Below are 140,111 nucleotides of genomic sequence, written 5' to 3' on the forward strand. Positions count from 1 at the left end.
AGTCGAATTAGATGGGCATGATTCTAAGAGATTAAGCGCCAAAATGAAAATCTTCTCCAAATCAGCACTAGGATTGGCATAATATTACAAGATATGGTTCAATCATGTGCCTCCTAGTTCTCATGAAACACACATTAATCTATTCACACGAGGTGTCATGAGTCCATGACTTGTAAAATAACTCTATAAAAATATTAAATAGAAATCGGCAAAACACTAGAATTGTTGTGGATTCTTTGGTTTCTTTATAATGATGGTGTTGGTGAGACTTGGTCAGTTTGCTTGTGCGAGCTTAATTTCTGTTTAGAAATTGATGTAAAAAATCTGATCAACCTAAAGTTGTTTCACAAGTCGATTTGAAAAGTTACACCAATAGGCCAATTCTTAGGTACACGGTTTTGGTATCTTGGATTATGTAGAAGCGTATTGATATGCTAAACAACGCTTGGTTAGCTGGAACCGACTACGTTGTCATATGTAAAATTGTTTTGCTGTGTTTTTGTCTTCAGTAAGTACCATGTCGTGGATCCATCCAAGCAACACAGCTTGTTAAGTCGTATCTCTAGGACTTACACCCTAATCATGGAGGTTTTTGTTACTATGATATTTTTGCAAATCGTTAGATCTCAACTGCATTTGTCTTTGCAGTTCCCATTGATGTGCCTTGGATCCTTCCAAGCAATACAACTAGTTAAGTTGCATCTATAGGACTCACACCCTAATTATGGAGACTTTTGTCGCTATGGTATTGTTTGCAAACCGTTAGATCTCAACTGCATTTGTCTTTGCGCTTCCCATAGATGAAATGTGGATGTAGATTTGATGGCAACACCCTTGCTCTCTTTGTATCACGAAGAGTTGTACTAATAATAAGTTAGCAACAGGGAACCATTAGAGAAAGTTGTGTAGAAGATACGTTGGAATTGATGGATAAATATTGATTCGAGAGTACTAGACGATGAACATTTCAGTGAAAAGTAAAAAGTTGTTCGAGATGTGTATTACACCCATGCCCTAGTCGCATACAATGTTCTCTCATCCTCACACTCTATCTACATTATCCACTATGGTCTGTATACCCATAAGTTAGGAAGATGGGCAAACTTTGTTTGGTTGCAACGGATTATAATGCCAAGTTAAAATTATTTCGATGGATTTTTTTGCCTTCGTCAAGTAGATCCATGTCTTAACTCCATCAAAGCAATGCAACTAGTTGAGCCGCATCTCTAGGATTGCCACCCCAGTCATGGAGACTTTAGTTAGTATGGCATTGTTTCAATTCCTTATATCTCTCAAGTGTAATTATTTTGTGTGCTTCACATTGTTGTAACATGCATCTAAATCTGTTGGCAACACGCTCGTGCTCTAGAATCACGAAGAAATATACTAATATGTTAGCAGTGTGGAACAAGTAGAGAAGATCGTGCATCTAGATAGGTTGGAATTAAGGGACAGAATTCGATTCGAGAGGAGGAGAGAATGAACCATGCTGTGAGGAGTAGGGAAGATGTTCGAGTTGTATATTACGTTCATGCCCTTGTCACAAATAGTGTTCTCTTGTTTAAACCTCACGCTCTAACTATTATCCACCCTGGGTCATATGCTCTTGACTTGGGATGCTAGCAACACTTTGTTTGGCTAGAACTTACTATACAACTAGATATGAAATTATCTTGACGTCTTAGGTCTTGATCGAGTAGACATATACATGTATTGAATTTATTCAAGCAATACAATTGGTTTAGTCGCAGCTCTAGGATTGCCACCGCAATTATAGGTCGTTGTTTGTTGAGGTCGTACGGAACAAAGTTCAAACTCTAACCAAATTTGATGTTATGATAGTGTTATAATGTTGAAAAGGCCAAACTCAAGGTTATCTCATTTGTTGATTTGTTGTGAAAGAAAAACACTGCTAAATAAAAAAATATATATATAGATTTGGTTGATAAGCTTAAATGAATATGACAGTGTTTGTGATTTACGAGTAAAAGAAAAAAAGGCCGTTGTATTAGGCCTTGTTTAGTTCCAAAAAATTTTGCAAAATCGACACTGTAGCACTTTCGTTTGTATTTGATAAAAATTGTCCAATCATGGACTAACTAGACTCAAAAGATTCGTCTCGTCAATTTCGACTAAACTGTGTAATTAGTTTTTATTTTCATCTATATTTAATACTCCATACATGCGTATAAAGATTCGATGTGACGGGAAATCTGAAAAATTTTGCAAAATTTTTTGGGAACTAAACAACGCCAGTGAAACTTGCACAAACCGGAGAGCTGAAAAAAAAACAATTCGTCACGGCGGGCGTGAGGAGCTGATGCTGAGCTAGAGGCCAAACAAACAAAGAAGCAGCATGGGCGAGGATGATTCGTGGCAAGCATGATTGCATTTACTACTTTCTCAGGTATACTACTCCCTACATGGGCAGGGCAGGGCAGGGCAGGGCAGGGCAGCATGCATGCACGCACATGAGAGGCACCGCAGCTCACGTGTCCACACCACCTCCTCGCCCTCTGCCATTTCAAAGGCCGGCTGGCCGGCCGGCCACCACCCGTCGCTGGGCGACGGTGCCGGTGCCGGTGCGGCGTGCGACGGACGGACGGACGGACGGACGGAGGAGAAAGAAGAAGAAGAGGACAGGATCGGAGACCAACACGTTGCCAGTGTTGGTGTTGGTGTTGGTAGTACCAACGAAGCAGCCCGAGGTAAAACACGCGGCGCGGTAAATTAACAAACCCCATGTGGATCGGAGACACGACACGGTTCACTGTTCCCCACGTACTGTAAAAATTAAACCCCCCGGGGCGGGGGCGGGGGCGGGGGCGGACGACGGACCGACCTCGCGACGCGGGCCGGGCTGGCGCGCGCCGGTAGATATCTTGGCATTGCATTGCATCGCTGCGTGCCAGCGTCCGTGTCCGGCTGGCCACGGGCGCGCGTGGTGGTGCTGCCTGCCATGCCATCCTTTTTCTTTTCTACCGCTCCCCACGGCACAGCTCACGCGCGCTCGAGTTTTTTACTTGGCCGCCCATGTTACCTGCCTGCCTGCCTGCTGTAAAAACAAACACACGCAGCACCAGTACGGCCGGCAGCGAGGGAGAGGTGAGACCGAGCACAGCCCGGCCGTGTCGATCTGCTTGCTCTCTGCTTTTACTGTGGCCTGGCAGTACCAGGGCCTTGTTTGCTTCCCAAAAAATTTTGCAAAATTTTTTCAGATTCTCCGTCACATCGAATCTTTAGATGTATATGCATAAAGTATTAAATATAGACAAAAATAAAAACTAATTACACAGTTTGGTCGAAATTGACGAGACGAATCTTTTGACCCTAGTTAGTCCATAATTAGATAATATTTGTCAAATACAAACAAAATTGGTACTATTCACATTTTGCCAAAAATTTTAGAACTAAACAAGCCTTAGGTCGGGGTAAATTTCGGGACGCCCTTTGCTTCCCCATCCCATTTGACGTTGCTGACGTGTACGAAACACCCGTATGTGAAGTTTCCTGCCCCCACTCCACTCTCGGTTGTCCCTCCAACAAGTGCTTCATTGGTTGCTTCTTTTTCAGCCTCACCACAGCACCGATTCCCTCAAAGGACGCGCTGCTCTTGGTCTCTGCATTGGTGAAGGAACGTTGTCATGAATACATACGAGCGACTCTTTTTCAAAACAGCCACGAAAAGTCATAGTTTAAAGTATCTTTCACTAATTTATTGTGATAAAAACATTACAGGATGACTGACGGATTTGACAGATAAATTTAAATGAATAGATCCATTAAAAATAGTATAAAAATAAGTGCGTTTAACGGAATTTGTTCGTTTTAAAAGCAGCATGTCCAACTCACATTTGCCTCTTGGTGACCCTGCCCCGCCTGCCCGAGCATCTGCAGAGTTTTTCCTCTCGTTTGTTCCTCCCACCTTAACCGTCAATGTTTAGTATGTCAACATAAAGTTGCTACAACAACGTACTCGTATTTAACAGAATTTCAAGACATTCTCTATGATGTTTAGGTTTAGGATAACAATTTACTCCTACTGTGAATTCACTCGATAACTTTCAAATTACTTAATTTGAGCACATGTGAATTGTTTGTTTAAAAAATAGCTCTTGTAATATAAATACTCGCTCCATCCAAAGAGAAGTGGATATGTTTGACCAAGCTGATAGAAAAAATGTCAACATTTATGTCTCCAATTAGACTACTATGAAAAATATATTCTATACAAGATTTAACGATACTTATTCATCAGTATAGGTGTTAGTAATTTTTTAAATTATATATGGTTAAAATTAAAATTATTTGATTTTTTGAGAAATGAGAATTGTATTTTTTTAGACAGGGGCAGTAGTAAAAAAGAACAAGGGATCCAATATTTGTGAATGCGGCGAGCATTTTTTTTACACGAATGAGAGTCGTATTTTTTTTAATAAATGGTATCTATATCTATATCTCTTATAAAGATAAACCCAACTAGTCTAATTCTCTCGCACCTCCTTGAGCCACGTCATCATCCACTTCTCCTACTGCCGCATGCAAGTGCCCACTCATAAATAATTTCAGTAGTGGATGCAGTTACGTATACATGACCATACACACATATTAGCATTATTATCTCACATGACTTCCTCTTTTCCTCCTCGAAAACTGACTACTAATAATCAAGCTATATATAGATGACTCGATAGACTACAGTGAGAACATTTATATTTCTCCTTCATACCCGCGGCAACGCGCGGGGAATTCTCCTAGTATATATGAAGGAGGAATCCAAGGCAAAAGTAAATATACTTTGGGTTAACAAATAAAAAGGAAATACGTCTTACTTAGAGCAACTCCAACAGCTTTGCTATTCTTATTATAAAAACTTTTTAGAACTTGTATAGCAGGAAAAATAGGCTCCAATAGATGTGCTATTTGGTTTTGTAAAATAGAAAGTTTGCTATTCCTTGATTTTCGTTAGCCATATATAGTCTACCACTGACATTAGCTATCTGATAGCAAGGCTGTTGTGGACCTCTTCTTTTTTAAGAAGTTGTCTATTTTACAAAATGGCTAAACATTAGAATTTGGCTACTAATTTTAGCCAAGCTCTTGAGATGCTCTTAAGCATTCCACTAGCTTTGACTATTTGCATGTACTCTCTTCATTTCAAAAAGAGTGTTATTTTCACAGTCCAAAAAGTGAAATATTTTCAACTTAAGCTAAAAATATATATATATATAAATTATTAATAATTATATATTTATAGTATATAGTTAGTATTGTTAAATAAATCGCTTAATGTATCATTATAATATACAAGCTCGATAGTGACTCTTTTTTTTTTGAACGCAGGGAGTACACAGCCAAACGGAATTGCGGGAGTACATCAGTACACACAACACAAGAGTATAAAGGCGCCGGCGCAAAGTACACACGTATGTCCTCATTAGGCGCCTTGTGAGCTACTACTTGCAGCAGGGCCCCGTCACACAATTCCATTGTCATGGTCGTTCACTAGTTTTCAATCCAGCGAACGATATCCAACGAACCATCCGACAGCTAATACATGCCGGTGGCCCACCCTCTTTCCCCCCTCCTCCCACTTCCCTTTCTCTCTACTTTTGACGTCATCATAAAAAAGCAAAACATTTATTTCAAATTACTATAACTTTTAAATGATGTATCTATTTTTAATTCCATCTACACTAGTGTGTTCAACGTGACGAAGCGAACAAAACTAGACCTCACTTCTGTATGTTTCGAAGATTTTTATTTTTCTAGTAGCAATTTATGTATATTAACTTATAACATATAAGTTATATTGCTAACTTATTCTGCTAAGTTATGCTGCTAACCTATTCTGCTAAGTTGTATTGTATAACTTCTGTTTGTGTATAATAATTGCGTAACTTTCTATATACACTAGCGTATTAGTTGTGTAACTTATGTACATAAGTTGTATTGTGTAAATTATGTCTCTATCTATTCCAAATTATAAAATGTTTTAACATTTCTACATATATTGATTTTGTTATGTGTATACATATATAGTTGTGTTTAGATACATAGTAAATTCAATTTAGAAAAGTCAATATGCCTTATAACTTGAAATAGTGGGAGTAAACTTATGTACATAAGTTATATAGTATAACTTTTTTGAGAACGACTAAGTTAGCAATGTTGAGTTATTTCTCGAACTTATGTTGTCTAGAAGCATAGCTAAGTTAGTACTGTTAAGTTTATCGTGAAAGTTATGCTTTTTAATTTCATTTTATAAGTTATGAGCACATGCTTCTTAAAAAAATAAAAAAAATATTAAAAGACAGGTGATCTAGCAAAAGAAAGTGAAAAAAGAATCGAATGCCTTAAAAGAGAAAGATAAACAATTCCTGTTCTGTCCAAAAATAAAATAAAAAGTAACATATACACTTTCTGAAAAAGGAAAGAAAATGATTGTTGGAAATTGACCGCTGGTTTCGTTTCCGTTGAACGTTCGTGAAATAGTGGCGTCGGCCCCGTCACTCGGATCCCGGACAACCTGACACGAATATACGGTTCGGATCCGCAGCGCTAGGTTTGGACGGCTGCGATGCTCCCCGGCACCTCCGGCGTCCCGTACACCCGTGCGTGCTTGGACGAGCGGCATGCGACGACGCCAACGTTAACGGTTTTTCATGTATGCATAGGATCCGAGTGGAGTGGATCGCGTGCATGGTCGCCGATGAGGAGAGGAGATCGTCGCGCTCGCACAGCTTGGGCACTCAAACTTGAGTCAACCGCGACCGCGACTAACCGAGGATCAAGTTTGTATATATATACTCCTAAATGCCATGCAGCTATATATGGTCACTTCAGTTATGATCGACTACCTAGGTACTCCCTCCATTTAAATTGTAAGACGTTTAACTTTTTTATCTTAAGTTTGACCACTCGTTCTATTCAAAAACCTTTATACAAATATAGTCAAATTTAAGTTATTTTTTAAAAACTTTTATTAATAAATCAAGCCACAACAAAAGAAGTGATAGTTTGCACAAATTTTTGAATAAGACAAATTATCAAAGTTAGTGTCAAAAAAGTCAAACGTCTTTATAATTTGGGATGAATTGAGTACTTATTAGCTACTCGATGGCGATGGCGCGCGTTGGCGATTAGATGATGTGAAGGGTGTAACTGGGTATCTATTATCTAATTAGTGTCTCTCTTATTATCGGTCAGTCAACTTAGCTTGGTTCTATTTAAGTAAATCAATTTGGGGGTGTTATTTTCAGGTGTCTAAATTTAATTATAACTTTAGACAAGTTTGAACAATCAAGTAGGACAATTAGAATGACAACTCACAATGACAATCTATAGTTTTTTTTTTCTATAGTGAAACAATGACAAAAATTTTCATTACCTAAACGACAATAAAAAATAAGCGCGTAAGATATAGGAGAAGTAAAAATATGTACAACTATACCATTTTAGTTTAGTTTTACCAAATTTTAGGTCGATCCAGTGACCCAAGAACATGATAGATTTGCTTTTAGAACAAACCAACCCCTCCGGTCTAACGGAAAGTTATCTCGTATACCCATAGTATATATACCCAGTTTCGGACTTAGGGCGTGATGACCCTTGGCGTCCTCCTTGTAGTTGCACGCTGAGAAATCCGTCTCTTTGTAGCATGATGATGCTGGATTTGAGCGCTGGTTCCGCTACCGGCGATACCAAAGTTCAGTGAGCTTTAGTTCATGGTCTAGTTAATCTCTTGTAAATCATACTCAGACATAGTTCATGTAGAGTTGTGGACATTTACAACATGTTTGGATTGTGGCAGCACCATAGCACCCATGTTTCCGTCTACGTTTCCGAAATGAGAACGAGAACTTGGGGTATCACTTATTAACGTGGGGATAGGAATATTTATGTTTTCGAAACGTAGATGTTCTCAAAACGTGGAACATGAGAACGAGAACACCCAAGCTTGTAAGGGCACCACTACATCGGGAATCATTTTGTAAGTGAGAGGTCGAAGACCGTGTCGTCTGACGCAGTTTTGAGAAAGAGCCTTTTGAGAAATCAGTCGGTCCACCAAACTTTAGGCTTGCAGGAACACTATGGAGGGCAGGTTGATACCAACTAACCTGTTCAACTTGAGGCTTTGTTTAATTTGCGAATTTTTTTTAGCTTTGACTACTGTAGCACTTTCGTTTGTAGTTGATAATTATTATCCAATCACGGACTAACTAGGTTCAAAATAATTGAACGCAAATTACAGGCAAATTGTGCAATTTTTTGCACCTATATTTAATGATACATACATACACCTAAAGATTCAATATGACAGAGAATCTTAAAAAAATATAGAAACTAAACGATGCCTCGACTTGCAATTTGGAAACCAAACAAATAATCTTGGTTCGGATGATTATGGTTTGGTGCTTTCTTCACTCCAAACACACCATTAGATTCCTTTGCCGCGTCGTTTAAGCTGTAATTTCGTTCCCCGTATCGAAACAATATTATGCGTGTCGCCTTTTTTTTTTTCCCAAGAAAAATCATTGGAGAGACTCGCATATCCTAACGACGACATTTCTCAGCGTTGGACGCAACGCAAGTACACAACCGACCGGCGGCGGGTGGATATATCCCGTTGTCGTTGGGCGTGCACCGCGACGACGGAGACCAAAAAAAATATATAGGAGGTCGGAGGGAGCCACGGCCGGCGGCGGAAACGAACAAGAGGATGGGGCGCGGCAGTGCACCTCGCGGAGCATCGTGTTCATCGAGCGATCCAGCCGACTACGCAGTGGCTGCCGATCCACAGCGACCCGGCGAGACCCGTCCGCGTCAAGGGAAAAAATGCATGCATGGTTGCCCGGCCGCACTAAAGAGAGCAGGCAGCAGCACTGGCGGCGGTTTAATTTGTGCGCCCGTGTCCGGCACGGCGTCGTACTACTAGCTAGCTCGGACGGACGTGTATGTACATACGCAAGGCTACAATGTATATTATACACGGCGGCATGCGGCAGTCGCGGTCATGCACGGCGTGGCGGTGTACGTACGTAGCGTACAAGAGGAAGAGGCCGTTGGTTGCCGATGTTTCAGCCGTGTCCGTCGCCGTCGCCGCCTTGTCGATCGTGTCGGTCCAGCACCCGATCGAGCCAGCGTGTGCAAGGAGACAGGGCACGGGGACACGTTCGCACATGTGGATGTGGCATGTATCCCTCAGTTCGTCACGGCCAGTAGTGTATGCATGTCATGCACGGGCGATTAATTTATTTGTCAGCTAGCAACCGCGGCGGCCGCAGTAGTGTTGCATTGCGCCGGGAGAGAGACAGAGAGGGCCGCGCGCGAGCGGCCGTCGGGCTCTAGCTAGCTAGCTGTCTAGTCTGAGTAAGCTATATATGCAGCCGCAGCAGTGGCAGCGTGCGCTGCATGCAGTCGCGTTGGCATACGACATTATAGGAGGAGTACCATTCTTTCTCGTCGCGCGGGCGCGGCCACGAGAGGAGCAAACGGCCAATGGATGGACAGGCAATGCCTACTTGACGCTGCTAATGCAAGGGCATCCGCACCGCAATGCATGGTTAAAGATAGTAACAAGCTCCAAGTCAAGTTTTCTTAGCACTATTGGAGAAAAAAAAACGCTTAGAACTAACGTAAAAACTCAATAATTGTTTGAGCTATCTAAAGCCCTGTTTAGATTGCTGATGAAATTTTTTTGGGGTGTCACATCGGATGTGTCGGAAGAATGTCGAGAGTGGTTTTTAGAAACTAATAAAAAAAGCCAAATTACATAACTCGTTAGAAAACTGCAAGACAAATCTATTAAACATAATTAATCTATCATTAGCACATGTTGGTTACTGTAGCACTTAAGGCTAATCATGGAGTAACCAGGCTTAAAAGATTCGTCTCGCGATTTTCAACTAAACTGTGTAATTAGTTTATTTTTTCATGTACATTTAATATTCCATACATGTGTCCAAAGATCTGATGGGATGTATGAAAAAATTTTAGGTGGAAAACTAAACACGGCCTAAGAACACGTACAATGCTAATTAATGAACCGTCTCTATCATCAAATATTTGCAAAAAGACCCTTCATTCACAAGATCCAAGGCAGGGTCGTCGTCTCATGATGAGTCCACGGCTTCAGCCCGTGCTCCGAGCAATGAACACTGTGCTATAGAACATGTCTTCTGCCAACGTCGATGTCAGGACCGACGCCCAAATTCAACAAGAAGCATCGGCATCAGGCTCAGCAGGAGGAAGACTAGAACGGGCTAAGACAAAGAGTGTGACGGTGTTTGGGGAGCGAGTATGCCCAGGAACGTGTGCGTGCGTAAGTGGTCTTCTTATATATCGTGTACACTGCCTCGAGAGGGCATGATTATTGTAAACACCTTTTCGCCAAACTGAATACTCAGCTTCGTCTTCCTCCCGTCTTTTGGTCGCTGCTTCGCCTATGCTCCGATTTCTCTCATCCTTTCCCTTGCTACGACCACAAAAACGCATCCCTCTATGCGCCTTCTCCCTGGTCTGAGCTCATCCTGCCTATTCTCCATACCTCTCAGCCACCTCATACGTCCTAGACAGGAAGCACGCCAAGGAAGTGTCAAAGTTGGCGGTAGTAGTACAGCCGTCCAATGGTGTGGCTGCGGCATGGCCGTACGACAGTAGGGCGGCAGTGCCGCCAGTTCCACCCGGCCATAGCGCCCATTCAAGGTGCAGATTCATAATCTGTTTGACCAAGGAGATGATGGGAAGAATAGGAAGAACTGGAGGCTTCCTGATGAGAAAACTTGAAGCAAAAATATAAAGAGAAATAAATAGTAAAATTGATGTCAGGATTTATATAAAGTTCAGGGCTCCCAATACAAAGTAGCTTTTATATTAGCTTCTTCTCTTATCTGAGCTAGTGCAAATCGGCTCAAACTTATAGTAGAATCCATTTAAAATCGAAATCAAATCCAAAAATCATTATTCAAATTTATTTAGGTTCATTTCAATTGGTTTTGTATCAACTAGCAATGCACTAGTGTTCAAAAATCATATCCATACTTGATCATGACTACATGCAAATATTAAACAACTTATGGACAATTAAATAGACAACCCATTGTATGAGCTTCCGATTTAGCTATCTTTGTGTGGATTTCAATTTCTTAGAGACACCATGTTGTCTATGCATTGTACATGCCTAAGGTCCCATTAGCGTCGTAGAATTGTTCTTTTCTACGGTAACGCTAGTGATTGGGAAGAGGAGCTAAGCCTCCAAGAGCTGATGTTTAACCATATGGTTCGAACTATACCGACACGAATCCTATCAAATATTTCCTAAATATTTTACCATAGAGCTCCAACTTCACTAGACACATACACTACAGAAGTCAAAACCAGAGTCGGTTTACAACAAGACTAATAATACAACCCGTTGCTGGTTGTATGTAAACTTATATCTAATCTATTATTAGCCCACTTATATAGTACTTTTTCTTTCGAGACCCAGTTACAAGTGCAGCTAATCTATGTTTCGTGTGTTTGTGCCACATTTGTTTGGTTCTTATATAAGCTATACATGTCGTTTCTTTTCTCTTTTCTCCTCTATCCTCTCCACATGAGCATACATCCCATCTAATCTATAGTCTCTTGTTATATATATAACTTGCTGAAGCAGCTGGAGAGCGCTCTAGAAAACAAAGGCCTAAGCTCTCTTGGCACTCGTGCGCCAAGGAGAGACCTAGCTCCAGGCGTGCATGCCATGAACAAGCCTAACTAGTGGACGTGGAGCAGTATATAGCTGTCTTAGAGGCGGCATTAGCGACAAGGTCAATGGGTCACCGCCTCCTAGATGTTCCCTTCCAGCTAGAACTAGCTGCGTCCCCGTCCCGTCCCATTTGTTTCTTTCTTCTCGCCTGCGGCCGCTTTTATTTATCGATGGTTATACTATTATATGTTCCTCTTGCATTGCTTCCTCCATCATCTAGTATAGCTATATATAGGATCTTTTCACCCTTCAGCTACCTAGCTAGTACGTAGCATGCAGCCGTGCGTGCGTCGTCGTTGCATTGCACACTTTGCACTACTCGCACGGTCGCACCACCACCGTCCACCGGCGGCCTGACCCGTAATTTATCTTTATGTGCTCCGACGGTCTGGCCCTTCTTGTCTCTGCCTTGCCGTCTAGCTTGCATTGGCCCTGCTTCAGTTTGGCCTTTGCTCAATGCTCATACTATATATATACTTACTTTAGGTTTAGATCTTCATTAGGAGCATCTGCCTACGACTGGCCGTACGTGTGTGAGCCCGTGACCATGCTTAATTAATCAGCTAGTAGAAATATCTTAGCTAGCTAGCTAACTACTAGTGTATGTCATGCCAGGATTTGACTACTACGAGTAGTAGTAGTAGTACATATATAGTTTAACATATCTAATTAGTTTTCTTGTTGAGAAGCCAACTATTTTTGTTTATGTATAAACAAATTCAGTTACGTCGTCCGTCACATAGGTAGGTACCAGTACCATGCATGCACGACAAAAGTACGTACAAAGCACGTAGCAGGACAAATATACATATACTCACCATGTCAATATGTACCCATACCACGCGCTCGTCCGTACATCGAGCCCGGCCCCTTTCAAATATAGTTTGTTTCAGTTCAAATTCAAACACGCTGCGAATATGTAGAGATGGATGGTGTGGTGAAAACGCTGCGTAGTTAGCGTGTCTTAGGTTTGGAAACAATGGAAGATATGGATGGTTTCATCTGTATTTTCGGGATGAAATTGTTCACGTTTTGCGTTTGGTTCTATATATGTCCTCAAAAGTCAAAACATAGCTAGGATGGACCAATGATATGTGGGACCCATCCACCATTCTCTCATTTCCCCTTCTTTTCATTCCCAATATAATGTATTGGCACCGCTAACGTCCTACACGATCGCCGGTCGCCGGCCTGGCAGGTCGCCCTGCGCACTCGCCGTCGGCAACCATAGCTCCGCCACCTGCTCGCATGCTAGGTTGCCCGTGTGTGCCGACGCCCCCACTCGCCTACCAGCTCGTGCCACTCAGTCGCTGGCTCACCCTGATCATGTGCCGCCATGCTTTTGCTCTCCTACATGGTCATGGCATAGGAGAAAGAAAGGGGAGATGCGCCCGTCCCATTTTGTTCCTAAAGGGAAGTGAATAATCCTAGAATATTCTCCATATAGGATGAATCATGTCTTAGTAGTTGTCTCCAAATCAAACGCTAGAAAAAAAAATTGGATCAATCTATCTTTTTCTAGTTCATCCTCGGAGACAAAACACATATGCTCTGTTCCAGCTAGTCTAGATCATGCATGTGTTATTTTAGCATTTCTACGATTATCCACGAGATCGAGAAAGCATCAGTGTTTTGGAAACGGAACACTCTTCGCGCTCGATCGGTCGCTTTTCCTTTTCGTTATATTATTTTCACTCACTCAAGTTGGGTGCTTGCTGTCCTGCCAACATTGTATTGGCCAGTGTACAACAAGAAAAAAGAAATAAACCTGCACCCTCCCATTTTAGTGCACAGAACCAAATGCATGCATGTTTTGTTTATACTCTCAATGAACGTTCTCTTGGTTTCTGCTATGCATCTTTTCTACTACAGTATCATCTGGATCAATGCCTGCCGAGTGCCGAGCCACACCATACGGCACCTAGAGCCATGTAAAGTCGTCTGAATGTCTGATGATTCGCAGTGCCAGTATGTACACTCGCAGTAGTGAGCAATGCAAGCACACAGAGACAGAGCCCGGAGCCTTCACCAGTACTAGCAAGTAGCAACACTACCACAGCAGTCTTGGGATGCATGTACCATGCATCAAATTGATCTTTTTTTAACTGTGGCCGTCGTACGTCCTTGACATGGGAATGCACAAACCCATTTAAGGCGCACATGAGGACAACTACAGTTAGACGACTGAACTTGGCATCCTCCTCATCTTCTCGAGTTTGATTCCAGTACTAAACAAAGTGTCACGGAATGAAGCACGATCTCTCCATTAATTTGACTGCAGATCGAGCCTGGCTCAGGCAGTCTCGTCGGCAACTGCAACTAACTCCTCTTTGGTTGGGCTTAAACTTAAAGCCGCTTCGGCTAATTTCCTGCATTAGCACCGTTTATAATAATGTGTTCAGTGTGTTGTTTTCAGCTTTTTTTTTCTCCTTTCCCTCAACTGAATTACAAGCTTTTTCACCTGATACTGTACACTGAAACCGGCCGTTTCGAGCGCCGTCAAAGATAGCCTAATTAAACTAGCCATACTTAAAACCGTATTTTTTTTACAATGCAGTATTCTTGTTACTACCAGGGCAGATTAATTAATACTAGCAGAGTACTTTGACTCAAAATTATTAGTGCCAGGACAGATTAATACTGTACTACCACACAGTAGTACGTACTCACTTTGACTCAAAACTAAAACCGAGATAGAGGAAATTTGATAAGAAGGAAAGAGATGCATGCAATTAATCATGCAACCTTTTTTGAAGGCTGCAGCTGCATGCAGTGCAAGTGCAACAACAGGCAGGCCGAGCTTAAAATAGCATATCCTAAGCTTAAAGAAAATGAGCTCCCGGTCGTACGGCCGGCGACCAGATTCATTCGGCCACTTCCTTCCGACAACACAATTAGGCGTCGCCATGGCCGTACTGTTAAGCCTCTTTTTTGTTCATTTGTTTTCTCTTTTCTTCTCCTTCTTCATAAACAACATTATATCACATACTCCCTCCGTCCCAAATTATAAGTCATTCCAAGAATCTTGGAGAGTCAAAGTTTTTCAAGTTTGACCAAATTTATATAGCAAAATAATAATATTTTTGGTATCAACCAAGTATCGTTAGATTCTTTGTTAGTTATATTTTCATAGTGTACCTATTTTATGACATAAAACTTTATATTTCTCTCTATATTTTTGGTCAAACTTGAAAATGCTTTGACTCTCCAAGATTCTTGGAATAACTTATAATTTGAAACGGAGGGAGTACATATGTGTGCCCTAATTACGGCCGCCCGCTGCCGTTTCATTATCTCGTGCCGTCCGTGTTTGACATAATTTTTGCGTGCGTAGCTAATTATTGTTACTACTCTTACAATGCAAGGTTATTGTTCAAAATGGTACGCGTGCTTCTTCACGTACGCGCGCGCCTCCCTAATCCTACCAACAATAATGATGCTACTTAAGCCTCAATAGTCCCAGTTGCTTGGCAAGAGTACGTCCAAGCATCCGGCCTAGTGTTCATTCGTGTAACGGTTCTTATTCATCGTACGTGCATCGATCTATGAATTGTGCTTTTCTTTTTGTTTGTTCTATTTATAAATGCATGCGTTGTGCATTATTATGCATGAAAGTACGTAAACACGTACGTGCCACCGGCTCGCCCGGCCGGCAAGCTTTTCTCATCCGTCGTCAATGGTGTTGGTCGACGTACGTGTGGCTGTCGATGGAGCACGCACATGCGTGCATGCATGCTGTTCTTTCTCTAATGTTCGCCGGAATCTCATGCACACTTACATTGGCGTATGAGTTACGATAGATGAGCGCCGGTTTGAGGCCTTGGTTAGTTCCAAAAAATTTTGTAAAATTTTTCAGATTCTCCGTCACATAAAATCTTTAAACGCATGTATGGAGTATTAAATATAGACAAAAATAAAAATTAATTACACAGTTTAGTCGAAATTGATGAGACGAATCTTTTAAGCCTAGTTAATTCATGATTGGACAATATTTATTAAATACAAACGAAAGTGCTACTATTCCTACGTGTGCATGCATAGGATTCCCAGCCGGAATAATCTCTGATGTTCCATCTCCGATCCAACACCCGCACGGCTGTCTTTGCGTGTTTGGTTTGCGGCCATAACTTTAGTTATTACCGTCGTCGTTCGTATGTATAGTAGGTGTAAATTGGATCAATTTAAGCCGTTGCGGTTTGATCCGCTACAAATAATTATTAGATGCATGATCAACTAGCAGTTTGTGACGCGATTAGCTACGCGCGTCCATGCCAATTGTGATTATATTAGTAGTAACCGTTGGGACTTTCGGTAACTCGTGAATAGGGATCATTTTTCTTTCTTAACAAGACATGCAACACACCCTTGGGGAGTTATAAATATGCAGTCATAGTTAGGAGTAGTCTTTACACAAACCACTTACCGAGTTATTTGCTAGAAAGACGAAGGAGAAGACCGTCGGGCCTCGTCCACCCCCACGTTTTTCAACAGGTCAAATTCTCAATGGAGGAAGGATAAAGGGTGTTGAGGCTGGATTTGGATTAGAGAAAATTCGAGTGATGAATTATTCCAAGTCGATCACACAAGTGAGGGACAACTTTTACCTATCTTAATGCTATAACTGAACAACTGAAACTCTCCTTAAATGTGTTAAAAGGAGTGAATGAGATATATGTGGCCGCCTATACAATAATCATTATGTGGACCATTCAGGTGTTTTACATTTTTGATTAATACTACTATATATACTAGATGCATCTACACAAGCGGCAGTGAATTGAATAAACATTCGTCATCAAATTAACCGTAGTACGCCGGCCGGTTTGCGTCGTGCAGCAGCATGCATGCATATTTTAAATGCACGTACTACGTCCATACGTACGTACACAGCAGCAGCAAGAAGTCGTCGTCGTCGTCGTCTGCTCGTGAGACGGGTGGCCGGCCATTCATGCGTCGGCATCATCGATCTGGACATGGATGGATACATGCATGCATACGCGGCACCGGTACGTACCGCAGATCGATCCGTCCAGATTCTCTCGTTCATCGCCGCTCTCGCCCGTCCGTCCTCGGCCAATTCATGGCGGGCGCGTGGTGTACTCTCGATCGCTCCCCACGTTACGTTTAAATTCCCCCGGCCCTCTCGATCATATCGCTTCCAACTTGCAGTTGCAGACTTGCAGTATGAGTACAGTACAAACAGAGTAGTACGTACGTGTGTGTGTGTACGTACTCGGCTGACGGAGTACATACAGTGACAGTACGCCAGGACGCGTAGTACGTGTACGGTTGGCTGCCACTACGACCTGTGTGCGGATTTGGAGTGGATTCGCTCGTCACCACTGTCTCCGGCAGACATACACCGCCATTAATGGAGTACGTGGCGGGGAAGCAAGAATCTGTAGGCTACTGGATGGCCTGTTCCAGCCTCTCGTCGTCGTCGTCGTCGTCATCAACCAACAATGCAAGAAAGAACATGCGGCGATGCGTATCGTATCTCAGATTAATTCTCAATCCACGACGCACTGACGACCGATCGCCGCTAGCTGTTGCTGCCTGCAACGTACTACTGTACTGTACGTATATAGTTCTCGCACAATTTAAATCCTGGACATGCGGGCGCTGTATGTCCGTGGTCCGCGGACCACACCGGCGGCCGGCCGGTTGACCGACTCCGATCGCCTGACCGCCGGGCCCCGCGACGACCTCGCTCCCCGGAAAGCCGGAACCTTTCTCTTCGTTCCACTGGTTACTGCCACACGTACGCACGGCGGCGGGCCGGAACGCTGCACGGCGGCGAGCTGAGGCCCGGGGAGACCGGCCAGGTCGCCGGCGCGCGCGCGCACGTGGGTACGTGTCCGCAGTTGGCGGGCGCGCGGGTACCGTGGGTGGTGGCCGACTTCGGTTCGGAATTGCGGCGCCCGGTTTTCCTTTTGCCCAGCACCACCGCTCCAGCAGCCTGGCCACGTACGCACCACTGCATTGGCCGCCGGCTCGCCGCGGCGCACGCAGCTCATGCTTGCGTGTCATCCATCACTTTGGATTGCTACTGCCTACTGCAAATCATGCACACGCACTCAATCATACACAAAAACAGTTGCCCAGCAGCAAAGATGGTCTCGGGGCTGTCCAGTTCCCAAACATTTTGCAAAAAATTTTCCGTCACAACGAATCTTATGGAACATGCATTGAACATTAAATATAGATAAAAAAAATAACTAATTGCATAGTATGTCTGTAATTTGTAAGATGATTTTTTTTAACCTATTTAGTCCATAATTGGACAGTAATTATTAAATACAAACAAAAATGCTACCGTAGCCATTTTGCAAATTTTTCTGCACCTAAGTAGGGCCCTTTTTTAGTTCATGAAATTTTTTGGATTTAACTACTGTAGCACTTTTTTTTGTATTTGATAATTATTGTTCAACCATAAAGTAATTAGACTTAAAAGATTCGTCTCACAAATTACAGAAAAATTGTATAATTTTTTTTTATTTATATTTAATTCTCCATATATACGTCCAAAGATTTAATGTGACAAAAAATCTTTAAAATTTTTGCAAACTAAACAAAGCCCGACTTATAATGCAAAAACATTCGTACACACAGGCTCCGATCCCTTCGCGGTTGTGCGTGACATATGCAATTATCCATGCAGATCCATCAATACCAAGGAAACAAAAAAAATCTTTGACACCTACGAAAATACCCCCATGCATGATATGATAAGCTCATAATTGCCCTTTTAATCCCCCTTTTCAGTCCTTCGTTCATGTGAGGAACAGAGGAAGTAACGAAAAAGCAGCACGCAACAGAGGGCATCTTCCAGGATACATGCAAACAACTAAACCCCTCTATCAGGCAGCGTTAGTCAGCTTGGTGCTTGACACAAAAACATTATCATCCACCCGGGGCAAAACCATTTTTCTTTGCGTTTCCGGGCGATTGCCGTACCAAAAGCACTGCACCGGCCGAGACCGAGAGACAGGCACAGCCACCCCCCGCCCATGGAGGGACGCACATGTTTGCCGGACACACTTGCATCCATCGATCACAGGCAGCACCAGTTGCAGTGGGATACCGAGCTTAGTGGGGGCGACGCAGCTGTTTGTTTGGCGTCTGTTCTTGTCCGCATCCACCTCCAAATCCTCCAGATTAAAGCCATCATCTCATCTCTTGTGTCCTGCCTGCCGGTGATTAAAGGTGCTAATAATCTGCTATCTGCTGCAGAGTTATGAAATTCACTGTTGATTAAAGGTGCAGTGCAGTGCAGGTGACTGCTGAATGCACATTGGTTTGCTGATTCAAACAAAAGGTAGTACTCTTATCGTATCGTCCTGTAATTACCACATTAATTTGACCGAAATCCTACAGGTTAAAGCCATCATCTCTTGCGTCCTGCACCTGCCGGTGAGAGTGGTACTACCTGCGCGCGCAGGGTTATGAAATTCAGTTCACTGTTGATTAAAGGTGCAGCTGCAGTGACTGCTGAATGCACATTGGTTGATCCAAAGGTAAAAAGGTTCTCTTATCGGTCTGTAATTAGCGCATTGATTTGTCCTAAAAGCCTGTCTATTAGCTCAAGCCCTTGAGTTGTTTTTACTGATGATCCTTGAAAGAAAGAAAAAAAAGTTGTTTCACTGATTTAGTACCACGACCACAAGATTGCAGAGGACCACTTGTACACCACTTCTTGCTCTTTGGAGCAAATTAATAAGACCACGTATAAATTATTCCCTCTTTTTTTTGTTTTGTCATAAGTTGAATTTCTCCAATTTGGACCTATTTTACACAAAAATTGCACCGACGATATCTACAATACCAAGTAAGTTTTACTAAATCATCCAAAAAATATGTCTCCATGGTGCATTCACTTCGCTGCTACTACAGAGTGATGAAGAGACCGAAAAGCACAAAGTCTACAAGAGGGATGTTTGAATTAGACTCATAAAGAGTTAATGCAAATAATCTTAGCCTATGTAAATCTGTTCACCAAAGTACCTTATAATTTGGAAGAGAGGCAGTAGTTGACACTACGCCCTAATCCACAATGGAACTGTTATGACCGGAATTCCCTATGCTCGCCGCAAGCCCACCAGTGGCTAAAGGGGGGCTGCAGGTAGCCAGGGGCTATAAGCCCATAGTTATCTTTATTATATAATTTTAGAGGGTGTTAATTATTTTTTTTGAGAGAGATATAAATACTTGTAAAGACTATTGAGATGGTTTAAGCAAAAATATATTATTGTTTCCGACTTCCTCAGGGAGCCGGTAGAAACCCTAGCCACCTACAGCCCCTGCGCCAGCTCTCTTTCTCTTCCCCACACAGCGATGGCGCCGCCGCGCCGTCTCCCTCGTTCACTCAGACCTAGACAACCCCTTCCGCACTCTTACAACCTCCGTTTGTCATTCGGTAGGGCTAGGATCCCTATCACCACCCCAAGGATTGAAACTTGATCTGCCCATCTGTCCTCACATACACGTCAAATGTATAATTGTTTGAAGCAAACTGTGGCTCAATCGACCATTGGTATCTCAGAAAAAATTTAGTATTTTGGATGTAACTAAACTTATAAAAAAATTTAGCATTATACTGCACTATAGCCGAAAGCCTTTTTGGAAAATTTCAATGTACTTGACAATTTGTATTTTGCATTTTACAAAAAACTAAACACACCCTACGTTGAATTATTTGAGGTGACCGGACCGAGCAGTAGGCCACTCTGGTGGCTCGTCGTATACTGTACTGTAGCCGAAAGCCTTTTGGAAAATTTCCAATTTTCAATTTCCCAGGGGACACCTGGTTTCCTGGGTCCGGCCGGTCGCATGCATGCATTGCCCACTCGTGTGCACGAACACCTCCCCTAAGAACCAGCTAGCCTTTTCATTCCTCACCTAAACAGCGCTTTGAACATGGAATCAGGGGAATGATTAGACAAATAAAAGCGATTGCTCCTCGTGTAGCCATATGGGCTAGGGTTCGTAAACCATTTTCTTTTTCTCTGTCTAGTCATGGGCACTCAACTGTCGTTGTCATCTTGTCAACTGAGATTTTTCAATGTCTATAATATTGCATTGTCATGGCATCCACTTTATGCCATTTTTTAGTATCAGTATACTCCCTCCGTCCCAAAATAAGTATCGTTTTCGCTTTCCGAGAAATAACTTTAACTAAATATATAGTAAAAAATATTAGTATTTATAGTACATAATTAGTATCATTGGAAAGATCTTTAAGTCTAGTTTTTTAACAAATTTATTTAGAGATATAAATATTGCATATATTTTCTACAAATCGAGTCAAACTTATGGCACAAAAATCTAAAACGACACTCTTTTTGGATGGAGGGAGTATATAATTGCGACTGGAGATTCGCTCAACCCCTCTGTTTCTCAATCGTTTGTTTATTCGGAAACTTTTCTGAATCTTTTGTGGATGCTAGCTAGATTAAGATTAGATCTTGGTTGCTTATTTGTTTTTCTGCTAGAAAATGTCAGTGTGCTTACAAGTAGTTTGTGTTCTTCAGTGCGTCTTCGTCTTCTGCATGCTGGGTGAATTTTTCCACTGACAGTGAGTGCTATGGCCTGTGGGGAAGAAAGCTCCCATTCATCACTGCCACAATGAAGGATTTCTTACAATCGTAAGCGACACCACCTCAGTTTCACATCAAATTCCTAGCACAACCTCTCGATTAAGAAACTGCACTGGTGTTGCAAATTTGTTTAGGCCTGAGCCTCATCGTGAACTCTCTTGAGACGTGGAAGACCGACAGAGCTACTGCAGCAGTAGGTAGGTACGCTACGCTGGTGAATGCTCAATCCAAGAAGAAACACGCCATGCATTAATCTGGGCTCACATCTCCATGCGGGTCTGAAGGGCGGCCGAAATTTTGACCTGCATATTTTTCAGTCTCAAAAGGCAGAAAGAATTTGACCTCTAGTAGTAGTTCAGATTGCATTGCAGCGTATACATGTTGCCGAACGTTGGAAACGCCACAAACATAAAACTAGTGCGCAGCTGTAGGTTGTGGCGAGATGCTCTGCTGCCACTACTCGGCGTCGATCTCACACCATCACACAAAACAATTCAAACTGCAGAAGACGTCTACCAGTAGCTGAGCCTGAGCAGCATGCATCGTCAGTATACCTGCGACTGTGCTATGAAGTGCACTAAATATGTTCAGGACACTAAATTGCAACTGCAGTAGAGTAATATTCAGTGAAATCAATGCTACGCGTTGTGCGGGCAAACGATGTCATTTGACACCTGGAATGTTCAGAAGCTGTGGCGTTTGGAAGCTGTTATGAGGGACAGTCATGTTCCTGCAACGCATCGTCAATTGACACCTGGAATGTTCAGAAGCAGTGGCGTTTGTAAGCTGTGCTCCAGGTCGTGATGCAGGCCATGTCTTGGCCTCAACCGGGATTCTTAATGCCGATGATGAGCTCTTCTGAATCTTTTCTCAAGAGGATTCTTCTGTTCTCCTGCTTGAACTGTGCACCATGACTCTGTCATTGCATTAGTGTATGCTGAATATGTTTAGCTTAATATATCTGCATAATGAAAAAAAGGGGGAAAAGCGAGAGAAGCCTTACTCCCATTAATTCAGTTGGATCCAAGGCCAAACAAAAGAAGGAGCATCTGTAAAATGCTACTACTTGTGGTCCATCTCCATCAGTCCACTGTGATCATCAATGCTAGAATTAGGAAGAACAGAACAGGGGTGACTAAGCAGCACTAACACCTGAATCATTATGCTCTTACCATGCCTCCCTTTAGGTCAAACTTTCCATTAGCATGGCTTTAAGAGTGTCCTTAGAGCCAAGCTTATATAAAAAAGGCCTTGTTAGGGGCAACCAAAGTACCATAGCATAGCGGCATATAGTTTATAGTGTAATAATGACCGAAGAACATCTCCCTGTTCCCAAAGGAGAACATGTGTTAGTGTCAACCAATTGACCCGCATTGTTAATTGGAAGGTATCCCTTAGGAGTCATCATCTGCATATCTGTAATCAGAACTGTTGTGAAAATCAGTAAATCAGGCACTCGTGTGGCGATCATCAGGAATAACCTGCCATTTTTTTTTCTACACTTCCTTTCCTCCCCTTTATTTTTCTTTTCTGCAATTTCAGTGTCATGAAGGAATTGATATGGTGAAAATTTTCCCAGCTGTCACTTCAATGATTGTTTGCAGCTAGCGGCCGGAAGTTGTTGGTAGAAGCCAAAACATGCTTTCTGCAAGGACAAAATTTGCAGAAACTCGCCGGCCTTTACAGTGCATTCAAGCTGCAAACCCTATCAACTTGGGTGAGCTGGAAGCTGGCCTCATCACCGAGACACAATTATTATGCAGCCGGTAAGAACAACATATATATGATGGCAGGAACAAAAGAAAAATCACAGCGAAAAAGCATGCATCTCACAATAATTGGCTGTTCCTTGTTGTCAGAAATGACACGAAGTGTCCGATTTCTTCTATGGCAAACGAGAACATGTTTTAGCAGCTAGTTGTAGATCAGAGAGGCACAGCGATTAGGCCAAGAGACACACACGAACTCGGCTAGTCGGTTGATCATCATCCATCTTTTAGATTTTGAGAACCGATAGACTGCTAAGAATAGAACTGAATAACTGAATACAAGTTTGCTACTATTTTTGATATCTGGTCATCTCCCATCCTATATGCAGCGTGGATCTGAAAGAAACATATGGTCAGTACTGATATCTGGTCCGGTAAAGGAGAACAGATAGATAATTACTGATATTTTGCAAAGCTACAAAAATTAAAAAAAGGAAACATCTTGGTTTGCCCAAGGAAAGCACATTCAGGAACTCGGTGATCCCATACAAAGCTCTGAGTTAGTATGTCTCTAACAAAAGCTCATGCAGCCTGCAGGGAAAAGAAGAGGACACGATTTCATGGAAAGATGGGAAAAATCCACCGAGCACAAGCACCGCACCGCATCGCGGATTGGCATGGCATGTCCGAGTTCCAGGATCCAAAGCGCTAGTTGCATACTACTTGCATGTAGTAATAAAATCAAATATAAATAAACTACTAGTCTGCATGATTTCGGTGTCGGCGTTTCTGCATGCAGGTCCGGGGAAGGGAAGGAACGTTTGAACAGCAGCCAGCCTGAGGCTGAGGCTGACAGTAGCAGTAGCTGAGCTTATCCACGCTGCAGCTCTGAGCTCTACCATGCCGCTCTGCTGCTTAAACTCACGAGAAGGAACCACCACTGCACCGACGATTCATGTGATCCTGCAGAGCTTCTTTAGCATCAAATGCACGAGCAACGATGGTCCGGTTGAAATAGCTATCTGTCTTGTCGTGTCTGAACTCTGAAGAACCGCCATTAGCGAGTGGAGTACCACACACACAGAGGTACTCCCTCCTCTGCAACCCTGAGTAAATCAACTTATATGTTTATCTAACTTTATACAAAAAGTAATAATATCAAAAAATGTGCAGTATAAAAGTAATATTATATGCTGTAACTAAATATTCTAATTTTGTATTGTAAATATTAATTTCTTTCCTATCAAATTCAGTCCATCTTAAAACTCTTGATTTATTCAGAAACGACGGACAATATCTGAATTTGTCAGCAGTCTGCACGTTCTAAGGACCGAGAAAACTAGGAACCAATGGAACTGGTTAATCCTATATACTAAAATAAAAAAAAACGAGTGGAATCTAGCCTTGGAAATTGTGGCTCTGGGCTCCATGGCCGCCACCGCCACCGATTTCATGAAAGCAGCCTGCAACTGTAGCTGCAACTCACACTTGAAATCTTCAGGATCGATCAGACACACAGCTGAGAGCGGTGATTATGTTACAGCGCACCTTGGCACACCGCGATCACATCACTGAGGAACTGCCTGTCTTTGTACAACATTATCCCCAGCTGGAGCTGGTTCAGTTCAGTCCATGATGCCTGGAGCACAGGGAGATGGCCGGCCATGATCAATTCCTGAACCGCCGTGCATGATGACCAAACGAAACTGCAGCCGGTCAAACACATGGAAGGGGAGCAGCCAGGAGTGGAGCAAAGCATGCAAGCACCGAGCATGCTCGCTCTGTGATCTCTGCTAATTGGAAATCGAACAGGATAGCTCCAGGATAACTACTGTTGAGCTCAGGTCAGGAGTGTGTCATGGACATGGAGAACATCAAATCAACCTGAAACAGGTATTGCCTGCAGGTATGTTCAGGTTGACTGCTGTCTTTATGGCTCCCCCCATTGGTTCAGAGTTCTTTTATAGTGCAAGAGAATCATTGGCAAAAAGATAAATAAAAAATGCTGAAATAGAAGATTAGAAGAAAAACAAGAATGAAAAAAAAAGAGACTCACAAGGTTAAATTAAAGATTCACATTGATGTTACGAGGAATCTTTGGAACTTTGACATGAACTATTTGGGGGGTTTTGCAGCAATATCAGAAAACACCATCAGTGAGTTACTGTGATTTCATTCACTGCCTGGAACAAAGATACAACGGCCCACAACACAGGTGGAACCTCATGTTCCTTTTTTTATTTTCTGTTCCATTTATTTTCGTTTGATTTTTTTTTGTTATACGGTTTGATAACTAACAAATGCGACAGAACACGTAGCAGTAGGGCGGCACGTAAACCCTCTTTGAGAGATGTGTGTATAGAAATTCCCAGAGATGGGCCACTGGGTGAATGGAGGCCTGTTTGAGAGCCCATGTTCTTCTACTGGCTGTTGCCCATGGAGCCGCGAGGCCTCGTAGCCGATGAGCCCAGCAATAGTGCAGCCCAGCAACAATACGCATCCATTCCCCACTCAGGCCCAACGAAGAAAAAAGGCCAACGCAAGTGGATTCAGCTGCGCTGTGTGCCATTTAGCCACTGTCATAGTTTTAGTTTTTGACTACTTTGTTCAAGTCCTTCCTAACCTCTCTCTGTGTTTCTGGTCTTCAGGACCTGTGATTAGTGATGAAAACGGATCGGATACGGACGGATATCACCGATATCATATTTGTTTTCATATTTTTGGTCGGATTCGGATTCGAATACGGATAATATCAATCATATCGGATAAGGTAGGATTAGATGTCGACATCGTAAATATACGATTTAAGTATTCGGATACGGATACGGTATCGGATGTTGAATATTCGGACTCGGATACGGACAAATTTGAACCTCTCTAAACGAATTCGGTCTCGAATACGGTCGGAAAATATCCGTACCGTTTTCATCCCTACCTGTGATACATCTGTAGCTTTCTGACAGTTAACGCTTATATCAAATAATTGTCAACACGTCTACTCTAGTTTTAAATGTTGTTTAAGCGATTTGCTTTTGGTTTGTAGTTCTCATGCTTTTCCCCCCTACTAAGCCACTTTGCCTAGTTGTTTCCACATTTGACTGCAAAAGGTTAACGGGGCTGTTGTATCACACAAACCTTTAGGATTTTACCTAAACTAGGGAAAGCTACTACATCTTGTCCTACCGTTTCAAAAAAAAAAACTACCTCTTGTCCTAAAAGCCGGACACAAATTTGTTATGCATCGATCACGCTAAAAGTATTAGTTTGAAAGCTTCACAGTAGTAGAATTGTGTTAAAGCTTGAAGAACTATAAGAATGTGGCTAGAGTAGTAGAATTAGTTTGAAAGTTTTATAATAAAATTCTACTTCTTGAGGAGTCAAACAACTTTAAGTCTAATCAGATTTATAAAAAATACTAAAATAAACAATACCAAATAAATAAAACTAATCTTATAGTATATATTTAAAAGTAAACCTACTTAGGGACATAAATGTCAATATCATTGTATATAAAATTTGGTCAAAACTACAAAGTTTGACTTGTCTTAATTTTAGAATTATATTCTTTTTAGGACAGATAATTCATAAATAGTTTAGTGATTAAAAGATAAACAAAATTATAACAAGTATTTCTAACATCCATGTTTTTAAAGTCATAACAGGTGCACACAATAGCCACTTACTTAAATTGAATCAATCTCCTGATAATTTTCCATACAAGAGTAACCTTTATTGCACTAGCTTTTATTATGAGCTTAGATTTTATTTGATTTAATGTTGGATCAAGCCTAATTTAATCCAACAAAAATAACTAGTTCATTAACCTTGGTATAAGCACCGCGACACAACATTGTACATCCGGTTACATGAGCATGTTTGCCAGCAAAAAAAAAACATATATTATACTCAACAAACATCTAGTTTAAAATGCTGTTTAAGCGAATAAGTAATTTGCCTTTGGTTTGTAGTTGTAGCCATTTCTCATGCTTTCCCCCTACTAAAGTTTCTTTCTAAGCCACTTGCCTATTGCCTCCACATTTTGACAGCAAATAGTTAACGGGGCTGCTGTATCACACCAAGCTTTTAGTATTTTACCTAACTAGTGAAAGCTACTACTTCTTTGTCATAAAAGCGGGAGACGACTTAGTTATTAGACTTAAAAAATGGGCATCGACCACTCCAAAAGTATTACCTTTAAAGCTTTATAGTAATTGAATTATATTTAAAAAAACATTTATACAATATCATAAACTTAAGGAGTTCTTAGAAGGTACTCCCCCCATCTAAAGAAAATGCAATCCTACTCGGGACCAGCCGAACAATTTTTAGTTTAACTAATTTTTTAAAAATTATAAGTATTTATGATATCAGATAATTATTACTATATATTTTATAAATAAACCTATTCAGTAATATAAATGCTGATATTGTCTTCTACTAAACTTAACTAAATTAAGAAAGTTCGACATCGGCGAATTATAATTTTTTGGATGGATGTAGTATTGAAAAAAGATCAGTGATTAAAATATAAGCCGAAGACCTAAAAAGCTACTCTAGGCTAGTTTAGTACTCCATCTATTCATGACACAATATAATTTTTATTTTTTGAGGAGTCAAACAGTTTGAACTTTAACTAAATTTATATAAAAACTGTTATAGTTTATAATATAAAATAAATGCCGTTAAATTAGTTATAACATATATATTTTTATATGTTTGAAGACATAAATACTAATATTATTATTATAAACTTAGTCAAATTTAAGTTACTTTGACTAACATGGGTAGCATAATAGAGACTATTAGAAACGTGCCCAACTGTCCACGCCATAAAAACGTCGAAGAAAAATCTAGATGACTAGATGAGCGAGCATGCCAATTGCCAACCCCTTCCCCGACCCTCGTTCCATTTCTCTCAGGCAGTCAAAGAAACGACGGCGTTGCGTACTTGCGTTGGGTTGCGTTGTTGCGTTGCGTTGCGTTGCGTTGCGTGAGAGTCTCACTGAAGTAAAGCTTGGTCAAAGGCGAGGCGGCGGCGGTTCTCGCCGGAGCTCGGAGCCATCGTGTCGTGTAGGAGCCCTCAGCTTCAGGTTACAAGCACAAGTACTTGTACACTGGTCACCTCATTCTTGTTCACCTCACTGATTCATCTTTGGTTCTTGTGCGTCTTGTGCAGTCGCGCTCGTGCCTGCGAATGATTTCTTCCCTGCTGTGTTCGTGCTCGTAGTCGTTCCCCTGCAAGTGATGCCCTGCCCGGCAATGGAGGCAGCAAAGCTTGGCTGCTCCCCGTCAGGGCCTCGCGGGTGGGCGCCGCCGAACTTCCGCTTTCTCTTCCTCCTTCTGGCCGCCGCCGCTGCTTCGGCGACAGACACCATCCTCCCCGGCGCGGGCATTTCCGGGAACCAGACACTGGTGTCCAAGAACGGCGACTTCGAGCTGGGCTTCTTCGCTCCGGGCGCCGGCATCCACCGCTTCCTGGGCGTGCGCTTCAAGAGGATGCCGAGCACCAGCCCCACGTTCTGGGTCGGGGACAGGGTCGTCATCTCCGACCTCTCCGCCGCCGCGCTGGAGGTCTTCGCCGGCGGCCTGTGCATCACGGAGGCCGGGTCTACCCTCTGGTGTTCGCCCGTGCCTGGGGACGTGCCGGGCGCCCCGCCGCCCGCCGCCGCGGTGCTCCTCGGCAACGGTAACCTGGTGGTTAGGGACCAGGCCAACGCCTCGCGGGTGCTGTGGCAGAGCTTCGACTCCCCCGGCGACTCGCTGCTCCCCGGCGCCAGGCTCGGGCTCGTCGACGACACGGGGGCCAACGTCTCGCTGACGTACAAGGATTACTCGCACAATGGCAGCGTCAGCGTCGACCGGAGCAGGAGGAACGGGTTCGTGCTCACCACCGATGGGCATTCTACTCTGGGCACCTTCCCGGATTGGATGGTGACATCACAAGATAACGGTAGCTCGCTGGTACTGAATCCTCCGGACAATCTTAATCTGACCGAGTTCTTGCAGTTCCACCTGGGGCAAGTCAGCTTGATGCGGTGGTCAGAGGATTCTGGAGCGGCCAATAGCAGTGGTTGGGTAGCTCGTTGGACCTTCCCTTCAGATTGCAAATCCAGTGGCTTCTTCTGTGGCAATTTCGGTGCTTGCACAAGCAATGGCAGATGTGACTGCGTCGATGGATTTGAGCCTTCCTATCCAGCTGAGTGGAACCTCGGATCCTTTGCTACTGGTTGCTCGAGACCGAGATCTCTTCCATTGAGCTGCGAGACGGATGGCCAGACTGAACATGATGATTCTTTTATCCTGCAAGACAAGCTGCAGGGGCTCCCTTATGATTCTCAGAATGATTTAGCAGGAAGTGATGAAGATTGTAAGCAAGCCTGTCTCAGCAAATGCTACTGTGTCGCATATGTGTATGACTCTGGATGCAAGCTGTGGTACTACAACCTGTACAACCTGAGTTTTGCTTCTAGACCTCCATACAACAAGGTTTTTGTTCGTTGGGGCTCCAAACTCAAGGCCAAAAATGGTTTGCACACAGGGCTGATTGTATTCTTGGTGGTCGGGTTAGTAGCATTGGCTGCTGTGATATCGGTACTGGTGCTTCTGTGGAGATACAGGAGAGATCTATTTACTTGCAGAAAGTTTGAAGTGGAAGGTTCTCTTGTGTTCTACTCTTATGCGCAAGTCAAGAAAGCCACAAGGAATTTCTCTGATAAACTCGGCGAGGGAGGTTTTGGAAGTGTTTTCAGGGGAACAATGCCAGGATCAACTGTTGTCGCTGTTAAGAGTCTCAAAGGTACTGGGCAAGAAGATAAGCAATTCAGAGCTGAAGTGCAGACAGTTGGGGTGATCAAGCACGCCAATCTTGTCCGGCTTCTGGGATTTTGTGTTAAAGGAGATATGAGGTTGTTGGTCTATGAGTATATGCCTAATGGGTCTTTGGATTCACACCTCTTCTCAGAAAGATCCAGTCTTCTGAACTGGGATCTTCGCTTCCAGATTGCACTAGGTATTGCAAAGGGCCTAGCCTATCTTCACGAAGAATGTGAGGACTGCATCATACATTGTGACATCAAGCCTGAAAACATACTACTAGATTCAGAATTCTGCGCTAAAATCTCAGACTTTGGCATGGCAAAGCTTCTTGGACGTGAATTCAACTCTGCATTGACCACCATCCGAGGAACCATGGGATACCTCGCGCCAGAGTGGATATCTGGGCAGCCCATCACTAAAAACGCCGATGTTTATAGCTTTGGCATTGTGCTTCTCGAAATAATCTCAGGAAGAAGGACTACAAAGAGGCTCAAATTCGGAAGCCACCGATACTTCCCTCTTTATGCAGCTGCACAAGTGAACGAAGGAAATGTGTTGTGCTTGCTGGATGGTAGGCTGGAAGGAAATGCTAATGTCAAGGAGCTCGACGTCGCCTGCAGAGTTGCCTGTTGGTGCATCCAGGATGAGGAGAACGACAGGCCATCGATGGGGCAAGTTGTCCGCATGTTGGAAGGTGTTGTGAACACTGAAATCCCTCCAATTCCATCTTCTTTTCAGAACCTTATGGAGGGTGAGAACAGCAGTATATATTCTGACGAAGGATAAGGTTCTATTTATTGTGGGAGCGTTTGGTAGGATGAATAATTCAAGGCAAACAAAACCCACATGTTCCAAGGTTAACACTAGTTTAATAGGTTTGGTGCTAGACAACTACTGATTTAGATCTTGACCTACTGGATAGCGATAGCATATTTCTGCATATATGTCCAGGTCTAGCTAATTATGAATTACTCCTAGTTAGTAGGAATTGTATGTCTTTATACCAAGAAATGCGATGGAGAAGCTGATAATTTTGGTCCAGTGTCATCACTTCCAAATGTAAATGAGAGCCTTGACTCTTGAGTTATGATATTTGTAGAGCTTTATCCTGCAGTTCGATCAGCACTAATATTGCAAAACAATACTTGTTATGTTTGTAACAGCTTTGGCATATCAGTATATGCATGTTGTAACACCCTTGTTTTCAGATTTTGTAATTTGCTTAAAATTTGTTTAGTTGCATTACGGAGCTTCATAATTGTTGGATAGGAAAATTTCAATTTCTAAATGCACGTGACTGAACATAGGTTATATCATGTTCTTATGCATTAATGCTGTTGCATTTACTTTTCTGAGTATTTAAGATTATCTTTCTGATTTCCTGTTGCGCTAGAAATCGATTTGCTCAGTTCCCTGAAATTTCGGTATGCTTTTTTCTTGTGTTTCTTGTGCGTTTTTGCTTTCGTCCAGCCTCTGCTTCCTAGCTGGGTCGAGCCCAGATAGTCATATGTGTAGTTTCAAAATAACTGGTTTGCTTGGATACATGGAAGTCATATACGTGCAGTTTTTATCTTGACAACTACCATACACATCTCCAACAACTTGGTAAAATTCACTTGTCAAATCTTGAGTTATAGCAAGTTGCTAATTTGTTTAGCAAAAGAAAAAAGGATGTGTCTCCAATAAGTTGCTATTCTCACTTGGTAAAAATAGAGGATGACAGATGGGATCCTCTTGAGTTATAGCAAGTTGCTAATTTGTTTAGCAAAAGAAAAAAGATGTGTCTCCAATAAGTTGCTATTCTCACTTGGTAAAAATAGAGGATGACAGATGGGACCCGCTCACTTGCTAAAAGAATATATGTCTCCAACAAGTTGCGCTCGGGATAGCAACTTGGGATAACAACTTGACAAATCTCGACAGTAGAAACCTCTGGATAGCAACTTGTGAAATTTAGCAAGTTGAGATAAGGAGTTGTTGGAGGAGAATTTTTATGCTTTTAGTAAATTTGGTAGGATAACATGTTGAAATACCAAGTTATTGGAGATGCTCTTAGAGTTATCTAAAACTACTATATTGTCTCATAACAAGGAAAAAAATGGTGGTAATATTATTTTTCTCTTACAATAAATCAGTATAAAAAGCAGCGTAACTCAAAATTCAGCGAAATGAACAGAAGTTCAACACACCTTATTTGCGGCCATAATAGAGTACTAAATAGCTAGCGGCCGCTATAGCGGTAGCAGTCCTCTATCGCTATAAGGTAGCAGATCAAAGATAGTGTGTTAAAACTTAGCATCCACCATTGTTGTTTTTAGACTACTATTCGCTATGTCTAAGGTAGCAGACTAAGGGTTTGTTTGGCACAGCTTAACTTCACTAGTAAAGCTGTTTTTTTAGAAAATAGCTTCATGAGTGACTTTCTAGATGAAGCTGAGCTGTTTTGGAAAAAGTGTTTGGCAAAATAGTTTCACCAACTACTTCATACATAGTTGAGAGAGAGAAATGAGGGAGAAGCTGCAATAAGCTACTTTTTTTTTCCAGCTTCATCCAACTTATGTATTTGTGAGAGGAGGAGAAAAACAGCTTCACCCATGAAGCTGTTTTGGAAATAAGTGTTTGGCAAAAAAAAACAGCTCACAACAGCTCATGAAGCTGTTGTGAGCTGTACCAAACAGGCCCTAAAGGTAGTGTGTTGAAATTTAGCATCCACCGTTGTTGTTGTTGTTAGACTGCTATTCGCTATGTCTATGGTTCAAGTGACAATGTGGGTGGTTCCTTTAGCAATAAAAATGTTATGACCACGATCTACACCAAGATAGAGAATTTTCTACAATTAATATGAGAACTTAATAATAATTTATCTCCACGAGTTTTTTTTGTATATTATTCATGTAGTATATGCTCCTTTGTAATTCTATGTAATTAAACTTACTAATTAACTACAAACTTATAAATACTATATTAGTATATAGGCATATAAGAGGCCAGCTTGCGGGAAGTGAAACTACAAGACCGCGGCAAAGTGTTTTTATATGTTCATTTTCACTTTCACGTTTGTGTTTGGGCTTGTAGCTATATAATGACATACTTCTTTTGATTCTACAAAGTACAAAGGTCACCCTGTTAGTGAAACCATGCAGAGTTGCATTTCTACATATGTTGTATGGAGCACGTGCAAACTATGCAGTGCAAATGTCGGTGTTAGAAGAGAAAAAAAAGAAGAATAACCCCTAAAAATTCTCTCAATAATAGAAAAATAGAAATATGTAGCCTTTAAGATGATGTATTCTAATCATCATCATTACCAATAGTAGCCATTAGACACATTCTGTTTCCTAAAAAACACTCACGTATGTCATTGTATGAATAATACACATGAATTAATTCCCTAAACTTCAGTAGAAGAAAAATGCATGTTTCTAGTGTTTCTTGTGCAGCGCTAGCCTCTGCTTCCTATCCGAGCCTGCTGCTGCTGGGCCGTGGGCCGTTTAGCACGGGCGGCAGGCGGTCCGGTGACTTTGAGCAGACGCAGCGCGGCCCCCCTTCGTGCCACTGACAGCACTGGCCTGCTCGTCAGGTTGCGCTGTCCTCGCCCCTGCGTCTGCTACAGCAGCCTACTTTGATTGGAAATATCTGTGTGATGACAAATATATTTTGAAGCCGTCTCGAATCCTCGTCTTCAACTTTAGGTTCTACAGTTTAATTTTTCTTTATTCAAAAAATGCACTTGCATACATATAAATTATTAATGGCTTGTTCGCTTGAACTATCTGTCGAATCTGTCAGTTTTTTAATAGTGTTATTTTCTAAAACAAATAGCAACTAATATTTTCAACCATAGCTTATCAGCCAAGCAAATATATTATTTTTTTAAGTTGTAAGAGACAATGGTGGAGGTGTATGTGTGTTCTAAAGAACGGTAATGATACTATGCGGGCGTCCGTTCTATCCGGGCGCCACACACCCGGGCCTGCGGCCCAAAAACGAACACATCCAAACCAACTCACCTATCTTCGTCCTTGTTCCTTATCCCTTTCCTCGAGTCGAACTCTCGCAGCGCTCGTGAATTCTGCTCGCCCTCTCCTCCTCCAACTCTTCCAGTCCCTCGCTCTACTCGCGCGCTACCGTGCCTCCCCTCCCTCCATGACCTCCAAGCCACCGGAGAGGAGGGCGACATCGACAGCTTCCGGTGAGCCCCCTTCCTCCCTTCCTCCCTTCCTCCCTCCCTACATCCCTCCCTCTTTCACGATATTAGAGAGGAGGGCTACAGCTTCCGACGAGCCACGTCTTTCCTCCTTATATCGCTTCGGGACCTCCATGGAATCGAAGACGATGATGACGGCGGTAACTGCAACGAGGTAGGTGGCGAAGGATCTAGATCTGAGGCCTTCCTCCCCCTCCCTCCTGTCCTCGATCTGATCTGGGCCCTCTTCTTCTTCTTCTTCCTCCTCCTCCTCCTCTAGATCTAAGGGATGTGGTGGTGGCTAGGGTTCCGTGAGCTCTCGAGTTTCAGCTCTCCCGTGTGTTGTAATGGTGTTCTCCAGATGTTGCAGTACGTTTTCACTTATTGTTTCAGTAGGGTAGGCTTCTGGCAAGCCCTCGGGCTCAGATTTTACCATTGCTACAGTAGTTCTCTCTGGATGTTGCAGCGAGTTTCAGTCATTGTGGGAGTACTATTTTTTGATATGTTGTTTCAGTTTCTTCAATCTGCATGTTGCAATAGTTTGTTGCGTGTTGTTGCAGCAGTTGTCGGGTGTTGTTGTTGTAGTATGTTCATTATGCTTCAGCAGCTGCAGCCAAATGTTTCTGCTGTTTTTTCTTGTGTTGCAATAATATGTTCAAGGTGTTTCAACCTCATCATCCCAGTGTTGGAATTGTTGTCCTTTTTTTGTTGTTGCACTTGTATACGTTCATGGTGTTTCAACTGCTACATTTATTATTGTAGTAGTTCGTCGGGAGTTGTTGCAATGTCATGTTTATGGTGTTTCAGCGTCTTCATCCTTATTTTGCATCGTACAAGCGGGAGAGGGGGAGGGGAGCTGTGGTGGCGACTTGGCAGTAGGTAGATGTGATTGGGAGCCAACAAGGCTGGAGGTGGGCAGATTCCGTGTGTGGCGGGGAGTGGGGCGAGTCTGAAGGAACTTCTAGCCCACGTGTGGGGCGAGTGGGGGCAGGGCGGGTTCGAAGGAAGGGCTTTCTCCTCCCGTGTGGGGCGAGCAGGAGCCGGATGGGTTCAAACTTCCCATGTGGAACGAGCAGGGCTGGCATGTTCTTTTCTTCTTTTTGATTAGGGTGAGCGGGGCTACCTAAAGCACCAGTGTTCGGACGCACTCGCGCACCAGATGTCCGGACGCTAGCATGACCACGCACGACTCGCAAAGGAGGCTGCACGGGAGGCTGGTGGGCCAGGGCCCAGATGGCATGGGTTGTTCGGGCCCTTGTATAGCATGAAAATCTGAGGCACGAGGAATGAACACCCGGGGAAATTCCTAACCGGAATGCTAGCTTATATAAGCTTCGTCGCTTAGAATAATTTGTGGGCTGGTTTTACTATAACCAAGGCCTTGTTTAGTCCGCAAAATTTTGGTTTTTTGGCTATTGTAGCACTTTCGTTTTTATTTGACAAACATTGTCCAATCACGGAGTAACTAGGCTCAAAAGATTCATTTCACAAATTTCAGATAAACTGTCTAATTAGTTTTTATTTTTATCTTTATTTAATGCTCCATGTATGAAACCAAAGATTTGATGTGACGGGAAATTTTAAAAATTTTTGCGAACTAAACAAGGACCAAATGGATTTTGGATTGGTGCACCGAAAATGAGATGAGAAGATGGCAGGGGTGGGTGGCGTCGCGATCACGGTCACCGGGTCACGGGGCGCGACAAATGACAAGCCGGAGCGCCCGCCGGGCTTGTCTCGTCCTGCGTCGCACCACACCACTTGTCAGCGTACTACCGCATGATGGCTTTTTCCCACGTCGCTGCTGACTGACGCCGACGATCGAGCTCTCTGCATGGCCCGACCTCGACCTGTGTTGCTCAGACACGTCCAAAGCTTGATGTCCTATCTACTCGACTGTTTCTCCAAGTACAAACACGCGCGCATAAATCCGAAAAAAAAAAAGATGTAACTAGTGTGTACTGATACATGCATGCTACGATTGTGTACATAAAACAAGGGACACCGAAAAGTTACAGCGAGCCCGACAGCAAGTAAACTTGGCCCATAGCTCCTCTCCGGCCGCTTGTGACTTGGAAATCTCTAGCTAACTACTAGTGCGGTCAACCGTGCCTGTTAGCGACATGTACAAGAAGATGTGTGTGTGGCTTCTGATCGACTTTATTTGTGGTTGCACTGCAGTATTGTAGTAGTCTACCATGCATGCATGATTGCATTGCCCAGCACGCAGAGAAGGGAGACAGACAGACAGACCACACGTACTACACAGGTTGCTCCATGCCGAATGAAAGGGAAAAGAACAAACGGGAAAAGGGACGAAGGCTATTGTGCCGTGCCAGCCGCCGGCTCAGCTCAAACGTACTCAAACACAACTTATTATAATAAGGCTTTCCAATTTTTTTTTGGATATTGTAGCATTTTCGTTTTTATTTATCAATTATTGTTTAATCATGTATTAACTAGACTAAAAAAATTTATCTTGTGATTTACAGACAAACTGTACAATTAGTTTTTTTTATTTTCGTTTATATTTAATGCTCCATGCATATGTCGCAAGATTCGATGTGACGAGAAATCTTGGAAAGTTTTTTGTTTTGGGATGAACTGAACAAGTAGTTCTAAAATTTTTGGCAAAATGAACACTGTAACACTTTTATTTGGTAAATATTGTCTAATAGTAGACTAATTAAACTTAAAAGATTCGTCTTGCAAATTACAATAATTAGTTATTATTTTTATTAATGTTTAATGCTCTATGTATGTGCCGCAAAAATTGATATAACGGTTAAACTAAACGAGGCCTAAAGCCATACGAGATACGACGACTCGACATGCTAGCTGTTCTGTGCTGCTATCCTATTCCAGGCGCGAGGCATGCAGGCCGGCGCTCAGCCTATTCGAATCCGGGCGCCGGGCGGTACACGATGACACGTTATAATTAGCAAAAAGTCGACCATTGCTACTTCACTCCTTTTCTAAAGCAACCCCATTCTGCCCAGTACGTATTGGAACTTACTGCACTTATCTCAATGCGCATCCACTGTAATAGGGATTGGAGCACGTGCCTTTAGTGCATCTTCAAAAGTATCCCATATCTCTTTCTCATTCAATTTTTTAGAAAAAAAATAGAAAAACTCATCTCTAAGAGTATAGGAAAGAATAGAGAGTAGAAAAAGATTCCTTACACAAATATACGATAGAGAAAAAAACATAAAACTGGTTACAATAATTTAGAAATTATATAAGATTCATGATGTAAAGTTGTTGTCTTTTATTTTAGGAGTGGATTATTGAAAATTCTTGAAGATAGACTTTTTTATTTTCTCTCTTAATATTTTTTAGGAGTTACAAAGTTACATGATTTGGGGAGGAAAAAATAAGATACTCTTAAAGATGCTCCTGCTAAAAAAAACTGCGTCCCTATCATTACTCATTCACCAGCCCTTGGCGCTTGCCGAACACGAGGACAGAGAGGCACGGAGCAACACCAGCTCTATGTACACGTATTCTACCATTATATTTAGGGTTAATTAATTTAAACGGTATCATTATAATTGTACAGAAATACAATTACTATTCATGATATTGACAGTGTATCATTACAATTTCATAAAATCTCTAAAACAATAATACCCTTTTGATTTGTTAATCTGAATTTTAGACCAAACTGCCGTCGTCTTCCTCCTCCCTCGCGCTTCCATTTTGTACGAGCTAGCTGCGTCGTCGGCACGTGAGCCCAGCCCAAACTCGTTCCGGCCGGCTCCCTCCGTCGGTGGCCAAGGACCGGCGCACCAATACAATACGTACATGTACACGCATGTGCGGATGTGCCTACGTTCTCGTCCGTCTGTGTGGTCCACGTACGTACGTACGTACGCCCATGCTACTGTGATTTATTACATTTCTGGTATCTGAATTAATTTTTTAGACGATCGATTTCAGACGATAATAATCCTACACAATCAATAGGGCCATTGCCATTGCCAAGGTCAGGTCAGGCCCAAGGCATGCATGCATGTCTCAAGAACGATCGAGCGTTGCTACGCGTACTACATAGCTTCGTACAGAAGTAGTACAGATACTGGCATGCTACTAGCATACTCTACGGCCAGAGGTCACTGGGAAAACCAGAGACGGACCACACAGGACGGGACAACCGTACCGACCGCGCAGCACAGCACAACAGCACAGTACACAGGCAAAGTATGTACAGTACGTCCTAGAAAATGTTATAAAATTTTTTAGATTTCCATCGTACCGAATCTTACAAGATATGTATGAATAACTAAATATAAATAAAATTAATGACTAATTACATAATTTATCTATAATTTAAGAAACAAAGTTTTTAAGTCTTATTAATTTATAATTAGACAATATTTATAGAATACAAATAAAAATATTATAGTGTTCATTTTGCAAATTTTTTTAAAAGTAAACAAGAGCACGTACGCGTATGGCGGCCGGCATTGAATTGAATGGAGACACTACAAAAACAGATGAATACGGAATACCGTAGCACTAGCTTTAGTACCGTGCCGTTGTTCGTATGTGTGACGAGAGTTTATAACTACCACTAGCACAATTCTAAGCAAACCTCGTGGCTATCTTTGCACTTCCTATCTCTTTTATTTATCACTGAGCAGTCATTTAGGGGCCTTAGCTGGTGATGTGAGTTGTTTCCCTCTCGATGGCGAAGCTTATCCCCATTGTCTCATTGGCCAACCTTGACCTCTGTTATTTTTGGGTCATATCGAATATTCAGAGTTTGCCTCGATTTGGTACTGCTCGCACAGCCCTAGGTCTTGTTTAGTTCCCCAAAAGTTTTGCAAAATTTTTCACATTCTCCGTCACATCGAATCCTTAGACGTATGCATGGAGTATTAAATATAGATAAAAATAAAAACTAATTGCACAGTTTAGTCGGAATTGACGAGACGAATCTTTTGAGCCTAGTTAGTCCATGATTGAACAATATTTGTCAAATACAAACGAAATTGCTACAGTGCTCATTTTGCCAAAAATTTTGGAACTAAACAAGGCCCTAGTGCTTTATGCCTAGATGTCCAGTCAAGTGCTACGCCTCTACGCATTTCAGGGAGAACCAGCTAGCTCTCAGTTCGAGTGGCATTTCACCCCTAACCACACTTATTTGCTGATTCTTCAACATCAGTGGATTCGGACCTCTAGTTAGTTTCGTACAAGCTTCATACTGGCCATGGATAGATCATCCATAAGCAGTGACAATCGTCCTAGAAAATCCGCTTCTCGCTATGGTTCCGGTGGGTTCCATTCCCTACAAGAGCTAGTCTGTTATACTGTTACACATACTTTAAATCGTGAGAGGATATATATATATATATATATATATATATATATATATACTAAAATAAGTGTAAACTATCTCATAATATTGAGGGTGTTGTAAAGACTATCTCCAACAATCGTCACCCAAAATACAAGACTTATTTGTCATTCGGGTAGCACTACTAGTAAAAGGTTCTATATCTATTTTTAAGTCTTCTCGAACAACATGACCTAAAAGACAACACTCTCTGCAAATAGGTCTCGAGGAGAGAGAATACCCAAATTTGGGTTATGTCTCTCCTAATACTCAAAATGAGTTCTGTATGGGTATTCTGTTGGAGGCTATAGGTATTGTGTTGGAGACCCATTTTGGATTTGGGTTCCGAAATGGGTCTCCTGTTGGAGACAGCCTAAAGTAGTGCAAATTGCCAAACTAGCGGGCCCACCGGAACAATATTTTTCTTATTACTTTCTCTTTAAATGAACTAATAAGAGTTAATAAAACTGTTGTTTTTTAGCTTTATCGGCTCCTTTAACAAACAGATGGAGCTTTAATTTAAACTAGGCCAAGCAAGTTCTTGTTGTGCCTACTGATTCCGTGGTGCAGTGCAGGGAAAAGACACGCATGATTGCCCCGTGATGGTGGTATGCATGCCAAGTTGCCAACCATGTCAAGGCGCATGCATATCTACCCTTAGCGAATGGCATTGGCAGAGGCCCACAAGCACAAGCAAAGCATGGCCACCATCGGCCAATGTCAGCTGCCTTGCCTTGGGGGTGTTCTTCTTGTTCATTTATCAATTCAAAGTTTGAATTTTCAAACTAAGGCCTTGTTTAGTTGCAAAATTTTTTGCAAAACAGGAACTGTAGTACTTTCGTTTGTTTGTGACAGATATTGTCTAATTATGAACTAACTAGGCTCAAAAGATTCATCTCATCAATTCCGACCAAACTATGCAATTAGTTTTTATTTTCGTCTATATTTAATACCCCATGCATGCGTCTAAAAATTCGATGTGACGGAGAATCTGAAAAATTTTACAAAATTTTTTGAGAACTAAACAAGGCCTAAAAATGAACTTGACCGACGACTGACAAAAAGGAACAAAGCTAAAGCCAAGTCAAGCTGCTTCTGACGTTGCTGCGTGCATGCAATCATCATCATCATCGCCCTCAAACACTGACCTTTTCTTTCATGCGCTGCTCCGGCTGTCCCTGTGCAGTCTGCAGACTGCAGTGCAGGATTCGATTCGATTCGATTCATTCCCAGCCAATCGCTTTCCCGCCGACCTAATCCGAAGTTGGTCAGCATCTGCTGAATTCAGTTGTTCACCGAGACACTGACCCAAGACATAGAGACAGAGGGGTTAGAGTACTACTAATCCTTTGTCATGCTTGATTCATCGACGGCGTGTAAGGCCTTGTTCAGTTCGAAAAAACTTTGGGTTTTTGCCACCATAGCACTTTCGTTTTTATTTTATAATTATTATTTAACTTTGGAGTAACTATGCTTAAAAAATTTGTCTCGCGATTTATAGATAAACTGTACAATTAGTTTTTGTTTTCATGTATATTTAATGCACCATGCATATGCCGCAAGATTCGATGTGACGGGGAATCTTGAAAATTTTGGAAACTAAACAAGGCCTAAAATGCCCAAATCCAATTTCACGATCGTTCACCAGTAACGAATCCAGTGAACCATCAGCTACTCCCGCAACTTCACTTATTTGGAAATGATAATTTTCGCAACATTCCATTTTTAGAAGGTAACTAAGTTATACATATATGTTATAGAACATAACTTATTTCTATAAATTATACTAACAACTTGGTATAACACTTTGCAAAACTTATCACCATATGACTTATACCATATAACTTACAACTTATGCCAAAACGTTGAAACACAAAAGTTATAAAACATTTTTTTTAATTTTTCTTTTATCTTTTTTTTTCTTTTTATTTTTTATATAAGTCTATGAATTTTTTTCTTTTTATATATGCTGTCAACTTTATTTTATTTGGGCAATCGTTCACTTAGATTTGATGTAACAAAGGTTCAAACTACCTCTCCTTTTAGCGTGCTTTTCCATAACCACCGCTAATGTCATAAAAAAATAAAACATTTATTTTAAAATGCTAGATGTAAATTTTAACCATATAATTTATAATTCTTAACTTTCTGCACGTAACTTTTATGTCTAACTTTTTGTACGCAACTTTTATATCTAACTTTCTATGTATAACTAGTAGATATTAACTTATAATTATTATGTTTTATGTCTAACTTTTTGCAAAGCTATTTGATTTATTATATTTTGTGCTTAACTTGCAGTTATTAACTTATATGTTAAAATTGATTTAATTAAATTATTAACTTATATCGCTAAATTGTCTCGTCATAAATTATGTTGATAAACTTGTTCTATAAAAATATTATAGCTAAAAGTTATGCGTATAACTTTATCATGTAGTAAGTTATATGTATAAGTTATGTATGTAACTTTGTCACAATGACTGTATATGAGTTAGGCGTAAAAGTTTGTTCCATAAATTATACGTAAAAGTTATGAGTACAATTTTTCAAAAAAGAAAGTAGCGATTTTTTTGCCTAAATAGAAAACTTTCAAAAAATAGAAAATTTTGGGATTTCTTTTTTTTTTACCAAAAAAGAAAAGTCATGGGGGCTGTCTGATCGTTCGCTAGATTCAAATCTAGTGAACGTTCGCTATTTAGTGAGTCCGAACCTAAAATGTTGGCAGTCCTGTACTACTGCACTTGGGATCAGTCACTGCTCCGACTTGGGATTCGACACGTGGCAAGGTTCAGTTGAATCGGAGCCTGTGTGCTAGTCACATCATCATCACATGGATGGTTAAGGTAGTAATCAGATATGGGATCACCAACGTAGGAAGATAAAAACCAACGACCTTGCTTCCACTACCAGCGACGCTGTCTGTCACAACTCACAACGGAATCTCGAGCAGATTCGTCGCTCAACCACAGTAAGACCTTGTTTAGTTTTATTTTTTTTTTAAAAAAATAGGTACCGTAACAATTTTGTTTGTATTTAATAAATATTTTCTAATTATGAATTAACTAAGCTTGAAATATTCGTCTTCTAAATTACAGAACTGTGTAATTATTATTTTTTATCTATATTTAATACTCCACTCACGAATTTTGATAAACACAAATTATTTTTTTTCGATGTGACAGAAATTGGAAAAAAATGCAAATTTTTTACGAACTAAAACAAGGCCAACAAGTCCAGAAATTCTCGCAAACGAATTCCAGGAATTCTATTCACGTTCCTGCTCGATCGCTACACCCAGCAGCAGGCTGCGGGGAGCAGGCGCACATGGGAATTGAAGGCAGATCGCTGACCGTGCCGCCCGCCGTCACTTGCCGAGCACGCACCGGGGTAGCCGACACCGCCGCGCACCACCGCTCCGTTCCTCTCCTCTCGAGCTGCCCACCTCAGTCACATGCGAGAGCCGCCGGCTGCGGCAGCTCAGCCTCAGCGCTCCCCAACCCAAGGAACGCACCAAAAACGCCCTCCCCTCCCGGACCCCCAACTCGCCTCGCTCGCGCTCGGCGGCGTCTCCGCGCTCCCGCACTCACGCACGCTTCCCTTCCCCACCCACGCGGACGCGGCCACGCTAAGCTAGCATAGCAGAGCCACCCTCTCCCTCCCTCCCTCCCTCCCTCCCTCCGCGCCGCAGCGTTCGTTTCGTTTCGTTACTCGTTCATCAGATCCAACGGAGAGGTGGGGGGAGGTGCCATGCCCACGCCGTCGCCGCCGCCGCTCCGCGTGGCGGCGCTGCTGCTCTGCTACCTCTGCCTCTCCCTCCTTCCCCTCCTCGCCTCCTCCGAGCCCGACGCCGACAAGGCGGCGCTGCTAGCGTTCCTCTCCAGCGTGGGCCGGGGCGCCACACCGCGCGCCCGCATCAACTGGCCCACCACCCCGCTCGCCTGCTTCAGCTCCGCCTCCGGTGCCCCCGGCTGGACGGGGGTCACCTGCAGCGCGGACGGCGCCCGCGTCGTGGCGCTGCACCTCCCGGGTCTCGGCCTCTCGGGCGCGGTCCCGCAGGGCACGCTGGGCAACCTCACCGCGCTGCAGCTACTCAGCCTGCGCTCCAACAACCTCTCCGGCCCGTTCCCCGCCGACCTCCTCCGCCTCCCCGCGCTCACGGGCCTCCACCTCCACCGCAACGCCTTCTCCGGCGCGCTCCCGCCCGGACTCGCGGGGCTCGCGGGCCTCCAGGTGCTCGACCTCTCCTTCAACGGCTTCGACGGCGGCATCCCGCCCGACCTCGCCAACCTGACCAACCTCGTCGCGCTCAACCTCTCCAACAACTCGCTCTCTGGCCGCGTACCGGACCTCGGCCTCCCCGCGCTCAAGTTCGTCAACCTCTCCAACAATCACCTCGATGGGCCGTTGCCCGCGTCCCTCCTCCGGTTCGCGGACGCTTCCTTTGCTGGCAACAACCTGACGCGCCCGCTGGCTCCGGCGCCGCCGGTTGTTCTCCCTCCTCCGTCTTCTGGCCTCGCCCCGCCTTCCGCCGCCACGAGCGCGAGGAGGCGGGTCAGGCTCAGCGAGGCGGCCATCCTCGCCATTGCCGTCGGAGGCTGCGTCGTCGTGTTCGCCCTCGCCGCGGTCATACTCATCGCCTTCTGCAACAGGGAGGGCCGTGATGACGAGACAGGGAGCGACGGCGGCGTGGTTGTCGGGAAGGGCGGCGGGGATAAGAAGGGGAGGGAGTCGCCCGAGTCCAAGGCCGTCATTGGCAAGGCCGGGGACGGTAACCGGATGGTCTTCTTCGAGGGCCCGTCGCTGGCGTTCGACCTGGAGGACCTGCTCCGCGCCTCCGCCGAGGTCCTTGGCAAGGGCGCCTTCGGGACGGCGTACCGGGCCGTGCTGGAGGACGCCACCACCGTCGTCGTCAAGAGGCTCAAGGAGGTGAACGCCGGCCGCCGCGACTTTGAGCAGCAGATGGAGCTGGTTGGCCGGATTCGACATGACAACGTCGTCGAGCTCCGCGCCTACTACTACTCCAAGGACGAGAAGCTGCTCGTGTACGATTACTACAGCAGGGGAAGTGTATCCAACATGCTTCATGGTACGATTCTTCTTGACCTCTCTCCTTCGTCCTGTTACTTTCATCGTTTCAGTGCTCAACCATTTGGAATTCACAATTTGCGATGGGCTTGATAACTACTGCTGTCTGTTTGTGCGTTAGAATTGTTGCAATCATGATAGTGAGACAGAAATGGTACTTAAGAAATGCGCTAGGAGATGTGGCAATTTAAAAGGAAGAAATTTTGTAATGTGGAGTGGTATTATGGTGACCTGGAGATGCCATGTTGCTTGTTGTTTGGGAAGGTGCTCATGGGTTGATAAGCTAACTGTTTGTTTAGTGCAAGCAACAAACTTTGCTCGACTTTTATCAGCTTGCTATAGGTAGGATGGACGATTACGATTGGGGTTTAACGATTGTTTGTGCCCTGTTACTTGTCTAGGCTCACATTTTAATCTTCTGATGTTGACTGTGGCACTTGAGGCTTTTTTGACTGATATATATTTGATAACTTCTCTTCTCTTGGCTTCGTATCATTAGGCCATACCAGTCAATACCTGCTCCTTTTTCTGCTTTGACAAAAAATTCCTGTTACTGACAATGAACAAGAATGGTTTCTTAACGTTGAGAGAAATGGAGCTTTTCCATATTGCTGAACATGCCACTTTTGACCTTTTTTTAAGGAAGAAGAGCTTTAGTGTTCTGTGCTTGGTTGGTTCACCGAAAGTAGCATGTGCTGCCATTTTCTTCCTTAATTTTGGTTTGTTGACTTGCTGTCATGTATTGAATTTCCTGTGTTCGTTAAGATCTAGCTGTTTGGTGCATTATGCTTAGCTGTCTTCACTTGCAATGTGTCTTCAAACATTATGCCATTTCAATTCAAGTTCACATGGCATGCTTGATGTGCGGTGGTCAACTCTGGTCACATCAGTGCCATCTTAGCAGCAAGATAATCTGTTTCCTACCTCATCCTATGAGGTTAAGCGGACCGTGAAATCTTGTCATGGTAACAAAGCGTACTTAAATCACATGATGTCATGGAATTTGAATAGAAAACTGCATAGTTAATTAGTTTGTAATTTGTAATCATGTGACGTTGTGAATATACTAGCTAGAAAGAAAGAGGGAGCTATAAGTGGTGGCAGGTATAGAAAAATCGCTGGCGGTTGTGAAAGAAAGCTGCATGACAGATGCACTAATAAGCAGACAGTAGTTGAGTGTTGTCACCTTTATTCCTCTCATGTTGAATTGGTAAAATCCTTCAATTAGTTAGCGTTGGTGTTCACTATCATGGCCCATTCCTCCATTTCAGTGTCAGAATCTGGACCATAGGAGCACCACTGGTAGATGTATTATGCATCAACTATCTGCAATCATGTTAGTTTTGTATCTGTATCATGATGGACCATTACATTTAACAGTAGAAACGTGCACTGCATGTCGGAACAGTTGGTTACAAATATTTAGGCTATAAAGGAGTACTTCTGTTATCCAGAAAACAAATATTAATTGTACTGTGGTCTGATGGCTAATATCTGATGTTGAAACACTTCTTGTGATTGAAGACATACATCTCATACTTCTGTTCCTTCTTTTTCCGCTTTCAGGGAAGAGGGGAGAGGACAGAATGCCATTGGACTGGGAAACCAGATTAAAGATTGCCGTGGGAGCAGCAAGAGGAGTTGCACACATTCACACCGAGAACAACGGGAGATTTGTTCATGGCAACATCAAGGCCTCCAATGTGTTCATCAACAAGCACGAATATGGCTGCATCTCAGACCTCGGCCTGGCATTGCTGATGAACCCGATCACAGCAAGGTCCCGTTCTCTTGGGTACTGTGCGCCAGAGGTCGCCGACACGAGGAAAGCATCGCAGTCTTCAGATGTCTACAGCTTCGGCGTCTTCATACTGGAGCTCCTCACGGGGAAGTCGCCTGTCCAGATAACCGGCGGTGGCAATGAGGTGGTCCACCTGGTGAGGTGGGTGCAGTCGGTGGTCCGTGAGGAGTGGACCGCCGAGGTGTTCGACGGTGAGCTGTTGCGGTACCCCAACATCGAGGAGGAGATGGTGGAGATGCTCCAGATCGCGATGGCGTGTGTGTCGAGGACCCCCGAGCGGCGGCCCAAGATGGCGGACGTGGTGAGGACGATCGAGGAGGTGCGGCGGAGCGACACCGGGACGCGGCCGTCCACTGAGGCCTCCACTCCGGCAGCCATTGAAGCAGCCCAGAACTGGGCAGAAAGCTCATCGGCTGCGCAGGAACGGTGAGAGTTCGTCCACCGGACGCTCGCAGCCGCAGCTGCTGATTCGTAGCTTCTTGTGTTTTGCTTTTCCACGGTAGGAGCACGGATGGTCGATCCTGTGCTTTTGGCGGGTGCTGTACCATTCATTCTTTTGTGTTAAGATTCGGTGTTACGAAATTGTAACAGAATGTCACGTGGACACGGCGGTCCGATTTGGCAGCAATTGCTCACTGCTGATTACTATCTCTTAAGCGAAGGAAGAAAAGCAGCTGTCTGATCTGCTGACACTCCGTTTTGTTCTGTTTTGCACCGTTGCTTCTTCAGCTCAGTTTATGTTGCTAGATCCAATGTTCGTTTCGCTGAAATTTGGTTTATGTTAATGCTGAAAAATACTGTTCACTGATTTACTATTAAAAAAAAACACTATATAATGGTTGATAAGCTGTATAGTGTGTCGTTGATTTTCATCCATTCAGCGCTAATTTATATACTTCCTCTGCTAAATTAATTGCACATCTTATTTTTTGAGAAGTTAAACTTTTTAAAATCTAACTAAATAAATATAAAAAAATATGGTAATATTTATAATGTGCAATAAATATTATTATTTTAATAGTTGAATATACAAATATTTATCATATATTTTTCAAAATCTAATCGATCTTAAGAAAAAAAATTGAGTGCAATTTTTTTGGGGGGGATGGAGGGACTATGGCCTTGTTTAGTTCCGAAAAAAATTCGGATTTCGGCACTATAGCATTTTCGTTTTTATTTGATAAATATTATCCAATCATAGACTAACTAGGCTCAAAAGATTCATCTCATGATTTACAGGCAAACTGTACAATTAGTTTTTATTTTCATTGATATCTAATGCTTCATTCATGTGCTCTAAGTTGATGTGACGGGGAATCTTAAAAAGTTTTTGGTTTTCGGAGTGAACTAAACAAGACCTATAAGACACAACTTGGACCTGATTATAAAGCATGTTCAGATAAAACAAAAAAAGTAGGCCCCCTCAAGTTAATTATTGACACGGGCTTTTGCAGCAAAAATAGGCCCTAAAAAAGTGGGCCTATCACGAGCCTGGCCCAAAGTACTGTGGGGCTGACAAAGTCGAGTATGTCCGGTGGGCATGCATGAACAGCAATTTTGGGTCCAAAATGACCTGTTTTCTTTTTTCCTCGGCTGCCCGGTTAAGAAAATTCTTATGTATGTTAAAAAAAAAAATTCTTATGTAGAGCAATTGTGCTGCGCTTATTTCTTATGAACAGCAGTTTTTCTTATTAGAGCAAAAATTGTGCTGCGCTTATTTGAGTTGAAGTGGTCACAGACGCACAAGTAAGTTTGCTTTGCTAAATTAATGGCCAACCGGGTGGTCTAAAGTGTACTCTCTCCGTCCCAAAAAGAGTGTCGTTTTAGGTTTTTGTGCCACAAGTTTGAATCGATTTGTAGAAAATATATGCAATATTTATAGCTCTAAATAAATTTGTTAAAAAACTAGACTTAAAGATCTTTCTAATGATACTAATTATGTACTATAAATACTAATATTTTTTACTATATATTTAGTTAAAGTTATTTCTCGGGAAGCGAAAACGACACTTATTTTGAGACGGAGGGAGCAGTGTGTTATAATAATGTTACTTCCTTGTAGTGTGTAGTGTATATAGCCGATAGAGTGGTTCGATCCCATGAAGCCGTGTCCCTGTGCCGCACAACCCTAGGTACCGACGTACCGTACCTTACACTGATGAACATGAATCCATTGCGTTAGTTTTTATTTTTATCTATATTTAATACTCTATATATATATATATGTGCCGTAAGATTCGATGTGACGAAAAATCTTAAAAAAATTTGGATTTTTGGCGTCAACTAAACAAGGCCGAAGAGCGTCCGCCAAGTCAGGCCATACGTTCCTCGCGTACGTCGTCACAGAGACATCTGAATGGCCGTCGAAGTACGTCATCTGGTTCTGGTATCGACAACATCGACAAATCTTGTTATCTTGCATTGCTGTCTAGTGTCTACTACCAAGTACAGTAGGCAGCCAAGAAGTACTAGCGACAACACCAAACCAACAAGGAGCGTCAACAAACTTTTATGCATGGTTCCGGTGGCTTTCACCGGTCAGTGTTATAGCACGGGGAATCCTTGCTCACAGTTGCAGCCTCCGCCGTCCGGTTCCGGTTGGCAGTGTGGCACCACCACCACCGCCGCCACTCCGTCCCGGCGGCGGCGACGTTATGGCGCTAAGCCAGCCGGCGGCGACGTACCGGTAGGCCGCCTCCGTCAGGTGCACGCCGTCCCAGAACAGACGAGCCGACGGGTCCTTGCACTCGTTGGCGCCAGGTTCGCCGCAGAAAACGTGCCTGTTGTAGTTGAACCGCCCGGGTCCTCCGCAGCAAAGCGTCAGCACGTCTTCATCAAACCCTGCAACCATCACGCACGGCGCATGCAGATGTCAGTTTCTGCAACCGCAGCTAGCTAGCTCGATCATGGCACGCAACAACTGTGTGCTCACCGAACTTGGCAGGCGACGTCACCATGTCGATGACGGGGCCGAAGAAGTCGGCGTAGACGACGGCGGAGATGCGGTGGCGGTGCCGGGACCGGAGCTCGCGCAGGGCGTCCTGAAGCAGCGCGTTGAGGTGGGCGGCCACCTCGTTGATCGCTCTCAGGCACCCCGTCCGGGGGTCGTAGCTCGCCGGGTCGTCGGGGTCGCCGAACGTGGCCAGCACCGGCGGCGCGCACCCCACCGGAATCACGCCGGGGACCACCACGGTTGTCGCCCCGTGCTCCACGATCAACCTCTGTACGTACGTATAACTCCAGCTCATCATCACTCACCTCACCAGTGCCGTTCTTGCAGGTCGTTAATAATGGAGTTGTTGTTAATTAATTACCTCGACGGCCATGGAGATGGTCCTGACGACGGCTGGGACGAGTGACCTGACTTGCTCGAGCCTCATCGCCGCCATGGCGAGGAGGTAGTCGTTGGCGCCGAACGCGCCTACGAAGAAGAGCGATCTGCCCAACAACTGGCTGCAGTCTGCATATATACACGCGTCAGATGCATATGCCAACGATCGGCGTCAAGAATTCGATCGGGGATATGGACATGCATGCCTTTTGGCGTGGCGCAGAGCGAGGGCTTGAGCGACTGGAACCACTGCAGCTGCACGGCGAGGCTGACGTTGAGTGGGAACACGCTGCCGCCGCCGGGGGGATCCCAGCGGTGGAAGAAGCTGGCGTCGAGGGCGGTGGCGCCCCCGACGGCGAAGTTGGCGCCGCGGCGGAAGCTCGTCGCCCCGTGACGAAGGAAAGGCGGGACGAGCGGCAGGCCCAGGCTCTCAGCTGCGACGGCGTACGTGACCAGAGAAGAGAGCGATCAGCTATATATATTTGCATTGTTGACGGCGCCGGCGGGATGGACCGGGGCGGCGGGCCGGGAACGCACCGAGGAAGTCGATGACGAGGCGGCCGTCGCAGTTGCGTCCGGTGGGGTGGCCGAAGAAGGTGGAGCCATAGGGCGGGCGCATCACGGGGCTGGCGATGGCGTGCCAGCCGAAGACGACGGGGCCGTTGCCGGTGTCCGCGTACGAGTCGCCCAGGCTGAAGATGGAATCGTAGCGCTGCTGCACGCGGAGAGTGGTGGATGAGGCGGGAACTGGCGCCGCCGCCGCCGCCGCCGACGACGACGACAAGACTAGGACGACGAGCAGCTGCCAGACGGCGCACGGCGGCAAGAGCTGCTTGCACCTCATCTTGCTCTCTCGCTCCCGGCCTCCTTCCGGGCCGTCGTGTGCGTCGTCGTCGTTGCTCAGCGGCACACAGACGACGACAGGTGGGGTGGCGATGGCCGATGGCGACGCGCAACGCAACGCATCAAAATATCAAATGTAGTGGACGACGGCTGTGTGGGCGTGGCTTGGCAGCTGAGCTCAACAGCTACAGCTAAGCTACCACGCATGGCTGGCTGGCGTGCCTGTACTGTTCCAGCAGCCATCCGTTTTGGGGGCGTTTTTGGAGCGCGGCTGGTGAAGCCGTGTGTGCCCGTTTCTGGCTACTATACGACGGATCGAGAGGGAATCGATCAGTGCAGTGGACGCGTTTTTTTTTTTTTTACCTTAAGGGCATATGTCCTCACTCTCTCATCTACTAGATTCGCTTTGAGAAGTGTACAAACACACATCTCAAAGCAGTTTCGCATTGAGATGTGTAGTTTCGCATTGAGATGTGTGTTTATACACTTCTCAAAGCGAATTCAATGGGTGTGAGAGTGAGGACATATGCCCTCAAGGACAAAATAAACTTTACCATCAGTGCAGTGGTCAGTGGACGTCCCTGTCGTCAAACTCCCTTCGCCTCTAATACGTCCTGTTGCTACTCACTAACACATAGACATATGGGTATGTAGGTTCTATGAACGAGTTTAAAGTATTTATATATTTATTATTCCATCCATTTCAAACTATATGACGTTTTAGTTTTTCTAAAAAATATTAATACTTTTAGAATGCATCTGAATATATATAATATACATCTAAGGAAAAGCTATGAATCTACCAAACACTACAGCATAGCTGTTTATAGAAGGCGTTTAAAAATACCTTTAAAAATCATCAAACTGCCTTCAAAAACTTTTTTAGGCATACTTAAGAATGCCTGCTATAAACTAGACTCAAAAGGTCATTTGAGACACTTTTTCAAAATGCCTTCTAATATCAATATATAAAGGCATTTTGTAGTTGCCTATAGTAGTTTTTAAAGGCATTCTTTATAAGCCTTCAAACCTTGATAGAGGCATTATTAAAAATGCCTCTAAAATCAACTCATACATACAGAAATTTGCTAGTAATTAATATCAAAAAGCACAAATCCATCGAGAAATTAACCAATGAAAGCACATGTTAACAGTACAATCCAAACATTTAAATCTTTACATACACAGTTATATTTGTAACCAAACACAATCAATAAGGTAGAAAAACAATCAAATATCTATCTTCAAATGGTGTTTCCATGTCCTTTTGTTTAGGTCCCTAATCCTGAATGATGCAAACGGAAGTAGTGGAAACAAAAGATGTAGACAGAGAAGTAGAGGAACAGAGCTTCCATGAATCAGATCACCCATAGCTGATATATCTCTGAATCAAGTTGATTAAACGAGCACCAGTATCATCAGTTTTAAGACTGAGAAATAATAAAGTTGTCTGCAATGAAAACAAAAAGGTTAGTGCTAAATAATCTCCAAGACAAATAATTTAGGTAGGACCAGTCATAAATAATCCTTCTTCTCTACCATATTACCCAATTTAAATCTTTGGTAGTGAAACTTGTGAACTACCCTACTACAAGCAGACCAATAGATAAAATCAGTAATAACAATGTTTTTTTAATACTGTAAACCAGTATTTAGTGCATTTGCATTTGTTGAATGCTTGCTTGCTTTATTCAGGATAAATAAACTCAATTAGAGACATAACGGAATGATCGTAGACTTCCCCAATGATGAAAGAGCTCTGACCTGGAGAAAAACATTTGTGGCCTGAAGAGTAGACTTTGTATCATGCTTACAGTGACCTCGGGTCCTTGAGCCCTCTTGTTTCAGAAAAAAGGGGAGAAGAGATCAAATAACCTTAGGCTGGCATATCTCATCTGACTAATGCTTATGTGTCACTGCCAATTACATGCTGCAAATGGTGAACTAAGTGAGTTTCAATGCATAGTGCATGTCAGAAATTAAAGCTCCAAACTATAATAAAGATAGATATTGAAAATTAATATTGTGATTATATATATCATTTGGTTATATCTAAGAAAATTACAATTATATTAGTCAACAGGCTCAGTCAAATGAATATTATCAACTGTCGAATTACCATAAAACTACCACTAAATCACATCGGGTACCTGAACATCACCTCAACAGTTGATATCAGAAAACTAGCGGTCCCTAATATTGACCAAGTAACTAAAATATAAGTACAACAAGACTGATAGCAATCAAGCTTAGCGTTACTCTACCGAGTGAAACGTCCACGGAGAAAGTAGTAATAGGCAGCAAAACATTTTGTAGCAATACTGCATGGTAAGTGCCAGCGTCAATGACCTATGCTGCGGCGTGCCGATTACGTAGCACCACTAGCTGTAGAGAACATATGGATCTGGATCTCAATGAGGACGGGCGGGTGAAGGTAGATTGATGGAGGATGTCAGAAATTCTTATTACCTTGAACGCATTTTATCGAACATGTGTTGGGTGTAATCCATGTGTGGAGGAAAACCTGAGGAAATGGCGTAGCGGACACGGCGTAAGCGCTTCAGAATCTCGACGTACCTAGCAATCTCCCCGTGCCGCTGCAGTTGCGCTGTGCTCCACGCGCAGCCTGACGCAGCCACGCCGTCCTCTGTGCGCCGCTCGACGCAACCACGGTGCCTCTCCACAGCTGCGTCGTCCTCCCCGCGCCGCCTGTGCAGTCGCACCGCGTACCCACAACTGTGTCGTCCTCCCCGCGCCGCCTGACACAGTCATGCCCCGCGCCCACCTCAGGCAGGCGTGACTCCAAATCATGAGCCTAGCGGCCGCCGCCTCCATCTCTTGCGAATTTGGGGAACGAGCGAGGTGGTGTACACAGGTGCTGCCTCTCCCATATGTTTGTTTTTTTATTTGAGTATTTGAGAAGGTCCCGATTCGTGCGTGACTATGTGCAGCCTGAGCAATAGTAGTACAGTTAAGGGCCAAATGCCTCTCCGTGTATGGATGAAACGAATGCGGCGTTCAGAAAAACGCCTCCAATGCTACAGGAATTTAAGGGTGTGATTGGTTGCTCCTTGGTCTGCCATCCGGGATGGAGGGTCTGTGTAGGCTCAAACCATTCCAGATTAGACCATGCACCTTCGTCTGTTTGGTTGCAAATGAGTGTAGCATACTGGATCATAGGAACCGTGTTTGGTTGCTTGTCTGGACAGTTTTGTGGTATGACTTGGTGTGACCAGCTGTGTTTGGTTTGGTGCATGACATAAGGTGTGAGCACACATGTATGATTTTGGTGAGGTTACCACTATAGTCACCAGCGAGAACAAAGACTGAACCATAGCAATAAATAATGTAGTATTGAACAAATTGGCCTCAGATATCAGATGCTCCTTGGTTGACCTTGATCTTGGAGCATAAGAAACAAAGTTTCAGTACCTCAACACAAGCTCAAGGTCATCAATTTTTGGTAACACAGTTGACATGCAAATAAGATATCATCATTGGCAATTCGATAGCACCAAAGTCCATTCACTGCACAAAAATGTAAGGGAAGAAACAACACATCATTGCAAAGTGCCATAGGTCTCAGTGCTTATTACGGGGGTGATTGGTTGCCCCAGAAATTCACCAATGCTACTTATCAGTACAGATTAGAGGATGCAAGCAAAAGTTCAGCCATCACAAGATAAACAAGGCGCGGCTGCCACACTCAAAGGTGCTCCTCCAGCGCCTACAATTACATTCACATCATCAACCATAGGCACTTTGCTCAGTTTGTAATAAATCAAAGCATCATCATGTGCAAGTGCAAGAGCAGACCACCACATGTCCAAAGCTCAAAAAAGGGTTTAACCATCACAGATCTGAATGTAAAACATGTGAAATCACAAGTTGACTGGTAGATCTACACAAGCACCGCACAGATCTAACCGGGTAACATCAAGAACCCTAGCTCCAAACCGCAAACAAAATCACCGCACAAATCAAAGCTCATACAGGGGGAGAGGGGAGGGGGAGGAGGAGGAGGGGGAGGGGGAGGTGACTTGTATACCGACGTGATCTAGGGAGGACCGCCAACGGTCCGCCGGAGATCGACGACGACGATGGCAGAGAGAGGCCGAGAAAGTGGAAGAGAATTCACCGCGCCGGGAGAGGAGAGGAAGGAGAGACGCCAAATGAGGGAGGTAACCCTAACGCCCACCCCCGCGCGTGCTGGGATGCTCCAATCTCCCGCGCTCGCGCCTCCCCTTCCCGCCAAGGAGCGCACTGTCCGGGATGGCGAGGGAAGCTCGCCTCGAGAAGACGGCCTCAGCCGGGACGGAGGGGGAAAAGAGAATGAGAAGATACACCAAAACGATACAAGTTGAGAAACCAAACACGAGCCAGGTGCACAGAGTCATACCGGATGGGCATTAGGATGCCACCGTCGGGGCAACCAATCACCCCCTAAGACGTTATGAGAAAAGCGCCTCCAATGCTACAAGCAATTAAGGCGTTTTTTTATATTAGCCTTCTATAAAAGTAGTTTCAAAGGCTTTTTTATAAAAATGCCTTTAAGCAAAAGCAAATTAAGGCAATTTAGAAAAAAAGCCTTTAACAAAATGTCTTCTATTATGAGACGTGTTGTAGTGAAAGTTAAACATTTTATAATTTGGAACATATGGATTAGTATATAAGTAAAGCCAAGAAGCTAGCACCACACTAACAACGTCCAGGATAAGACAATGCACGGATTTTTCAATGTTGATTCTAGAATCCTAGCTCTACGCTGACATCTCTAAGAGTTTTCAAAACTCACTCCCAATCTTGATTTTCATGGCAGGACTAAAAAAACTCTTCTCTAACAGATCAACAACTGTTTATGTCAGCTCCTAATCTTTAGCGTCCAATCATGCGAAAAGATAGTGCGTATATCCAATGGGCGCCAATCTTGCGGTAGAAATATGTTTGAAAGAAAAAAGAGAAATAACAAGGTTTTAAATACAAATGTACATTATAAAGAAAGTATAAAAGTTTCTTTCATAATTTGAAAATATTCTAGAACTTTTTATACAAAGTTACCTTCGAGCTTTTAAGAGAGAGATACACGAATATCGAAAGATTCACAATTTGAAGTTCTTCCGGTTACTTCGAAATCTTACCTTTGTCGGACGAAGGAACAACGGCCAGCTGAGCTGTTTGTGATTGTATCTTTTTGTCAGATTGTATATGTTCTACTTTTTTTAGCGCTTTAAGAGCAACTGCTAAAATTAGTAGCCAAATTTTATTATTTAGCCATTTTATAAAATAGAAAACTTGTTAAAAAAGAAGATATCCATTGTTATTTTACAAAATCAGCTATTAAGCGTCTATGGTTGGCTATATATGGCCACTGAAATTAAGGAATAGCCAGCTTGCTATCTATATCTCTTATATAGATAAACCCCACTAGCTAATTCTCTTAACATGCATGCAAAGCATCCACACCATCATTCACTAGAGCATCTCACTAACTAATTCTTTTGCCATGCAAAGCGTCCATATCAACATCCGCTAAATCATCCCACTAATACATTACTCCGCCATGTAAAGTGTTCACATCATTATCCACTAATAAACGAACTAACACATACCATTTATCCTGCATCTATGTTATTCACATTAGCAAACCACATCATTTTCTAACATATATTTAGTTGTCCATGCTATAATACTAAAAATCATCCACAAATATATATATATTATGATAGTATAATTTTACTGGTAATTCTCGCAGCAACGCGAGAGCATTCTTCTAGTTTTACAAAATCAAATAACACATTTGTTGGAGCTTACTTTTTCTATACAAATGCTAAAATAGCCTCTACAACAAGAATAACCAAGCAGTTGTTGTTGGAGTTGTTTACTAATTTGTTTTTAGAACTATCGAAGATATTGGAAATAGTTGGAGAAAGCCTTTTTTAGTGACTTGACAGACTTATTGATTTAGGTACATCCAAAAACCCAAAACTTTACAAGATTCCCCGTCACATCGAATCTTACGGCACATGTATGAAGTATTAAATGTAGATAAAAATAATAACTAATTGCACAGTTTAACTGTAAATCACAAGACGAATCTTTTAAGCCTAGTTACTCTATAATTAGACAATGTTTGTCAAATAAAACGAAAATGCTACAGTGTCAAAATCTAAAAACTTTTTACATCTAAACAAGGCCTTACTAAGAGAAAAAGTGTTTGGTAAATCAATGAGTCTTTTCAAGTGGATAAAAATGTTAGGACAACATTTGTTAGATTTTTCAGCAATTTTGTATCAGAAATCTTAGACTATTTCTAAATAACCTAATCACTTTTGCACTTTTTTTTCTCTTATACATTTATATCTATAACTATGTCCTTGGAGCATCCTCAAGATATTAGCCAATATGATTTGCCAAATTTACTGATTTAGCTACTTTGTAAAATACTCTCTCTATTCCAAATTATAAGTCATTCCAAGAATCTTGGAGGGTCAAAATATCTCAAGTTTGATCAAAATTATAGAAAAAATCACAAAGTTTTATGGCATCAAATTAATATACTATGAAAATATAATTAATAAAGAACGAGTGATACTTAAATTGATATCATAAATGTTATTATCGTACCATATAAATTTGGTCAAACTTAAGATGCTTTGACTATTCAAGATTTTTGAAATGACTTAACAATTTGGGATGGAGAGAGTAGATTAAAAAAAAAGATAAGACTACTCCGAGAGACTCTAAAATGTAGAGTTTCCATAGTAAAAAGTGCCACGTCGACAGGCTTAAGAGGCATCCTAGCCAGATCTCAATCACATGGAAGATGTGCATGTTGTTACCTTCTTGGTCATTATATAGCCTCGTTTGGCACGGTTTCACTTCACCAATAAAGCTGTTTTTTGGAGCTTTAGCTCTATAAACAGCTCTATCGGTGGAGCTGGAGCCATTTTGGTAAATTGTTTGGTAGAATGTGCTCTCACAGAACGCCACGTAGGATGAGGTGAAGCCGGAAGAAGCCACTATTTTTGTCTCTTTCACACCCCAAAGCTTTGTGAGAGTATGTTTTCAGGGGCTTCATTAGTGGAGCCATTTTATTTTACCCCATTTGACATAAAACGGCTCCAAATGGCTCCTGAAGCCGTTGGAGAAGCCGTGCCAAACGGGGCCATACATGCAAGTATGCAACGCGCAAAGAGAGGATGGATGGCCACGGCAGGGGCTATAAAAGAATAGAAAGCGAACACTATACTATACATGGATACTAAATTTAGAGTTATTTATCATACTTTTTCTGTCAGTCAGCAGTGTTTTTTCTCTCATAATAAATCAGCCGGCGAACATATCCTAGTCTCTTGGAGATGACTTTTTCTAATACAAGCTATATTTAGCTTTTAAAAATTCTTCGACTAATGGGTTGCCACTCGGCGTGCGCGCACCCTTCGTCTCGTTTAACAAGTGGGCCACCGCCGCCGCCGTCCTACGCCGGGTGCCTAGGCCTTCGTCGGTCCCGTGGTCCTTCGCCGGCGAGAGGACCTGTGGAAGCAGCCACAGGAAGCCTCTCTGTTTTGCTTGCGCGCCAGGCCGGCCCACCGAGGCCCAGTGTGCTAGCGGTAAGGCCTGCCTCACGAAATCTAAAGTGTGTCTGCAGTGAATAGGATAGGACTTAGGAGGAGTGCGATCTTGTTCGCCCACAGTGCATGCACAAGGAAGATGTTCCAAGAAAACTGACAACATGTTGCTAAAAAAAAACTGAGAACATGCAACCATCAACAAGTACATTTTGCAGTTTGCACAGACGAGAAAGCAAGGGTGTGAGCGTGTTTCACTCAAAAAACAAATTCAACCCCTATAGAGCGTGAAGTGAAGGCATTGCTTAGAGCTGCACTATACACACCAAACGACCAAAGTGTGTTTCACTAAGGCCTTGTTTAGTTCCAAAATTTTTTGGGAAATCGACACTGTAGCACTTTCGTTTGTATTTGACAAATATTGTCTAATTATTGACTAACTAGGCTCAAAAGATTCATCTCATCAATTCCGACCAAACTGTACAATTAGTTTTAATTTTCGTCTATATTTAATACATCATGCATGCGTCTAAAGATTCGATGTGACGGAAAATGTGAAAAATTTTGCAAAATTTTCTGGGAACTAAACAAGGCCTGAGTTCAGAAATACAGAGAAGAGGAAAAAATGGTCACAGTGGACTAAAAAGAGGCGTCAGAAGCTGTCCATATCTTCATTGCTAGAATTCTCCACGCCAACAAATTTTTGCAGTCACCTCGGAACAGGAGGGACTAGAACATCCGTGACACCCACCAGCATGCGAACAACTACATGTAAAAAAACTTAAGGTGTCCATGGTGTATTTTAGAAAGACTACAGATACTCAACGAAAAATTGAATGTTAACTGTTCAGTAATCATCATAAGTCCTAAATTTGATGCATCACCTCTCTTATCTAGTACTGTTGCAAAGCTCATCAATAAAAACTTCAATACTAAATGGCAGCCTGCTTTCGCATGAAATGCGAACAACCAGGCACCATCCGGAGGACTTCAGGATCGTCTTCGAGTTGCCGCATCAACGGACGCTCGCTCTCCGTGTCGGGGCCGTGCGCGTGAAGGAAGGGGGTGTTTTTCGGCATCATCCCCTGGTACGAGCATGCTGGCCATCGAGAACCTTCCCTCCCAAGCCTGGAACTTTGAGGTCCTGAAGGAGTTGCTGGGGGGAGGTCTGCCTGCTTGACAAGATTGATAGAGCCACATACCGTCAGACGTGCTCTACTGCTGGGCGTGGATGTGGTACCCCGATCTCCTACCCCGCGCTAAGACGGTGACTTTCTGAGGACGCGCCAGCGACCGCAGGCAGGGGTGCCCACCAGCCCCGACGACAAACCCAACTGACCGGGACGACGACAAGGCGGCCTCCTGGCCGTTTTGTGGAGCGTGGTAAGCAGGTCCTAAACCTGCTACGCCGCGCTGGAGGCTCTTCCAGTGCAAGCAGTCCAGGCACTGGAACATTGGGGGTCATGAGGACATGGCTGAAGACAGTGGGCGGGGTCGGAGAATTTTACGAGACGACCACTCCTCGCCCCGTCGTGCGCGCCGTGAGGACGCTGATTGGGAGCGGCGCAGATCGCGCTCTCCACACAACCTGAAGCATCAATACAAGCATCCTGACATGACATGGAGACTGCCAGAAACGACCTGGGCTCCATCCGACTGTCGGACACTCTACAGCCTGCATTCGGGGCACCTCCCCCTCCTCCAACACACCCAGATCCGATGATGGATTTCTTCAAGGAGACATGTGTAGGCGACATCTGGTCAGTGCCACCATGGCCGTTGGGTGGCCATGACCACAATGGTTGAGGAGGCCCTAGCAGCCTGCACGGAGGCAACCAACAGGCCTCTGTCCTTCTCACCCCCAGGAAGCCCACTGGCTGATGAGCTGCGCTCCCCAATTTACACCCCAAGCAACTGGGACAAGCTAGCTGAGCTCAACGAGGAGGCAAGAGCCCTTGGTTGCCAGAATGTCATTCATTTTGGGCCAGGGATTCAGCAGGAGGTGGATGGCCAGGTGATCACGGCCGGTATCACTGAGCAGGTAGCAGAAATGATGCTGGAGGAGCGCAGAAACAACATTGTCAACAGCATCTTCGTTCCCTGTGAGCAGCCGCTGCTACAAACTCCGATCCAGAAGCAGCAGGACAAGGTAGAAAAGGCTAAGGCACCCAGGACGACAGTAGGGGGGCTACCAAGAAGCTCCAGGCAGAAGGCAAAGGTTTGTTCAGTTCCAGTTTCCAGACGTGCAACCCACCGTCTGATCAAAGCTTTCGAGGTGAAAGGGCCCAATGAGCCAATCGGTGAGCAGGCGCTGGAGGCCTTCGCCAAGACCTTTAGCACGCCTCTCACCCCGCAGCAGATTGCAGCAGTCCGTAGCCTGACTTCACTAGACAGCGGAGCAGTGATGGCAGCGTCAGCACAGCTGGCAGCAGCCGAAGGGGCAGACACCATGGGAGATGCTGCGCTGTGAGGACGTCCGGATTCAGAACTTCAGCAAGCTTCCCCTCCTCATGTTAGCTATTGATGTCCTTGTTCGTTCAGTTGTGGTTAGTCGGTTGTTGTCATGTAGAAGGAAGGTAGATGTTGGTGGTAAGATAGGGATGAGAGTCATGCAGTGTTGTAACAAGTCATGTAAGTGTAGCAGCATGCAGTGCGGCTGCAAGAGTAGTGTGTACTTCTCTTGGCTCCTCCATGGATGCTATGGCTGTTGGTCGAAAATCATGTACTCGTGGGTCGCAGAATCAATGTTGGAAGTTCATGTCTTGTGCTATGGATAATGCTGAACTAACTGTCCTAAACTGGAATGTTAGAGGGCTCAATGATGCTGCACATAGAGAATTGGTCCGAGAGACTGTCATCAGCTACAAACCCAATATAGTATGCTTACAGGAGACAAAGCTAGGTTCCATCAGTGCCATTCAGGCTTGTGAGACCTTGGGCCAGCGGCTTGACTCATTCCTGGAGCTGCCAGCGCAGGGAACCAGAGGAGGCATACTGCTAGCATGGGACAAGGATGTCATCACAATCAACAATGCAATTAACAGATCATTTACTATATCAGCAGTGGTCACAGTGACATCAAATAGTATGCCTTTTCTGCTCACAACATGCTATGGGCCCGCAGATGACAGAAGAAAGGACGAATTCCTCGCTGAGTTGCAAGAGATCAAGCCACCCTCTCCTATGCCATGGATGCTCATCGGCGATTTCAACCTCATCTATCAAGCCGCTGACAAAAGCAATCTAAATCTCAATAGGAGACTCATGGGAAAATTTAGAAGGGCACTAGACGGTTGCGAGCTGATGGAGATAACCCTACAGAATAGAAGGTATACCTGGTCTAATGAAAGACAAAATCCGACCATGGTGAGGCTCGACAGGGTATTCTGCAACTCAGAATGGGAGATGGCCTATCCAGATTTCACCCTCACTGCCTTAGGAACTGGGGGCTCAGATCACTACCCACTGTTCCTCAATAGACAAGACCGAACACCAAGGAAGGCTACCTTTAGATTTGAAAACCATTGGACTAACATTGTGGGCTTTCAGGAGGTGGTTAAGGATGCTTGGAGCAAACCACAGATAGGCTCTGCACACTCGATACTGAATAAGAAACTAAAGGAAACAGCAAAGGCCTTACGGAGCTGGAGTAAACCGCTTTTCAATAACGCTCGTCTCCAGCTGCACATTGCAAATGAAGTCATACTAATGCTGGATACTGCTCAAGAAATAAGGCAGCTCTCCAGTGAAGAATCAGTCTTAAGACATGACCTCAAAATCAGAATACTAGGCCTTGCAGCGCTAGAGAGATGTAGAAGAAGACAGGCATCCCGTATAAACTACATCAGGGCGGGAGATGCCTGCACAAAGTTCTTCCATCTAAAAATGTCAGCAAGGAAAAGAAAGAAGTTCATTCCTGCGCTTAAAGGAGAAGATGGCCGACTGCTATGGAAGCATGATGAGAAGGAGAATATAATCCAGCAATACTTTCAGAACCTCATAGGACAGAAGCTGCAAAGATCAGCGACCTTTCGATGGGATGACCTCCAACTAGGCATGTTGCAGCAGATACCGGGTCTCGAATTGGATAGACCCTTTACTGAAGCAGAAGTAGAATATGCAGTTAAATCATTACCTATTGAAAAGGCACCCGGCCCAGATGGCTTCACAAATGATTTCGACAAGCATTGCTGGCAGATTATCAAGCAAGACATCCTCAACGCTTTCCACTCCTTCCACATTCAGCATTGTGGAGCACTGGAACATCTCAACCAGGCGCAGGTAGTCCTCATCCCAAAAGTCGAAGTAGCAACACAGCCAAAGGATTTTAGACCGATAAGTCTCATACACTCCTTTGCAAAACTACTGACAAAGGTCTTAGCAATCAGACTGGCAGCATACATTGATAACCTTATCTCCTCATCCCAGAGTGCCTTTATAAAGAAGAGATGCATTCAAGAAAACTTCATGTATGTTAGAGGCCTTGCAAGATATTACCATAGGACAAGAACACCGGCTTGTCTTATCAAGCTAGACATAACCAAGGCATTTGGCTCGGTGTCATGGGAATACCTACTTGAACTGCTACATAGGAGACAATTCCCAGTAAAATGGCTTGACTGGCTATCTATACTTTTTAGGTCTTCATCCTCATCAATCCTACTAAATGGAATCCCAGGGTCCCCAATCAAGCACAGAAGAGGTCTCAGACAGGGAGATCCCCTATCGCCTTACCTCTTCATCCTAGCCATAGATACACTAAACAACATCTTTGCCATGGCCACTCAAAATGGCTTCCTGTCTAAGCTAAAAGGGAGAAATGCAAGCATTCGAATCTCAATGTATGCAGATGATGCTGTTATTTTCACAAATCCAAGAAAGGAAGACATCAAATGCATTATGGAAATCATGAATGCTTTTGGTTCAGCCACTGGGCTCAAAATCAACATGCAGAAGAGTACAGTTGCAGCTATCAGATGTGCTGGCATCAATTTAGATGAAGTGCTGCAGGATTTCCCTGGCCCGAGAGTGATCTTCCCAACACAATATTTGGGCCTACCTCTCACTCTAGGAAGACTCAGAATGGTCCATCTTCAATACATCTGGGATAGAGCCAAAAATAGGACAGCTGGCTGGCAGGGTCGCCTGCTGAATGTGGCTGGAAGACGGGAGCTGGTACGCTCAGTACTCACCTCCCTACCAGTTTACCTTCTCACGGTCATTAGGCCACCTAAAAATCTGTTGCAAGAACTCGACAAGCTAAGGAGGAAATTCTTGTGGGCTGGAACCAATGAGCTCACTGGGGGAAAATGCAAGGTGGCATGGCTTCGGGTTTGCAAACCGACTACATATGGAGGATTGGGGATCATTGACCTTGAAAAGTTCAGTAGGGCCTTGAGGCTCCGATGGCTGTGGTACTCATGGGATTCGAGAGAGCGAGCCTGGAAAGGTTTTGATCTGCCAATAGACAAGGATGACCTGGCACTTTTCAATGCAGCAACTAGAGTCCTTTTAGGAGATGGCCAGTCCGCTTCCTTCTGGCAATCAAGGTGGATGGAAGGGCAGTCCCCAGCGACGCTTTACCCGGCCTTATTCAGTCACAGTAAAAGGAAGAATAGATCAGTCAAGGAAGCGCTTACGGATAATAAATGGATCGATGATGTAGACTATAGCTTGACTGAGCAGTTGATAGCAGATTTCGTTGCGCTGTGGGAGAAACTGCAGCAGGTGGACCTTATACCAACACAACAAGATAGGATCATCTGGTTACATACCTCGGATGGGCACTACACAGCAAGATCCGCATATGAACTGCAGTTCGTTGGGAACACAAACTCTGCCACAGCAGGAGCCATATGGCAGACGAAAGCACCGCCAAAATGTCGCTTCTTCACATGGCTGATCCTAATGATTACTTCTGTCAGTTCTGCTAGAGAAATTTGGAGACTGTTTCTCATCTCTTTCAAGAGTGTGGCTTCGCAAGAGAGGTCTGGTCCAAGGTGAGCACCTGGATTGCAGCACCCACTACAAACCCGACAAACTGGACGCAAACCTTTGACCTGGGTCAGTGGTATATTGATATCTCTACAAGTACTGACAGTGCCAGAGGTGCAGGACTCCGATCCATGGTCATGCTAACGGTGTGGGAGCTTTGGAAAGAGAGAAACGCGCGGGTTTTCAACAAGGTTGACAAGGTTGACAAGACACCTGAACAGGTCTTCCGATCAATCCAGGAAGAGGCTAGAGTTTGGGTGAGGGCGGGTAATAGGGCCATGGAGGCATGTTTAGTTGTCACAGCAAGATATGTAAATTAGATCCTTAGCTTGCAGGGGTGATGTGGCTTCCTGGTTTTCCTTGGAACGCTGCAAAAAGGTGCCTCTGGCGCCATGTAAATACTGTAATTGATGCTCCTTCTTATAAATGAAAGCCGGCAACGGATCTTTCGAAAAAAAGATACATTTGCAATACTTAATACTACATTCTTAAGAGTCCACAAATAAGTAAAACTGCAGTACACAACAACTGTGTGTGCGTGTGTTTCATTCAGATTCAGTTCTGAAGCAGTGCAAAGGACAAAAGGCTCAGATTGGACTAACACGAGACTTCAGAAATGTAAAAATCTGCAGAGGTAGAATCCTCCATGCCGACATAGTTTTGGAGTGACCTGGGAACAGGAGGGACTTGAACATCCATGACACCTTCCAGCATGCGAACAACCTGCCCCATCATCGGCCTGTGATCTTCAGCATCCTGAATACACCAGCTTGCAACTCTACAGGCTCTCTCTAGCTTCTCGGCATCAGCATTGCCCTTCAAACCACTATCCAGCAGGCACATGATACCTCCTTCATTCACCTTAACTGCGGCATAGATCGGAAAGTAAGTAAACCTCCCCTCCTTAATTTTCTCAGAATTCCTTCGCCCTGATATGATTTCTAGGAGAACCATTCCATAGCTATAGACATCAGCCTTATGTGTTATTGGTACCCCTGTGATCCACTCCGGTGCAAGATATCCGATAGTCCCTCGCATTGTTGTCAGTACCCTACTGTAATCTCGACCAAGAAGCTTTGCCATGCCAAAATCTGCAATCTTAGGACAGAACTCTGCATCAAGAAGCACATTATCTGGCTTTATATCGCAGTGTACAATACAATCCTTGCATCCCTCATGCAGATAAGCCAAACCTCGTGCAATTCCAAGTGCTATCGAGTACCGCAGCTCCCAGCTTAACTTAAAGGAATTCTCGGAAAATAGATGGTTGCTCAAAGAACCATTCGCCATATATTCATACACTAGGAACCTTCCACTACCTTCAGCGCAAAACCCAAGCAGATGGACAATATTGATGTGCTGAATCATACCTATGGTCTGCACCTCTGCTCGAAATTGCTTGTCTTCCTGTCTGAGGCCTTTTAGCTTCTTGATAGCCACCATAGTGCAGCTTGGCAACATCCCTTTGAAAACGCAGCCGAAACCTCCTTCTCCAAGTTTTTCAGAGAATTGTTTGCTTGAGTTCTTTATTTGTACAAAAGAGAATACCATAAGACTTCCACTGCCACCCACTGTTCTAGCCTTCAAAAGCTTTTGTCTGCATCTCAACAAAAGAATCAGACTCATAACAATGACGGCTATCACTCCGATCATCGATTCAAGAACCAATCTTTTCCAAGGAACAATTCTTTCTTTCGAAGAACCATTCCAAGGAACAATTCTAGAACCTGACTGTTGTTTGGTTGATCTACATATGTACAAACGGTTGCCATTTAGATCAGAATCAAGTACTATTGTACTCCGCAGCTCCCGAAACCATAGTAAGCAACTTGCATTGTAAGCAAAGGCAGTACAGGTACAGTCTCTTAAGCAAGCGGATTCACACTCACTCATGTTTGTAACTTCCAACGTGAAAGCTTTCTGGGGATATCTATGGATGCCATCTATTGGATAACATGTCACTTCCCCATTTTCACAATTCAGAGGATAATCTCTCAAACAACCAGTCGAAATCCATGCAGCATTGCTCGATAGTGAGTTGAAACCAACAGGGCATATACAAGAGCCTGACAATGTGCAAAGGCTGTAAGGTCCACAATATGAATGAAATTCACATAAACTTTCTGGGGCAGACCACAAAATAGAATCACATTCCCTTTGTTTAGCGAATGTAACAAAACCAGATTCATTTAAACGTATGTATGCATATACGTCATTGAATGTTAGCATATGGTCTCCATCTTCATGAATGCCCATCCATCCTGGGAAGGTACCAGCAAACATCTGACCATTAGGATGCTGCCGGATAATAAAACTTCGCCTTCTAGTTGCATCTAGTGACAAAGTAAACGTCAACCCCATGCCATAGGGGTCTAAAGAACTACAAAGGGTGATTTTCTTGCCATTGATTTTATTGAATCCCAGATGTTGTCCAGGGAGCAGTACATTAGTCGGGTTATCAAAACTCTGCCAAATAACCATGGAACTGTTTACTCGATCTCTTATTACAAGATTTCCATTGCCAAGAAGCACTGCAGCAGCAGAGATAGAAGTGGTCCTGGTGACGGGCGTGGACCAAATATCACCTCCATATATGGTATAATTTAGCACACCATTATCTGAGACTGAGAGGATAAATGATGCTCGATCATAAGAGTATGCATCAGGTTGCCAAAGAGGAAAATACTCACGATTACAAGATGATGGTTTAGCAAACCAGATACCCAAACCACAATAACCTTGAGGAATATAGCAGTCGTAACCCAACTTGAAGGCACCATTTTTTGAGATGAGGCTCTGATTCTCGTTCAGGAATTGACCAGGAAGGAGGGTGTCTAATGCACATGTTAATTTGCAGCAAGGAAATACAAGGCAGGTCAGGGAGGGAAGTAGTAAAGCAAATGAAGTTGAGTAGAAGAACCTCAAACTGCTTGTGTCCACCATTTTAGGGGATACTTCTCCTTGTCAACCCTCAATGAAGTATGTGCTTAGCCCCTCCTAACCGAACAGATATGAGATATTTATGCAACACAAGGAACAGATATACACACAACTGACGTGAAGAAACCAGCACACCTGTTGCCTTGGCCTGTTTCTCACGAAGTATTGCTAAATAGAAGAATCTTTGCAAAATCTGGTGTCCAGTAGTCAACGTGATGCTGAATTGATCTCCACCAACGTGATGCTGAGGCCTGGTTTAGTTCGCAAAATTTTGGGTTTTTGACTACTGTAGCACTTTCGTTTTTATTTGACAAATATTGTCCAATCACAGAGTAACTAGGCTCAAAAGATTCATCTCACAAATTTCAGTTAAACTGTGTAATTAGTTTTTATTTTTATTTTTATTTAATGCTCTATGCATACGACCAAAGATTCGATGTGACGGGGAATCTTGAAAATTTTTGCGAACTAAACAAGGCCTGAATTGATCTGCACCAATTTTGCAGTAACACAGTTATGCAAGTCTCTGACACTAGCACACACAACTGACGTGAAGAAACCGGCATTACCCTCTTGCGGTCTTGCCTTGTTGACGCAGACAGCGTCCTCACGAAGCCACGACTCGTGCCCACTCGCAGCGAGGCATTTCGCCGAACGCCTTCGGCTCGTCCAGCGTGCACGCCGCGCCTGACGTCAGTCGCGCCGCAGCGCACACTCGCGCCTGGGCCTCGGCCAAGGCAGCAGCTCCACCCACTTCAACCATTGCTGAACCGTGAACGCAGCATCTCGCTCGCCTCGTCTTCCCCTCCCTCCTGCTTAGTGCTTGCTTCCATCGTCCCATCCCCGATCGGGTGGGCAGCAGCAGCCAGAGGAAGCGGAGCAACCAACGACGGACCTCTCTGTTTGTGTTTTGCTTGCGCGCTGGGCCGGTCGTCCTCGCTCTCGGGCCGGCCCAACAAAGGCCCAGTATGTTAGCAGTAGGGCCTGCCTCACGAAATCTCCCTTGGCCAAATTTTTGTCGTGCGACGAGAGAAAGACGCCTCACGCCTCTCACTCTCTCTCTCTCGCAGTTGCCGACTTCCGCAAGCACAAGCTAGACAGGAGCCGTCTCTCCGTCATCTCGTGGCATCTCGCGCACCCGTCTTGGGTCTTCTCCCCGCACTCGCATCCCAGACTCCGCTCTCTCGCGGCGACGGCCAGCCGACCACCGCACCGCCCACAAGAGCTCGCCGATAAATCGGGAAGAAAAGAGAAAAAAAAAAATCCCCCTGCCCTTCCTCCCCGAAATAAACTCCCGGGGACGGGAGCAGAGCTCTGCTCGCCTCCCTCAGCTCGGAGGCGGCTCAGGTCAGCAGCACCTTTCTGCTCGTCTCCTCTCCTCTCCTCCCACGATTTCCAGATCTCGCCTGCGGATCACTTCTCGCGAATCATTACGGGGTGGTAGTAGCTTGCGATGCAAGTGGATCCGTCTTCCATGAGGTTCGGATGCTGAGCTGCCTGAGCATGTCTCCACTAAACGTTTCGTGCTCCTCGTGATGGGGAGCTCAAATCCGGGGGTGTTGTGGGACGATGCCGGTGTTAGTTTGAGGGAAACGGGAACGAATCAATTTGCCGCTCCGTTTTGCTGCTCTGCCCAAAAAGATGTAGGAGTAGCTTCAATCCACCAGGACCAACTCGTGGCTGGTCCTCACTTCGGATTTGTTTGGGGAAGCTCAAGCGGATTTGTTTGTTATTTTTTTTTAATAATAACTTAATTAACTCAGTACAACTGCCAAATGCTGCAGGACCGTAGAAACTCACTTCACACTGTGATACGTTCCTTCCAAGGCAGTTGCCTATCTATGGGCCTGCCTGATACCAAGGTCTAGCTAAAAATTAGCCAAAATTAACACTGGTGCATCCAAACAGCAAGGGGCAAATAGATGTGCTAATTTTTTTAAGCTAAACCTTCATCTAGTTGTTAGCTAACTCTAGCTAATTTGGGCTAATTTTTAGCTCCAGCTAGTAAGTAGCTCTAGCTGATCCAAGTATGCCATATATCAGTTACGATACCTGCATTTCATCATGAGCAGTTTTCTTTTTATTATGTGGAAACTAATACATTTTTTTAGCGGCAGGAAACTAATACATTTATGGACCCTGCAATTATTCACTTGCATATCTATGGGCCTGCTTGATACCAAGGGCTAGCTAAAAATTAGCCAAAATTAACCCTAGTGCATCCAAACATGAAGGGGCCTAATAGATGGGCTAAATTTTTAGCTAAACCTTCAACTAGTTGTTAGCTAACTCTAGCTAATTTGGGCTAATTTTTAGCTCTAGCTGATCCAAATATGCCATATATCAGTTACGATACCTGCATTTCATCAGGAGCAGTTTTCTTTTCATGTGGAAACTAATACATTTATGGACCCTACGTTTATTCATTTGCAGATACCACAGCCTGAAGCCCTGCTGTCGCACCATAAAGTAATTTCCCTGCTCTGATTGCACCATCTATAGCCCAAAACTTTCATGCATGTATCAATGCTAATGTGCTGCGTTCCTGTTTCCTGCACGTTCACCGTCCACTGCCCCAGTGCGGGAGAGAGACGCCTGCTGGGAGTACTGCGACAAGCTGGATGGGAACAAGGTCAGGTGCAGGTTCTGTCACAAGGTTCTCAATGGCGGCATCAGCAGGCTCAAGTTCCACCTGTCCCAGATCCCCAGCAAAGGGGTGAACCCTTGCACCAAGGTGAAGGAAGACGTCATCGACAAGGTGAAGGCTATCATCTCGGCCAAGGAAGAGTACAAGGAGTTCCAGCTTCTCAAGAGGCAGCGGGTAGCCGAATTGTCCGTGGCTCCGAAAAGGGCGCCGGAGACTCCATCCCTGTCTACTTCTCCGGGGCGAGTGAGCTCTCCTGCTGCTTCTCTTGCTGCTGAGCAGAGTCGACTTCTTGCCTCGGAGGTGTCTGCTCCTGCTCCGAAACTATCTGGTGCGGCAAACAAGTCACGCGCCGTTACTTCAGAATTGGATGCAGAACGGTGTATAGCTGAGTTCTTTTTCGAGAATAAGTTGGACTATAGTATAGCTGACTCAGTCTCATACCAGCAAATGCTTGAGGCACTTGGTGGTCCGGGATGCCGAGGGCCGCCAGCAGATGTTCTGAGGGACAAGTGGCTGCAGAGGCTCAAGTCCGAGATTTTGCAGAAAACAAAAGAGATTGAAAAGGATTGGGTGACAACTGGTTGTACTATATTGGCTGATTCGTGGACTGATAACAAGTTGAAAGCCTTAATCAACTTCTCCGTGGCTTCTCCTATGGGAACATTCTTCCTCAAAACAGTGGACGCCTCTTCACACTTCAAAACTCACAGGGGCTTGTATGATCTCTTTGACGAGGTGATTCAGGAAGTTGGCCCAGAGAATGTTGTTCAGATCATTGCTGACAGAAACATAAACTACGGCAGTATAGATAAGCTGATCATGCAGAACTACAACACCATCTTTTGGTCCCCATGTGCATCTTTTTGCATTAACTCGATGTTGGATGACTTTTCCAAGATTGACTGGGTGAACCAGTGCATCTGCCAAGCACAGACCATAACACGATTTATCTACAACAATAAGTGGGTTCTTGATTTTATGAGAAAGTACATGGCAGGGCAAGAGCTAGTTTGTTCAGGGATCACAAAGTCTGTATCAGATTTTCTCACACTGAAATCCTTGTTGAAACACAGGTCAAAGCTGAAGCAAATGTTTCATAGCACTGAATATTCATCTTCGTCATACGCAAGTAGATCAATTCCGTGTGTTGAGATACTCAACGATGATGAGCTTTGGAGAGCAGTCGAAGAGATAGCTGCTGTTTCTGAACCTTTACTGAGGGTCATGAGGGAGGTTTCAGGAGGCAAACCGGCAATTGGTTATATATATGAGTCTATGACAAAAGTGACGGACTCTATTAGGACATACTACATAATGGATGAAGGGAAATGTAAGTCATTTCTGGACATAGTGGAGCAGAAATGGCAGACAGAATTGCATTCACCTCTTCATTCAGCAGCGGCTTTTCTGAGCCCAAGCATCCAGTATAACCCAGAAATAAAATTTTTCAGTACTATCAAGGAGGAGTTCTACCTGGTTCTGGATAAGGTTCTTACAACTCCTGACCTAAGGCATGATATCACTGCACAATTGCATGCTTTCCGCAAGGCACAAGGGATGTTTGGTTCTAACATTGCTAAAGAGGCCCGTAACAATACCTCACCAGGTATGCAACATGTCTTTTTTTCACTAACATGGCTTTGCACATACGCATCATGTATCATGTCTTATGTCACCTTCATATTCTTGAATGCCACAACATTGTTCTAACATTATTGAATTGCTTTTTTTTAATGAAACTTGGAGTATCCAGTATTACTGGATATTTACATTGTTATAATATGTCATATACTGTTAATTTGCAGTCAAAAAAGTTGCTGTTATATGTGAACTTTTCTCTTGGTACCTTTTTTTTAGAAAAGTGGCAGGAGTTTTGCTGGATTTTTATTAGACAAGGAAAAAGAAAAGGGATAGTTACAACACTAACAGGGAAACGGAATTTCCCTCACCCCCACTTCACCACTTACAACTTCAATAGAACCACTTTGGGAAAGTAATACCACACAGGAAAACTGAAAAGGCAAAACTAGCAAAAACCAACTAAACAGACGCGAAGAAAGAATCCTGCAATTATTCGACCTCCACATTTGGTGCATCGCCAACTGGTATTGTTGTATGTTATCATGATGCATCTCTTTTTGATGGAGGCATTCTGTGCGCATGCAACTAGCGCATTCATGTGTGGGGTCAATCTATTTGCTAGGATTTTTGTGATTATTTTGGTGATGCTGTTGATCAAACTTATTGGTCTATAGTCCGATAGCGTCGAGGCGTCTTGGGTCTTGGGCAACAGAACACTATTTGCTTCATTGACTAGGCTCAATTTTGCCGACCGGTGACTGTAGAAACTCATCGTTGCTTGGATCAGGTCTTTCTTCACTATTGTCCAACATTTTTTTTTGTAAAAGAGCCCTACAAAACCATCCGGACCAGGCGCCTTCTCAAGGGGCATCACCTTAATCACTGATTCAATTTCTTGTTCTGTGAAAGGTGTGTGTAAGTCCTCTAGATGGCTCGGCCATTTTCTCTTGGTACCTCACTGGGGCTTAATCCTAGACTCCACAAAGTGGCTAAGTGGCATGGTACTTTGAGGTCGTTGTCCATCTCATTATTGCATTTTTGTTGTAGCCCGCGAATATTACCTTTGAACTTTGATGCACTAATCCAGGTTGAAGATATTTCAGGTACAACTTATTATCGTTCAAGCACTCTCGTATTTCTGTTTTTCTCAGTGTGTTTTCATGGCTCTTGTGCTCAGGCATGTGGTGGGAACAATACGGCGATTCAGCACCATCACTGCAACGTGCTGCTGTGAGAATAACCAGCCAGGTTTGCAGCACCCTGACTTTCCAAAGAGACTGGGGTATAATCCTTCAGAACCACTATGAAAAGCGCAACAAGCTTGACAAGGAGGCTTTGGCCGACCAAGCCTATGTGCACTACAATCTCACGCTGCACTCTGAACCAAAGACGAAGAAGAAGCTGGATGCGGATCCAATCGCGCTGGATACAATTGACATGACGTCGGCATGGGTGGAGGACTCTGACGGCCCCATCCTCACCCAGTGGCTCGACAGGTTCCCGTCGGCCTTGGATGGCGGAGACTTGAACACGAGGCAGTTCGGTGGATCCATCTTTGGCACCAACGACAATCTGTTCGGCCTGTGATAGCTTCCGGTTCCAGGTCCGTGCCTGTTGTTTCTGTTGTATAATTGCTCATGTATGTAGCCATGTACTGTAGGTCTTTGGTAGTTCAACCTCTGCTAGTGTAGATCCTAGAATCTAGATTGATGACAGGGGAAGAGAAGAACTGCTCGTTGCTCATATTTGGTCTTCAAGGGGGCGTGCGTCTTGATTAATAACAGGGGAAGAGAAGAACTGCTCGTTGCTCATATTAGCCATGTACATTTTGTCTTGATTAATAACATGAGAGCCATGAATCTGAAAATATGTTGGCATTCATTTCTTCTGCAGATTCTGGGTGATCCTGTACGTGGAACATGCTTTTGATGATGTTATCAACATCTTAAAATATGGTACTTAGTCATTTCCTGTCTCGACTGCTGACACGTGAGTATGAGTGAAAACAGGATATTTTGCAGCGTTGCTATCTTCTTGGATGTGTTTACCTGGTGCTTTGGTGGCTTGGTGGGTGCACATTGCTGACACGTGGGCCCATTCTACTGGATTGCCTTGTAAAGAGGATAACTTAGGCAATACACAATTTTAAAAAACAAGAAGAAGATAATCATGCACTTATCCAGTCATCACTATCAGCACAACTAACTCCGGGAAGAAATGTCCACCCACTTTGATCTTATCCGTTTCTTTATGGCACATAAAAGGAGACAAACCCATCGCCTTCTCTCCAGAGTAAATATAAAGTGCAGACCATATCAAGTTACTGTGAAGAGATATCAGCTAGGACAAGACCTCTTCAGACTTCAAGGGAGATTCGCAAGATGGAGGGGAAGAGCAGGCTGCCGGAGGTGACCATCGTGCCGGCGGCAAGGCCGTTGGCTGGCGACGGCACCATCGACGCGGCGAAGGCAGCGGCAGCGCCGGGCAAGGAGCCCATCAGCCCTGGTACTCCGTCCTCGGCGGACGCCGGCCGCCGCGGCAAAGAGAGGCGCGCGGTGGAGGCCGTCCCGCTCCCTGGGTGGAAGCTCGACGCCCTCTGCCAGGAGTCTTGCCCGTCGCCGACCATGAGGGCGCGCTTCCCCTACTTCTGAAGCTTCCCGTTGCAGTCCTGCATGAGTTTCGTTTCGAGCGGCAACATTGCATCTTGTGCTTTGGACGTCTGACTGATGGCGTTCTTGGGTGTTTGCTTGCTCAGGATTTTTCTTTCGTGCATCAGTGTATCCACATGCATGTATTATGTATATATATGTATTATGAGTATAAAGATCTGTGAGCTTTGTGTCAGATTGCACAGCACAGATGATGAACCATCAGTTGATTTCTTGTATGGTTGTATCTGACATAATTTGAGCAGTCCCAATCTAGGAATCAGAACCTGGAACTCCGGCGTTCAACTGAGCTCCCGAGACCAGCCGCTTCTCCATGCTCTCTCCCTCTCTCACCGGTGTCGGGAGTCGGCCGCCGCTCCGATCTCCGGCGCCGACCCCGCCATCTCTGTCCTCTGTCCTCCATGGGAGACATGATAACATCAAATTTTACGACATATCATGGAACATTAAATATAGAAAAAAATAACCAATTATATAATTTATCTATAATTTGCGAGATGAATTTTTTAAGTCTAGTTAGTTTATGATTAGATAATAATTATCAAATACAAAGAAAAGTGATATAACGTACAAATATAAAAGGAAAAAGTCTACTTTTCCTCCCCAACTTTTACGAAAGTTTATTTTTCCTCCGTCAACTCGAAAACCGGGCAAACCATCTCTCTCACTTTTCAAACCGTGTATTTTACCTGGTTTTGCTATAGTGAATGGTGGTTTTGCTACAGTAACACTGATTTTGTCTTTTTCCAATATAATTTTTTTTATCTAAACAAGGCCTATGTCCTTTTCTTTGGGCCGAAACTGTTTAAGGGGCCAGCCCATTAATGCTGGGCTTCTTTTTTCTGGTCCAAGTTCAGCTCTACTAGTCCAAGTTCGTGTACGCGTCGGATATACCGAGAAAACAGAAAGAAAAAAACAAAATGTCTCACGGGCTCCAAACAAAACCGGACGCCAGAGGTTCCCTCAAAAAAAAAAAAAAAAAAAAAACCGGACGCCAGAGGCCGCGTCAGATAAAAAACGAATCGGCACCGCCTCCTCTTGAGATCAGCAAAACCCACCGCTGCGGCGACTCCGCCTCCCGCCGACCGGGCGATCACCTGAGAACACGCGGAGCAGCGGAAGGAGCGCAGGGGGTTGTTCGCGAAGATGGAGGACGTGGACGTGTCGCGGCAGCTGAAGCAGATGACGGACTTCATCCGTCAGGAGGCCGTCGAGAAGGCCGTCGAGATCGAGGCCGCCGCCGCCGAGGTATCCGTGTCCCCCGCCCTTCCGCCGCGCATTCTTTTCTAGAGGGTTTCCGGGTCTGGATCTCGTGAGCTGTCGGCGAGATCCGCGTCGCGCAGGTTTGGATCTCGTGCGGCGTGGTAGGATCGCGCAATGCGCTGTTGGGTAGGGGTGGATCGAGCGAATTAGGCGGGGATCGGGCAATGCTGGGGTGTGTGGTGGTCATGTTGCCATGCGGGGCTTTAGGAGTTGTCTGTATTATCAACTGCGGACGAAACCTAACAAGAGAGAGTAGTTTATTAATTTTATTAACTGAATTTGAATTACACAGTTGCACTAAAAGGCTTGTGAAAGGAGTTGTACTCAACTGCGGCATTGTGCATTTAGTACAACTCCTTTCACAAGCCTTTTAGTGCAACTGTGTAATTCAAATTCAGTTAATAAAATTAATAAACTACTCTAATCGCTCATGTTAGGTTTGGTCCACGTGTAATCGAACAGACTTGTACCATAGGAGAGCATGAACTGTGCGATGTCATGATTTGGCGTAATGTGCTTTTAAATCTGAAAGGTCTGCCACTTTTTCTATGAACTGATGTGTATGTTAACTACTCAGGAATTCCAAATTGAAAAATTGCAACTGGTGGAAGCTGAAAAGAAGAAGATCAGGCAGGAGTATGATCGGAAAGAGAAGCAAGTTGGCATCAAGAAGAAAATGTGAACAATAGTTCTTAAGTTCTTATTCATTCTCGTGACTTATTTCTGTTTTACCTATTTCACACTTTGTAAAGGACATAGCTATTCGCTACAGGCCATTATGGATATTTCCCACCTTTGGCATGCCTGTGACATATGCGGGCAATTCAATGATCTTATTGTCTGTGATTGTATGCAGTGACTACTCGATGCAGCTCAATGCTTCAAGAATTAAAGTTCTTCAAGCTCAGGATGACTTGGTAACAGATATGTTGGAGTCAGCAAGGAAAGATCTACTGTGCATAAGCCGAGATCACCAAACTTACAAGAAACTTCTTAAGATACTTATTGTTCAGGTTAGCAAAACATAATTTGCATCCTTCTCTGCGAATATAAAGCATGAACTTGGTGCAGCTACTGCAAGCAATAGTTCGTTTTAACTGAACGCAGAGAGCAAAATGTTGTAAAAAATATATAAAGAAAGCAGGTTCTGTTGTGCTGCGTATTCCATTTTCAGCTTATTTCCTGGTTGCTATGGACCTGTCTGTTAAAGTTCTTATTGCTGGGGATAACACCAATCCACCTGCCAATCTGAATATAGCTGATATAATACAATTCAGTTTTCTATGAAAAACCCATGGTTCTGTTCCTCAAGCTAAAGAATAGTATGCCTGATTTTGGGTAATATTCAAGTCATGATATTTTAACCATGCGCTTGGTGTAACTTTTTTAATGTACTTGTAAAGTAATTGTAGTGGTTGACACTGCATTTGGTTATGCATTCAATGTACATGAGTAGAGTGTCTTAGATATGGCTTCATATTAACCTCTATTTCCATTCTTCAATAATTTATGAGCACCAGTTAACGAAAAGTTGTCTGGACAGAGTTTGCTGCGCCTGAAAGAACCAGCTGTGCTTCTCCGCTGCAGGAAGGAGGATCTTGAACTTGTTGATTCAGTTTTGGAGTCTGCAAGCAATGAGTATGCAGATAAAGCAAATGTATATCCTCCTGAGATAGTGGTAGACCGTCACATCTTTCTGCCATCTGCTCCCAGTCATTATCAGGCACCTGGTCCCTCCTGGTAAGGCTTGCAGTCTTTCATGGCTTATGAACCAATATCTCCTTTTGTGATACTGTCTACTGCCATTTGCTACATTTTATGTTTACTGGATATCTGATTTTCATACTATATCTTTAGTCTATTATGTCATAAATGTCTAAACTCTAAACGAAGGGCATTGTTGGGCCCCTTGTGAAATGATAGAACCTTTTGTATGGTGTGGTCGTGTGTTATTCTCCCAGTATACAGGATCTGTTCCTGGCGGTTATGTAATCATGTTTAATGCATGTTAATATTGTGCATCATAGTGTTTACTGTTATACCTCTCAATGCAGCTCCGGTGGAGTCGTGCTAGCTTCCCGAGATGGAAAGATTGTCTGTGAAAACACACTGGATGCTAGGTTACAAGTGGTTTTCAGAAAGAAGCTGCCAGAGGTAAGCTGCAACTTTTCCTGTTTCCTTGACATTATGATTTCAGAAGCGATTTTGTTCAATTTACCATGCATCTTCCCTCACATTCTGGTCTGATGACAACCTTTCTTTGGCATTTGTTTGTTTACAGATCCGTCAAAGTCTTTTTGTTCAGGTAGCTGCGTAACCAATTCTTGAAAGCGGAACGTGGCTCAGTACTCTTTCGGGTACCCTGATTATGTCCAGAAGCGGAACGCAGCTCAAGAGTGATTTATCACACTGTTTTGGATCTCGATTATTATGTGTGTATACTTTTTTTCTGGTTATGGATGCTCTGTCATTAGATTCCAGACCTCTGAATCCTGCACTGAAGCAAATAAGAGCAAATAATCTGTCTTCATATGTGGGACGACCTTTTGTAAAATAAAGCATCAAGATGTGTTGCGATGCCACTTCTGTTAATAGCATCATGTTTTTAATTGCAGATGATCTTGCTGGCTGTCGTTAATTTTGCTGTGTTGTCGAATAGATAAAAATCCTAATTGGCCGCTGTCAGTGCACTACATTTTCTGAGAATTATACAAAAAAATTAGTTGTTCACTGTGAACTCCAGGTATGTGAATGATTTAACAAATAGCGTTGCCTAGATCAAGAAAAAAGATGTTGCAATGTGCTGGCTGAGTTCGTATGATTCTTTTTCATAATACGCCTAAAGTTGATCCTACAGGCTAGTTTTTTTCGCTGTGCATAGTTGGAGGTATTAGGCATGACTTTGTTTTTTAAAAAAGAGTATTGTCAGTTTGTCACATCATTAAGCCCTGCTGTAGAAGCTAATTCTATCATACAAAATTGCGCTTTAAATAAGTGATAACCCACCTTATAGGATCACATTAAGCATCAATGCGATCTTATCCTTTGTTTAAGCACCGTATGCAAACGATATGGTAAACAATGTTTTTATTTTTACTAAAGCACCACCATTGTACATATTCTTCGGAACGCTAGTGGTAGAGAGTAGAGTGTACTGTAGTACAAAGACAAATGGGACCGCTGTTAAACGATTGTAATCGGCTAGCAACTTCAACAGGAGCCATTAAAATAGGGCTCCTGCCTTTTATTTAAGGGCTTCTTCTATTTTTAAGGGCAATATTTTTTTTTTGAAATGACAATATTTTTTTTTAACTTCACACTCCAGCATTGACCTCAAAACAATTTTAGTAGAGGATGACATGTGGGACCCACTTGTGATCCTCTTTCTTACTTTCTTTCCCGTTGAACCTTGTTTTTCCCCCTCAAATCTTTAAATTTGGTTTTGAGAGCTCAATTATGGCCTTGTTTAGTTTCAATTTTTTTTGCAAAATAGACACTGTAGCACTTTCGTTTGTATTTGACAAATATTGTCCAATCATGAATTAACTAGGCGCAAAAAAATTGTCTCGCAAATTACAAGTAACTGTGCAATTAGTTATTCTTTTTATCTATGTTTAATGCTTCATGTATGTACCGTAAAATTTAATGTAATGAGAAATCTGAAAATTTTGTAATTTTTTTTTAAACTAAACAAGGCCGATGCCACGCTGGAGTTGCTCCAACAGAGCATTCACATGACCCTCGATCGCCGGCCGCCCCTGCTTCTGCGGGACCCCACCAGCAGTGAGCCAGTCCCTGGGCCGCGCGCTTATCCGGCGGCTCGTTCAACCTTCCCGCCAAAAGTTTGGAAATCCCCTCGTCCATTTGCCAGAAAAAAAATATAGAAAAGCCAAAAACAAATCCAAACCCGCACACAGATCTGCCACCGAACCACTCTCCCTCCGGGCTCCGGCTTCCCCTCCGCCACCGCCATGACGGCCGGCGCCGGTGAGCCCCACCGCGTAGTCCTCCTCCTCGACCTCGACCCCCTCCTCCCCACCCCCAGCTCAAGCACCCCCGCCTCCGCCGCCTCCTACCTCGCCGCTGTCCTGCCCGCCGCCACCTCCCTGCTCGCGGCGTCCCGGTCCCCGGCGTCCCTCTCAGCGGGGCGCCTCTTCTTCTCCTCCCTCTCCCCGATCCTCTCCTCCTCCCTCCTCCCGAGGCCGCTCCCGGCCGCCCCCACCCCGCTCTCCTTCGATCTCCACCCGGCCACCCTCGCGTCCCTCGCCCCGCTCCGCCGCCTGGCGCTCCGGGCGGCCCCCGCGCACCCGCGCGTCCCCGCCTCCTCGTCCGTCGCCCAGTCGCTCCTCCAGCTCGAGCACGACTACTCCTGGGACAACGAGCCCCAGGGCCGCCGCCGCCGCGGCTTCGATCCGCCGCCCAATTTGGTGGCTCTCTTCACGCCCGCCGCGGAATTCGACGAGTTCGGGGACGGCGCCAGCTTCGTCGAGAAATTCCGCAAGGTTTTCGGTCCTGTCAGGGACCGCCTCTCGGCGATTGGCCTACAGGTGTGCTGGGTCGCCGTCCCCTCCGCCTCCGCCTCCGCCAGTGAGGGGATCAGGAGGGCCGTCACCGAGCTGGGCTGGTGGTTCACTACCGCCGATGCGGTCGCGTTGGGGTCGGCTATTGCACTGCCGGCGCTCGTTTGGGGAGGTGTTGGACTTGGTGGCAGGGAAGGTGGACGGCGAGGAGAGGTGGTGTTGGAGATCGCGGATGTGGAGGGCAAGCCACTCATCTGCAAGGGCTGTGAGGTCGAGGTGGTTGGCTCCTCACGGTTGCAGCAGGCCAGCGGCAACACCGTGCCCAGGATACATGTCAAGTCGGTGTGTGAGGTGGGGAATTGGGAGCGGTTGATCTGTGGGGATGGTGATGTTGCCGTGGTTCGAGGGTTCCAACGGGAGGGGAGCAAGGGTGACGGGGAAGAAGCTGTAGATAAGGAGTATTTTCCTCATCGGGTTCTTGAATTGGTCCTTGGTGACGAGAAGGATCGGTTAGGAGTTGCCAAGCCAATTTGGCAGCTAATTTTGGTGTTCCTTAGTAGAAGGAATTATTGCGCAGTAGTCTCAGTTTCCGATGGAGATGAGAACTCTGTAGATGGTGTTCTCATGCCCTTCTCGATGAACTGTGCATTACTTCATTTTGAGAAGAATGGTACTGGTTTAGGCCTGGCCAAAGCCTCTAAGACGCCTGGTAGTGGTGCATCTGATGAGACAAAGGTGCGGAGTGAGAAGAAGAAGAGAAGCAGGCTGCTCGGTAAGCTACGTGAGGTGACCACCTGGAGTACCTTCTGTGACATGCTTCTCAAATATGCTGATGGAAGCATGCCGGTGGTGGACTTGGAAGACCTATATTTCAGCAGGTATGGCACCACATCCAAAAAGTTGCGGTTTCTGAAATGTTGGATGAAACAGGTGAAACAGTCATGTCTTAGTACCCTAACAAGCGTACATACAGACAGAGAGAAGCATCTTCCCTCAAAGGATGATTCAGAAGCAAGAGTTCTGGTTTCAGAAGAAGATGCTTCAGCTGGCCTTGTCAATTTTTCGCTGGATGAAGCAGATTGCCAAAAGGTAGATACACCAGTGGATGAAGCAGGTTGCAGTAAAGTGGGCATATCAGTGGATGAAGCAGATTGCAGTAAAGTGAACAGATCAGTGGGTGAAGAGAGTTCAGTGTTCTCTTCTATAGAAGATTTAGAAGCATTTCTGGGAAGTGTCCCTCATAAGATTGAGCAAGGTCTTTGTTCTGAAGATGGTGATCTGGGGAATTTAGCTGAACGTTTGGTTGGCTTGTCTGTCCATGCACTGTTGGTTAAGCATGGAAAGATTGCAGTGAGGTACTTTGAATATAATGATGCAGAAGATGCTTCTGGTGCAAAAATTGCCTGTGAACTTTCCAATATTTTGCTGAGGAAACCCAAAGAACTGGTGTCGAAGTACAGAGATTCAGCGTCTGCTGCATCAGAACAAACCACAAAATACAGTACATGTTATAAAATTCGAGAGTATCCTTTTTTTAATTATCATTCTTTTCCTTCTGCTTGTGCAATTATTTTGGATGACATATCATCTGCAGTCTATGTTGCTAATATATCAATTCTTGTGGTTTTGTACCTTAACAAGCATGTACCAGGCATGAGCTGCAGATTTTACTTAGAATGGAAATGATCAAATCTGAACTTGGATCTGCTATAGAGGAAGGTTCAAAACAGAAAATGATAAAAGACATCTGCTCGTTTTTGCAATTTATTGATATCAATCTCCAAGGGGACTCTTTTCAGTCTGACGGTATTCTTGAGTATGCTGAAAAGACCATAAAGTCCAGGTATGAGTATGACTTAGTTTCTATGCTTTCAGTTCATCTCAATGTTGTTTAGCAGATTGTGTGTAAATGCTAGTGTTGAAGTTCATGGAAATAGTAACAGTAATTGTGTAAGGTTAAACTTGCTACCTATGTCAGGAGATGCATGCTCTGTACTGCTTTCTTTGCCAGAAGCAAGGTTTATGCTTTAGGGCTAAATGGTATCTGTAGTTCTGTCTACTGCAACTGCAAGTAGCTGGGTAGCCAGAGATACCAATAAAAATGTATGAAGTCCTAACTTGGAATACTTTTCTTCATATTAGACAATGGTCTGACTGCTGCAGGCTTACAGGGTCAGCCTGATATCTCTCTTTTATGTATGGTCGAGACTGCTTCAGTCCATTAGTTTTGTTCACTTCTGTTGACTACTACTTAAGAAACTCTAGCTTAATCCCTGTACTCTAGTTATTATATGCAACACAATAGGAGGGAGCAGCACCAATGCATCACACAATCGTTCTCATGTTTCTCGATCCTTTAAGGAGCACTGCTGCATTGTATAGTAGCATTGAAATAAAGATTGTGCTCTTCGTTTTCTTGATTCAGAGAGTGATGCTCCAATATTTCAGCAAACTCTAGATATGCTGTAAGTAAATTTTGATAGTAAATGTGAGTTGCTGGTTTTCATGATCATGGGGACTGTAAATGCCTTTTTTTTTATATAAAAGAAACTTTTATTTACTATTCCTGCTAAGTGAATAGATACAAAATTACTAACTGAATCTTGTCCCTGGAAACAAGATGAGGCTGATCATTTTTTCAGTTCCAATAGTTAGATGCCACTTCGATAAATAGCTCCCATTTCCAGAGTTTGTATTAATATAACCAAACTTTCCAATGCTTTTCAGGTACATCAACTCCATGGAAGACGTGATCAAGAAGATCTACACGGAGATGGAGTTTGATTTATTTGACGACGACGACGACGAAGTCGACTACTCAGATTCTCTACCCAGCAGCAGCAACCAGGATGACGCCAGGGTCTTGGACCGGCGTCACAACCACCGGGGCTCCGCCAGCACGACCGCCTCCGCGCTCCACCTGCTGCAGCGGGACACCAGGAGTAGCCGGCAACGTGAGGACGACCGGCACGATGAGCTGATGGCGAGAGCCCAGGAGCGGCGGGACCGGCAGAGGCGGCTCTCCTCCTTCACCAGCTGGGTGCCCGACCTGCGCCGCGTCTGGGCACTCAAGCACCCCGGGAAAGAGCCATGCGCGCGGGTGCCATTGTCCAGGTCGTGTGCGAAGCGCAGGAAGCGGCGGCGGGCCGCGTTCACGGACGTCGTCTTTGAGACACCCATGACTGCCAAGAGGCACGAGAGTGGGTCGGAGTCGCCCCCGGAGTCCGACGCCGGCGAGGCGGCCGCGAGGGCCGCTGCGCTTGGTTCGGTGTCCAAGACCTTGTTTGACGACGAGGAGATTGAGACGGACGTGAGCTCGAGTAGCACGTAAATTGAGCTTGTTGGATGGATGGATGGTTCGGTTGGGTTGGTTGCCATTTTTTGTCATTTTTCTGTTCTCCTTTGATCGATGAATGAAAAGGGCCATTGTTGAGTGTTCGTTTCTTCAGCGTCGCTGTTCAGGAAGTGTAATGGCAGTGATCTTACTGTTGTCAATTCAGTTCAGTGCGGCACTGTAATGTGCTTGTCGTTTTCTGGACACGGATGAGTAGGTGAGCAGGGACACATGGACACATGGACATGGCGTACCACACTGACTGACGCTGGATTGACCGATGGTCATGGACTCGGCTCACATATGTTCGGTCGTGCAGGCGACATGCATGCTCTATTGCTTGGCAAAATGTTCGTCAATGTTTGGGCTACAAGGTGAAATTTCATCTGTTACGACGTTGGGTTGTTTGAACGTGACGTCGATGGTGGCATGAATTTTAATCCATGAAAGCTTGGCAACCTATAAAAATAAAAACACTATACGTCGTGCGTACGGCCTAGTTAAGAACTTTTAAATAGTGACCACACCTAGACGCGCAAGCGTATCCTACGTTATTAGAAAGGGCCGGCAGATGGTCCAAAGAAAGTACGTACCCACCGTTCACTTACAATATATACTACTCCATAATATACGCAATTACGCATTAGTATCTTTTGAGAAGAATATATACATACAGTACGTCAGTTCATATTGAATATGGTACGTTCATGGCGAAGGAAAGAAGATCGTGTCAATTACGATACCCAAATCTCAAATGCTCAAATTGTTGCTTCAAGCAATAATGTTAAAAAAAAAGTTAGCAAAATGTCCAAATAAAAGAAGTTGCAAAGACTTGTCTAAAAGAGGGGAATATATATGTTATGTATCTCCAAATTCCTATACATAGATCCATGATTCGTTCCTCCATTGGACAGGTAAACAAGAAAAGGAACACTATTGTTTTTGAAACGAGCAAACTGTGAAAGTTTTTAAACAATAAAAGATACATAAAAATGCATAAGCTTATCCTGAATAATCCTGATACACACAGTTATTATACTAGTTCATGCTTATCCATGGTCAAAGTTTCCCGCGCTTGTGCTCCACTTGTCAGCATACCCTACACAACCAAAGTTGTTGTGGTTCATCTGTGTGTGCGGCATGCACGCTCTGCAAAACAAAAAAAAAAAGGGTTCCCCACGCTTTGCATCTCCATATATATACATCTGCAAAGAAGAGATAAAATGGATGAGAAACTATATGTCATATATACATATGCAAGGAGAAAGAGAGAAAGAGAGAGGAGCTCCCTTCAATCCAAGCACGAGGGAAAGATGATGGTGGGTTCATCTCCCGGGTCATGCACACCCATGCAAGTGCAGGTGAGCATCAGTCATTGCTGCACCAGAGAGGCATCCATGAACCGGCAGCTGCAACCGACCACTTCCCCTCCTGGATTGGATCGAAGGGAGCTCTTTGTTCGCTTTTCTTCGCCTTCTTCATCGTCGTCGTCTTCTTCTTCATATCTTCATTCATCCTATAGCATATGATAGACTCTCATCCACTTATATATATATATGTTTTGTAGCTAGGAGCACATGAGCTAGCTATGGAGTTGTGATGAGGAGTACAACGATGGCCGGGTTGGTGGCCTTATATAGAGCTCATGAGCCAATCTGAGCCGTTGGTTCATCATCACATTCGTGGCCCCCTCCATCTCATATGTGGACAGAGAAAACATGCATGCCTTGCCTTGATTTGGTTTAGTTTGGCTATTGTGAGGTTAGCATGCATGGAAACTGACGCAACAACTCTCTTTATTCCTTACTGTGGCATCTGCTCATTCACTGGCCTTGTGCTATCTTAAAAAACACTTGGGAATCTCATAGTGCACGCGGGAGACAGCAATTAACGGCCGGATTCGATCTTTAGTCTTTAGAGGCTTCTCCCTGGTTCCCGAATCCTCCTGTTGTCTGGCTACTCTCTATTAAATAAAGTAGTTTAATTAGTTTATTAGATATGAAAATTTACTTTAATTTACCCTATAACACAGGCGATCAGTAACAAAGATAAATTGCTAGCAAGGGGCGGCTTGTGCAAATAACGCGGCTACTAGGATTAATAATCATGTCACATAAGCCTCGGGCCTAAGTCCCACTATATTTTTTATGTTATTATTTATCGTGTCACATGTCTCGCTAATTCGCGACAAGAGAGATTTGTTTATTTGGAGCTTACATAACGATTGTCAAATTACTGTTCATTCTCACGTAATAATAAATCAAATACACCCTTCTCTCGTAAATTGTTTTGGAAGTTAAAAATTCCTATAAAAATGAAATTTTCCTTTGGTATCTCTAGCGGAGTAATTTTAAACAACCTAATTAAGAGGAATTGGAAAGACACTCAAAAATGTTGTTTTGTAACTGTAACAAAACCATTAAATATATTTTCTTTTATTGTCATTGTGTCAAGACAATATAGAGCACAGTCTATATAGCTCCTGGGTTAACACCCCCCAACTATGTATCCCACGTGTTAGGGAGCTGCCTATCAAATTTTGATTCAAAAGAGAAGAAATATATTCAACTTTGGGTAGCCTCTTTATGTTGGCAATTTGGAGATGTCGTAATGACCCAATGTTTGAAAATTGCAAATATACATCTTTTATGTAAGCTATTTTCAGGGGACCATATTGACAGTGGTTTTTGGCACTACTGCAGCGTGACAATTAAATAAAGGAGTCTTTCTAGCTAGTTAGCGAGTAGAGAAAACCAGAGATCACTTTGTTAGAGTTGTTTGTTTCCCATGAATTAAAATTTAATTTATACTCTATCATGAAGTTTTTTTTGCATTTCTTGTTCTCTGTTATGCATAGTTTTTTGAATTTCTTGTTTCACAAACTTATCTTTAGAAATGTAGCTGAAGCTATGTAATAATATAAACACTTTGTGTAGAGACTTAGAAGCGGGAAGTCTCTTCTATTAAAATATGGTCTGCTGAATACAACTTCTCTCTCTCTCTCTCTCTCATTATCATAGCTTACCCTTGCATCAAATCGCCTTAGATTTGTGAAGAATCATACTTTCCAGGAGTTGTTACGGAGGTTTCTTTCCCTCTTGGTTAGTTGTTGTTTTGTGCTTTTGTTGTTGTTGTTGTGTTCCTGTGGTGGTGTTCGTGTGTGGTTTTGTTGCGAGTGTGTTATGTTAAGATAGTTATCCAAATCTTTGTAATAGCAATCTGTAGTAGTAGTTTCAATCTAAAGCCCGAGTCGTTGTTTGCCTAAGTTTGGTTGTTTCCTTTATTAATGTAATTGACAACTCTCCTGCTTGGTTTGTTATTTAAAAAATAAAGAATTGAGCTCCACTTGTGGCCCAAATCGATGCCAATACCTTCCTAAATAGATCTCAGCTCTTCAAATTAAATTATTTCTATAGGTTCTTTAATGTAGATAGATATTTTTTGTAGTCTTAATGGAAACCTAATACTATTTTTCATTATTTTTTCCTTTCAAATTTAGGTACTTTAGTTATACGGACTATTTGTCTATGTATTTCATTTCTTAACTCATAGGAATCCTGAGTTTCTATATTTTTACTTCCAAATTTAGCTCTACATTAATCTTATTTGGTATTTATTCTTTGGTTAAACCTAAATCATTTAGAATCAAGCATGCATGCATACTCTTTTCTTATTTCAATTGATGTCTGAAGATCAACAAAGACGGGTTCAAAGCGAGAAATTGAGATTTATCATGGTTAAATGCTAGTTATTTCTTATTTAAATTCTAAATCTTAGTTATTATTTAGTTATATTTTTCATTGGTCCCTTCTTTAAAAGTTTTTATTTTCAATCCCAGTAGAAATCATAATATCATCTATCATTATTGTTATTCCATTATTGCTATTTGTTAACCATATATTTGTTATGGACTATTTGTTTAGGTGTTTTGTTTCATAATAATTCATATGAAAATAAAAATATCTTCACTGAATAATAGTTTAATTTTATCACTTTATTGAATTTATTTGCATGTGTTTTAATTAGATATTTGGGTTTTCAAAACAAATAGAAGTAATAATAATAAGAACGATGGACTTCATATCTTGGGTTTTGCAAAAAAAAAAAAATCTAATTGCTAATGAAGTAAGAATAGGACCAACTAAATTGTAGGATTTATGGCAAAGAACAAAGCACGGTTCATGTCGTATTGGCAAAGAATGAAGTAAGAATAGTGACTTCATAGGTCGTACTGTCAAGAAAGAGATTCCAAATAAACTAATTTGCTAACTTTATATTGCTTAAGTGAAAAATTCCCCTCCTGAGAAAAGCACGGTTCATGTCGTATTGGCATCTGTTTAGGCCATTGTGGTTGCCAACTTTGCTAAGCTTTACAAAAGAAGGAATTATAGAAGTAACTATGGTTTCATAAGACGAATATAAGATGTTAGGTGGGTTAGTGGATGACCGCCATATAATGGCTTGACCGGGTCCCTTATACATGTCTTTCCATTTATAGGTTTGACGCAATGTTAGCACACCATCTCGTTTATCTATATATGATAACTCTATCGGGAATTCTTATTCATATTTTATAAAATATATAATCACGAAAGTTTCTAAATAATCTCTAAACAATGATGTTTGGGATAAACTAATTAGTTTATTTTGAAATAATGACTTGTTCATTATATATTTAAAATACAAGGCAGTATGTACTTAGTCCAAAAAAGATGTAATTCCAGCGTAGCACTGAGTAAAACCTAACTATTTTTATAAAAAAGTAATCAATATTTGTGATATCAAATAAGTGTCATTATATTCTTGTGGAATATATATATACATACTTTCCCCTTTGTATAGTGTACCTATTTCATACAAAAAAGTAATATGATGGATCCAATACACTTATTTTAATATATGAAACAGATATAATTTATTGTCCTTTTAAGTATGTTCTTCCTGGTTATCTTTTTTTTTTTTTGTTCAGCGTGTTATAGCTATATATCCTCATTTTGGCGGAACGTCTGTATTGTGTCGAAAGCAGTTTTTACCTAACCGTTGGGTCTAGTAACAAGTAATAACAAACAATATAATGCAAGGTCAGGTGTGTTCTTTACACTTGGCACAAGTGCAAACTTTAACTTTATTGGAACCCAGTTCTTTTGAAAGCATGGATCTAGATTCGTCAGGCAATGCAGAACTAGCTTTAAATATTTTCACCCACTGTAAAATTTGTATACCCGTGTACAAGAATATAATAGCAATAGTATGAATACATGGTGTACAAGTCATGGACATGTGTGCTTGACTTAAGGATGAACATACTCTTCGATTAAAAGAAAAGGAGTTGAATAATTTTCATGTTAATGTGAGAGAGTTTTAATTTCTTCAGAAAAGTTGAGAAAGTTTCTTATAAAGCTTGGGTTTAACTGTGTGGAAGAAGAACAGAAAGGTAATAGCAGTCTGGTTCAGGTAAGCTTTATATGGTCCAAATTGCTAGCTGCTATTTTGTCACGAGCTCATGCATACATAGAAGCATCACGCTTTATTCGATTCAAAGCACTCGTTGGCTATTTTAACCACCACTTTGTTCCAACCCAGCAGTAAGCTAGGATTCCTCTTGTCCCCATGTTTTAGAAAATGAGTGTAGGCAATTCTGAATTCCGAGAAGCCAGTATTCCTTGGATTAATTAGGGTTTCCTTCCTGGTCTCTTTCTTCATCTGCGTGCTGAGAGCTTTCTCTCTTTGGCATTTAACATAACTAATCTCGTCCCTAATAAAAACATAAACAAGTCCTAGTGTCATCACTCATTACATTAAAAAAAAAGAAAAGAAAAGAAGAACCCCAAGCTAGCATCTTATTTTGTGCCCTGCATTTGCTATGAAAATAACATGTATGTTGGCTTCAAAAAACTCAGAGAAAATCCAAATGATTACTGATCGAGTGGTGTTTGGATTCTCGAAGAGAACATGATGTCATTATCAGAGATAAATGCTTGATAGGACATCCAGGTGTTTGTCCAACGGTCAGGGCATCTTTTTCTGCCTGATTGAGTTTATCATTATCATATCTATAGAATAAGAGATCGAATAACATATTGCGTATGTATTGATTGACAGAAAAACATATCTTTTTAGTTGCCTCAGTGATCATTTTGTTTTCTTTTATTTTGTCTATTTATTTTTGAGAAAAAATTTTGAGGAATTTTTTTTGTCTATTTATTATCATACACTCCTTGGACATTTTATTTATTTATCCCTTGCTGGCACCTAAATTCTGAACACCTGTCGGATCTTCATCAGCATTTCTTGCAATGGCTGGCGCTGGCTCCCTTGGTTCTTCTACCCCTAGCCTTCAGATTCCTCCATCCCTAAATAAACAACCAAAATCCCAAATCCCTTGCAATAATGGCTAGAGAAACTGGATCTCATAGAAGATTGATACTATGTGAAGTTGGCTGATTTGGGCCCAACCCAATTGGTTTCTATGGGCCATTATTACCCATTGGCATACATGCATGCACACCCACGCCTATTTCGGCCTTGTTAGTTCAAAAAAATTTGAAATTTTTTTCAGATTCTCTATCATATCGAATCTTATGGCGCAGCATGAAGCATTAAATATAGATAAAAAATAACGAATTACACAATTTATCTGTAATTTACGAGATAAATCTTTTGAGCCTAGTTAGTCTATGATTGAACAATATTTGTCAAATACAAACGAAAGTGCTACAGTGTCCATTTTTTTAAAAAAATGGAACTAAACAAGGGCCTTGTTTAAATGCGAAAATATTTTGGATTTCGCTATTGTAGCACTTTCGTTTGTTTATGGCCTGTCCAATTATGGACTAACTAGGATCAAAGGATTTATCTTGTGATTTACAGGTAAACTGTGTAATTATTTTTTATTTTTATCTATATTTAATGTTTCATGCATGTACCGAAAGATTCGATGTGATGGAGAATTTTGAAAACTTTTTGGTTTTTGGGTGAAGCCAAGGCCTTGGTTGAGGACCATGTGTAGCCACACTCCCAATTGCCGGAGGAGCAGGAGGAGGTAGGACACTGCCGGCTTGGTGGAGGCGGACTTGACTCGATCCAGACGGCGCTGGGACCGGACAGGACAGGACAACTCCATCCGGCATGCCCATGCAATGCAATGCAACCAGAGATGCCATCCGTTGCAGTTGCATCATGGCATCTTGCATAGCTGGGTGCATGCTCTCGTCTCGTCTTGCTATTGCATTGCTTCCTCCGTGACCCTGTACCGGCCGGGTGCCTTTCGCAGATTTTAGATCACCTGTTGGAAGACTTCTTTAAAATTTAGAGGTCTAAAGTTTAAAGGAGCGGATCCAAACAAGTCCTACGTTTAACACAAGTAAGAGGTGAATCTTTAGTATGCTAACATGTGATTGGATGGTCATCTTAGAGCGAGGTGCATGTGACTCTGAATGGTATAGCTGCTAAAAGAGTCTTTGGTAAGGATGAATCTAACCTGACATTTGCTTTTTATCAAAAGCAGGATTTTCCTCCGTAAATAAAATAAAACTGAATCTATAACCTAACTCAACATGTCTCCAAATCAGTAATCGCTAAGATTTCACCACACGTCGTAAGCAACTGATCATAGGAACAATTAAGAGTCGCAGAGGCAATCGGCAAAGTACAGAGTATGATACTCACTAGTAATTATCAGACGAACAAACAGATCTAATTAATCATTGGGGCAAAGAGCTACTCAACTAATTGTGTAACCGGTTAGTAACTAAGGAGGTGTTTAGTTTGGTACTCCATGCATATGTCCAAACATTTGATGTGATGGACGGTACACTTTAACAATTGAAATCAAAGGAGGCTGAAGATGCGATACACCGTACACACACGATCTACAAACTAATTACTACTGCTGTGAACAAAAATATGCATGCATGGCATCACTGTCTCCACTGTATATGCCAGCACGGAAACGATCTCGCGCACCTGCCTGAGCTGGTGAAATTAGGCCTTGTTTAGTTTTCAAAAAAAATTTAGTTCACGATACTGTAGTACTTTTGTTTTTATTTAGTAATTATTATCTAATTACAAACTAATAACTATAGACTTAAAAGATTTATCTCGCGATGTTGCTACTATTGTCGTCGTAAATTTCACAGAGAGAAAGCAGACGCATGACGAAGGGAGACAATGAAGAGGATATCAACACGCTGACTGAGAGCACATAGCTAGAGAGACAGTGAGACAGGGACGAGCTGCATGCGTGTCAGTTCAGAAAGCGGAGTTAACCGCGGTAACGCTGCGCTGCACTGCATATAACTAGAACAGCACACGACTCTGAATTCTTCCATGAATTCCAAGAACCAAACCAATGTAAATTTCGTTTGACAAAAAAAAATTGAGATTTTCACGGTACCGTAGTCCTCCCACTAACAGATCGAAGATCTTGGTCGGATTCCTTGTCCAGGAACGGTAGAGGCAAAAAAAAAAAAGCCCCCCATGGCCATGGCCGGCGCAGCTAGCTAGGCAACTAGCTAGGTATCCCGGCCGGCCGGTCCCGGAGGCGGAGGAGGAGGAGGTGCAGTGGTTGGAGCACGTAGAGGACACCGACGTTGTTGTGGCAGACTTGACTCCACACGCGAGCGACCGGGACGGGACAGGAAACGGCTCCATCCATCCGTATTCCGATCCGGCATGCCGGCATGGGCACGGCGATGCCATTGCATGCCAAAGGGCGCGCGTTTGCAACCATCATCGCATCGCATCCGTCCAACAACAATCACTCCATCTTCCCGTTACGCCGGTCCCGCTCAGATGCCGTTCACATGCCGCCGGCTCGCAAAAGCACCTGCAGGCTGCTACAGCCAAAACCCTGAGGTATCGGAATAATCGCCAAAAAGAAAAAGAAAAAAAAAGTGAGGTATCGAGGAGAACCTGAAGCAGCAGCGTAATAATCACAAACTGACAAAAAAAAATCTCCTATGAAATAAAAAATAATATGAAATTAATAAAGCAAGAGTGGCAATTACAATGTTGGCACGGATATGGTAGGATCCGTGCATGATTGTGCTAATCAGACCTACTCTAGTGATTTATAGGACACAACACGTAGCCTGGCATTGGCGTGGCAACATTGCCAGGGATGATAGAGAATCAGAAAAGGTGACGGTGGAGACGTGAGGGACCACTGATTGAAGAGGGTTGTCACAAACCCTAAGAGCGCTCCTAGAAAAATGAACGATATGTTAGGAATGTAGAGATATCGTGCGTCTGATGCATGTGTCTTAACATTTGATGTGATGAGAAATTTTGAAAAGTGCGTCTGATGCATGTGTCGTAAGATTTGATGTAATGAGAAATCTTGAAAAGTTTTTTAATTTTAGAGGAAACTAAAGACTTAGGCCTTGTTCAGTTTCCAATCCAAAAAAATTTCACCCATCACATGCATTGAATGTTTAGACGCATACATAAAGTATTAAATATACATAAAAAACTATTTACACAGTTTAGTTGAAAATCACAAGACGAATCTTTTAAACCTAGTTAGTCCATGATTAACCTTAAGTGCTACAGTAACCTACATGTGCTAATGATAGATTAATTAGGCTTAATAAATTCGTCTCGCAGTTTCCAACCGAGTTATGTAATTAGTTTTTTTATTAGAATCCAAACACCCCTTTTAACATCCTACAAAACATCCAATATGATACCCAAAATTTTTTCCTCTACAACTAAACAAGGCCCTAATTGAAGATGGTTGTCCAACCTTAAGGGGTTGTTTGGTTTGGATGGTAAAGTTTAACATGTACTGTAGCAATTTCATCTTATTTGATAATTAGTATCCAATCATGGACTAACTAGACTTAAAAGATTTGTCTCTCAAATTACTCTCCAGCTATGTTTTTAGTTTCATAAATAATCTATATTTAGTATTCTATACATGTTTGGAATGTGACGGACGATAAAGTTTAGGAGGACAACCAAACACCCCCACCTAGAAAATGAAAGGTAGAGCTATTTGGTGCAATGTCGTTTAATTTCCAACTCAAAGCCTAGTTTGTGATCGTTTGATTGCACGTGGAGACATGTGTCCAAATCACATTTGCCCCTTTAATAGTTCTATTCTGCTGCAATACTTTAGCACAGTATTTTTAGCGAACCATTGTTTTCTGTCTCAATATTTTAGCATAAAGCCATTCTCAGCGCAGGTTTTATGACTTAGTTTTCAATAAATCTATGCAGAAGAATTTTATCCCCGTGAAACTCTCTCTACTCTCATAAGGGCACTCGCAATGCAGACTCTATCATAGAGTCTAAAGTCATTTATTACCTCGAACAATGTGGACTTAGAGTCTAAATAAGGGCACTCACAATGCAAGACTCTATCACAGAGTCCAAGATAATTAATTATATATTATTTATAGTATTTTGCTGATGTGGCAACATATTTATTGAAGAAAGAGGTAGAAAAAAATAAGACTTCAAGTCTTATTTAGACTCTAAGTCCACATTGTTTGAGGTAATAAATAACTTTAGACTCTATGATAGAGTCTGCATTGTGAGTGCCCTAAGACTTAGAGTCTTATTTTTTTCTATATTTTTCTTTAATAAATATGTTGTCACATCAACAAAATAACATAAAATAGTATGTAATTAATTATCTTGGACTCTGCGATAGAGTCTTGCATTGTAAGTGCCCTAAAACTCTTATTATCACATCTCTTTTTATTAATAAAATACCACATCAGCATATTTCATATCCATGAAATTTCAATGAAATCTCATTAAAACTGGCCTAAGCATCAGCATAAGCCAAATCTGGTTTTAATCTGCTCTAGAAACCTGGCATCAGCACCCATGCTATTCATGGGCTAGCAGGGGCACACCGTGTGGCCTCACTGTTCATCTCATGCATGGGCTGCTGGCAATGGCAGGCGCGGGGGCCGCCCGCCGGGAGGCACGGGCGCAGGGCTCACGTACACGGTACACCAACCGCACGCCGGCCCGGCCGCCGGGCGGGAACGCGCGGCGCCGCTGGCCGCTGCCATTCACGAGTCTGCCGTCGTACGCGGCAGCACTGTTACCCGATGCGGTCGCCAGTACAGTACGGCGCTGCGGCGAGTCTGAGCTCTCACGTCGCCCGTCATTTCAGCCGTCTCCTCAGCTCCCCAACAGCCTGACCGCCGAGTCGCCGGCCTGGCCTGTGGGCAGGGTCGCCGGCCAGACCTGCAGCCGTGGCCTGTGGGCCGGCAAGGCTCTGGCAACGCGGCAAAGCAATGGCCACATGCACAGCGCGCGGCATCGCCAATGGCTTCATCATCACTGCTCCGTAGAAAAACCCATGGCGAAAAGCTCCTGTTCACGCACATGGCGGCACGTCGTCGCGGCCGGCCGGCGAGAGGCTAGCTAGCTGAATGATGGGTGAGCTGAGCTGAGTGTTTGGGCCTTTGGGGGTACGGGAGGGACAAGATTTCCAAGGAGCTAGCTATGGACCCATGGTTGGTGGGCCGTCGTGTTTTGTTGGTTGGTTCGGTGCACTCCACTCACGCACTACTCCCTCAGTCAAAAAGAAGAAGAAGAAAGACTATAAGATTCGTACACGCTAAATTAGCTTAACTTTGGCTAAATTTCCTAAAATGAGCTTTCATTAATTTTTTAGTGATTATAAAAATATATTTTATATTTTTTAGAAAAAAATATTAGTAATATTTTATATATTTTTAATCAGATTTCGAATTATTTGACCTCTAGAATAAATAAGAAGAGAGTACAAGATGCGAATGGGAGGGAAGCTTTATTTAGGGTAGTACTCCTACTTTGGCTAGCTGTAGGATTGGACGTGTTGCCCGGTAGCGCGGTTGCTCGGTTGGTACCTGGAGCACTCCCTTGTGCATGCTATCTTTAGACCATTTTTGGAGAAGTTTCGTGACTCAGTTTACAATATATCTATATTTTGAAAACAATGCATAAAAGTTTTATTTCTATAAAACTCTCTCTACTCTAATAAAACTCTTATCATCTCTTTCTTTATTAATAGAGTGCCACATCAGCATATTTAATGTGTATAAAACTCTAATGAAACCTGCATTGAGACTGTCCTTATTAGTATTCTTTCTTTTTCTTTTTCTTTTTCTTTTTTTTTGAAAAAAATGATCCGGAGCTCTATCATTCACAACTCATGTTTTCTAATGAGGTCTTGTTTAGTTCGCAAAATTTTTTGTTTTTGGCTAGTATAGCATTTCGTTTTTATTTCACAAACATTGTCCAAACACGGAGTAACTAGGCTCAAAAGATTCATCTCATAAATTACAGATAAACTGTGCAGTTAGTTTTTATTTTCGTCTATATTTAATGCTCCATGCATACGGCTAAAGATTCGATACGACGAGAAATCTTGAAAATTTTTGCGAACTAAACAAGGCTTAAAGTAGAAGAGAAAAAAATATAGTAGATGCTCAAAGGCCGCCACAGCAAGGGCAACAATAGCTCTCTGGATTTTGGACCGTAGCTCTTTTAAGTTTTTATTTAAGTCAATTTTGCTGATCCTGATCGAGTTTATGCCAATGGCTTATTAGGCTAGAATCATTGAAGACATGTAAGCATTAACTGTTTATCTACAACTAATGAAAATTACTTATATTAATTTGCACCTTTTTTAGTCATTCATTTTTAATCAAAATAGGTACATATAGAATGTCCTTCCACTTTTGCTAAACTTCTCAATACAATGATCGATACTCCCATCCGTTTCAAAAAGCTAAAGTTGTCCTACGTTTGGACTAACTCAAATTTTGTTAAGTTTAAATACTTTCAATATTTATATCTTATTAAATAGGTTTGTTATTATTAAAATATATTTCATTATTTATCAAATGGTACTTATTAAGCAATATAATATTAGTAGTTTTATATATTTTGTCAGGCATGTGATTGACTCCTTAGAAAGTGAGAATCTCCTCGCGCCGACGAGGGCATTCCCGCGCCATTGCGTCTACCCCGCTCGTCGAAGCTCCCTTCGCGCCACCATGGCTATATGAGCTGGAGGCTACTCCAGACTGACCGCGCCCTACCCTGACGGTCGTGCCTGCACTGGCGACCGCATACCGCACCGACCCTCATAGCTCAGGAGGCTACTCCGAACTTGTTACACCAGTGACCGTGCCCTGCCCCAGCGGCTACGCCCCACACCTCGCACTTCCCCACGCCCTCGCACCTCTGTCCCAGTTCAACCCGCTCGGTCCCTATATTTGGTGATATCTAGAGAACCCGCATCTAGGGAGTATATTCTTTACTGCTTAGACCTAGGTTCACCATCCTCCAAACCAAAGAGCAGCTAGGTTAAATCCGAGATATATCCCGGCTCAACCTGCAATCCAAACACATGTGTCTTCGGTGAGCACCCAAACATGTGGAGCACCATAGAACAATTTGTGAGGGTTGTGATCTTTCCTCTGCAAAAGAGAGAATCATTTAGCGAATACGAGGAAAGTAGTTGAAAGAGAACCGGCTAGAGTTTCATCTTTGACAGTAGCTCACGACCTCTGGGCCTAAGTGGCGGGCCTGCACTTGAGAAACAAATCCTTTTTTTTTTGTCCCGGATTTAGTCCAAATCGGCCGTTCACGGTTTCTGCAATTTCTATACAAACACTTTGTTAAAATAGCCGCGTTTAGTTTCAAAAATTTTGGCAAAATGAGCACGATAGCACTTTCGTTTGTATTTAACAAATATTGTCCAATCATAAATTAGCTAAACTCAAAAAATTAGTCTCGTAAATTACAGACAAACCGTGTAATTAATTACTCCCTCCATCCACGAAAGAGTCAATTTCTAGAGTTGTCCTAAGTCAATCTTTTTAAACTTTGACCAAATTTCTAGAAAAAAATGCTAAGATTTATAGTATCAAATTAGTATTATTAGATTCATCATAGAATATATTTTCATATAACGTGCATTTTATATTATAGATGTTGTTACTCTTTTCTATAAAGTTAGTCAAACTTTAAAAAATTTGACTGACACGGATTCTAGGAATTGATTCTTTCGTGGACGGAGGGAGTATTGTTTTATCTATATTTAATGCTTCATGCATGTACCGCATCTATATGATGAAGAATTTGAAAAATTTTGCTAATTTTTTTGAATTAAACAAGGCCTAATTGTAAGTTTTTTTTTGTGTTACTCCTCACTCCAGATGTCACGTCGATCCTTTCACTCTCCCACGGATAGATAGATTATCCTTTTCCCATCATTACACACAAGATCCGATCTTGAGCAGTCAGTCAATACTAAAAAAACAATTTATAATAATATTGTATAATACAGATTCTGGCTTTATTATTTATATATATTAGCAAATATGTACGGGCACCCACTCACCCCAGCTATCTACGTTCCAAATTTTTATTTAACAATCGTGCCATCTATTCCAATATATCTTAGAGCATCTTCAATAGTCTTTCTAAAACTCACTCTTTAAATTATCATTTAAAGAGTTATTTGCATAAAAATTATTTATATTTTCTCACTCTCTAACAATTTTTTTATATTGTGTACACTCTAGCGAGCCATTTTTTGAAAAATCCATAATAGAAAATGGCTATAATTAGATAGCCAGATAAAGAAGCTGTTGAAGCGTATTTTTTCATCAAAATCTCTACTCCTAACAATTAGAGACAATATAGTCTCTTCGTGAGCTACTGGACAGGGCCTAGACGTAAATCCCGCTATCCGGAAAATTTATTCTCAACCTAATCTCAGCCCGAAACATTTATTTTAAGCTATTTTACACTATTAACTGCAGGGGCAGACCGCCTAGCCTTGGGCGGTTGGGCCCGATTCAAGCTCGGCCCGAAAAAATAACCTTGGTTTATCCAGTTGGATGATCATGGACGGGATATTTCGATCTAAAATAGTTGAGCTTTTTTTTTTTTTGCTCAGTTCAAGCTTAACCCAGCTTAAAATTGCTTAGATCCACCTATTGATATACGGTTTCAAGAAATAGAAAATTAAAAATTAAAAAAAAAAGGAAAGAAAAGACACGAGAAAAAATGAAATAAAAAGGAAATGATGAACGAAAAACCACTGGAATGTAAATTGAAAAAAGAAAAACAAAAATGCATATAGGAAAATTTTAAACAAAAAGGGAAAAAACAGAAAAACAGTACTTCTTCGGAATGAATTCCTCGGACAGGAGTTAGTTTGTGGTCAGTAGACGGAATCGAAGAAAACACAAGAAAACTTTAAAAAGAATAGGATAGGATAAACATTATTTATTTTTTAAAAACAATAAACCATAGGAGTGGACAAGAGAGGTTTGGCAAAACAAAAGTTGATCTAATCGGAACAGGAATTTTTTAGAAGCCAGTGGAGAAAAAAAAACGATAACCTCTCGGATAGGTACGAAAGAGCTAAAAAAGAATTAGACTCTCTTTAATATTTTATATTAGAACCTGGACTCTCTTTAATATTTTAATATTAAAATCTAACTTGTACGAACATGACTCGTAAGTTTTGATAAGGAAGACATGATTCAATACGTTTTGGAATTTGAACTCTGTGTCGACCATCCATCGTCCGACGTAAACTGTTTTTAACTATGTTGAGCATGGATTTATATATAAATCTAGACAGAAAAACTCTCTACTATCCGGTAATTAGAGGAAGATAGATAAAAAAAAAAGGATGGATAAAAAATTGGACTGAATTTTTTCCTCTTTATTATTAGGTATAGATATAGATATCGCTGAAATTAATGTTGCTTGGCCTTGCATTGCACATCCACATTTCGGCCTCAAACAAGAAAACCTGCTGTAATCAGTTAACCATCCAAAGCAACATAATTAATAAACCGGTAGCAATCATGGCACTAGACTTGACACCGAAGAACCGGCCTACCACACTATCAGTGCATTATTTTGAGCCGTAGTGTCATCCCCTGTTAGGGTTTGGCCTTTGGGCCCCTTTGTCTGGCCCTGTGTCTCCTCTCCTCTTGCTTACGAGCAAAGGGAGCGCTAGGAAACGACACAAGGTTGCCCACTTCTCATACTGTAGTGCTACCAGTACACTACAAGCATTATTTAACTACAAATACGCATCTTATAATGCTTGCTGTGTGTTGTGATGTCACAACTTGGCTCTATTTAATGGCCTTGTCCAGTGCCTTGCCGTCTACATACCTTTCTCGCTCGCTCCTTGCAACCATCGAAAATCCATTTGCCATCTTCTTCGCAAGATCCAGGGGAGAAACCAAACACGCCATGAGGGCGCCCATCAGATCATGCACCACTAGCTAGCGCAGCCGTGCATCATGTGCATGTTTGTTCTCCCTCTCTCTTTTGATTTAATTTGCTGTTAGTCTGCCTTCTGCCGCCATGGTTGTGATATGGCCGGATGGAAGAGAGCGTCCTTCAGTCCACTCAGGGGCGGTGCTAGGGTCGAATTAGCTGCCGACTCATTCACCCACATGCCAAGCAAACGGCCATGGAAACGAGCTAGCTTTGCAGATGAGTGAATGAAGCGGGAGGTAAAAGCTTCGATCTCGCACCATCTTTGCTTGGACTGAAGGGTGCTCCCTCCTCCCCTCCTTAATTGTTTACTTTACCCATGGCGCAGCTTCGTCGATCATATCTCAGGGTTTTACTTCATGATCTGTATTTATTTTCCGACCTGCTGTCTTGAACTCTTGATCTGTCTTTTTGCTTGAGCTGCTTAATTGTTGTCTTATATATTTATTTGGCATCTTATGCATACATATGCAGCAGCTGCCAAACTATACGGCCTATTTTAATTTTATCATGTGCGTGCTTACTGTTCTTCTCTGGTTGTTATGTAGCAGTTATATATAATGGAGATCCAAAGCTTTTTGTACTTTCCTTGCCCTTTTGATATAGATATATATACTAGCTATAAATCCTTGATCTGCTCGCTGAATCTATATATTGTTCTCTTCCAAAAAGAGATCCCTGTTTCTGAAGAAAAGACTTCAATTTGCTGTGTGTAGATCTTACTCCTACAGGACACAGGATCGGATCCATACATCCATGCATCGTCTCTGCAGGTTTCTGCTGTGTCTTTGTGTGATCTGTGGAAGAAGGTGGTGTGCACTGTTGTGGACTAGGACTGAACACGATGCTAGCTTTTCTGGGTGTGTGGGAATCTGTGTGTGGAATCACATAATAACACATCTTTCGGTTCGTGTCGTGCAACAGCGAAACGTCTTTCGATCTCCCTGTTTGCTTTGGAACTTTGCATGCAACTAGTAGCTAGTGATTCGACGTGTGCTAGCATATATAGCAGCTGTGTGATGCTACTCCTTGCTTTTATTTGGAGCATCATGGCCACCGGCCGGCCACTTGGACTGAATCTCATCAGGTTTCCAATGTGTTTCTTTTTTTCCTGATAGATGTCCCCGATAAGAGAAGAGCAAGGCTGCGTTTAGGCACTTGTATCTGTCCCTTCCCTTGAGATTTGTGATTTATCATGGTGCTAGTGTTTATGATTTTGTGATCCACTTGTGTTTTGCGTCTTGCATTAGCATGTCTTTTCCACATGTGTTCACCACAGCATTTGGTCTGCGAAAGTATGCGAGCCTGCGTGCCGGCCTACAATTTTTCCTGTGATTTGAAAAGGGGTGTCCTTTCTTTTTCATTGGCACGCAAGTGACTGTTTTTTCACCCGTTGCAAGTTGCAAGATATGAAGAGAAATTATTAGCTAGAACGACCCCTAGTATTTTCTGAATACTGCTGCGAGACTGTATTAATTGCTTCCTGTCTGTAAGTGTTTAACTGCTAGTGATTGACCAAGCCAATTGTTTCAGAACAATAGACTTGATATTTGGTATCTCTGTGTGAATCTTGAAAAAGTGTGCCAAATGCCAATCTCTAAAAACTGGGTAACAATAATGTCTAGTCAAAGAGGGTTCTACTTGTACTATTGCTGGTATATATCATCATATGTATTTCTTTGATAAGTATATCTTTTGTGATATTCAGTATGTTGTTTCTCAATAGAACTGTTTAAAATGATAGACTTTTTTTATTAATTAGTAATTATCATTAGATTTGGGTTATTATTACTTCTAATTGTCGCTGTATAAATTGTGTATACTTGTGTGTAGCATCTTTTGGTCTCATCTAGCTAGTCAGTATTCTTGCCACCTCTCGCTCGAGTGTTGTCCCATAAGGTGTGATGTTCTAAATTAATTCTTATGACAGGCATACTCTAATTTATGCTATTTTGAATTTAGATAATAGAAATATAATGCTCTCAAGAACCCCTCATTGCTGTATGTTACGGTAGCATCAATAACACACATGCTATATGGGATCCATCACATGCATGTTACAGTACAAGCCACTGGGTGTTTCTGATAACAAGCATGTGCACCTGTTTGAGTTGAACATCAAGGCATATTGTTACTTAACAGCTTGTTAATTACCAGAAAATTGGAGATCAACAAAGCTAGGGTGCATTTCATTGGAGCTTATGTCACCAAAAGACACCTTTTTCCTTGCACACATTATATATATTCTGTGATGCTTGCGGATGTATTCTGTTTTAATTAAAACTTTGAGCAGTCCAGCTCCTGAAACATGCCCGTTGTTCAAACATCATATAGGTAATAAATAAAAAAGCAAAACTGTGAAGTGGAATTTTTTTTGTTCTTCGTTCACCACATTTGCATCAATAAAAATGTATTTTTGCATCGACTACACACAATTAAACCTACCGTTCAACTCACTTTGTTTTATAGCATGTGTGCTTATGGTCATTAATTAGTTTATTATTCTCGGCCGGGGACTGTTGTTAAGGGCAATGTCTGAAGAAATAGGTAGGGGATTGCTAGCTTGAATTAGTATATTTCTCGGACCAACGACAGGTTCCAAGTGTTCTCTAGCTCCAATTTGTTTTGGAATAAAATTTCTGATAGTAATGTCAACTACTGTACTCAGCGAATGCCCATGTCGTCGCCTGCTTGAGTGATTTATCATCACACTAAGATACTTCAAGAAAATTAACTAACTAATGCATTGTGCGACAGTGCAGACATGAGTGTCTCTGTAGTAGTTTGATGTGCTTGCAGTTTGAAACAGAGAGCCGAGAGCGACATTTCAATGTGTACAAGCTAGCGACACTTATCAGTGTTCTATAAAAAGATCGACGAATAACAATGAAGAACCTGCAAGTCACATATACAGCAGGGCCCGGAGCCTCATTTGGTAGTGCTATTTGCAGCAGTTCCCTGGCCGGACTCTGGAACCTGAGAGCCATGGCAGCCGCCCAGTTCCCTGCACACTTGCCATTCTTCTCACTCATGCTTTCTGCGTGCTTCAAATTAAGGCCACTGCACGCACTCACAGAGTCACAGTTCGCTGCGGCCATTCTTGTTCTTCTCACACACTCATTTCTGAACACCACCCCCTTCTAGACTCCATGGATGGTTTCGGTGGTTGCCTGCAACTTGTCAACAATTAGTAGAAGACTCTACACAAGACCCGCCGGGGAAGAGAGAGAAATGGACTGGCATTTGTCAAGGTGTGTGTGAAACCCTAACCCTAAAGTTGTCAAAGGCAGTAGCAGACAGCGAGGCTGGCAGTGGCAGGGGAGGTGGGGAGGGGATTGGAACTCACAGAGCTGTGCATGTGGAGGCCTGCATGCACCAATTCCCACCTCGTGTCTGCAACCTTGAACTCCTTATCTTTACAATCTTAAAACACCTTTAAACCCCATTGGATGCACTAAAAAACTGGCTTCAGATGTGGGCGCCTCCAAATTCCAAGGTGCATGGGCTCCCTTTCCCGATGAACCAGTGCTGGAGTACCCTTTTTCTTTATTAGGATTTTGTACTTTGGTCTTTGGGTCTTTCAGTTTTAAGTGCTACTCATCTTGTTTTACCGAGGAGAGAGAGAACAATGGCGCCTGAGATTTGGTTTTGCAGTGGTGTGGCTGACTGTGGGCTGTGGCTTAATGTTTTTCTTTTCTCTAAAAATATAGAAAATATTTCTTTGTTTCATGATTTTGTACCTTATACTTATTTTCTGTACCTTGATGTATAAATATAAATATATATTGACCAGTAGGGGCCGGGCAACCCCTTCCTCTCAACCTTTAAAATATTCATGAAGAAGATTTTGGGTTCCTGTTGAAACTTATGTGATCTTAGAGCAACCGCAATGCATATGAATCATAGTCCATATACATAGGGCCTACATAAATAGTTCATAGTTACTACTATTTGCTCACAATGTTCAGTCAACAAAGTAGTTCATAAAGTGGGTTTCATTAAAGATTAAAAATTATTCTTTCCAACTATCTCATATATCATGACAAGAGAGAGAAAGAGCATAGAGAGAGAGAAAATAACATTTCTTTATTGCTTATCGGTAGTCTATAGGACTATGAGTATATTTTGTTATAGACTGCTATATGGACTACCTCCACCTCCACAATATTTTCCCTATGGGCTACTTTGCTATCACATTATTGTACCTGCTCTTAGAGCATCCCCAACCGTTTGACAAATAAGCTTTGCATTTATGTATTTGCAAAAAAAAATCTAAAAAAATATCTATTCAACGGTTTGGTAACTGGGCTTTGCAATTTTGTTAACTTGACAAATAAAGGGGAAGGACTCCCATATATGACAAGCCCCTCCGTGCTAAGCATCGCGTCCCTCGCGTGACTACTCCCTCCTCCCACCGTCAGATTTGTCAAAGTGATTAATGACAAACCATTAGGGATTGCCTCTTTTCATCTTTACCATATTTATTTGGGACTTGGCAAACTCCCTTATTTGCCAAACGAACTATTTATGCAAAATGGTTGGGGATGCTCTTACACCCTATTTGGCAAGCCGGAATGGTTCCAATTCTTACTAGAATCGTTAGAATCAATGCAAAATTAGACGTGGTGAAACACGTTTCTAGCCAGAAACACTAGAACTAACTCTCAATATTTTGCCGAAGAGATTTAGCCATTAGGTAAACCAAACACATACGGCAAGCATGATCACTGCCCGTTGTGGGTCCAAAGACGTTGAGCTGATAAAATGTAGAATAAACACTAGAGGGACATCGAACCATTAAGAATTCTACTACCTATACTTTGGACACATTTATGCAAAAAAAAATGCCTGTTTTTTAACACATAACTGAAAAATAAGGTAAATTAGAGACACAATTTGTGGATTGTCTACAAATCTACTTTGAGGAGGAACGGGAAGGTGCTAAAGGGCAAACTAGGTCTTTTGCCCTGACGTTATTTTATTAATAATAAAGATGTCCGGGGGATGGACCAACCACATTAACCGACTCTAGTGGCTCAAGATCAATTTTACGGGCCACAAGCTAACCCTCACCTAAAGGGTATGGCTTCTCTGGCCCAGTTGGTAGCATGAGGCGACATAAAAAAAAATTGGTATCATAGGTCATGAATAAAGCACAAGAACATATCCTTGTCCCCATGCCCTTAGGTGCTCCCATACTCCAATTAAAAAAAAAACATCAAAAAGTGCTTGAAAATTTTACCCAAAAATATGAATGAATAGATGATGAAAACATCGATCTTCATGCAAAATTCCACAAGGAGATTAAAAAAAGAAAATTAGGATGAATGATGCAGACTGCAAATCGAGGTAAAGAGTGCACCCGACAATTATATCATTGGTTTGTCTTTTTGTTTCTCCTAGTACACACTTTCGTTCATCCTCAATTTTTGCATGAAGGCTATTAGCAATGCATCATCAAACTAAATAAGTTCACAAGTAAACCATGATTTTAATTTTGTCTATCGTCACTTTTCGAAATATGGTATTCCTCGATCTACTTTCAAACACAAACATGCTTACAAGTTATGACCAACTTTTTCATTTTTAATTTTTTTGGAAAAAACAAAGAAGACAAACAAAATAAGAAAGTCATTACCTGACAATTGAGAATCTTATCTGTCTAGTAAATACTCCCTCTGTCCTATAATACAGTGTATTCTAGCATTCAATTGCATCATGAAGGACAAAACTCAGTTTTGCATTAAATACTTTTCATTTATCAACCAATTACCATTAATCACGTTGATAATAGCATCTAATTAGGAAATAAAATAGAATATATGTGTTTTTTATACAGTCTCTTAATTTTTTCTTAAAATTTATAGAATACGCTGTATTACACGGTACATAGAGTATATTTGTGTCCTATCCGCCCATTTTAGACTTTGAGGCCAGCTTCTCTCTACCCATGGGTCGTCGATCCGGTCCATTCTCATCCTGGTGGGCCAAGTAGGTTGGGAGGCTCTAATATACTGGGCCGGATGGGTTATTTTGATCGGTGCCTCGGTGGGCTAAAAATCGGGACACATTCCAGCCCGGCCCGTTTCACCAGCGCGCTTGGAGATAAGGCACGGCACCGCAGCAGCATCAGCAACGCGCAAAGCCGTTCGAGACATGGGCGCCGGTGGCGAGCTGGACGCCTTCGACGCCGGCCGCTGCGCGGACGGGTACGCGCTGGGCCTCGCCGTGGGCCGGCGGTTCGCCGAGGTCATCAGGAGCCGGATGCGGCAGGACCTCGTGCTCCGGGAGCAGCTGCTGCCGTTCGCGTCGACGGCGGAGGCGCAGCCACTCCTCGCCGCGCTCCAGTCCGCCAACAGGGAGAGGTACCCACGGTACTGGGACGAGCTGGTGGGCACCGCCGACGGCAGCGGCGTCCCGCTCCTCCACGTACGTACAGCGACGCACGCCGTTGCCATCGATCGCGGTCTCTCTGTGTCTGTCCGCCGCCGCCGGCGTCCTGCCGCTGACTAAACTTCGTCGTGGTCTCGTCTCTTGCTTCCGGCTGTCCAAACAGGTCATCCTGGTCAACTTCAGGAAGGAGGTCCTGCCGTTCATCCCGAAGGAGGAGGAGGGAGGTGATCGCGCCCGGGAAGAAGAGGAGGCGGAGGCCGACGGCGACTGCTCCGACGTCCTCATCGTCAGCGACTCCACGGCGATCGCCGCGCACAACGAGGACGGGAACGTCGCGCTGCTCGGCCACACGTACCTTGTGCGGGCTACGCTGCCGGACGGCGCGTCCTTCACCGCCTACACCTACGCCGGCGAGCTCCCGAGCTGCGCCTTCGGGTTCAACACCAACGGAGTGGTAAGCTCACTGCATTCTGAATTTCCATTTTTCCACATCAATCAGATTCTATTCCATTCCATCCAAACCGAGGAGTTTGGAACACCCGCCCGTCTCTCAGGCCTTCACGCTCGACTCGGTTCCTCCGGTGAACGACGAGATCGTCGCGGGCGCCATTGCCAGGAACTTCGTGTCCCGAGACCTGCTAGAAGCGAAGAACCTCGAGGATGCAATGCGCGTACGTAGCTACCACACGCACGACGACCGAACTCCATGTCACTAGCTCTTTTTTCAGCAGTAATAAAAGCCACCATTGATCATGGCACAGAGGGTCTGTTCACCGACCGTCTCAGTCGGCCACAGCTACAACCTGATGGACGTCAGAGGCCGGAGGATCGTCAACGTCGAGACCGCCTCCGGGAACCGGTTCGCCGTCCGTGAGGCCGGCGCCGTGCCGTTCTTCCACGCCAACATGTACCGGCATCTCCAAGTGAAGCAGGTACGGAGACCGTCGTCCAAGCCATTGAATTGATTCTGACAGATCGATGACTGACGAACTGGCATTATTGCGTCGAGAAGGTGCAGGATGAGAACTCCATGAGCAGGGAGAAGAGAGCTGCGCAGTGCTCAGTGGACTCCAAAGAGACGGCGCTTTCGCTGCTGGGAGATACAGCTGATGAGAAGTACCCAATCTATATGACAGGTGATTCTCAATCTGTTCAACAATTTTTTTTTCCATGTGTTCTGATGAGCATTGGTTGTTGCATCATGCACAAACTGATTGTTAGCACCCTGGGAACTGCTTTTCAGGTCCGACATTGTACACTCTATGCACTGTTTTGGTTGACGTCGACGAGGCAACCATGACCATATACAAAGGAAACCCGAAGAATGGAGATGCAGCTCATGTTCTTCGGATGTTGTGAAACTAAGCAGATCACTAGAACCACATGCAATGCAAGTATATAAAGCACAAAATTGTTGAAGAGAACCAGTTTTGTCATTATTTTACTTACATATATGTTAAGTGTACCCAGAAATTTCAGAACCTTATACTACCATACCACTCCATTTGAACGATTATTGGACATTTCAATTTCACTTTAAGGAAAGCTGAAATGCAATAAGATCTGACTGTTTCCAGTGCTGCTATATATGCCAACCAAGATGATATGATGACTATAGCTGGTTGTTAGGCAGCGTGGCAAAAACCACATAACCCTGCATAGCCTGCCGGATAATTAATAAGCTCTTTTTTTGTTACGACACTAATATCCATTTTGATTTATTAACTCTATGCAATTTTAAATTAACACCATTATCAACTTTAGATGTAATTTCAGGTTCATTATCTCCATAATTCCCTTTTCGAAAAAAAAGTAAATCAAAAGGGATATAGGAATCTGAAATAGAAAATTTTCTTGGAAGGTTGAGCCCGGTTTCCTGAATGGCTGAATCATTCTTTAATTCCAAGAGTCCATTATGGTTAAAGATAAGAGTTCTTATTAATTAGGGTTGAACAAAACTGCCAGCAAATAACCTTTAGAGATCTAAGTTCTTATTAATTAGGGTAGAACAGAACTGCTAGCAAATAACCCCAAGAAACGTTTGTGTAAAGGGCACGGGCGAGAAAACGAATGATCCATTTGTACACATCACGGAAGATCTCATAAGTACATCAAGGCAAAACAATTCAGAGGAGGTAGGCACGCCAACAGGGTCAATAGCACCAATCGAACTGTATTGTTGCATGAGGATGACTCCTACCCGAGAAAGTGCCAGATTGACATGATTTGACAGAAGTGCAAAGTGCTATTATCAACTAAACACATATGGCCTCATTAATTAACTTTAATGTGAACATCAGTTAGCCTGACAACTCCTATAGCGTACTCCACGGATAGGAGAATCAAACCAAATAAGTTCAAAATCTGAGAACGTACTCTGAATCAGTAAGTCTATCTTGCAAGCCTATTAAATAATTAAGTTCTCATGAATGCTAAATCCTAAAATAGTTCCATAAGGTTCATCATTTGCCTTTACAATGCTTAGATCCATATACTTGTAAATAATGTAAGAGGAAATTCAAAAGCTACATGGGTTTCATAGTTTCCCACCTAGTTTCATCTTCCACCCAACCTCTGACTGAAGTGTTTCAAAAGATTGTTCTTGGATAAAAATGCAGAATTCTCATCACCAGCAACAAATCACTCTATGCAAACCTAGGACTTCCCATGCAAACAATGAAGTTCCTGTGGACAATCACGTTTGATAACACATCAATGTACTATCATTATGATCAGCTAAGCTGATTTTTCATTGCCCTGACAAAAGATCAATACCTTTTATTTGATGAATTATGGAAGCTGGAACTCCTTTTCAAGTAACTATCTCAACTATGGTAATTGCAGCAAAGGCCAAGAACAGGCTCCCTCCAATGTATGCTATAATCTGCACAGGGCAATGTTTTGTTTCAGTGAAATTATGTAGACAAACTTTATGAAATGAATGGTCCACAAAATTTATCAAAGATTTTATTAGCAAGCCAACAGTTTTTTCTACACTAAAGTATGTAATTTGTTTAATGGATGGAAAAAGGATTCCCTTTCTATTACACGGTTAACTGCCTAAACACTTGTGATGGATCAAACTGACAAACACGGGGAAAGGCAACTTACAAATTTGATGTATTAAAGTTTGCAGTGGTCAAATACTGTAAGATAGGAAATTTCAGTTGCTATGGTACAATTAGTTTCCTAATTTACCTTTTCAGACAGGAATGTTCCCAGCAAAGAGCCACCAAGAACTGCAATCTGTTGGAAGAAATGTGTTAATCTCATTTTTTTTTTAGAAAACCAAAGAGGGAAATATAAAAAATTGCGGCACAATAACTGATTGGTATGAAATGACACATCTGCTCCTTGTACTCAATCAACAACAGATAATTCAATGGAGCCAAGTCAGTGCAGAGTGGCAAGCTTCCTAATTCCCAACAATTAGAGAAGACTCTTGAAACAAACAAATACTGAGGCAAAAACAGACCAATGAACTAACCAATGGCGAATGTGCGAAAAGATTGTCTGCTCCATCGCAATACTATTATGCTCATTGCTCAAGTATGTTAGTCAATGAGTGTTCCTGCAAACCAATGTTGTTTGCAGTGCAAAAGTTTGACTTCACTTCTCTGGTTTCAACTCTCAACTCTCTATTACTATGCTTATCTTACCAATGTTGCAACGGCATGACCAGCAAGTGATCCTGCAATGACACCCAGAGGGGATGAAGCTGCCGCAAGTGCTGCCAAGGTATTGGAAAGTAGTGTCATGTTAATTATGCTCATGAAAATCTGACCATTTATAAGGCAGAGTTAGGAGATGTACCAATTGTGGAAAAGAATGATTTATCACCCCATTCAGCGACAAAAACCAACACGAATGTGCTAGCGATAGTACCAGCGGCAGACATGACCCCAGCACCGTTTCCCGAAAATTTCGATACTGCTAGCTCAGCCTACAATGGTTCAACATAGTTTTATAGAGGAGATAAGTATGTTCAAGCACAAGAAATTTTTTTCTCGAACGGTGCAGGATTAAACAAGAAAACTAAAATGATGTTCTTGGCACAGTTTAAAGTCCTACCTCCTCTTGCTCCTCATTGATCTTTTCATCATCACCTGAAGCTGCATCAAGTAATGTAGTAACCCCATAATAAACCTGAATCCGTTAAAGTTGGGCATGAATAATAAAGTTTAACTTCACACAAGAATTCAAGAGTAAAAGCCACACATTCCTTTACAAAATTCAAGCACATTTTCAATTTGTTTGTGTAACAAATATGCATAATCCTTACCAAGAGACATGCTGCAGCAATGTCATCAACTGGGAAATCAGTACCACCAAAGCTGCATGCAACAAGACATTGGATAAATGATAGCACCCACTAGAAACTCTACTTTTTTTTTGAATAAATAGAAACTCTACTTGCACAATTAAGATAATTACCCGAATGGGATGATGCCATCAACATAGTGAAATGCTCGACCAAGAACTACAGATATAACAGTCATTACCCTGATAATCACCAGAAAAGAACTCTATGTAATGCCAGACATTCTGGGAACTTCAATTATGAAGCTAGAAGCACATAAAGGCTGCGACAGTATTGAAGATGAAATATAGAATGCAAGAAGCATGAAAGTACTTACGCAAGAGCTCCAAATGTGCCAAGAAAAATGACTGCTCCAGAACTTCTAGCCGCTAACAGTGCCTATCAAACACATGCAACTGCAGCATTTATCAATGACTCATTTTAGTATATATTACTGAAAATATATTGTATGGTATAGATGTGAAGCAAGGCAATTTGCACGAAACAAACATATTTCAGAAATAGAAAATATTTCTTTCATGACATTTACAGCATTCACTAACACAATACCCATTTCTGTGCAGCACATCTGGCTAGAGGTCCTAAAATTTATGTATCCTATATAACTAGAACCCAGTAAGGGGCATTATACTAGTTTTCCCTTCTTTCACAAAACCACATGATCTTAAAATTTTAAACAATCATCTTATATTGGCCATCTGTTGTCCTCTGTCCTCACCGCGTCTGTGCCGCTTCAACTCCTTTGGTGGTTTCAGTTGCCATTGCAGATACAAACAAGCAAATCTATATAAATCAATTTATTCGGCAGCCATTCGGCCCTTCATCTTCCACTAATACTTCTGTAACACACCCTGAACCTATAATTATCCTCCATAAGACCTCCTCACATCCAACAGAATACATCCGCTCGATTCTCCTGCTATCACTTGTCCCAATGAATCTAAGAGGTTACCGATGTGATTCTTCATTCCTGCAGTAGCCTCTTGCTGTTCTGGCATGCAAGCAGAGGTACAGGCAGCTAACCCTGCTGTAATCTGCATTTTATTTCGGCAAGGTACCAGTTGCATTCATCAGGTACAAATTGAATGTCCAGTGTCGAGTTGACAAGATGTTTTCAGTTTATAGTCTACACTCTTCAGACTTAGTTAACATAAGGTTTAAGCAATCAAACTGTTCATAATCGTAAGAACATCTGATGCGTCAGAACAATCTGACTGTGTTTGTGCAGCGAACACTAGTTAACTTACCGCAATAAAGAATGTCCGGTCCCCTAGCTCAGAAAAGAAGATCAACAGGAAAGCCTGAAATAATTCAGAACAAAAGTGGATAGAAAGATTAACGACCAATCAATTCGCATAAAAGGAAACGTATCTGAATACAACAATCAATTTGCAGGTAACTGTACACAAAAATATATATGAGCTTGAAAATCAATCAAAGAGCGGAGGCAGTTGTCGTAACTGAAGCAAAACCTGTACTGATGTCCCCGAGATCCCCGAGCACGTCAGCCGGCTGCAGGCCGGAGAACTGCGTGGCGGCGAGCGCCTGCTGCGACCCGTGGGCGTGGAGCATTATCACCCCCACCACCGTCGCGAGCGCGATTCCGCACGACGACGCGTCGAACTGCGCGGGCCTGGACGACCCTCCCTGACCCCCTGGCCGGGCCGCCTTCCGAGCCGCCGACAACAACCCAGCGCGTTCTCCGACCGGCTTCCCCGAGTCGCATTTCGGGAGACACCTCAGCACCTGCAGACACGATTCGCGGCAGGTGGTCGGCGGCAGTCAGTCGAAACCAAGGAGGCCTGGGCGGGTCTGGCGGGACCGCGCGCGGGAGGCGTACCGAGTGTCCCGGCCGCAGCGGTAGCCTGGCGCGGTGCGGCAGCGGGCGAGGCGTCCTTGTGTTTGCGGAGAGTATGGTTGATGAGGAGGAGGAGAGTACGGCTGAGCTGGAGCAGGTGCAGGAGGAGGCGGCGGCGGCGACGGAGGCCATGGCGCCGCGGCCGCGGTGGTGGTTGCGGGGCGTGGCGGGAGTGAGCGGACGGACCTCCGCTTTCTCTCGGCCGTTGCGAGTGGATAGAGATAGAGCTCTCCAACGTCCCAAGTCTGGTGGTCCGCTTCCGCGAACGGGCCCGGATTCGTGTGACGTATTGGGCCGGCCCACTATTCTGGGTCAGCCCATTCTTAGACTTCTACTAGTTTCTCTTCGGCCTCGGCGTTCTTCTACCCAGTTCCTCGTCGTCGTCGGTTCGGAATCGGAGCACGTACAGGATCGGATCCGGATCGGGATCGGGATCGGAGGGGGTTATATATATCGCAACCGATCGGTCGATTTTGAGCCACATCGAGTCAGCGATCCATGGCCGCCGTCTCGGAGCTGGAGCTGGAGGATCCGGAGCCGCCCGAGGAGAAGAACAATGCGGCGGCGGCGGCGCTTGCGTTGTCCCCTGCTGTCCCCTGGCTGCCGGCCGTGGCGGAGCGGTACGAGCGCCGGGAGAAGCTTGGCCAAGGCATGTTCGGCGACGTGTACAAGGCCTGGGACCGCGTGTCGGAGCGCTTCGTCGCCGTGAAGCGGCTCTCGGGGAGGACCGACGACGACGACGACCGCTTCGTGGCGACCCCGCTCCCGTACTTCGAGCGGGAGGTCATGTCCCTCGCGGCGTGCCGTGGCCACCCTTCCGTGGTCCAGCTCCTGGCCACGTACGCCGACGGCGACGGCGACTGCTTCGTCGTCGTCACGGAGTACGCTGGCCCCATGAACCTGCGCGAGTACATGGACGTCCGGCTCGTCAACGGCCAGCCGTTCGACGAGGACGAGGTGCGCGACGTCATGGAGCAGCTCCTCGCCGGCGCGAGGCACGCGCACATGGCGGGCGTCGTGCACAGGGACATCGTCCCAGAGAACGTGATGGTGGACATGGCGAGCGGCAGGATGGTGTACAAGATATGTGGCTTTGGCATGTCGGAGCCGGCGGCCATGCAGGCGGCGGAGAAGGACGACTCCGGGATGGTGGCGTCCTCCAGCCCGTACCGCGCGCCGGAGCTCTTCCTTGGATCCAAGGACTACGACAGCCGGGTCGACACATGGTCGCTCGGCTGCATCATGGCTGAGCTCGTCGCCGGCAACGGCTTGCCTTTCTTCGGCGGCACGCTGGAAAAGGACAGAGACGTCTTCAACGAGATGATGCACGTGGTCGGCACCGAGGGCATTGTCAAGTGGCCGGGGCTGGAGCGGGTGCCGTCGCGCGAAAAGGCGGCGAGACTTCGGAGGACGGGCTGCCGGGAGCGCGGCTGCCTGAAGAGGAAGTTGAAGGAGTTGCGGCCGGAGCAGCAGGTGCTGTCTCCGGCTGGCTTCAAGGTCTTGAAAGGGCTGCTGGACAGCAACCCGGACCGCAGGCTCACGGCGACGGCCGCGCTTAGCAAGCAATGGTTCCGGCGGCGTGGTTGCTTGTTCGGTGCCTGCTGCTTCATGCCTCATGGTGGCGTTGCCCCTTAATTCTAATTGCTCGCATTAAGCATTTGTGTGCTGCATAGAGTAGTATTAATTTAGTGATGAACTCAAAATCCTTTTATTCTTTCTTTTCCATGCTATATATTTCTTTCCTTTTTCAGTTTTTGCAACGCAAATGTAGCATTGAGTGATGGATGTCAGTTCTGGATCATGACGACATCCATAGAAAGTGCATAGCGCTGCAAATTAATTCGGTAGAATAATGCGAATTAATTTTTAGTATGAGCTTTTAGTTGCTGTATGTATTCGTTGCACAGTCTCGTGATGCGGTGATGTAGAGCTTACATAGTAATTTTTTAAAATACGGATAGTCAGGCACATTGATCGATCATATATACAATAATAAATCACTACTAATGAAGGACCATTGCCATGCTTTCCAATCCACTGCCTCTAGTTCTCTAGTCACCACTGCTTGTGCCACTGTCATCCAGTCATCTCTTTTCACCCATATAGTTGCCATGCCACCTTCCTACTCTCAGTCTCATTACACCTCCATCCACTCCACTGTATGAATGTTCCCATCCTGGTCTCCAAGGCCTTGTTTAGTTCCGAAAAGTGAAAAGTTTTCGGTACTGTAGCACTTTCGTTTGTTTATGACAAATATTATCCAATCATAGACTAACTAAGATCAAAAGATTCGTCTCGTGATTTACAGCTAAACTGTGTAATTAGTTTTTGTTTTCGTTTATATTTAATGTTTCATGCATGTGTTACAAGATTCGATGTGACGAGGAATCTTGAAAACTTTTTGGTTTTCAGGGTGAACTAAACAAGGCCCAAGTCTCATTTGTATTTTTTCAATGAAAAGTCTGCATTTTTTTTAGCATCCTGAAAAGTCTGCATTGACAAGTGAGGTTCTGGATGTAGTGAGGTTGCCCAGGCATTGCTTGTCCTATATCTGTCTGCAAAATAATTGGAAGATCGTATTCCCATCGAGGTTGGAAGCATTATTCCTCCAGCATCTATTGGCCATTACAAGCATGTTCTCTGAGATCAGAATTTGGAAACAAATGAGACAAGCAGGGTATGAGAAAAGTGAAGGTTTTCACCAGGACCAAAATCGTTGCTGTACTGACACTCAACAGGGTTGAGGGTGTGGTGGGGTGTGGCGGGCTCAACCCAGGTTCCATATCAAATATGTGGTTCGTGTTACAGGTGATTATTCGATGTGACCTTTGTTTTTCTTCTCAATTCTCATTAAGCTTTCAGCATTTTGGACCAGCCAACATGTGGGCATGTGGCTTTCATTCTTTAAGCTGACTAGGTTTCGTCTAGGATGCAAAATCCTTCTACTTTCAAGTTTGATATCATTTATATAGTGGACTGCTGTAGACTTCTTGCTGCTAGTGCTATGTGTTTGGAACCATTTCCTGAAATTTGTTAGAATATGAATTCTGCGTGTGTTGTTGGGGAGATGCCCTCCGCACTCCCCAACAGTACGGTGAATCGTGAACCTTCTCACTCGGTGTCGTGAGGGGTTTGAGCTCCAACGGACAGTAGGCTCAACGGTAGGTGAAAACAGTGAATGCTCTCTCCTTCCTTATTAATGGCGGTATCGCGCCCCTTATATAGGGCCCGGAAACCGACCTAATGACATTTACATAAATGCCCCGTGACGGTGGGGGAATATTCCAGTATATTCTTTCATCGCAGTCTACTGACCCTAATACACCTGCGTAATTTCACATTGCAAGCCCTTCGTTCATCCTCTGACTGGGGCCTCAGCTGGTCGGAGGCTTGGATCCTCCGCCCAGTTGCGGATCCTTCGACGCTTTGGTGTCGGAGGTTCCTCAACCCGGCTGGGCCGGAGGTTGCTCGACCCGGCCACCCCGGGAGCTCCTCCTTAGCCTGGTCCAGTCGGAGGTTCCTCAGCCTGGCTGCGTTCTCCCGCCATCCTCGGATCCGGGAGGGTCGGAGGTTCCCACCTTTCCTCGCTCGTGGACCTCCGCCGGTGTCTCAGTCCCTGCACACACTTAGCACGACCAGACGAGTCGTCAACATTAGCATTTCCCGATGAAGGATATCCTCCGACGCTTCAGGCGTCGGAGGTTCCCCAGGTGAAGGATAACCTCCGACGCTGCCAGGGGGAAGGATGCAGCTGTTCCCCAACAGTTCCCCCCTTTTTGGGCTAATGGCACTCCTGCGGTCCATGTGCTCAAAAACATGCTACGCTGCGGGGACTATGAGCACGGCTGCTGCCTTCCCCCCTGGTGCGCAGGATGTGTTTGTTAGCAAATGTTGGATTATTGTTTCTTTTACTTAGTCATAAATTTTCTTGGTTTCTTTATTTTGCCGGGATCCTCCGATCATTGTTGCTATGTTAGTCTGATATCCTACGCGCGTTAGATTGCGGAGGATTGCGGAGGATATTATTGCCGTTGGAGTTAGCCGTTGGCATTGATGAAGCGCAACGGTCTGGCCGATTCCTCCGCTTATAGCCGTTGGGCGCGGGGAATCGCAACGGCCGCGCGGTCGCAGGCCCCCCCCCTATAAAAGGGGATGCTGGGGAGCTTTGAGCTCTCACCCCTGCTGCTCATTGCCTGCACACTTTCCTTCGCCACATCTTTCTCCCTTAGCTGTTCGCGTGCGTTTTTGTTGTTTTTAGTTCTGAAGTGTTGTCGGAGGTTTTACGGTGGCTCAACTTCCTCCGCCGCGTCCTTCGAGGTCAGATTTTTCTGGTCCTTTGCGCAATTTCCTTAGTGTGAGGTCTGGAGGTTGGCTGCGGAGGTTTGAGGAGTGGATGCTTGAGGTGGCCGCAGCTCGAGATCTGGAGGAGACGTTATCTGACGTCGAAGCGTCTATTGGTGACTTGGTCAGTGCGAAGGAGTTTGAGGAGATGGCGGCGATTACCTTTGAGTTTGGGCAGTCGACTGTGAGGACGGAGGATATCGCTGACATGGTTGAGGCTAGGTTTTTCAAGGATGGTCGGGCGGAGGCTCCTCCTGCGGGTCAAACGGTGCCTGCGCCTGGGGAAGGTTATGCGGTGGTTTTTAGGGATTTCTTCACCTGCGGGCTTCGGATGCCTCCATATCATTTCCTTCGCGAAGTGATGGAGAATTTCAACGTGGAGCTACAGCATTTCAGTCCCAATGGGATACTAACCCTTAGCAAATTTGCCTGGGCGTGTGAATCCTACGGAGCCATGCCCCACATTGATACTTTCTGCTCGTATTTTGAACTTCAGCGTCAACCTAAGAAGGTGAAGGATGCTGAAGGTGTTGAGTGCATTGCGCAGTTTGGAAGCTGCGCGTTCATGCCGCGCCGCACAATGCCTGGGCCAAGGTGCGAGATCTCCTACTGCCAAAAGGGCAAGTGGGAGAAGGATTGGATGAGAGCCTGGTTCTATGTGAAGACCCCCGCTGTGTCGAAGACTTTAGATGACGGCAGCGTTGATAAGGTTTATCCTTACGCGTCGTTGATGAAGGAGCTGAAGCCTTTCTCGAAGGTTGATCCTTCGCAGTAGATGTCGGAGGAGCGACTGGCCTGTGATAAGGCATTTGCGCTGGCATGCCGATATTCCGGAGGCCGGGATTTGGTTGAGGAGATGGTCGCTGCTGACTACTGGCCCCTTGGCCGCAGGACCGATGAGTTCACCATTGAGATGGTGCAAGTCCCTGTGTTTGGTCCTTCGGAGGGGTTACCGTTTCCCCGGTTTGGCGCGGGTATTCCGGAGGATGAGACCAAGGAGTCCTTCCTTGATCGTGTGGAGGTTTCTGCTCGGAGGATCGTCGGGAAGATCTCGGAGAAGGAATATCTTCAGCGGAGGTCTGCGCTCGGGACGATGCCCCGCTTCAACCGTGTTTTTGAGGAATTGGGGATCGAGTATGAGGATTATGTTATTCCTCCGGATGTGTTGCTTGGATTGGAGAAGAAGAAGGACTCTTCCAAGGCTGTTGCTTTGGCGGAGTCGAAGAAGAGGAAAGGGGGCGGCGCAGTCAAGCAACTTGCGAAGAAGCGCAAGGCGGGTGTTGTGCTGGAGACTCCTGTGGAGTCTTCCTCCGCGCGATCTTCTGCTGCCGAGTCGAACTCAGTGGCTTCTACTCCTGCGGAGATCGCAGCTGCTGGCGGAGGTCCTGAGGTTCAAGCTTCCCGTGCGGCCTCGTCTGTGCGGGCGCCTTTTGCGTCGCTTCTTGGTGAGGATTCCTCCGACGCGGAGGCCCCTAGGGGGAGTCCTGCACGGGAGGCGAGTCCTGCACGGCAGGCGAGTCCTGCACGTGGGGTATCTGCTGGAGGAGGTTCCCCGCCTAAGGAGGTTCAGGTGGAGTCCAGCGACGAAGCGGAGTCCGCCTCTGTTCGGAGGATCAGGAGGGCGGAGGCTCCCCTTCGTCCGGCTGGTGACGGTATTAATTCGTTGTACATGGGTAATGATTTTTTGTTGATTATTTGTTTTTCTGCAAATTTTGATTGACTTGGTCTCATGTTTTTTGTTTATCTTTCAGCGGATGTTTTTGCTGGGTTGGCTACCGCGGAGGAGATGGCTAAAGGCGCCAGCGTTGCGCAGGAGGGACTTGCCGTTCCTCCGCGGCGTGAGCCTGCGCCTTCTGCGTTGGCCAACAGGCCTTCGCCTGCTGATGTACTTGGCCCCGGTAAGTTTCTTATTTTTTGTTCTATCCATTGGTTTGTTTTTTGGTATTTTATTCTAAGGTTGGTTGTGGTTTTGCGCAGGTGCTTCTGATCCTTCGATCACAGGTTGGACCGGTGCATTGCGCGAGGTTCATTCCTTGGTCGGAGGTTCGTTGTCTGACCTCCGCCAAAGGTTTTATGGTTCTTACGATGTTTTTTCTTACTTGTTTTTGTTTTACAGATCGTTTTCGTCAGAAGCTCCGCGGCATGGACTTTGACACGCTCCTCCGCGTGCAATATGAGCACCATAGCCTTGTATGTTTGTGAAGTGTTGTATTTTCCTTCGTCGTTTTTTATTCGGAGGTTTCATGTGTGTTGTTCTTGGGCAGGGTCATCACATGGCTGCTGCCTTGGAGGAGCGTTGCTCCCGAGAGGTCATTTGCCGTGATGAAGCAATTGAGGCTCTTAAAAAGGAAAATGAAACTTTGGAGGCTGAGAAGACTCGCCTGTCGGAGGAAGTTAAGGGATTTGCTTCTATTCGGCAGGCGGTTGAGGTGCTAAGGAAGGAGAATGAAGAGTTTAAGCTTGCGTCGGAGGTTATTAAGAAGGAGAAGGAGGAGGCTGAAGCTGCTGCGGCTGTCCTTCGCGAGAGTGCTTCCCAGCATGAACGGACGAAGGACCTGGCTGTGCAGCGCGCTGAGAAGGCCGAAGACGTTGCTGACCGGCTGCGCAAGGAGTTGGATGCTGAGAGGACGTCTGCTGCTGCGTTGCAGTCCCGTCTGCAGAGGGCGGAGGTGGAGGCTGCGGCTGTTGTTGGGCTCTACACCCACTCGCTGGCGCAGTTCGGAGGTAGCACCTCTGCTCCTCCGCCCAGCGGCGACGTTGGGGCTAGCCTCGCGTGGTTGAAGTCCCATATCCGCATGTTCCCTGACTTTGTCGGAGGAGCTGTTGATTTTGGGGCTTTGGCTGCGGTTAGCTCCTTCGCTCGGCTCTTGCGGCGCGGAGGTTGCTCCCACGCCGAGGGGGTTGATAAGGCGGAGTTTGCCACGGCGGAGGACGTTGGCGAGGGCACCCCCGGCCTGCGCAAATCTGTCCGGAACTTTATCAGTTCGTTCTGGATTAGGTTTGGGCGGGCTGAGGCGAAGAAGATGGCGGAGGCTCGTCGCGCTGAGGTATTGTTGATTTGTTTTTTTTTCTTTTTGTATTTTGCTTTGCTGCTTTGCAATGTTACTTAAGATGGGTATTTTGTAGGAGATTGCGAAGAAGAAGGCTAAGGTTGACAAGGCCGGTCCTTCGCGTCCACCGAGGGAGGCGCGTCCTCCGACCCAGACTGAAGCGGAGGCTCGTGATGCTGGTGCCAAGGCTCCGGAGGGATCTGGTGCCAAGGTTTCAGAGCTGCCCGAGACTTCTGCTCCTCCTCCGTCTCAGGTGTGAGGCTTTTTAGTTTTTAGGTTTTTCTTAGTCTTTTTTTTTGCGTCCAAGCATGTGACGCTTTTTTGTAAATAAGGTCGGAGGTTTTCCTTATTTTGTACAGAATGTTGGGGATGTAATATATCAAGTTGTTTTCAGATAAGCCTTTGTTTTACACTTTGATCCTGCGCAGGTCTCTGGCGGAGGACCTACGCAGGATCATTACATTACTCCCCTTTCAATTTTTTACAAAGGGATTTATGTTTCTGGCGAATTGTGGGAGTACTGGCGAATTGCCTTCCCTAACATGAGATTGGTGGATATGTTCGAGTTTGTTGGATATGATATTGATGGCGAAGGATCTGAATTTGTCCAGTCGCTTGCGCGCCGAGGTTCATGGCCTCCGGCTTAGGCGGTTGTTTTTGTTTTGTTTCTACCTTGTCGTAGGCTATTTGTGTTTTTCTCCTCTTTTTTTTATGACTTGGTTTGATGTGTTTATGCAGCCGCCATATCCTATCCTTCGCATCTTTGGTGAGAAGGATAGGGTACACTGGGTGTCGGAGGTTTCCGAGGATTTTGCTGAGCCTTTTCTCCATGGATATCCGGAGGTTCGAAAGCTTCGTAATACGTTTTGGTTTTATCCTTCGTAATACGTTTTGGTTTTGAAGTTGTTATTTTGTGCGCAGGTTGTGAGGTCTGCTCCGTTGGAAGATCTTCCTTCGAATTTTGTCGAAGGAAGTTACGTTACCCCGGTGACGTTCAAGCGTGGAGATCTGTATGCGAGGGGTTATCTAGTTGACTGGTGGCGCCATAAGTATCCTACGCGTAGTATTGATGACTTAGTTGATTTCCTTGTTCGTGATTACTGCGATGATCTTAGGCTTTTTCCAGATTCGTATGTTAGAATTGTTCGAGGGTCTTAGAACCTTCGACGTTTTACGGTCGGAGGATGTTTCTCGTTTTTTGTTGTAAGCTTCTGTTATGTACATTGTATATGGTTAATAAAGATCAGACATTTTTACCACATGGTCTCAGCTACCTATAACCTTCGACTTTTTATGGGTCGAAGGATGATTTTATTCTTTCCTTGTAAACGTTCTTTTGTAATGATTTCTTCATCAATAATAAAGTTTTTAAGTTTGCTACAACCTTCGATCTCATTTTTATTACAACCTTCGCGCTACAGCATTTATATATTGCAACGTCACGGTGGTGTTGATCCTAAGGATCTTTGTGTTGCTGTGGCTTGCTTGTTCTTGATGCTTGATGTTGCGAAGGTGTTGTTGATTTTTTCTTGCGCGGAGGATCGCCGCTTCTTGGCCTTAGAACCTTCGACTTTTTTGGCGCGAAGGATCCTTCGCTGAATTGTGCTATTTTTTTCCTTTGCTCGACTCCCGTGGAGTGTTGTCGAGGAGAACCTTCGGCTATCTGAGTCGGAGGTTCTGAAGGGACGTTACGAGACTTCGTGCGATACCCTTCAGAGACCTCTGAGTCTGACTTCCATTGTTTCTGTTGTGGCTGTACACGACTTTGTGGTCGATGTTCATCACAACGCCGGAGTTCTAGTATTACGAAGCTTCATGCGATACAAACTTTTGTTGGTGTTGTGAGGCTAACTCCTGCTTCCATGGTGGCCTAGGATTTTTGCTTTTTGACTGCTAGGTTTGCACTCGATGCTCGGGTCTTTGTATACTGATCCTGATTGAGGGTGGGGTAGGGTGAGCCTGGTTTTATAGGCTTTCGTGCATTTATTTTTTGTACTTAGTTAGGTTAAAATTTATTGTCGGGTTATTGATGGTTGTTGTGGTAGTTGGTTTTGCTGTACCTGACTGAGAGTTGTTCTAATTTCGTTTTAATTTCACACTTTGTTTGTTGGGGGTCTGCTTAGAGTAGCAGGATACCTTCGACCTTATTTTGGTGAAGGTTATGTGAATTTTGTTGAGGTCTGTCTTGTGAATGTTAAACCTCCGCCGCCTTTTGGCGAAAATAATATAGTTCCTGATGCCTGATTTTCCTCAGGTCTTTGTCAGGTTTGAAGGTTTTGTTCCTTCTGGCCATGTTGTGATGCCTGAGGAGGACAGGACTTTTTCACTTTTTGGCCATGTTATCCTTGCTGCCCGGCTCTTGGCTAGGTCTTTTGCTAAGGATTTGGTGTTTTTTCACCTTTGAGGACGTTCCGAGCTTTCTTAGCTTTTGGATGAAAGCTGCGGAGGGTCCTTATGATCACGTGATGTTTTGTCGAATGCTACAGCCTCGTTGCTGGCTGTTTTTCGACTTTTTGGGCTTTGGTTCTGGGGTGGATTCCTCTTTATATCTCAGAGGTTTTTACATAGGTTCTGCCTCGTTAAAAACCTCACCTCCTGGTAGGAGTACCCCTGTGAGGAAAAGAGTGCAGACCTTGGAATGCGAAAAAGTAGAGAAAAATAAAACGAGCGTATTTAGGGATGTGGATGCCGCCGCTTATTTTGCGGGGGTCATCCTTACACTCAAATGTAAAATCTACGTAGATTGTCGATGTTCCACGTGTGGGTGGAGGTTCTTCCTTCGAGGTCTCTTAGGTAGAAGGATCCCGACCTTCCCGCTTGTATTGCTGTATAAGGTCCTTCCCACTTGGGTTGCAATTTACCAGCGTTTGGGTGATCTCCTTTTTTCCTGAGCACCAGGTCCCCATTTTGTATGTCTTTTCGTACTACCTTGCGGTCTCTCCAATTCTTGGTTTCTTGTTGATACCTGGTGATGTTCTCCACTGCCTCAAGTCTTATTGATTCTAAGGTTTCCTTGCAGTACTCTTCATCTTCAGCCAACTGCTGCTTCATGGAACGCAGGCTTTGGTGTTTGATTTCTTCGGGCAACATTGCCTCTTCCCCATACAAGAGCTTGAATGGGGTGAACCCAGTTGTTCTTGAAATTGTTGTGTTATGTGACCATACAACTCTTGGTAGTTCTTCAACCCATTTCCCCTTGCGTAGGTTGAGTAAGGTCTTGGAGATTGCGGAGAATATTGTTCTGTTTGCTCTCTCCACGGCCCCGTTTGACTCTGGGTGATAAACAGACGCGAAAGCAATTTTGGTTCCTATTTGATGGTAGAATTCCTTGAAACTGTCTGAATCAAACTGCTTCCCGTTGTCGACTGTGAGCAAGCGTGGAACTCCGAATCTGCACACTATATTCTGCCAGAAAAATTTTCTGATTGTTTCAGAGGTTATGGTTGCCAGTGGCTTAGCTTCAATCCATCTTGTGAAGTATTCGATGGCCACGACGGCGAATTTGTTTCCCCCCTGGGCAGTTGGCATTGGGCCTACCAGGTCCATTCCCCATCTCTGCAACGGCCATGATGCTGGTATGAGCTGAGTTAGTGCTGAAGGTCCTGACTGAATTGGTGAGAAGGTTTGGCAGGCTTTGCATGTCTTCACTATTTCTTCAGCATCTTTAATGTGAGTTGGCCAGTAGAAGCCTTGTCTTAATGCTTTAGCAGACAACGCGCGAGGTCCAATGTGAGACCCGCACATCCCGGAGTGTATCTCTTGTAGGAGTTCTCTGCCCTCGCTTTGTGATATGCATCTCAGCAAAGGTTGGACTACGCCTTTCTTGTACAGGATCCCGTCAATGGAGGTGTAATTCCTTGATCTTGCCTCCATCCTCTTGGCTGTTGCTTCGTCGTCTACAGCTGTCTCGCCTTTGAGGCAATCAGCTATTGCCTGCCTCCAATCTTCGCTTTCTGTCAGCAGGACTGAGCGAAAGGCTTTTGGCAACGATTCGGTCGCGGGTGTTGCAACAATCTGGTGGAAGGTTCCTTCTGGCAAGGGGTTGTTGTTGGCTGCTGCTTTCGCTAGCTCGTCTGCCTCGTAGTTTTCGGCTCTTGGAATGTACTGCAGAGTGAATCCCTTGAACCTTCTCTCCAGGCCTCTTACGACGGCCACATATTTTGCCAGCTCCGGGTTGTGTGCTAGGTATTCCTTCTCCACTTGCCCTGCCACCACCTGGGAGTCTGTTTTGATGAGTAGGGTTTTTGCTCCCGAAGCCTTAGCTTTGTTCAGCCCGAGGATGAGACCTTCATACTCGGCTATGTTGTTTGTTGCTTTGAATTCGAGTCGTACAGCAAACTTTAGTTTGAGTCCAGATGGTGCGATTAGGACGGCTGCTGCTCCTGCTCCCGCTTGACCCCAGGCGCCATCTGTATACAGCGTCCACGGCTGATCGACTACCTTCTCCTTTTCTTTGTTCGAAGGTGTCCAATCTGCCATGAAGTCAGCCAGGGCTTGAGATTTGATGGAGGTTCTGGGGACATAGGTGATATCAAATTGTGACAGTTCGGCCGCCCATTTTCCTATACGTCCGGAAGCCTCTTTGTTCCTAAGGATATCACTCAATGGCTGTGAAGTGGGCACTTTAATCTCATGGCTTTGGAAGTAATGCTTGAGCTTCCTCGATGCACACAGGACCGCGTACGCGATTTTTTCTATCTCCGTATAGTTCAGCTTTGCTCCTGACAGAGCTTCAGATACGTAGTAAACGGGTCTTTGCACCGTTCCCTTACTGTCGCTTGTCTCGTGCACCAGGACACCACTGACAGCGTGATCGGAGGCAGCCACATACAGTAGTAGTGGGGTGTCTGGCTCAGGCACTGTCACAACCAGGTTGGTTGCAATGTAATTTTTTAGATGCCTGAAGGCCTCTGATTGTTTCGGACCCCATTCTGTTTTACCTTCTCCTCTCAACACTTTGAAGAATGGGAGGCTCCGTTCTGCCGATCTTGAGATGAATGTGTTGAGGGCTGCTATTCGGCCAGTCAGCCTTTGCACTTCTTTCTTGTTTGAAGGTTCTGCCATTGACATGATTGCTTTTGTTTTGTCTGGGTTAGCTCTGATTCCTTCGGAGCTGATGATATATCCCAGCATTTTTCCTTTGCTGACCCCGAACACACACTTCTCCGGGTTAAGTTTCAGCCCGGCAGATCTAAGGTTGACGAAGGTTTCCTGCAGGTCCTTGATATGATCTTCCTTGCGCTTGCTCATTACGACAACATCGTCGACGTAGGCTATGATGTTTCTCTGTAGCTGACTTCCTAGAACCTTCCCCATCTTCTGGAGAAGGTTGCTCCAGCGTTTTTGAGACCTTCTGGCATTCTGGTGTAGCAATACGTGCCGAATGGGGTCGTGAAGCTTGCCTTTCCTTCGTCTTCTTTTTTGAGCCAAATTTGGTGGTAACCAGAGAAACAGTCCAGCAGTGAGAATCTCTGACAACCAGCTGCTTTGTCCACAGAGGTATCTATCCTTGGCAAGGGGAAGGAGTCTTTGACACAAGCCTTGTTGAGATCCGTAAAATCTATGCACATTCTCATTTTGCCATTTTTCTTGGGGACCAGGACCACATTTGCCAACCATTCCGGGTATATGACCTCTCTGATGACCTTTGCGTCCAGGAGTCTTTGTACCTCTGCCTTCGCGGCTAAGGTTCTTTCTTCAGACATTTTTCTCTGTCTCTGCTTCTTCGGCCTCATCCTCGGATCAATGTCCAGCGAATGCTCTATTATGTCTCTGCTGACTCCTTGTAGGTCAGCGGCACTCCAAGCGAAGATATCTTGGTTCTTTTGCAACACGTCTAGCAATTCGAGTTCCTCCTCTCTACCAAGGGTGGCGGAGATGGTGACCTTCTTATCTGGAACAGCTTCCTGCAGAGGGACACATTTCGTTTCCTCCTGATCAGCCAGGTCTGTTTTCCCCCTTGGCATGTCTGGTGGCTGGGAAGCTTCTTGCCGCGTAGAGTCTACGGAGTTTATGTTCCGGAAGGACTTGTAGATTGCTTTCTCTATGTTCCTTGCCTCCTTTTGACTTCCGTGAACCGTTATCACTCCGTGCAGAGCCGGGATTTTCATGCACAGGTATCCCATATGAGCGGCCGCATTGAACTTGTTCAAGAATCCTCGCCCGAATATGGCATTATATGGGTAGTGCAAGTCTACCACATCGAAGGTGACGTACTCTGTTCTTGCGTTCTCCGTTGTGCCGAAGGATACGGGCAAGGCGACCTTCCCCAGAGCATGTATCTGCTTTCCTCCGAACCCGATCAAAGGTGACTCCGAAGGTTGGAGTTGGCTTCTACTGAGCTTCATTTGGTCAAAGGTTCCAGCAAATATTATGTCTGCGGAACTCCCTGAATCCACTAAGATCCTGCTTACTCCCCAACCCGCAACATTTGTTGTTATGACCAAGGCGTCTGTGTGAGGGTAGCTTTCCAATCTTAGATCTTCCTCGGTGAAGGTTATTGGGGTTCTGGACCAATCAGTGCATCTCACTGGCCCTTGAACTGCAACGTTGTTGACGAGCCGGAGGTGATCCTTCTTCTGCTTCTTTGTCTGGAACTCCATTGAGGACCCCCCAGCTATTGGTAAGATCATTCCAATCGTGGGCAGGGGGTATGAGGGCCGATCTGATTATCAGGGTGGGGTTCGGTTTTTGGTGGTGGTGGGGCTTGGAGTAGCTGTAGCTGGTTTGGGGGAGGAGGTAGTGACTGCTGGTGGGGTTGCGGGGTTTCGATGTACGTAATGTGTGGAGGTCGTGGAGGAACATAGTTTGGTGGAAGGTTGTGGTCCGCGGTTTGCTGGGCTGGGCGCCAAGCTGGTAGGAAGGTGGGATAGTAAGCGGAGGCTAGCGCGCTGGGCTGAAGTGGAGCTGGGTGCTGCTGGCTTGAACCTCCGACATATGAATGGTAGAAGGTTTGAGGGAATGTGTGATTTACTTCCCGAGGTTGAGCAACTGGTATCGGAGGTTGCGGAGCTGACCTGCTCTTGATCCTCTCCTGAGTTTCTTTTGCATCTGGGCAATCTCTGGTGGAGTGACTCTTCTCCTCTCCATGGAAGAAACAATACTGTTTCCGTGGTCGCTGACTTTGATTTTTTCGCCATCCCGCATTTCGACCCCCTCTTCCGGCTTGATTGGGTATGCGTTCCGAGCTTCGCGCTTCCGCTGGTGGACGGTTATTTTCCGGCCTGTCATTTTTCGGTTGCTCGATATTCATCATCTGTCCACCAGCCTCTCGCTGTGGCCGGCGTTCATCCTGGCTGAGGTTCTTCTTCTGTGGGTTTCTATCATTGCTCTGCCTCTTCTGAGAGTTTTGGTCTTCCAACCTTTTGCGGTAGTCGTTGTCTGACCTGCAATACTTCTCAAACTCGTGGTACAGCTCGTGCATGGATGCTGGCTTTTCTCTGGCCAAATGGGCCGCGAAGGGCCCTATGCGAAGACCCTTGATGGCCGCTTCAATGGCAACCTCCTCCGGCACGCCGGGTGCTCTTGCCTTAGTCTGTACGAACCTTTGGAAGTACTCCCGCAGTGCCTCTCCCTGACTCTGGCGACACTGGAACAGGTCCGTGGAGGTCAGTGATTCAACTGCGAATCCCTGGAAATTCGCTAAAATCTTGTCTCGAAGGTTCTCCCATGAATAGATTGACCCGGGTCTCAGCATTGAGTACCATGCCAGGGCATCTCCCTCGGCTGCGATCACGAAGGATTTTGCCATCACAGTCTCGTTCCCTCCAGCTGAGGCCACGGCTGCCTCGAAACTCATCAGGAACTGGCGCGGATCGGCCTTTCCGCTGAATTTAGGGAGCGTGATAGGTTTGTAGGTTGTTGGCCAAGGCGAGGTCTGCAATCCTTCGGACAAAGGGGAGCGAAGGTCCGACGTGCCCCGCAGCATGCCACCGTAGTTTGCCGGTTGCACATCTAATGTTGGGCCGGCGCTGTTCGGAACAGCGGGCTGAATCGTCGGCTGAGGTGGAGGTTGCATGCTAAGGATTTCTGCCTGCAGAAGTGAAAGCTGCTGCCTGATCTCGGCCGCTTGCGTCGCGGCCACCGCTGCCTCTTGGCTGGCGGCGTAGGCAGCAGCGATCCGGTCTCGCTCTTGCTGAAGGTTCTGCAATTGCGCTTGCAGCTGCTGGAGCTCTTGCGTGGCCGTGGGTTGCGTCGGGCCCGCGGCGGGAGGAGGTTCCTGGCGTGTTTCCGGCTGCTCGTTCTCTGGCTGCCCGCCCTCAGAACCTTCTCCCTCCACGGTCGCGTACGTGCTCCGCACGGCCCTCCTCGGCCTTCCTCTCCTGGAGGGCTCTGCCCGAGGTCTTGTGGTGCTTGTTCTCTTTCCAGCCATCGCAGGTTATACTTCGGGCCCCACGGTGGGCGCCAATGTTGGAGAGATGCCCTCCGCACTCCCCAACAGTACGGTGAATCGTGAACCTTCTCACTCGGTGCCGTGAGGGGTTTGAGCTCCAACGGACAGTAGGCTCAACGGTAGGTGAAAACAGTGAATGCTCTCTCCTTCCTTATTAATGGCGGTATCGCGCCCCTTATATAGGGCCCGGAAACCGACCTAATGACATTTACATAAATGCCCCGTGACGGTGGGGGAATATTCCAGTATATTCTTTCATCGCAGTCTACTGACCCTAATACACCTGCGTAATTTCACATTGCAAGCCCTTCGTTCATCCTCTGACTGGGGCCTCAGCTGGTCGGAGGCTTGGATCCTCCGCCCAGTTGCGGATCCTTCGACGCTTTGGTGTCGGAGGTTCCTCAACCCGGCTGGGCCGGAGGTTGCTCGACCCGGCCACCCCGGGAGCTCCTCCTTAGCCTGGTCCAGTCGGAGGTTCCTCAGCCTGGCTGCGTTCTCCCGCCATCCTCGGATCCAGGAGGGTCGGAGGTTCCCACCTTTCCTCGCTCGTGGACCTCCGCCGGTGTCTCAGTCCCTGCACACACTTAGCACGACCAGACGAGTCGTCAACATTAGCATTTCCCGATGAAGGATATCCTCCGACGCTTCAGGCGTCGGAGGTTCCCCAGGTGAAGGATAACCTCCGACGCTGCCAGGAGGAAGGATGCAGCTGTTCCCCAACATGTGTAGAATATGAAAATGATAGGTGTTGATTCTTCTGATTATCACTACAAAAAAAACTATTTACTTCAAAATTGTGTACTTTGGTTTATCTTGGGCTCCTGGCTATTAAATAGCGGGAACCACTGTGTAAAATATTTCGAACCCATGTACATAATGTACATATTTGCTACTATTGATTTGTGTGTCCATCATGCTTCTGTTTTTTGCGAACATCTTCTATGTGTTTGTGGATATTTGTATCGATATCGATAGTTACGGGTTCAAACTGGTCCCGCATTTGATGTCTCTTGTGTTTGTCGTGTTTTTAAAGTGGCACAGGGGAGGGGATCATTGCATCTTTTTTCTGTTTTTACAGATAATGTGCAGGGTTGACACAAATATGCTCGGTCCACTCGGCCACAAGAACACCACTCTGGATACTGGGAATATAAACATGTCAGACTAGTTTGCTGACTGATGATTAACAATCAATAACAAGTGTTGTACACCTTGTCACCTTAACTAAGAGGTCTTATTCTATAAACTATCACTGTACATATATACAACTGCCATGACTCAGTAGTACTCAGTAACTTTGTGCGCTATCATACTGAAAATACAAAATTTGGAGGTACCATGCTAAACCCACGCTATCCTTCTCCCAGATTTGCTAGCGAAAGCATACGGCACAATGAGATGTAGCATCTTATCCATGCTAATCTCAAATAAGATGGCCCAGCACACAGATATTGTGATGAAGCTTCGAAGTAAGTTGGTTTTGCAGTAGAGGGGCAACCAAGTGATCTGATTAGCTCATGGACCGGTAGGACCTTGAATTTCGTTGGTGGATTCATTGCGACATTGTGCACCTTATGCTCATAGATCTTGCCATTCTTGTCAAGTTTATACACAGAAGCACCATCAAAGCGGCCATGCCCATCCCAAGGTACTCGAGGAATGCCGTGGGCAATCCAGCGAATCATGATCATGTTCTCAGCAGGCTGCCATATACTAACTATATCAACCCACAATGCTTTGAAGAAGATCCGGCCAGTAAAACGAAGCGCCCAGAATAGCCTTTTGTAATTTTCCAGGCCCTTGAATGTATTCAAGGGATCTTGGAAGACAATGTCATCTCTAAAAAACAGTAAAAGATGTAATTAGGAAAAGATAAAATGATGGGACAGAAAAGGTAACTAGTTCAAATAGAGCATTGACATACTGTAGACTACTTGCTGCATATCATAATTAGTTAAGTGTGACACAAGTAAAGATCTGCAACTGTAGACCAAAGTTATTGATTTCAATAAAGGATGCACAGTACCTAGTGATCTTACTTGGTACTAGGTAATCCAGAAATGCATAGTATTTTTTCTCTTTACCTTAGTTAACAATCATAATTCTTCTGGCTAAGTGTACTTTCAATAAAATAAAGTTTAGCAAATACTCAGGCACAGTGCTACGTTGCATCGAAATCAAATTGTTCAGCCCAAGCAAAATATATACAAGCAGCCATGCACTGTGGTAGCTGCGTGTGTAACTCTTTTCCTCTTAATGAAATACAGGCTTAAAGCCTCATTCGTGAAAAAAAAAAGCACTGTAAGAAGGTTGTTTTTCTGAGGTATATTGAGAAGACAATGGTGCAGCACAATAGAAGCCTAGAAATGGAGAAGTATGCCTAGTGTAAGTTCCTACCTGAGTTCTGGGTTAAACAACCAAACAAATGGATATAACTATATGGGAAGTAAAGGCCATGTTGCTTGGAGAGAAATAAAATCATGTCTCAAAACAACTATAAAAAAGGCATCAACCCCTATAAAAAAAAGAGCCCCACAAACAATGTATGGTTGTATCTAACAGTCAGACAATCAGTAAGATAAGAAGAGGCCCTTTGTTGAGAACTAGACTCTAATAACAGAAAGGGAGGGGGACAAATAGCAACTAATAACAACACAAACACACGAAAACAAACTGAAACAGGATGTCATATCACAATAACTCCAAGAATAAGACAGCATATGGCCTTGTTTAGTTGGCAAAATTTTTTGGTTTTGGTACTGTAGCACTTTCGTTTGTATTTGGTAATTATTGTCCAGCTATGGACTAATTAGACTCAAAAGATTCGTTTCACAAATTACAGGCAAACTGTCCAACTAATTATTCATTTTTTTACCTATAGCTAATGCTCCATGCATGTGTCGTAAGATTCGATGTGATGAGGAACCTTGAAAAGTTTTTGGATTTTGGGTGAACTAAACAAGGCCTAATAAATCTAATGCATGGAACTGGCACCATAGGATACCATATCACAATAACTCTAGTCAGCCAATCCACGTTTCAGTTCATTGTGGGGAGGACCGACTCAAAATCAACGGTACAGGAGTACAGATTAATCACATAATCCTTGAAAAATACTCCCATTCTCCGTCGGCTAAAGAATACGACTCTATAAACAAGAACCCTGATTCTATCCACAGACAGCACATATCCTAATTGACATTACATAAGAAGAAATATATAGGCTTCATTTCTGAGTACAACTCTCAGATGCTTGGTGGCACCACCACCAACAGCGCTTCCCATTCTGACTCAAAAGCTAGACACTACATCAAGGATTGTTGGTAAGCCTAGGTCTAGCTAAGCAAAACTATCACTTCCAGGCAAAAGGGAGGTCGTGAGACAGGGTCTGACTTCCCAATCAGTCAATAGGCAAAATATTGAGGCCCTGCGCAATACCCGCCATGACTTCTGAAATATTTATAACTGCAGCTTGTCCCATCTCATTCTGAATATACTCAAGTCTATATACAAATCTGTCCAGTGGCATGGCAGCTAGTGCAGATCACAAGCCATATGGGAAGGCAGAGTAAGCTCATGTATGCACATGTTCTACCTAGAACTAGAAGGTATAGTTTACAGTGACAAATCCTTAGTAGGTAAGTACAGAAAAGTCTCCTTAGCAATAATCAATTGAAGCATTCATCACTGGTGAAAAAAAAACAAAATTTTATACCATATTATCCAATTGGAACCCACCTAAACAGAAATTGTGTAGATCACAAGCTATATGGGAAAGGCAGAGTAAGCTTAGGTATACTACACATGTTCTTTTCCTACAGTATACAGAAAAAGTCTCCTTAATAATAATCAATTGAAGCATTCATCACTGATGGAAGGGGGAAAAAGAAACAAATTTTTCACACCATATATATATTCAAAATTTGGAACCCACCCAATTAAATGAGCTTCCAACAAAAATCTGATCAGTTCAAGAGGCGGTTATCGAACCCAACCTGTAGATGTCGAAGCTGGGCTCCTTGTAGAGCACATCGGGGAGCTCCTCCCTGAGCGTCCGGATCGCGTACCCCATGTTGAGGTAGTACCTCTGCCTCTCCTCGTCGTCCTCGTCCCCACGCCTCCCCGTGGCCGGCGGCGACTCCGACGGCGTGGCCGGCGCGGCGAGGAGCGGCGGCGGCGGCGGGACCGGCATCCGGCCCTCCCGCACGGGATCGGCGACCCTGATCACCCGCCCCCTCGCCGTCCCCGCCTCCCCCTGTTTGAAGCGACCCGGTCCCGCCGGCGCCGGCGCCAACGCCACGCCCCTCCTCCTCCCCGCCGGCGGCCGCGCCGCCGCGAGGTCCGGCAGGTGCAGCAGCTGAGCCATGCTTGCCTGGGTAATGCCCTTCGTATTGGCTTCTTCGATGGGCGTGGCTCGAAGCTGTAGATAGGAGGAAGCAGAGGAGAGGAGAGTGTGTGAACTGTATTGTATGAGAGGGGAGAGAAGTGTCATTGCACATATATACACACAGTGATGATACTGTGAGTAGTAGTAAAAATAGGAGTAGATAATAAATAAAGGCGGCTTTGTGTGATGCGTCAAATGGCGCGCTTTTTGTCCCGGTGCGCCGTGCGCGTCTCTCCCTCTCCGGGAAATTGACTGACACCATGAATATCTAAGGCGCTGTTTTGGTTATAGAAAATTCTGTAAAACGACTACCGTAAAATTTTCGTTTATATTTAACAACTATTATTTAATTATAAATTAACTAGACTTAAAATATTTATCTCATAAATTACAGATAAATTATACAATTAGTTATTTTTTATTTATATTTAATGTTTCATATATATATATCGTAGGATTCGAGGTGACAAAAAGTTTTTAAAAGTTTTGCAAAAATTTTGAGAATTAAACAGCCTCTAAATATATTTATCTGAATCTGATGGATTTATCAGAATCTGATGGACCGTCAAATGGCTGCTGCCGGAGTCCTACGTGTGTCACTGTTTTGTGGGCCCACTGTATGTTTGGCATGATCCTGCTACAAGGGTGGAGGGGGCGTACGTGTGTGTGGATAACGAGTCAAAATCGACCTAATCTCCAGTTGCTCTGTGTTTCTTTTCAATAAAATTTTACTGTAGGGGCCTTGGCCCCTCCAAATTGCTCAAAAAAAAATCGACCTAATCTGATTTATCATGGTCTCATGAATTGTTAAAAAAACAATTTTAAACTGAGCTTAACCAGATGAGACTATAGGCCGGACTGAAGCGAAAAATTACTCAAACCAAAAATAAAAATGTTTTTTTATCGAAACATTTTTTTTGAACAAATCACCGAGTTAGCTCAATGAGTTCTAGTTCTGTGTAGCCTATTACATGAAAAAAAAATGACGGCATTCTTTGCCACAAAAAATATATTAGACGAGAGAAAGCAAGGTAATAATTAAGTAGTTGAGTCTCAATGCCCACACTAAGAAAGAGTAACTACATGGATATAAAAATACATCGACACCACAGACTCAACTAAGGATGTGGATGGTGTTCTAAATGAATACGTACCTGTGGTTTTCTCTAGTCTAATTTAATGAATTAAATAAAAAAACTAGGAAAAGGAGTTGTCTATTTAATTCATTGCTATTAGTACATTCACTTAAATTAGAGAAGAACCACAAATACCTATTTAAAACATCATTCCGTCCTTAGACTCAACCAAAAGATGGCAAACAGAATCCCGAACAAACCACGGCTATGAAACACTAGGACAGAACCAACACCACCACTGATAAACATATAACCACTGCCATGCCATGAAAATTACCATCATATATGTTTGAAACGGTGAGGAACATGTCATTTTTTTTAGGCGAAATGAGTGTGAGTGCGTGACTAATTGGAGAGAGCAGTTACATCTTTACTTCCCGGTCTAGAAAACTTGGCTAATTAAGCCAAAATTCATCCTAGGCGTTCGATTTCGAGCGCTGAGGTTCAAAACAATAATCTAATCCGCTCATCAGATTCGTGGGATGCATGCATGCGACCAGCAGGAGGCAGCCATAAATTAAATCATAATAAAGGTTTGGTAGACTAGCTAGCTAGTACAGTACGTACGTCTCGTGTCAGTCGTCACTCGTCAGGTATAGGACTTGTTTACTTCTAAAAAATTTTGCAAAATATAAATAGTAGCATTTTCGATTTTATTTGATAAATATTGTTCAATTATGAATTAACTAGGCTCAAAAGATTCGTCTCGCCAATTTCGACCAAACTGTGCAATTAGTTTTTATTTTCATCTATATTTTTTTTTGACTAAACAAGGCCTAGGATTACAAATGAAATGAAACGTGACGTCGTGGACCTCGCGGCCGCAAACGCAAGGTGGCTCCAGGTGTGGCCACGACGGCCGCTAATCGTCCGTTTGAAAGCGACGGGAGCAGAGAGGTTAGCTCACAAAATAAACCTGCCTTTTTAAAACCGAATGGGTTCAGTTCCTTTCACCCAACTGTCTAACCTGATAGAATTGGACTAGCCTCATACATACATACATTTTATATTATCACTATTATCTGGTATTGTTGAGCTAAGAGATATTTTTCTACGTCGACCAAAATAAATTTTAAAGATGCTATACTATTCTCAAGTCGTACGTTGTCTGCTACTTGCATGCATGCAAGAGGTAGAAATAACTGACGAGATGGAAAACCACCATGCAGGACACTGTTACTTTTTCAAAAGGAAATCAGGAGATAAAATGTAAGGGCCCGTTTAGTTTGGCCTGTTAAAGTTTAACGTCCGTCATATCGAATATTTAGATACATGCATGAAGTATTAAATATAGACTATTATAAAACTAAAAACACAGCTGGAGAGTAATTTCATAGACAAATCTTTTTAAATTTAATTAGTCCATGATTGATACTAATTAGCACATAAGGCGAAACTGTTACGATACCTATTAATAAACTTTATCACTTCCAAACCAAACACCTCTTAAATCTAGAACGCGGCGCAAGCTGAAGACTGCTGCTACGACGACCTAGCTGGTGGCTTGTTCACACACGTGCACAGTGCATCATAAGATCATATGGAGTGTGATGATGGCGATGGTCGGTGCCGGTACTGGACGGCGCGACGACTTCTCGCTTTTCCTGGGCGTTGGTGCGTCGGTGTTGCCGCGCCTGCCTTCCGATCCATCGGTGTGGTAGATCGAGTCAACTGCATTTGCATGCGTTTATCTCGGTTTTCCTGGTCCTGGACGGCGTGCATACTTTTGTGCTTGTGCCGTTGTGCGTCATGCCATGTACTACTACCAGGATAGCTAGGCAAAGCGAAAGGGCTAGGCTGGACCATACTTTCCCAAAAAAAAGATTTTTTTTAAAAAAAAAGGTTGGTTCATTTTGTGATCCACGTAACGTAACAACAAACAGCAATGCACTGTCAGATCCTTCAACTGTATTATTGATGGAATCGATCGGCCCTTTGATCAATTCAAAGTCGTTAAAATCAATGTCAGGAGTTCCTCATTTACCCTTGTCACCATCATTCAAGATTAGAAATGATATACTCCTACTCAATAGGCCCCCAGGCCCCAGCATATATAAGAAGCCTGGCCTAACAAAAGACCAAAATTGGAACAATTTTGGCCCACCTATTCAAGCCCATGGAATCATACAGGCGGGCCTGGAGGCAGGGAAAAGGGCTGGCCTATATATAAAAATTAAATTTTCAATTTGATTTATTTTTTAACGTATAAGTTATGGAACCCACCTTCCGTTGATGCATGCTGTGATTGTGAGTGATGTGCTTTGAAAAAAATGTAAGCTATTTGGTTAAAAACAAATATAAAATTTACCCTCTCTTTTTATCTCACACTTGAAATAGCTATAAAACGTCTCTTATTGTCATCAATTTAGTAAAGCGGAAATCTAAAAGCCAAAAACGGAGTTCAAGATGAAAATTGTACAACACGACTACACAAAAAACAGCTTGGTTTAATTTCGTTCGCAAAAAAAAAACAGCTTGGCTCTACAGCAAAAAAAAAACACTTTTTAAAAGCTAGACTAAACACAACCATACTTTCGTACCCAAATTGGAACGAGGAAATTATTCGGCGCACGAGTCATTAGACTATTCCATCCTTCTCACTATATTATACGCACTATCAGTATCAACCACATATAAAATGTTGTTTTTTTATTAAATATCGTTATGCGGTATATCATAGCGATGTAGAAGACAGAGCAATCTCAAACACAGTTGTATCATCTCGATGTAACTATCCTATTATCATTGAACCACCTTTTTTTTAAAAAAAAGATTGAGACAAGAAAGAACTTGAAGAACAATGAAGGAAAAAAAGGACTAGAAGTTGGTTCAAGCTCTTGTCAAAAGTACAAGGATATCACACTATTGACATTGTATTGGATGCCTATAAGAGCAAATATTATAGTAGGTTGTAAGCTGGCTAAATACTGAGGTGGAGGAGAGAAGGAAGGAGAGAGAAGCAACTGTAATAAGCTTACAGCTTAGGCACAGGAACCAAAAAACTTTATGAGAGAGATAAGTGGGTCATGTATTAATAGTGAATTGTATGGGTTGGCTGGGAGAAAGCTATAAGAAACCTTACAGCCAAACATCTTACGCCTGCATGCCTTTCTTGCTGATCACCTAAGTACCTAACATATGAAGCATGAGCTGAGCATGAAAAGCACATATGAGTAGAGTAGTACACACATGCATAACCAATGCAAATATCTTAAGTTGTGTATAATATAGAGATACACACATAGAAATTAAAAGTACATACATATATATATATATATATATATAAACCGGCCGGGACACATTATTACACACAAGGCAAAGAGCGTACACGTACTGCGTATATAGCATTAATATACAAGCTCGTATCCTCACCAAAGATGATACATGCACATATGTCGATGATCATGTCACACAGCAAACAAGACCTGGAATTCAAAACTATATACTAGTAGATACAAGTACTAGACTAGTACTAGTAGATAATACTCCGTAGTAGGCAGTGATGAGCTAGTAGTGCAAAACTAGCAGGAGCTTAAGGAAACTAGTGGTCTCGATCGATCTCTAGGTAGAAGGCAAACTGGTGGTCAGCTAGCTATAAGAGGAGAGGTCGTTGTTGCCGGCGGTGTGTGTGTGTGTGGTTGTTGCTCATGAGTGGTTGTTGCCGGCGGCGGCGGCCCAGAGGAAGGCTCCCATAGCGAAGGTGCGCTTGTGGTGGACGGTGCCGGCGACGGGCAGGCCGTACTCGGAGAGGAGGCGGTCGAGCTGCCACTCGGGCATGGCCTCGTAGTCCTCCCGACTGTACCTCGGGTAGTGCAGCGGCATCTGGAAGTAGTGCCCGCACCCGCCGCCGGCCGCCTGATGCTGCTGCAGGTCCCGCCTCTTCCCGCTGCCGGCGCCGTACCTCGCCGCCTCCCGGACGCCGCCGTTCGCCGCCATCGTCTGTATGTGTTGGGGTGGTCTCTGCTCTGCGATCAGCGCCGTGGCTGGCTGGCTGACTGGCCAGGGGAAACGGAGCAGGCGGTGGTGGGCTTTTATAGTGCCGTGCCGTTGCCGTGCCTCCTCGCGGCTCGCTGGACTGGAAATATCCCAGGGTACGGTCGAGGGTCGAGCAGAGCAGGCTAGGTAGCTCTCACGCCTGCCTTCACGAGAAAGAAATGCAGCCGGCGGTCGACTTGAGCCGCACGCAGGAGAAAGTTAATAAATGTGAGTCTAGACTCGGAGAGCGCGCGCGTGTACTGTACATGGGGGCGGGCAACTCGGCACGGTGCATTGCGTTCCAGAATCCAGACTTGCAGTCCATGCAACAGTTTGGTGACGGGTGGTATTAAAGCAACTGACTTGTGGCTCTGCTAGCTAGCTGCTTGCCTGCCTCTTTAACGCAGTGGCAGAGGTGGCCACCAGGTGGACGGCGGAGGGGCGCGCGCCCGTGCACCGGGCGCCGACGGCGGTTAGTTGGCGATTCGGCACCCGCTAGCGTTGCGTTGCGGCGTGCATGCATGTCAACGCGTGCATGCATCGCCCGCCCGGTTGACCGCGGACCGCGTGCGCGGGAAGGGAAGGGAAGGGAAAAAAGCGGTGCGCTTTTTCGGCTGGGCCTCGTTACTTTCGTTTATTTGTGATAAATATTATTTAATTATAAATATTATTTAATCATAAACTAACTAGGATCAAAAGTTTTGGCTGGTGACGGGGGCGTGAGGGGTGACGCTGTGGTGGTTGGGGGACCAGACCAGACCCGACCCGACCCGTGGCCGTGGTGGCCGCAGCTCGGTCGATCGAGGCGTTGCGAGGGTCACGTCACGTCGTCCACGTGACGCGACGGCGAGGCGTCCCCACCGCCCCGGTCCAGCCTTCCCCTGCCTGCTACCTGCGGCGCTGGGCCAGCGTAGCGTGCACGCGGTCGCCCTGAAAGTGAAAGGCGTCGTGGCCCAACCCAACCAACAGTGCAGCTACGGTGCCGGCGTGGCCTGGGGTGGGGTACTTGTACTTCGGGTGGACCACGCTCAGGTGCCGTGGCCGTGGTTACCACTTGCCAGAGGGCCGGCGCGCGACGACACACAACTACCAGTTAAGGAGAATTTTTTTTTATAATTCCACTACAGCTTCTATTTCAATATGGAAGCTGTTCACATTCTTTTTACGAACTATATATCTGTATGTATCATCACCAACTACTACCATGCCAGCCCACTAACTTTCAACATATTAATACACGTCGACATTACCTCCGCTAAGTGCAATTACTATTGTTATACTGTATAATAAATATACAAGGCATACACATATTGTTATTTGCTTTATTATATTGTTCCATCACCTTATAATAATTCAATCTATTTATTTTAGTCTTTTTTAAATTCTTCCATTTGCCATGCTAAATTTTGATAAGAATCAATGCAAGGATATGTAAGTCTAACACTCTAACTTATATAGGCGACCATTTTATTTTTAAGAAAGTCCGCAACAACACGCGAGACCGAGACATGCTTCAAGCTGATGTAGTAGTGGATTGAGCTAAAAGAGACAAATAATAATGCGGGTGTTGTAAAATGGCCGGCGCGCTAGTGGTCGATCAGTGGACGTACGCTAACATCTCAACCAAATCGCCACTACATATTTACGTGGAGCAGGTAACATTGCAGACACAGTAGTGATGCCAATAAGCACTACTAGTGCTAGCAAAGAACCACTCACTACGTGTGTAATGTTGCTGTACATCGTCTAACAATAAATATGATAACTGAATATTATATCAGCAAAAAGAAAAGAAAACAACAACTTGCTCTGAAATGCATGCATATGCATGCACTGGCCGAAACAAACACTTTTTCTAAAAGGAAAAAAAAGTGCATATACTATACTAGTAAAAGATCTCGATCAGCTGGTCCATCGTCCATATAACACGCACCTCGCCAAAAGGTAGTAGCGCTAGCAACCGAAAGGGGCCGAGCCGGGGGTGCTCCCTATCTAGTAGTACCGGCCGGCCTGCTTCTGCTCGTATACGTACGCACACATGCAGTGACACACATGGATCGATCTAGGCCTTGGTTAGTTCCCAAAATTTTTTCCAAATTTTTTCAAAATTTTTCGTCATATCCAATCTTTATATACATAAAATATTAAATAAAAATAAAAAATAATTAATTATACAATTTACTTATAATTTACGAGACGATTTTTTAAACCTCGTAAGTTCATAATTAAATAATAATTATCAAATACAAATAAAAGTACTATAGTAGCTAAATCAAAAAAAAAATCACCTACTACAAGACCTAAGCTGCAACGAACCGTATATAGCACATGGAATAAGATCCGCCAGCCGTCCAACCAATCGGAGCACGGCGGCCGGCCGGCCGGCGGCAAGAAGATGCATCCAATCCAAGCAGAAGCTAGCAGCAGGGTACGGTACGGTGATGCAACGGCGACGACCAGCACAGTGCACTAGTGCAGTGCTTTTTGGCGACACGGAGGGACCAGGTGATGCCACGACAGGCACAAACGACCACTTGGCCAGTCGCCGCGTTGCGTCATCTTTCAGAACAAGAATGTGTACTCCTACGTGTTGGTTGCAAGACGGACGTACGTACGGTGCGCAGGTTGTTTTTTTTTTAAAAAAAAAAAGGAACCGGAGGGGCCTTGGCCCCTACAGAATTTTATTTAAATAAATAACACAGTTCAGATCTTTGAAAAAGTTTTGCTTGCAGCTCTGCACTTCTGGCTGTAATCCTTTGAAAATACACTCATTCCTTTCAACAAATGGACTAACATAAAAGTATGATCGCCACCATAAAGAATTCTGACTGCAGACTGTCTCTGAGGATTGTTACAATTTCAGGGAAGGGTGGATATCAATTCCAAGCAAATTTCAGCATTGCTTAGCAAAATCACAATAGAGAAAAAGATGATCCAAATACTCTGCTGTCGATGAGCTGCAAAGAACATAGTTGTAGTTTTCAATGAACATATTTCTCCTTCTTTTGATATTTCT

General features: G+C 44.0%; 14 protein-coding genes and 1 long non-coding RNA gene across 22 annotated transcripts; 9 read left to right on the forward strand and 6 right to left on the reverse strand.

The window, feature by feature from the left end:
* LOC8081379 (G-type lectin S-receptor-like serine/threonine-protein kinase At2g19130) lies at positions 27,954-31,082 on the forward strand. Its single transcript, XM_002454867.2, has 2 exons — positions 27,954-28,144; positions 28,231-31,082. Exon 2 carries the CDS (start codon positions 28,299-28,301, stop codon positions 30,654-30,656), a length of 2,358 nt encoding a protein of 785 aa, XP_002454912.2. The 5' UTR covers positions 27,954-28,144; positions 28,231-28,298; the 3' UTR covers positions 30,657-31,082.
* On the forward strand, positions 42,690-46,994 carry LOC8079480 (probable inactive receptor kinase At4g23740). The gene is made up of 2 exons (XM_021456728.1): positions 42,690-44,489; positions 46,055-46,994. The coding sequence occupies exons 1-2, from the start codon at positions 43,151-43,153 to the stop codon at positions 46,717-46,719; spliced, it is 2,004 nt and encodes a 667-aa protein (XP_021312403.1). The 5' UTR covers positions 42,690-43,150; the 3' UTR covers positions 46,720-46,994.
* On the reverse strand, positions 48,647-50,838 carry LOC8079481 (GDSL esterase/lipase At5g45910). The gene is made up of 5 exons (XM_002457061.2): positions 50,158-50,838; positions 49,827-50,054; positions 49,604-49,749; positions 49,222-49,510; positions 48,647-49,130 (listed from the first exon to the last, which is right to left on the reverse strand). The coding sequence occupies exons 1-5, from the start codon at positions 50,462-50,464 to the stop codon at positions 48,856-48,858; spliced, it is 1,245 nt and encodes a 414-aa protein (XP_002457106.1). The 5' UTR covers positions 50,465-50,838; the 3' UTR covers positions 48,647-48,855.
* LOC8081380 (G-type lectin S-receptor-like serine/threonine-protein kinase At2g19130) lies at positions 64,395-67,334 on the reverse strand. 2 transcript variants are annotated; one of them, XM_021455399.1, is made up of 3 exons: positions 67,101-67,334; positions 64,921-67,022; positions 64,730-64,873 (listed from the first exon to the last, which is right to left on the reverse strand). In XM_021455399.1, exons 2-3 carry the CDS (start codon positions 66,966-66,968, stop codon positions 64,852-64,854), a joined length of 2,070 nt encoding a protein of 689 aa, XP_021311074.1. In that variant the 5' UTR covers positions 66,969-67,022; positions 67,101-67,334; the 3' UTR covers positions 64,730-64,851. The 2 variants fall into 2 exon arrangements, with proteins under 2 accessions (XP_002457107.1, XP_021311074.1); XM_002457062.2 differs by having other exon boundaries at positions 64,395-67,022.
* LOC8079482 lies at positions 68,033-73,225 on the forward strand. 4 transcript variants are annotated; one of them, XM_021455346.1, is made up of 5 exons: positions 68,033-68,312; positions 69,399-69,434; positions 69,545-71,218; positions 72,241-72,296; positions 72,371-72,510. In XM_021455346.1, coding segments are annotated over exons 2-4 (1,695 nt in total). In that variant the 5' UTR covers positions 68,033-68,312; positions 69,399-69,433; the 3' UTR covers positions 72,261-72,296; positions 72,371-72,510. The 4 variants fall into 4 exon arrangements, with proteins under 4 accessions (XP_021311021.1, XP_021311018.1, XP_002454915.2 ...); XM_021455343.1 differs by lacking the exon at positions 72,241-72,296 and adding an exon at positions 73,087-73,225 and having other exon boundaries at positions 68,035-68,312; positions 72,371-72,796; XM_021455344.1 differs by lacking the exon at positions 72,241-72,296 and adding an exon at positions 73,087-73,225 and having other exon boundaries at positions 68,306-68,444; positions 72,371-72,796.
* LOC8079483 lies at positions 73,420-74,076 on the forward strand. Its single transcript, XM_002454871.2, has one exon. The coding sequence runs from the start codon at positions 73,575-73,577 to the stop codon at positions 73,842-73,844; it is 270 nt and encodes an 89-aa protein (XP_002454916.1). The 5' UTR covers positions 73,420-73,574; the 3' UTR covers positions 73,845-74,076.
* LOC8079484 (V-type proton ATPase subunit E) lies at positions 74,809-77,761 on the forward strand. The gene is made up of 6 exons (XM_002454872.2): positions 74,809-75,110; positions 75,703-75,803; positions 75,982-76,138; positions 76,669-76,865; positions 77,180-77,279; positions 77,407-77,761. Exons 1-6 carry the CDS (start codon positions 75,009-75,011, stop codon positions 77,440-77,442), a joined length of 693 nt encoding a protein of 230 aa, XP_002454917.1. The 5' UTR covers positions 74,809-75,008; the 3' UTR covers positions 77,443-77,761.
* LOC8079485 lies at positions 79,021-83,163 on the forward strand. The gene is made up of 3 exons (XM_021455342.1): positions 79,021-81,168; positions 81,297-81,488; positions 82,373-83,163. The coding sequence occupies exons 1-3, from the start codon at positions 79,097-79,099 to the stop codon at positions 82,974-82,976; spliced, it is 2,868 nt and encodes a 955-aa protein (XP_021311017.1). The 5' UTR covers positions 79,021-79,096; the 3' UTR covers positions 82,977-83,163.
* On the forward strand, positions 84,144-84,784 carry LOC110434203. The gene is made up of 2 exons (XR_002451675.1): positions 84,144-84,340; positions 84,547-84,784. It is a non-coding gene; the product is annotated as an uncharacterized LOC110434203 (long non-coding RNA).
* LOC8079486 lies at positions 105,361-107,220 on the forward strand. 2 transcript variants are annotated; one of them, XM_021457510.1, is made up of 6 exons: positions 105,361-105,671; positions 105,799-106,089; positions 106,190-106,306; positions 106,397-106,567; positions 106,654-106,771; positions 106,879-107,220. In XM_021457510.1, the coding sequence occupies exons 1-6, from the start codon at positions 105,399-105,401 to the stop codon at positions 106,992-106,994; spliced, it is 1,086 nt and encodes a 361-aa protein (XP_021313185.1). In that variant the 5' UTR covers positions 105,361-105,398; the 3' UTR covers positions 106,995-107,220. The 2 variants fall into 2 exon arrangements, with proteins under 2 accessions (XP_021313185.1, XP_021313184.1); XM_021457509.1 differs by having other exon boundaries at positions 105,364-105,671; positions 106,648-106,771.
* On the reverse strand, positions 107,892-112,039 carry LOC8079487 (GDT1-like protein 1, chloroplastic). Of its 3 annotated transcripts, none has more exons than XR_002450800.1 (12): positions 111,797-112,039; positions 111,418-111,702; positions 111,204-111,257; positions 110,273-110,334; positions 110,070-110,138; positions 109,918-109,969; positions 109,707-109,781; positions 109,449-109,578; positions 109,123-109,365; positions 108,834-108,881; positions 108,411-108,519; positions 107,892-108,320 (listed from the first exon to the last, which is right to left on the reverse strand). XR_002450800.1 is itself a non-coding variant. In XM_002457063.2 (12 exons), exons 1-11 carry the CDS (start codon positions 111,944-111,946, stop codon positions 108,448-108,450), a joined length of 1,068 nt encoding a protein of 355 aa, XP_002457108.2. In that variant the 5' UTR covers positions 111,947-112,038; the 3' UTR covers positions 107,892-108,320; positions 108,411-108,447. The 3 variants fall into 3 exon arrangements, 1 of the variants encoding a protein (XP_002457108.2); XM_002457063.2 differs by having other exon boundaries at positions 109,295-109,365; positions 111,797-112,038; XR_002450799.1 differs by lacking the exon at positions 107,892-108,320 and having other exon boundaries at positions 108,427-108,519; positions 109,123-109,206; positions 109,295-109,365.
* LOC8081383 (putative cyclin-dependent kinase F-2) lies at positions 112,313-113,449 on the forward strand. The gene has a single exon (XM_002454875.1). The coding sequence runs from the start codon at positions 112,313-112,315 to the stop codon at positions 113,447-113,449; it is 1,137 nt and encodes a 378-aa protein (XP_002454920.1).
* LOC110434192 lies at positions 126,175-127,576 on the reverse strand. Its single transcript, XM_021457990.1, has 3 exons — positions 127,260-127,576; positions 126,429-127,175; positions 126,175-126,307 (listed from the first exon to the last, which is right to left on the reverse strand). The coding sequence occupies exons 1-3, from the start codon at positions 127,574-127,576 to the stop codon at positions 126,175-126,177; spliced, it is 1,197 nt and encodes a 398-aa protein (XP_021313665.1).
* Positions 128,738-132,080, reverse strand: LOC8079488. The gene is made up of 2 exons (XM_002457065.2): positions 131,593-132,080; positions 128,738-129,436 (listed from the first exon to the last, which is right to left on the reverse strand). The coding sequence occupies exons 1-2, from the start codon at positions 131,961-131,963 to the stop codon at positions 128,950-128,952; spliced, it is 858 nt and encodes a 285-aa protein (XP_002457110.1). The 5' UTR covers positions 131,964-132,080; the 3' UTR covers positions 128,738-128,949.
* LOC8081384 lies at positions 136,425-137,403 on the reverse strand. The gene has a single exon (XM_002457066.2). It carries the CDS (start codon positions 137,054-137,056, stop codon positions 136,766-136,768), a length of 291 nt encoding a protein of 96 aa, XP_002457111.1. The 5' UTR covers positions 137,057-137,403; the 3' UTR covers positions 136,425-136,765.

Source organism: Sorghum bicolor, chromosome 3 (assembly GCF_000003195.3).
Source record: "Sorghum bicolor cultivar BTx623 chromosome 3, Sorghum_bicolor_NCBIv3, whole genome shotgun sequence".
NCBI lineage: Eukaryota > Viridiplantae > Streptophyta > Magnoliopsida > Poales > Poaceae > Sorghum > Sorghum bicolor.

What these genes read in the sequence shown, in the direction of transcription:
- LOC8081379 (XM_002454867.2), top strand. Translation starts at nt 28,299, where the DNA reads ATGCCCTGCCCGGCAATGGAGGCAGCAAAGCTTGGCTGCTCCCCGTCA.
- LOC8079480 (XM_021456728.1), top strand. Translation starts at nt 43,151, where the DNA reads ATGCCCACGCCGTCGCCGCCGCCGCTCCGCGTGGCGGCGCTGCTGCTC. An exon ending in TGTATCCAACATGCTTCATG is followed by an intron (nt 44,490 to 46,054) that starts GTACGATTCTTC and finishes TTCCGCTTTCAG; the next exon opens with GGAAGAGGGGAGAGGACAGA.
- LOC8079481 (XM_002457061.2), bottom strand. Translation starts at nt 50,464, where the DNA reads ATGAGGTGCAAGCAGCTCTTGCCGCCGTGCGCCGTCTGGCAGCTGCTC. An exon ending in CCTCGTCATCGACTTCCTCG is followed by an intron (nt 50,055 to 50,157) that starts GTGCGTTCCCGG and finishes ACGCCGTCGCAG; the next exon opens with CTGAGAGCCTGGGCCTGCCG. An exon ending in GACGTCGCCTGCCAAGTTCG is followed by an intron (nt 49,131 to 49,221) that starts GTGAGCACACAG and finishes TGATGGTTGCAG; the next exon opens with GGTTTGATGAAGACGTGCTG.
- LOC8081380 (XM_002457062.2), bottom strand. Translation starts at nt 66,968, where the DNA reads ATGGTGGACACAAGCAGTTTGAGGTTCTTCTACTCAACTTCATTTGCT.
- LOC8079482 (XM_021455343.1), top strand. An exon ending in CCGTAACAATACCTCACCAG is followed by an intron (nt 71,219 to 72,370) that starts GTATGCAACATG and finishes TCTTGTGCTCAG; the next exon opens with GCATGTGGTGGGAACAATAC.
- LOC8079483 (XM_002454871.2), top strand. Translation starts at nt 73,575, where the DNA reads ATGGAGGGGAAGAGCAGGCTGCCGGAGGTGACCATCGTGCCGGCGGCA.
- LOC8079484 (XM_002454872.2), top strand. Translation starts at nt 75,009, where the DNA reads ATGGAGGACGTGGACGTGTCGCGGCAGCTGAAGCAGATGACGGACTTC. An exon ending in GTTGGCATCAAGAAGAAAAT is followed by an intron (nt 75,804 to 75,981) that starts GTGAACAATAGT and finishes GATTGTATGCAG; the next exon opens with TGACTACTCGATGCAGCTCA. An exon ending in CAGGCACCTGGTCCCTCCTG is followed by an intron (nt 76,866 to 77,179) that starts GTAAGGCTTGCA and finishes CTCTCAATGCAG; the next exon opens with CTCCGGTGGAGTCGTGCTAG.
- LOC8079485 (XM_021455342.1), top strand. Translation starts at nt 79,097, where the DNA reads ATGACGGCCGGCGCCGGTGAGCCCCACCGCGTAGTCCTCCTCCTCGAC. An exon ending in ACATGTTATAAAATTCGAGA is followed by an intron (nt 81,169 to 81,296) that starts GTATCCTTTTTT and finishes AGCATGTACCAG; the next exon opens with GCATGAGCTGCAGATTTTAC. An exon ending in GAAAAGACCATAAAGTCCAG is followed by an intron (nt 81,489 to 82,372) that starts GTATGAGTATGA and finishes AATGCTTTTCAG; the next exon opens with GTACATCAACTCCATGGAAG.
- LOC8079486 (XM_021457509.1), top strand. Translation starts at nt 105,399, where the DNA reads ATGGGCGCCGGTGGCGAGCTGGACGCCTTCGACGCCGGCCGCTGCGCG. An exon ending in ACCTCGAGGATGCAATGCGC is followed by an intron (nt 106,307 to 106,396) that starts GTACGTAGCTAC and finishes ATCATGGCACAG; the next exon opens with AGGGTCTGTTCACCGACCGT. An exon ending in GTACCCAATCTATATGACAG is followed by an intron (nt 106,772 to 106,878) that starts GTGATTCTCAAT and finishes ACTGCTTTTCAG; the next exon opens with GTCCGACATTGTACACTCTA.
- LOC8079487 (XM_002457063.2), bottom strand. Translation starts at nt 111,946, where the DNA reads ATGGCCTCCGTCGCCGCCGCCGCCTCCTCCTGCACCTGCTCCAGCTCA. An exon ending in GGCACATTTGGAGCTCTTGC is followed by an intron (nt 110,139 to 110,272) that starts GTAAGTACTTTC and finishes GGTGATTATCAG; the next exon opens with GGTAATGACTGTTATATCTG. An exon ending in GATGGCATCATCCCATTCGG is followed by an intron (nt 109,970 to 110,069) that starts GTAATTATCTTA and finishes TGTTGCATGCAG; the next exon opens with CTTTGGTGGTACTGATTTCC.
- LOC8081383 (XM_002454875.1), top strand. Translation starts at nt 112,313, where the DNA reads ATGGCCGCCGTCTCGGAGCTGGAGCTGGAGGATCCGGAGCCGCCCGAG.
- LOC110434192 (XM_021457990.1), bottom strand. Translation starts at nt 127,576, where the DNA reads ATGGCTGGAAAGAGAACAAGCACCACAAGACCTCGGGCAGAGCCCTCC. An exon ending in ACGCAAGCGGCCGAGATCAG is followed by an intron (nt 127,176 to 127,259) that starts GCAGCAGCTTTC and finishes TGTTCCGAACAG; the next exon opens with CGCCGGCCCAACATTAGATG. An exon ending in GAGCAACCGAAAAATGACAG is followed by an intron (nt 126,308 to 126,428) that starts GCCGGAAAATAA and finishes CCACGGAAACAG; the next exon opens with TATTGTTTCTTCCATGGAGA.
- LOC8079488 (XM_002457065.2), bottom strand. Translation starts at nt 131,963, where the DNA reads ATGGCTCAGCTGCTGCACCTGCCGGACCTCGCGGCGGCGCGGCCGCCG. An exon ending in CCCAGCTTCGACATCTACAG is followed by an intron (nt 129,437 to 131,592) that starts GTTGGGTTCGAT and finishes ACTGTTTTTTAG; the next exon opens with AGATGACATTGTCTTCCAAG.
- LOC8081384 (XM_002457066.2), bottom strand. Translation starts at nt 137,056, where the DNA reads ATGGCGGCGAACGGCGGCGTCCGGGAGGCGGCGAGGTACGGCGCCGGC.